Raw genomic sequence first — 100,961 nt, forward strand, 5'->3', positions numbered from 1 at the left:
GAACAGAAACCATCTTTATCCACAAAGCCGGTTCTGACGATGACAGAAACACTTTCTGCTACAGCTGCTCCGTTAATCCAAATGTATTGTAAATCACAACATGGCCGAGTGTAATATCTAAATCACAGAAGCTGCAATTTTTTGTTGTGTTATAACGAGGTTCTGTAGAGCTGCAGGGTCCTGGACTACGAAACTTGTTTTCCAGATGGAAGAAAACCTGTTTGTTTGGTTCAGACTCTGAACAAGTGTCACCTTGATTTTAGTCGCTTTTTCAGTGAAAATGAAAATTGTGATGCAAAAATGATCATTGGTACTACTCTAACCCCCCAGTCACACCTTTACATCTGCTTATCGAGTGTGTTGTTGAAAGAATGATCTGAACTCGTCCTCCGTGCTGTCCAGGCTGTCTCCAGCTGCTTACTACGCCCAGAGGATGATCCAGTATCTGTCGAGGCGGGACAGCATTCGTCAGCGTTCGCTTCGCTACCAGCAGAACCGCCTCCGGGCCATGTCATCTTCGTCCGACAGCCCTGCCAGCAACCCGTCCAACTCCATGGACAACAGCGATGTGGACTTTGAGGAGCTGGAGTAAGTTCCATGTTGTATCCCGTTAAGCTTGTGAAAACAGATTCAGACGGCTGAGTGTGGACGTTGTCTGAGGAAGAAGGACAAAGAGAAACTCTCCTGTCAGAAGGAGCTGTAGGGAGGTAAAGCATTGTGGCACGCAGGTGGTTGATTGGTGCCCAGACGGCTCCAAACTGAGGACAGACTGTCCTGTTGTCTCTTTTCTTGGAGTTAATCCTGTTGTAATATTTCATTCATCTGCAGGCTGAGATAACAAAACACTGAAGAGTTCAGCAAAGAAAAAAATCTGATCTGATCGTCTTTATGTCTGTGACCTTTTTCACTCGGGCAGCCAGAAAATGTCTTAACTCACCATTTCTGTCTCCACTACTCACATAATAAATATAATAATAATAAAGTTTATCAGTAAAGCACTTTTGAAAACATGGCTACAAAGTGCTTTAAAGGGGTGAAAAATAAAAAAGACACAACAAATATGAAAACAAGAAAACGTGAAATGGTACAACCAAGGTTAAATAAAAGTAAAGATAAAGACGAGTGTGTTGCTGCCTCTCAGGGTGAAGACTGAAGCGTTCCTATAAACAAGTCATCAGACAGCTGGTTCAAACTAACGTCCAGCTTCTGACGGCCAGATAACTGATCATAGTTCAGCCATCGTGTGGAGGCACCAGGACGTCTGTATCGGCCCGGATATCAATCTGATGAATCATCTTAACACACATCAAGTTATTAGTTCTTACTTTGTATGAATTACCCGAAGGATGTCATCAGTTGATGATTTGTCTGACTGCTGAAGCTTCGTCCAGCGACCTGCAGCTCTTTCAGCAGAACTATTATTGGAGGCGAACAGCATCACTCTTAAGATTTTCTGAGAAATGAAATTTTTTTTCCTGGTTTTCTCACATTTTCAGCACCACCAGGAGGAGATTGTGACCCGGCTCGTAGTTTTGTTCTCCTGTGTAACCGTCCCATTTTCTTCCTTGCAGTGATAATGGAGACAGAGCGAGGCACAGGACGCCACGTAACGCCAGGATGTCTGCACCCTCGCTCGGTCGCTTCGTCCCACGGTGAGTCAGCTCTTGAAATCTTTCCTGCTTTGTGTACGCAGAACAGGAACACTATCAGTAATGATTCATGGAGCTCAGAAGGTGAAGAAATGCCTGAACCTGTACTCCAGCGCCCTGGATGAGCTTTATATTCTGCACAACTAACAACAGAAACTGAAACCACAGAAAACTAGGAACCAGAATCTTTCATGTTTTCAGTCCAGGTTTGGTTTGATGTCTTCTCTCTTGGTGTTCTCCTGCAGGCGTTTCCTCCTCCCTGAGTACCTGCCCTATGCTGGGATCTTCCATGAACGTGGGCAGCCCGGCCTGGCCACACACTCCTCTGTCAACCGAGTACTCGCTGGTAAACACACACACACACTTTGCACCGCTACCAAAAATACCGGTCAGGTTTGAAAATCACCAAAAGCTACAAGCCAGACGCTGATAAGGTTTGCTGCCTGTTGTTGAGCTTCACCACTTCAGCAGGAGGTATTCAGCTGTGAAGTGAAGCGGACTCATAGGACAGTACAGTGTGTCACATCACTTCTGTGATGATTATTGACCGTGTTGATCTTCTCAGGTGCATCGATCGGGGACGGTCAGTCTGCAGTCGCCAGCAACATCGCTAACACCACCTACCGACTGCAGTGGTGGGATTTCACCAAATTTGACCTGCCTGAGATCAGCAACGGTACGACAACTCAACATCGCTTCCACTTGGTCCTGTCGTCAGGAGGTCTCTTACATCTGACTGTTAACGATGCGGCTCTACAGGCATTTGGTTAAAACTGGCTGTTAGCCTGTGACTGAACTGAGGGCCGCTGACGGTGGAAGGTTTTCTTTGCACATTTTCTAAATGCAGTTTTTTTCTTAATTGAGAGTAACTGAGTTCACTTTAGTTTAACTAACATTCCATATGCTCAGTGGGTCTCCCAACCTCAGCTGCTAATCCTTTAAACAGAGGGGCCATTGGTTTTTGTGTTTTTGAGGTTTTTATCTCATTCTGTAGCGTTCCTCATGTATTCACGTCTCAAAATACTCATTTTGGTCAAAGTCGGCATGTTTTAGAGTTAAAATAATATTTTTCCGAGACCTCAGAAGCTTTTCCCCATGTGATGTTGACGTTACTACAAATACACCCCCAACCACCTTACAACGCTCCTGTCCTCTGTGACTGAGCTGCAGGTCTCTTTATATCATCAGGAGGAGACGATGACTGAGCCTGACTTTATATCACCAGGAGATGATGACTGAGCCTGACTTTATATCACCAGGAGATGATGACTGAGCCTGACTTTATATCACCAGGAGGTGATGACTGAGCCTGACTTTATATCACCAGGAGACGATGACTGAGCCTGACTTTATATCACCAGGAGATGATGACTGAGCCTGACTATATCATCAGGAGGAGATGATGTCTGGGTTTTCAGTTTGGGGTGACCCTTTTATGGCCCTGGCCTTGAATTGCATCACCCCAGTCCGTTTCTAGCAGAGAAAATCTGTAAGGCATATTTGTATAGCACAATTCAGACACAGGGCAAATCAGAGTGCTCTTACATAAAATAAGAGCATAAAATTACATTAGAATACATTAAAAACAAGTAGGAAGACATCTAAAGTTAAATATGACATGTTCCTCATCTCTCCGTCCCCTGGTCTTCTGTAATATCTCTGTCCGTCTGTCTCCTGTCCAGCTTCAGTCAACGTTCTGGTGCCAAACTGTAAGATCTACAACGACGCGAGTTGCGACATCTCTGCAGACGGTCAGCTGCTGGCGGTCTTCATTCCCAGCAGCCAGCGGGGTTTTCCAGACGAGGGCATCCTGGCGATCTACTCTCTAGCTCCCCACAACCTGGGAGAGATGCTCTACACCAAGAGATTCGGTACAGTGTCCCTCTAACGTTCAACCTGTAAATGTGATATATGTTTGACAGGCAACTGCAGTGATTCAATAGTTATTATTCTTCCATTAAGTTGAGTTAATAAGTTATTTTTCCTTCAACAGGTCCGAATGCCATCTCTGTCAGCTTGTCTCCGATGGGCTGCTACGTGATGGTCGGCCTGGCCTCTCGCAGGATCCTGCTGCATCCCACCACAGACCACATGGTGGCGCAAGTCTTCCGTCTGCAGCAGCCTCACGGAGGGGAGACGTCCATCAGGGTGAGAGAGAACAACCAGCACTGCTACAGTCACTGACACAGCGTCACATACAGCCGACAGTAACACCACATCTACTGACAACACCTACAGAAGAGATTCTGACAGTGAGACTAATGAAACTGTAACGATACTGTAAAACTGTTTCTTCTTAAGTCTGTATTATATTATTTTCAATGAACCATTAACCATAAATTATACTGTATTATCAATCACTCACTTTATTAAAGCCTAGAGTTGATATACAAACACATGAACACATCCTATGAATACACAAACACTGAACAGTAATCTGTAATAAAGTTAAACCGGCACAGACCGAGAAATCAAACATCGGGTTTTATCTGGAGGAGACAGAAATCTGCATGGAGAGAAGCCACAACGTCAAACCTGAGGGTTAATTTATACAAAACAACAAGTTCATGAATTGATCAGTTAAATGACTGATTTGTATCCATGAATCATTTTCCATCCATCACGTTCCAGCCTCTAAAATGTGAGGATTCACTGGTTTTCTTGTTTGATTGTTAAGTGAACAGTCGACTTCTGGAGTTGGATTTTTCACTGTTTCCTGACATTTTTAAAGCCGAAGCACTTAAAGTGATAGTTGGAGTCTTTTGATGTCCAGTCGTCTGGGTACGTAGGTCTAGTCGGTGTGTTACCTGCAGTAGATGACCGTCGGCTCTCCCTGTGTGGACGAGCAGCTGGCAGCACCAGCAGGCAGCAGCTTTGTGCTGCTGAACTGCTAAACAGCAGCGACAGCGAGACGTGTTTGAGACACCTAAAAGCAGGAACACCTAAATATGTGTTTCAGCGTACGCTATAATTTGAACATTTTTGGCGCTTCACATTGACGTCAGACAGCCGTTTCCTTTGGCACTACATTCTGTCAACCGTACAACCTCTGTATTCCTACGCCAAGCAGAGCTGTGCCTCAGGACACACACAGGTTTGTGCAGCTATCCTTGTTAGGACTTTACATCGACTTCCATTCATTGTGGACAGCCTCACTCGGACCCTGACTCACCTCAACACAACCTCAACACGACCTCAACACGACCTCAACACAACCTACACAACCTACACACGACCTCAACACAACCAACACAACCTACACAACCTACACACAACCTCAACACAACCTCAACACAACCAACACAACCTACACAACCTACACACAACCTCAACACAACCTCAACACGACCTACACAACCTACACACAACCTCAACACAACCTACACACAACCTACACACAACCTACACACAACCTCAACACAACCTACACAACCTACACACAACCTACACACGACCTCAACACGACCTCAACACGACCTCAACACGACCTCAACACGACCTCAACACAACCTACACAACCTACACACAACCTCAACACAACCTCAACACGACCTCAACACAACCTACACAACCCACACACACACACACACACACACACACACACACACACACACACACACACACACACTCAGTGATCCACTCATTAATCGATTGTGGCTCTGAATGTGTTTTATGATGTAAACATGATAATCTGTGCTGATTTCAGACGTTGTGTTTGAAATGAATAAACTACGTCTGCCTGATGAAAGTTCATTGATATTTTTTAAAATCACAGTATTTCTTCTCCTGTTTAGAAAAATCCAAACAGAACCGAACTGTTTGGTTCTGCAGCAGTCAGTGACAGTGAGTCTGTGAGTGTGTGAACACAGCTGCGGTGTGTGTCGGTGTGTGTGTTTACTCTGCCGTTGTGTTTCAGATGGTGTTCAACGTGGTTTACCCGATGGCTCCAGACCAGAGGCGCCACGTCAGCATCAACTCTGCTCGCTGGCTGCCGGATCCGGGGATGGGTCTGGCTTATGGAACCAACAAGGGAGACCTGGTCATCTGCCGGCCTGTGTGAGTCTCTAACTTCATTCATCGGTGATATTGTACATTATGGTGTCATTGTTATTTGCAGACGCAGACTTGTTGGAGCTGTTAGCTGTCACTCTGATGGTCGAGGTCTGTGACTGTAACCGCACAGCACGACTATCCCGGCCAGAATCATTTACATTCATGATATTATTCTGATCATCATCAAAATACTCTCAAAACTATTAAAATACTGGAATCACTTTACCTTAAACGTTTTACTGCATCACAGAAATACAAACCATCTTAAACGAGGTTATTATGAATCATAAAGTCCTCTTTAATAAAGGATAATTAAATGGATTCCACACATTCGATTTTAACTTATTCTGTGGGGATACAAGCTGAGCCTTCAGCCACCATGACAGGATTTTGGGATGAAAGTAAAGATGCTGGCTCCTCTCCTCCTCTGGCAATTAAATATAAATCAGGAAATCGATATAGAACTTTACTTTTTTTATGAAGCTGAAGCTAAAAAGGTTAGCATGCACGAGCATGTTGACAGTGTAAATCTGGTCTCCTCAGATCAGGTTAGGGTTACGACGAGCTGCATGGAGACATCTTATGTTTAAATCATCTCCAGCTGCTTCAGTTGTTCAGCAGAACGCTGCAACTCTGTTTTACCGTGAAGCTCCAGAAATGTTCTGTGGACTACGAGACTTCACCTGACTTTATATCATCAGGAGGAGACGATGGCTGAGCCTGACTTTATATCATCAGGAGGAGACGATGACTGAGCCTGACTTTATATCATCAGGAGGAGACGATGACTGAGCCTGACTTTATATCATCAGGAGGAGAAGATGGCTGAGCCTGACTTTATATCATCAGGAGGAGACGATGGCTGAGCCTGACTTTATATCATCAGGAGGAGACGATGACTGAGCCTGACTTTATATCATCAGGAGGAGACGATGACTGAGCCTGACTTTATATCATCAGGAGGAGACGATGACTGAGCCTGACTTTATATCATCAGGAGGAGACGATGGCTGAGCCTGACTTTATATCATCAGGAGGAGACGATGGCTGAGCCTGACTTTATATCATCAGGAGGAGACGATGGCTGAGCCTGACTTTATATCATCAGGAGGAGATGATGGCTGAGCCTGACTATATCATCAGGAGGAGACGATGACTGAGCCTGACTTTATATCATCAGGAGGAGATGACTGAGCCTGACTTTATATCATCAGGAGGAGATGATGGCTGAGCCTGACTTTATATCATCAGGAGGAGATGATGGCTGAGCCTGACTTTATATCATCAGGAGGAGACGATGACTGAGCCTGACTTTATATCATCAGGAGGAGACGATGGCTGAGCCTGACTTTATATCATCAGGAGGAGACGATGGCTGAGCCTGACTTTATATCATCAGGAGGAGACGATGACTGAGCCTGACTTTATATCATCAGGAGGAGAAGATGGCTGAGCCTGACTTTATATCATCAGGAGGAGACGATGGCTGAGCCTGACTTTATATCATCAGGAGGAGACGATGACTGAGCCTGACTTTATATCATCAGGAGGAGACGATGACTGAGCCTGACTTTATATCATCAGGAGGAGACGATGACTGAGCCTGACTTTATATCATCAGGAGGAGACGATGGCTGAGCCTGACTTTATATCATCAGGAGGAGACGATGGCTGAGCCTGACTTTATATCATCAGGAGGAGACGATGGCTGAGCCTGACTTTATATCATCAGGAGGAGACGATGGCTGAGCCTGACTATATCATCAGGAGGAGACGATGACTGAGCCTGACTTTATATCATCAGGAGGAGATGACTGAGCCTGAACTGTTCCTTCAAGCTAATATTGGCAGGCCACTTAGTAGCCTGAGAAATGATGATCCAGTGATGTTGTTTTAAATACCTGAGCTGCATCTCGCATGTATTTTGTGGATGATACTGATTCATAAAAATAACTCGTCACAACATGATTTAATGAGCTCGGTGTGTTCAGCCTCTGCAGCTCCTCACAGGTGTAAAACTCACCTGCAGATCTTTGTCAGCCTTCATGATTAACAGGCTTTTATTCTGCATCTGAAGTCTAAAAAAAAGTGCAACACTGAGGATTTTTGTCCAGTTTGGAGTGATTCACTTCCTTCGACACCAACTCAAAGAAAAAGTGCTGCACTTGAACTAGACTGAATACAGATGTTGGTCCTGGTGGTTTGTTGGGTTTTCCTCTGAGCTGCAGGGAGCTTCCCTCCCACCTTCTCCACAACGACAAGTGATCTGATGTGATTATCCTAATGGTCGGGCTGAACAGGAAGACCATTAATTGGAGAAGGTCAATTATAGCTTTAATGAGGTCGTGGTCTGTGTGATTCCACGAAGGAAGCCCTCCTCTGCTTTAAGACTTCCTGAATGGAAGTGAATTAATGTGTGTGTGTGTTTGTGTGCACATCTGTGCGTGCATGCGCGTGTGTGTGTAGGTTCTACCGAAGTGACGGTGAGAGCCCTGCAGAGTCGAGCAGCGAACCTTTATTCTCCGTCAACAACAGTGGAACCAGCCGGACCCGAGGCTCTGACAGACCGGGGTGAGAAGCTGTCCTGATGTCACAAAATTCAAAATCAGCTTTTTTTGTCCCCCAGTTTTGTTTTATTGACGGCATGGACTCCACAAGTTATTGTGAAACCTGCTATGATTTACGATGAGAACCTGCAGGTTATTGAGAAACTCTGACGACTTAAATATTGATTTAAAGTATGATAGAATAAACTGGATCATCTGATCACAACATGTGAGCCTGGATTAACTGATCCACATCTGAAGGTGTAAACTTTCTAAATCTGATCTTCCTTTTGTTGTTGTTGTTGTTTTAGGCCAAACCGCTCTGGCTGGAGACTGGACAGAGACATGGGTTTGATGAACGCCATTGGTCTTCAGCCCCGACATCCCGCGCCTTCAGTGACATCACAAGGAACCCAGACACCAATCATCCAGCTGCAGAACGCCGAGACGCAGACAGAGCGGGACCTATCAGAGCCCAGCGTCTCCCAGCCAGCACCCAGTACTGAAACTCTAGTCTAATAGTCCTCTAGTCTTCACTACTGAGTCTAACAAGTCGACAACATGAACTCACTAAATGTGAAGACAGAAATACTTTGACTCATATTTCCATTATAACAGAAAATAAACCGTCTGAACTCAAGTTTCTCTCTGACTGAACTCAGACGAGCTTCATCTCCTCGTTAACTCATCGTCAAACACACTTCATTCAGACTGGACACAAACAGAACCACAGTCACCAGAACAGTGGTGGTTTGTCTCCACAGTCACCTCTGGTTCGGTCCAAATCAATCCTCAGTCCACAGTAACGTGAAAATATTCTGTCTCCTCTCTGTCTCCTCTCTGTCCTCTCTCTGTCTCTCTCTCTCTCTGTCTCTCTCTCTCTCTGTCCTCTCTCTATCTCTCTGTCCTCTCTCTGTCTCTCTCTGTCCTCTCTGTCCTCTCTCTGTCTCTCTCTGTCCTCTCTCTGTCTCTCTCTGTCCTCTCTCTGTCTCTCTCTCTCTCTGTCCTCTCTCTATCTCTCTGTCCTCTCTCTGTCTCCTCTCTGTCCTCTCCTGTCTCCTCTCTGTCTCCTCTCTGTCTCTCTCTGTCTCCTCTCTGTCTCCTCTCTGTCCTCTCTCTGTCTCTCTCTGTCTCTCTCTGTCCTCTCTCTGTCCTCTCTCTCTCTCTCTGTCTCTCTCTCTCTCTGTCCTCTCTCTATCTCTCTGTCCTCTCTATCTCTCTGTCCTCTCTCTGTCTCCTCTCTGTCCTCTCCTGTCTCCTCTCTGTCTCCTCTCTGTCCTCTCTCTGTCTCTCTCTGTCTCTCTCTGTCTCCTCTCTCTGTCTCCTCTCTGTCTCTCTCTGTCTCCTCTCTGTCTCCTCTCTGTCCTCTCTCTGTCTCTCTCTGTCCTCTCTCTGTCCTCTCTCTGTCCTCTCCTGCCGTGTCTTCTCGTCCCCGGAGTCATAGTCCTGGTCAGAGCTGCTGTAAATCACCTCTGTACTGTGTCCTCTGTCTTCACACTGCCTCTGTCTCTCTCAGAGGCCGAGTTCAGTCCCAGTCTGCAGGCAGCTAACAGGACCACTTAGCTCCACGGCTAACTGAGCTACTTCCTAACAGCAGCTAGTAGCCACAGTAAAGAGTGCAGTGAGCAGCAGTTAGTGGTTATGCTGCCCCCTGTAGTTCTGGAGCCTCTGAATTCTTTGCATTTTGTACAAATTGCACCTTTTTTGTCGTCACATTATATATAAGATGGATTTTTATGATATTTTGTGTTCGAGCTTTGTTGATGAAAAGATTTGCAGCTTGTCATTGTTCTCTATGATGGTTGAATATTTTTGAGTTTGGACAAAACAAAAACTATTTGACTTGTTCTGGATAGAATGAAACGCTCTTCAGGACTTGAGTTTGTTTGAAAGGGTCGTTGCAGTTTTGTTCAGTGTGATCTTCACGTCTCTCCTCAGATGTCCCTCCTGAGACTCCGTCCACAAGTGGAGCAGCTGCGGGGCAGCCGGAGGCGTCTCAGACCAGCAGAGCTCAGGACGGCAGCCAGGGTGAAGCTTCAGCAGAGGTCAACACATCCACAGCCAGCGCTGGTACTGCTCCACCTTTCTTAAGTCTATTTGTTCTGGTGGAGGTTCACGTGTGTCAAGTTTATTTTTCTGTTAAGCTGCAACTGATTGAGTCACTGATGGGCCCGTAGACCAGGACCAGATTATAGTTATTTACTTTGTGTTGATTCAGTATTTAATTCATTTGTTTGTAAATAGATGTATTGAAATGCAAAGGCTGAATAAACCAGCTGTTCTCAGAGGAAAATAAGGTCCCAGAACGCTGTTTGAAGCTAGAAAGGTGGCAGGGTCCGCCACATATAAACAAAGTAAAACAGTTTAAATTGTGTTGTTCTTTAGGGTCAGTTTGTTTATTAGGTCATGAAAACAAAGAGCGTTTGATTATTTAAAATCAGCCGTTGAAGATCTTTCTTCTAAACTACAGACTGCTCCTTTAACTAATATGACATTAACGGAGCGCTCTGTAGTTTCATTTATTCAGCCATTTATTTCTTCATGTGTTTCTGTCTCTTTCACTCCTCCAGACTCTTGAGTCCAGAGACACACTGAAGGTTAAAATGTGCTCAGTGAGTTGTGAGTAACTGTGAGATCTTGATGTGGCGTCTCGTTGCTCTCGTTGGTGCAGGTGAGTCTCCAGAGTTCGGCTCAGGTGAAGACGCTCTGGCACGAATCCGCCGGCTGATTGCTGAAGGCGGTATGACGGCGGTGGTGCAGCGGGAGCAGAGTACCACCATGGCCTCCATGGGCGGATTTGGAAACAACATCATCGTCAGTCATCGCATCCACCGCGGCTCCCAGACGGGCGCCGGGGCCTCCAGGCCTGCGGCTGACCCCGCCGCGACGGCCCCCTCCACCTCAGGTCCGCTCCTCATCACCCAGCCCCAACCCTACGGCCCCCCCCAGGCTTCGTCCGAACAGCTGGCTCCCATGTGGGGCCCCCAGGTGCTGTCGGGCCCCCAGCCCCCCGGTCTGTCTCTGGCTGTGGACATGGACGATGTGTTTGACGGGGGCCGAACAGACGACGACTCCCTGCCGGGTCCCTCCTCTTCCTCCCTGCTCTTGTCTTCCCCCTCTTCCTCCTCGTCCTCCTCAACCTCCCACAGCCCCCTCCCCGGCGGTGGTGGCGGAGGGGTCGGCCCCCCCAACGGTTACCCCGGCGACCCGTACAGCAGGTAGTCCTCCCATTGGCCGAGAGAAGCAGAGCGTTGGCCGATGGGTCCAGCGGAGGCGCTCCTCAAAGCCTTATCTCACAAAGAATTGGGTGCTGCTTTGACTCTGCACAGGATCTCCCGCCTGGACAAGAAGGGACACAAGAAGCCCACCTCACCCCTCCTCACCCGTGAACGGCGTGCACTTCCTCCGCACTTACACAAACTGGACTGAAGCTGAACCGCGATCATTCCTCGCCAGAAAGGGCTTCTACTTGAACGGAGTCAGTTGGCGCTGCGCTCCTCTCCACCCGTCTCTCTTTCAGTGTCCGCCTAATGGAAGACAAGGTTCCTGTTTATCAAAGTGCCATGTCTGAGGGGGGGAGGTTTCACTGTCGCACACACACATTTGCTCCAACGTGCTGCATTCGGTGCCATGTGATGTTGAAACTTGATGTGGAATCGTGTGTGATTGAAGTGTTTAAAAAGTGAATTCAGCACTACTTTATTTTGAAGCCTGTTTTTGTACCGCGTGTAATTATGATGTTTGAAAAGGAGACGTGGAGTCAGAAGCTGGACTCCTGCAGGTGATGGAGGATGTTACTGCACCCACCCCACCTCCACCCCCACCCCCACCAGGAGAATCAATCATGACTGAACGGACTCTGAGACTGAACTGAATCGACTGCACGTCTGTCAGTAATGCTGCAGTTCATCAAACAAACATGATTCTTTTATTTTTAAAGGCTGCAGAAGAGAGGAACAACTTCCTGTTTGTTTTTTTTATGGGGGGGGGGGTTCATCAAGCCCTCCTCCAAACCCCCCCACCCCTCTAAAAACCCACCTGACCCGGTTGCACTATTGTGTGTTTGGTGCTAAGAGGTGTGTGTGTTCATGTGTGGGTGTTTGTGTGAGTGTGTGTGAGTGTGTGTGAGTGTGTGTGTGTGAATGTATGTATGTGTGTGTGGCTCTTTTCCACTGCAGGACCTGACACCTGACCCAGAGGGTCTGGGTTCTTCTGGGGCTTTACATGTTCTGGCTCAGCTCGACTCGGTATGACTCGTGACATCAGCCCAGGGATTTGAGTTTCCATGACAACAGAGCTACCTGCCTGAAGGTGTGTCTTTACCTGATGACGCGCTGGTGTTGAGCGGCTATAAACACTCCTCCTCCTGCTGTGTTACTGAAGAATCGCCGCTAACAAAGCGCCGTTGTGACAAACACGTTTCATTTCCTGCATGTTCTTCACAATAAAAGTCTCCTTTATTTAGTTATTTAAAAGCTTTTATTATGAAGCAGCAAAATCAGGAAATGTTGGGTTTTCGGTGACTGAACATCTGAAACAGTAAAACAGAGCAGATGTCTGAGAGAACGAACTGAAGAGATTCAGACTGACAGCTGAACACAGAGACCTTTTCCTGCACAGACGTTAACTGACCCCAGCGAGAGGTCACCTGAGTGGAGCAAAAAGAGACGTGAAGCCGACTCCAGAACAGCTCCGCCCGAGTCCTTCAGGACGGTGACTCCTGGTCCTGACTCTCTAACGTAGCCGTGATCAGTGTTACGTATATTGACTCGGTTTCCATTTCAGCACTACTGAATCACAGCTCACAGCTCATGTTTGTTTGACTCTGACGGAGCCGATGAATAGAAACAGCTCTGCTGCTGCTGTGTGTCGGTGTAACACCTCGTTATGTCTTTATCTTTATTATTACACTAACAGTAGAAAGAGTCACTAATGACACTCAGACAGAGTCCTGTTAGGCAGGAGGACGGAAACTGACCAAATAAATTTATCAATTATTAAGTTATATGCTACTAAATGCAGCAAAAACTTTACTAAAAATTAATGTGGGCATGAAAATATTTAAGAAATGTGACATAAATTGATTTCTTTGTTATAATTTGCTTCTGTATTCATGACTCTATTTATTTGGATTTGTTTTACCATTTTATTTTCTGCATTTATTTATGTATTTATGTGCAAAATGCAAAGGGAAAAGATACAGAGATAAATACAGATGTGAAATATGATAAATTAATAAATAAAATGGGAAATTAAATGATTATTACAAAGATAAATATATACAAAGGTAAAACATATTGAAGTTTTGTCACATTTTTAAAAAAAAAATTAACATTTTCTTTTAATATTTTTGATGCATTTAATAGCATATCATTTATTTATTCAACCATGGATTTATTTTTGCGTTTGGCAGTTTCCGTCCTCCATATTAAAGGATAACGACCGTTTTTTACAACCTGGACCTTATTTCTATCAAAAATATATGGTCATGTACTCACCCAGATAACTTTGGTGTCATTTGAAGTCGTTCGGACGAAATTAGATCCAGTGTAGCGCCGATATATCCATATAATGCGAGTGACGGGGCAGCGACACACAGCCTCTATGAGCATTATCTGCCACGAAACTAGTTCATTTCACCAATATTTTGTTATGAAATGCTAGCGCTATTAGCCTCTGAGTCCGGGCTCGTCTGTTGTCAACATCCGGGGTCTGTAGGCTGATCTACTACCTCTGACCTGGAAGATGTCGTCTCTGAGCTGCGCGCGCACCCGCGACAGCCGGCTTGTTTACCTGTAGCTGCTGCTGCTAGTTTGACCCCGGATGTTGACAACAGACGAGCCCGGACTCAGAGGGGAATAGCACGAGCGTATCATGACAAAATATTGGTGAAATGAACTAGTTTCGTGGCAGATAATGTGTTATATAGAGGCTGTGTGTCGCTGCCCCGTCACTCGCATTATATGGATATATCGGCGCTACGCTGGATCTAATTTCGTCCGAACGACTTCAAATGACACCAAAGTTATCTGGGTGAGTACATGATCATATATTTTGCTAGAAATAAGGTCCAGGTTGTAAAAACGGTAGTTATCCTTTAATCCTGTGTGTTAGCGTGATCCCCTCTTCAGGATTATCAGAAGTCCGTCTGCAGCCGCTCCAGATGTTTCCCGGTTCGGCTGTGATAAAACACCGGACCGGCTCTGTGAGGGACGAGATGTGACTGTGCGTTCGTCTCCTCTGAGTCTCATCGTTCATTATTCGGAGAGATTCTGTTGAGCAGCTTCAAAGTGAGCAAACTGCAGAAGTGACGAGGAGAGGAAATACTGTACTGGAGGGGGTCGCCTGGACGTCACTGGGAAACGGCTTCAACACAGCAGCTGAAATCACCTGAACTCGGATGTTTTATCACCGTCTGATCAGAACTTTATCGCTCCTGAACAAAAGCAGCACCGGAGACGACACTTGAAGTTACGGCTCGTTAAGTTCCTGCAGTGGAAACAGTCTGATTGGTGTGTGCAGACTGAACCCCACCCCTCCTCACCCCATCTCACCCTCCTCATCCCTCCTCACTCCTCCTCACCCTCCTCACCCCTCCTCACCCCTCCTCGCTCCTCCTCACCCCTCCTCACTCCTCCTCACCCTCCTCACCCCTCTTCACCCCTCCTCACTCCTCCTCACTCCTCCTCACCCTCCTCACCCCTCCTCACCCTCCTCACCCCTCCTCGCTCCTCCTCACCCCTCCTCACCCTCCTCACTCCTCCTCACTCCTCCTCACCCCTCTTCACCCTCCTCCCCCTCCTCATCCCTCCTCACCCTCCTCATCCCTCCTCACCCCTCTTCACTCCTCCTCACCCTCCTCACTCCTCCTCACCCCTCTTCACCCTCCTCCCCCTCCTCACTCCTCCTCACTTCAACCTCCTGCAGAAGAAAACTTGAATTTTTTTGATCAAGTGCTACTTTTCCTTTCCAGCCTGTGTGAGACTGTACAGCCGCCAACGCTCTGCTGCTTCTACTTTGTTTTTTTATTGTTATTCCACATGTGCTTCGACACACACACACACACACACACACACACACACACACACACACAGAGAGAGAGAGCTGTGTAAAGGTTAATGTACTGATAATGTTTAAGTTGTGTACAGTGGTGGGGGTGGGTGGGGTGGAAACGGACCTATGAAGATGGAGGCTGGTGATGGAGCTGTGCAGAGACACTGTGTGACTGGAGCTGTTTACTTTGTATTTTGTACTGAACCTTTATTGTGTGCAGGTTGGTCCAGGTGAGATCAGGGATCTCGTTTCCAGTGGCTGCATGTAAGAGAGAGAACACAGCAGGTGACAAACTGATCTGAATGCTCCTCCTGGCTTTACTTGATCAATGAACATTTTAAACAACTGGTTTGGGTGACGTCGTGTCTGTTCTGTGTGTGTGTTTGTTGGGGGGATTTCTGCCCCTCCTCTCCTGTGAATGATGAACTGAGCACCGTATTCAACAATGCAACTGGTCAATAACAAAGGTACAAGTGTCACCTGATCCCTCTGCTACATCCGACTGTGGAGTTTGTACAGCTCGAATCTTTGCTTTGACTTTTAGACGTGATGTAATTAAAGAGCTTTGAGAGTTTTTCTGTGATCGGATGAAGTTGTTGAAGATTCTTCAGTGAAGCTGATCAGTTGTTTCTGTTTGGATGATGATGATGATGGTGATGTGTTCGAAATGAAAGTGGAAAAGTTTCTGACCGTTTTACTTTGAAGCTGGTAAAATATTCAGATGTGTTGAGCTCCAGATCTTCACCAGATCTTTAATCTCCTGTTTATCGGAGCTTCTCTTAGCTGACAGTGATGTACAAACACACTCAGGTAGACGTTTAGATCGATAGCTAATAAATAATTTATCAGGCAAAACTGAGTTTTAGTTCTTTGGCTGTTCAGTCTTTGAGTTCAAACTCTGATTAAAACATATATTTAATAAGAAATGAAAGGATTCAGGTACGACTGGAATGGCACTCAGTAGAGCGCATACCTCCGCCAAGCTTGACAAATTGTTGTCACTCTCATGGTGCGTTCAGGTCTGTCGGCCAGACGACAAGCAGACTACTTTTAAAATGCTTGTTCTCGATCAGAGCTGTGCTGAGACATATTTCCATGACTTACCAGGTAGTCCGACTTCCTCGCTCACTTTCCTCCATGGCAGCTCTTATTTGTCCCGTCTCGGTGGAGTAGACGTGTGATCCTACAGCTCTGGTGTCTGCAAACGGCCATGATTGGTGGTTATTATCTCCTCCATTGTGACATCAGCAACGTTAACATCATGATGTCAACACTGATGAGCTTCAGATACAGCATCACGCCGAGTCCTCGCTTGAGTTAAATATTTTCAACTTGCGCGACGTGCAAACACCGTCCCCTGCAAACGTGCACATTTACGCCTACTCGCATCTTTTCATTAACCTTGTGTGTCATCTAGAAGCGCTAAGATTCACCTCCCGTCCGCTCTGAACGTCCCAATAGACGCCAGCCGCCTGAAAACGCCGGATTCTTCCGTCATTATTTCCAAAATGTTGAAAATCGTCCTGTCACAAAATGTTAAAGTGAGAAAAAATTCCTGGATATTCCTGGATGATCTTATAGAACATGATGATGATCTTAGAACATGATGATGATCTTATAGAACATGATGATGATCTTATAGAACACGATGATCTTATAGAACATGATGATGATCTTATAGAACATGATGATGATCTTATAGAACACGGTGATCTTATAGAACACGATGATGATCTTATAGAACATGATGATCTTAAAGAACATGATGATGATCTTATAGAACATGATGATCTTATAGAACATGATGATGATCTTATAGAACATGATGATCTTATAGAACATGATGATGATCTTATAGAACATGATGATCTTATAGAACATGATGATGATCTTATAGAACATGATGATGATCTTAAAGAACATGATGATCTTATAGAACATGATGATGATCTTATAGAACATGATGATCTTAAAGAACATGATGATGATCTTATAGAACATGATGCTGATCTTATAGAACACGATGATCTTATAGAACACGATGATGATCTTATAGAACACGATGATGATCTTATAGAACATGATGATGATCTTATAGAACATGATGATCTTATAGAACATGATGATCTTATAGAACATGATGATGATCTTATAGAACACGATGATCTTATAGAACATGATGATGATCTTATAGAACACGATGATCTTATAGAACACGATGATGATCTTATAGAACACGATGATGATCTTATAGAACATGATGATGATCTTATAGAACATGATGATCTTATAGAACATGATGATGATCTTATAGAACATGATGATGATCTTATAGAACATGATGATCTTAAAGAACATGATGATGATCTTAAAGAACATGATGATGATCTTATAGAACATGATGATCTTATAGAACATGATGATCTTAAAGAACATGATGATGATCTTAAAGAACATGATGATGATCTTATAGAACATGATGATGATCTTATAGAACATGATGATCATATAGAACATGATGATGATCTTACAGAACATGATCTTATAGAACATGATGATGATCTTATAGAACGTGATGATCATATAGAACATGATGATCATATAGAACATGATGCTCTTATAGAACATGATGATCTTATAGAACATGATGGTCTTATAGAACATGATGTTGATCTTATAGAACATGATGATGATCTTATAGAACATGATGATCTTATAGAACATGATGATCTTATAGAACATGATGATCATATAGAACATGATGATGATCATATAGAACGTGATGTTGATCTTATAGAACATGATGATGATCTTATAGAACATGATGTTGATCTTATAGAACATGATGATGATCTTATAGAACAAGATGATCTTATAGAACATGATGATCTTATAGAACATGATGATCATATAGAACATGATGATGATCATATAGAACGTGATCTTACAGAACATGATGATGATCTTATAGAACGTGATGATCATATAGAACATGATGATCATATAGAACATGATGCTCTTATAGAACATGATGATCTTATAGAACATGATGGTCTTATAGAACATGATGATGATCTTATAGAACATGATCTTTTAGAACATGATCTTACAGAACATGATGATGATCTCATAGAACGTGATGATCATATAGAACATGATGCTCTTATAGAACATGATGATCTTATAGAACATGATGGTCTTTTAGAACATGATGATGATCTTATAGAACATGATCTTTTAGAACATGATCTTACAGAACATGATGATGATCTTATAGAACATGATGATGATCTTAAAGAACATGATGATGATCTTATAGAACATGATGATGATCTTATAGAACATGATCTTTTAGAACATGATCTTACAGAACATGATGATGATCTTATAGAACATGATGATGATCTTAAAGAACATGATGATGATCTTATAGAACATGATGTTGATCTTATAGAACATGATCTTATAGAACATGATGATCATATAGAACATGATGATGATCTTACAGAACATGATCTTATAGAACATGATGATGATCTTACAGAACATGATCTTATAGAACATGATGATCTTATAGAACATGAGGATGATCTTATAGAACATGATGATCTTATAGAACACGATGATCTTATAGAACATGATGATCTTATAGAACATGATCTTATAGAACATGATCTTATAGAACACGATGATCTTATAGAACATGATGATGATCTTATAGAACATGATGATGATCTTATAGAACATGATCTTATAGAACACGATGATCTTATAGAACATGATGATGATCTTATAGAACATGAGGATGATCTTATAGAACAAGATGATGATCTTATAGAACAAGATGATGATCTTATAGAACATGATGATGATCTTAAAGAACATGATGATCTTATAGAACATGATGATGATCTCATAGAACACGATGATGATCTTATAGAACATGAGGATGATCTTATAGAACATGATGATCTTATAGAACATGATGATCTTATAGAACACGATCTTATAGAACATGATGATGATCTTATAGAACATGAGGATGATCTTATAGAACACGATGATGATCTTATAGAACATGATGATGATCTCATAGATAGATCTATAGATCTTTTACTGAAGTATCCTGATACTTCTTCTCCCTCCACGGTTCTGTTGGTTCCGTCTGTTTACACTCTGGATGTTTCTGTGATGTCTGCTGAATGTTGCGTTTATGGTCTATTTAAAACAGTCGGAGACGAGACGTCCAAACACTTCAGTCGTTTGTAGTCACTGTGTTCTGAACACGTTCAGTTCAGACTGAAGCTGTAACTCTTCAGTTACTGCGTTTACTCGCCTTCACAACACTCAGGAACAGGTTCTGAAAACGATCCAGAACTCTTCAACTTCTTCTCCCTCAGGAAAGGTCACTTCAGGCGGAGAGTGATGTCAGACTTCAGTGGTGGAATGTAACCAAGTACATTTACTCAATTACTGTACTTCAGTATATTTTGAGGTACTTGTCTTTTCCTGCTAATTACACTTCTACTCCACTACAGAGCTTTAGTTACAAGTTACTTTACACACGCGACATTAAAAGTTTACAAATTATGTTTTGTTATAAATTAAACGACAGTTTATAAAAGAACAGCTGAAATGATGAGTCGATTAACTAATAATTAAATGCACCAAAACAATATAAAAAATAAATGTAGGCATTAATTAATGTAATTGATATAAATTGACATTTCTGTTTTAGTTTGCTTCTGTATTTATTATTTTATTCATTTTTTATTAATTAATTTGCATATGTATTAGTGAAAAGAACTAACAAAAATCAATACAGAAACAAATATGTAAATAAATCAACTTAAAAATGTATAAATTATTGAATAAACGAACATTTTCATTGGAATGTACATAAATATTAAAATATTAATGTACCAATCTTTAGGTTAATTTTATTTCTGTAGTTTTCCTTTTGCATTTTGATAGAATATACATAAATACTACAATGTAAAAATATATATTTTTTGTATTTTCTAAATTAATTCATGATCACATTTATTTGCAGTATTAATATAGTATAAGCCCCCTGAGGCAATGTGATGTGATTTGGGCTTTATAAAGAAACTGATTTGATCATTTTCGGTGCATTTAATGTCACGTTTGCATTAATGAGACATTTCTTTCTTACTTAAAGCATTTTTAATGTTGGCAGCTCAGTCCTCCATAGAATATTTCAACGTGAGCTCCACCTCAACAACTCCAACAGTAAAATGCTGCTTTCTATCAATGACTGAGTCACAACCATCTGACAGACACACAGGACATTTTACTGTGTTGACAAGTTTTCCTGATTTATACGACAAACAAGCAGCTTAAACAGAGTACTTTTACACTGTGGTACTAGAACTTTAACTGAAGTACATGAAACAGTAAAAGCTTCAGACGGAGTTCAGACTCTTATTGGCGTCAGTGTAAATGAAGCAGCACTCAGTCGTTACGTCCCACATGAAGCAGTCTGATCTGATGTGAGGAGGTTCGAGCAGCAGGTGACGTCTGATGGGGAGACGCAGGCGGAGCCTCCAGCCTGCTAATGAGAACCAATGAGGGACCTCCGCCGCATATAAACTGCTGCTGCTGCCGCCTGACGGAGGAGACGCTGCCGAGGAGGTGATGTGAGCACAGACTGCAGCTCCACCACCAACTGGTCCACATCAACTGGTCCACATCAACTGGTCCACCACCAACTGGTCCACATCAACTGGTCCACCACCAACTGGTCCACATCAACTGATCCACATCAACTGGTCCACCACCAACTGGTCCACATCAACTGATCCACATCAACTGATCCACATCAACTGGTCCACCACCAACTGGTCCACATCAACTGGTCCACATCAACTGATCCACATCAACTGATCCACATCAACTGGTCCACATTAACTGGTCCACCACCAGCAGGTAAGTTGGGCTGAACTCTGTTCAGAACCTTCTTCATATCTCTCTTTCACCTCGGTCTCTTCACTCAGGATCTAGTCTGTTCAGCTGATCATCAGATTTATGACTGGGTTAAAAAAACAGAATTTTCAATTATTTCCTTTTTGTTGTTAACTTGAATGATCCAAACGACGCCTTTTTCCAGTTCATGTAAATACATTTGGACTGTGATCACTTGTGAGCTGAAACTTCAGTCAGGTAAACGGTTCATGGATCAACAGAAAAGTATAGAAATATTCTGGACTGTATATATAAATATACACTATCCCTTAAGTACAGTTCTGATACCGACACAGTTCTGATACCGACACAGTTCTGATACCGACACTTCAGTAGTTGCACTTTTCCTCTCGATCAGTGCTGCGTAGGGAAGAAAAGCAGTTTATATCTGACTTTGAAAATGAATCGCCAGTTTTCTTTTTATACCACTTGCCTTCAGGGCTTCCATACGATTTTTCATCTTCACACAATAAGAGTTTTGCTTTTGGCCTGTGGTCCATCATTAAGTCACAGTTTGGTCCTCCAAGGGAAAAAGGAAGCCAGTTAATTGAGGGAGCTTGTGATTCTATGGAAGCTCAGAGAGACGAGTGAAAAATAATTTTACTGAAAGATTATCACGCCAAAACACTTTGAGCATCTGAAGTCACATACAGAAAGCAGTTTATATCTGACTCTTGTTTTTCCTCTCACTAGCCTCTCTTCATCTTCACAGATAAGAGCTTCCTTGTGGTCATCATTTACAATGTTTTGCGTCCCTGCTGTTATATTACCGTTTGTTTTACAGTGCAGGAAATTAATGTGTGTGTGTGTGTGTGTGTGTGTGTGTGTGTGTGTGTGTGTGTGTGTGTGTGTGTGTGTGTGTGTGTGTGTGTGTGTGTTTTCAGGCAACATGAGACCAGCACCTGAGCCTGACCTCAACGCCTCCTGTCAGCCCGCGGTCGGGGCAGAATGTCCCTACAGCCCTGCTCAGCTGATCCTCATCGTCATGGTAACCACCTCCCTCAGCCTCGTCACTGTGCTCGGCAACACGCTGGTGATCCTGTCCATCAAGGTGAACCGTCACCTGCGAACCGTCAACAACTACTTCCTGCTGAGCCTGGCGGTGGCTGACCTGATTGTCGGCCTGCTCTCCATGAACCTGTACACGCTCTACCTGCTGTGGGGCCGCTGGCCCCTGGGGGCCGCGGTCTGTGACATGTGGCTCGTCGTGGACCACGTGGTGAGCAACGCCTCCGTCATGAACCTGCTGATCATCAGTCTGGATCGTTACCTCTGCATGACGTGGCCGCTCAGCTATCCGGCGCGGCGAACGGGCAGGATGGCCGGGCTGATGATTGGAGCCGCCTGGCTGCTGTCCTTTGTCCTCTGGGCCCCCGCCATCCTCTGCTGGCAGACGCTCGGCGGCAGACGTGTCGTTCCCGACGGGAAGTGTTACACCCAGCTCCTCGCCAGCCCCGCCGTCACTCTGGGAACAACACTTCCTTCTTTCTACCTGCCGGCCTTCGTAATGATCGGCCTGTACAGCAGCCTGTCCGCCGCCAGCCGCAGCCGCATGAGCGCGCTCAGGTCGGAGCGAGGCACACTCAGGACGTCCAGTCCGTCCATCAAACACTTCCTCCTGAAACGACGGAGCTGGGTGACCAGTGACCCGGGCTCAGACGTGTCCCTGAACCAATCAGATTCCAGCACTCCGAAGACCAGAAGGAACCAGAAAGCTTCCAGAAGTCCTGTCGACACGTCGGAGCCGACAGACGTCTGTCCTGCCCCCCAGCTGTGTCACCCGCGGGCCGCTGCACGCCACCCCAGGAACCCAGACTACAACAAGATCGAAAATGACTCCTCGTCCAACACCGACCTCCACAGGACGGCCTCGGCAGCTTTCTCCGCCTGTCCCGGCTTCAAGTCTCAGGAGAGACGGAGGCGGCGGGTGCTGGCGAGGGAGAGGAGGGTCACCAAGACCATCCTGGCCATCCTCCTGGCCTTCATCCTCACCTGGACGCCGTACAACATCCTAGCCGTCATCGCTGCCTTCTGTCACGTCTGCATCCCCAGCGTCCTGTGGACCACAGGGTACTGGCTCTGCTACATCAACAGCGCCATCAACCCCGGCTGCTACGCTCTGTGTAACGTCACCTTCAGAAAGACCTTCTGCAGCCTCCTGCGCTGCAGCAGGAAGCCGCGATGACACGAGGCTGAGCTGACGTCAAATCAATGTGGACCAAAACATCACACCGCAGCTGCCGAACTGATCCAAGACTGACCCAGAACCCAAAAATAAAATGAGGATCAACTTTTCTCAACATGGTTCTCTTCAGTTCACCACACAGCTCTCACAAGGGTTTAAAGCTCTGAATGGACATTTGAAAAAAAAAACACCTCTGCAGTCACAGAGCCTGAGCACACCTGCTGTTACAATCCGTCCTGAGTGATCGATCAGTGTTCAGCTCTCAGTCCGTCAGTTCACAGCTACATTAACCTGCGTCTGAGATGTTTTTCACTCAAAGACAGAAAGAAGTTCATGCAGAGCATTTGCTGAATTCACAAGAAGGAACAAATCAGTCAGAGACAGAGTTTCACACAGTTTATAAAGTGTCTCCAACTCAATAACTCACTAAACTGACACATTTGTTAAGGGAGTCTGGGGACAAAGAAGTCGCCTATACTGGTTACTGGTTAGTGTGTTTGTAAAATGTGCCATGTTTAGATCAATAAAATGTTTCTTTTTTCATAAATTGAGTGTAAATGGTGAAATCAGTGTAAACAGTGTGTTCAAACAGCTGCTAAATGTTGGCAGGTAAGACTTTAGCACTTTAGACACAGAAGCAGACAGGCTGGTACAGCCATGCTGCCACAAACTGACACTTTGTACAAGGAAACAAACAACTGACTGTTTTCATTTAATGCTGAAGTTACAAGGAGACAATGATTCAGGATCTGTCAGAGACAGAGTTTCACAAACTTTGTTAAGTTTCTCCTCACGAATCAACTCTTAAAATCACTACATTTGTTAAGGGAGTCTGGTGAACGTGAGACGAGTGTCACAGATTCTCTGTGCAGGATGAACAGCAGTGTGACCAGAGGGGGAGCTGCCATCAGCCTTCAGCCCGAAGCACCAAGAGCCAGATACAACTCCTCACACACTTCTGCTTAATAAAGTTCAATTCTACTTTTCGCTCTTTGTTTTATGTTTTAACAAAAAATCCATTCACTAAAACATCGTCACAAAGCTTAATCCACCACGAGAGTCCCAGGACCCCCCTTCAGTCCCCTCCATTGGACTATTCCATCTTACTGCGCATGTGCAGAAATGATGAGGAAGTCAGTAGCTGAACAAAGTGGTTGGCGCGGTACAAACCGACATGAAGCCAAGTTTCCAGCGGGGCAGAAAAACGGAGGCAGCGGGAGGAAAACACACAGTTTGTGGCACAACTACCGAGCGGGACGAGCCTTTTCACGGCGGCCATTACTGATGACGACATCACTGAAGAGCAGTCACAAGCAGGCGCTCCTGGTGTTAGCACTAGCGGTGCTAACAGCTAACAGCTGCTGCAGTGCGAGCCCAGGTGGCGACGATGACGAAGAGCCGCGTTCACCCTCCATGATGAAGAGCAACCAGTGAGTATTACAACTGTCAGCGTGTAACTGTTGATTATTGATCAGTACTCACATCCGGTACTGCACTGAAGTACTGAAACCACACTGAGTACAAATACTCCATTACAAGCTGAAGCCCTGCATTCAAAAGCTTCCTGAAGTCAAAGTATGGAAGTATTATCAGTCAATTATACTTAAAGTACTCAAAGTACAAGTACTCATGTTGCAGTAATCTGTTCCTGTCAGAGTTTTTCTGTCTGATGTTTGTGGATTAATATTCCTGCTGCATTAATGTGTATGCGTCATTTCACTGCTTCTACTTCTGCTTGATGAAGTTTAATTACACTGAAATACTCATGCGAAGTACAAGTATGTCAAATGTGTACTGTAGTACAGTACTCGAGGAAATGTACTTAGTTACCTTACAGCCCTGGGTACCGGCCTGACAGTGTGTGTGTGTGTGTGTGTGTGCGCGTGTGTGTGTGTGTGACACTGTGTGTGTGTGTGTGTGTGTGTGTGTGTGAGACACTGTGTGTGTGTGTGCGTGTGCGTTCGTGTGTGTGCGTGTGTGTGTGTGTGACACTGTGTGCGTGTGTGTGTGTGTGTGTGTGTGTGACACTGTCCGTGTGTGTGTGTGACACTGTCTGTGTGTGTGTGTGTGTGTGTGTGTGTGTGTGTGACACTGTCCGTGTGTGTGTGTGACACTGTCTGTGTGTGTGTGTGTGTGTGTGTGTGTGTGTGTGTGTGTGTGTGTCACAGCTGATACAGGGACATGGGTTCTGTGCTGCAGCTCCTCTGTGTTCTATCAGAACCTGCAGGAACATTAAACAGTCTCATCACACAGACATCAGAAGATCTTTAAAATGAATGTGTGTTGTGTTTTCCAGAGCTGCAGGTCCAGATGTGTGGACGTGATCGCTGCGTGAAGACGGTGAAGAGAAGGTCCATCCTGAAGAGAAGACGTTACAGGTGGGTAGTTTGTTAGTTTATTTTTAGAGCACAGCACAATGAAAAATGTTTAAGTAACACGTTATTTGGTAAATGGTCTTTCCTGCCACGACACTATGATGATTACTGTATTTAACTACTTAAATCACAGGAGCATAAACTGACTTGTTGAACTCAGCCTGATGTAAACATTAATAAAACACAGGCAGCTCTATGTTTTCCCTGTGTGATGTTCAGGGACAGGTCAGGACAGTCTGAAGACAGAGAGCTCTGAGGTTGAAGTCTGCACCGTGAGACAGTGACAGGTCTGTAGGCTACCTACGTCCTGACCACATGTCAGCGGTTCAGCTGCAGCAGAGGAAACTCGCTGTTCTCAGCTCCACTGCGACGAGCGCTTTTTAAACAGTAGCGACCGGCTGAACTACGGGAGGATCCTGTAAACCGGCAGTGCCGAGGCACCGGGTCGGTTTGAGCTGCGTTCAGGCGACATTAAAACTTTATAGATCCATGTGATCAGTGTCGGCGGCTTTTTAGCTCGTTAAATAATTGTGCTCCAGTATAATCGGTACGCCTGAAACTCATCCAGTGAGAAACGTTCCGCGGTGCAAAAATAAGTGCGATTAAAATGCGTTAATTTTTTTAACGCGTTAATTTTTGTGTAATTAATTAATCTTAATTAACGCGTTAAAGTCCCGTCCCTAATATATATATATTTATATATGTGTGTGTGTGTGTGTGTATGTATATATATATACACACGTGTATATGTATATATATTTATATATGTGTGTATATATATTTATATATATGTGTGTGTGTGTGTGTGTGTGTGTGTGTGTGTGTGTGTGTGTGTGTGTGTGTGTATAAATGATCATCAGAATCATAAACAGAGAAAATAATTTAGACCAGATCAGAAAATGGATCACCAGGAAAAAAACCCAATCTTGTCCACTTGTCCCTCAGGGCTTCCGTAGTTAACTGAATGAAGGTCCTGTGTTTTTCTGTTCTCAGGTTTGTGTGTTTCTGACTCGCTGTAGTCTCGTTAACACTCGCTGAAACCAGAACTGCAGCTGTCGATATGATCACATGTGTTTTTCACGATGTAGTTCACTGAGCAGTATTTACAACAAACTGACTCTGTTGAGAAATTATTTTTTAAACTGACAATGCTGTCAACTACCGGACCTGTTTCTTCTGAGAAAAGGTCCCATGGGACTCTTCAGGCTAAAATGGCGGGCAGTTAAAACATTTTGAACATGTTGTGTCTGATGGAGGGATTTTGTAAATGGGCAACATCAGCAGACATGTGTTTGTGTTACTGTACACATCAATGAACAGACCAAACTCTTCACCAAAACAATGTACAGCATTTATTTTGTTCATTTATACAAGTCTCATCTTGCAACGTCAATAATCTATAGTTCAAAAATAGATTTCATAGAGGACTGCGCCTTCACAGATCCATCCAAGCCTTTCTAAATCTTTACAAATTTTAAAGGAGACTCTGAAACAGAACTCCGATGTCCCGGAGCATCGACAGGTTTTCAGAGCGGATCAGAATATTTCTTGGATGTTACTTGAACTTCAGCTACTTAAAAAGCTTTTAGGACTATTTGAAATTCACTGTTAATACAAACTATCATCTATGAGGACAGAATTATTCATTATTATCTAGTGGGAGGATTCTGGAAAAGCTTTCCACATACTTTAATCCAAATAAACACAAGAACTTCAAATCAGAATCAGTAAAACAAGAATAAAAGTCAAAAGGTGGTTGGTGTGTTTTGGAGGAGTCTCTCGGTTGTTTGAGTTTGATGAAGGAGGGAAGACGTTTGTTCAGCTGGAGAAAGAGAAACGAATCCTTCCGTCTTCTGCGTCACTTTTCATCTGTCAGTTTGACTTCTTGTCCCCTGGAGAAGGAAAGGGAAATATAAAGGGTTGATTAATGAATCTGAGTTGTCCCAGTGATCAGCTCAGGGGCGGCGGCGGCGCTCGGGGGCCGCGGCGGCGGCGCTCGGGGGCCGCGGGACGTGTTACCATTTTTAGGTGAAACATTCCAGAAGGCAACAATGTGTGAAATCCACGTCAGCTCGCTTGTTTCTGGTGTACGTTTCATTGTTTCTGTTATTTAGCGATAAAATGCTGTTATTGGTCACCGGTTAGTTTGCGCTTCCTTCAGGCCATGTAGCCGGTTGATTTAACGTATTTAGGTCAGAAATTCATTTTTGGTAACTTGGCCGAGTTTAGATTCAGTGAGGTTTTTAGATTTAGATTTTTCATTAATTAATTAATTTAATTAAGCAGTGAAATGCTGATTAAAACTTAGAAGTGATCTGTGAAAGATTAACCTGACGTGTCTGATTGTTTGTCACAGAAACATCTGGAGAGGCAGCGCTGCAGACGTCACAGTCCGTCGCTACGAAGAAGTGAGTGTGAACTTCATCGTTTAGTGTTTCAGATTGGGATTATTTTTATTGTTTGGAAAAATTGGCATCATCTCCAAACTTTCCGTTTTTCTTTCATTTGCTGATTGAATGTTTCAAAACTTTAAGTTGAAAAATAAAAAATCGAACATTACTTATTCCACTTTTGAAACTCAAAGTTACAGATTGAATCAGTCGGATACAGTTTGATACTCGTCTATTGGTCGTTTTGAGTTCCTCCTAAAAAAACACAAATAGTTTTAAACTTACTGGATCTGATTCTGTTGTTTCAGGCAGTGATGAAATAATTCAGTGTTACTCGCTTTCTTTCTATTATCACAGATTAAACTAGCAGCTGATTGTTGAGTCATAAAACCAGCTCCATCTGTGCTGCTACATTAAAGTGATGAACAGTGATTATTACAGTGACAAGTGTCGTTCCACGCAGACTCATCCACAATCCATAGATTTCATTTCATATCATAGATTTTCTAAAATAACATTCATGTTGAAACTTGTATTAAACTCATGGGACTTGAAAAACCTCTCAGCTGAGCTCCAAATGCTTTTTATGTTATGGATGTTTGAAGTTTGTATTATAAACCTCAGCAAAGTCCCATTTTTACTGGATTGAGTAGAAATTTGTCCTGAACTTCACAGAAACCTCAAAAACAATTTACAACTTTACAACTTCATTTGTTGCTGAATGTTTCCAGTCATCAGATTAATATCTAGTGTGTCGTTAATATCAGGAAGACATTTTATACCAGAACAAAGAGTCTTTTTCAAAAATGTGTATCTCCACTAGTTTATCTTCCTGCAACTGAATGTAGTTCTGCGTAGTATACATGTAGTATTACTGTAGCTCTGCGTAGTATACATGTAGTATTAATGTAGCTCTGCGTAGTATACATGTAGTATTACTGTAGCTCTGCGTAGTATACATGTAGTATTAATGTAGCTCTGCGTAGTATACATGTAGTATTAATGTAGCTCTGTGTAGTATACATGTAGTATTACTGTAGTTCTGTGTAGTATACATGTAGTATTACTGTAGCTCTGCGTAGTATACATGTAGTATTAATGTAGCTCTGCGTAGTATACATGTAGTATTACTGTAGCTCTGCGTAGTATACATGTAGTATTAATGTAGCTCTGCGTAGTATACATGTAGTATTAATGTAGCTCTGCGTAGTATACATGTAGTATTACTGTAGCTCTGTGTAGTATACATGTAGTATTACTGTAGCTCTGTGTAGTATACATGTAGTATTAATGTAGCTCTGCGTAGTATACATGTAGTATTAATGTAGCTCTGCGTAGTATACATGTAGTATTACTGTAGCTCTGCGTAGTATACATGTAGTATTACTGTAGCTCTGCGTAGTATACATGTAGTATTACTGTAGCTCTGTGTAGTATTCATGTAGTTCAGTAGTCTCACATCTTGTTACTTGTTGACTTTGGAGCTGAAACACACTAGCTCAGTATTAGTAGTATAGTATAGTATTACAGTAGTAGTTACAGTATTTGGAGTACAGCTGAAGGATTTTTCGAGGTTCCATGAATTTAATAAAAGTTTCAACATGAATTTCTTTAAGAAGATCCATGACATGAACCTGGAGGCCCTCGGTGAGTCATTAATATAATAAAATACAAATATTACAGTGAAATTATAAAACTGTACACAAACATTGTTAAACTGACTGGATCTGATTCTGATCAGAAGTAACTAAGTACTTCCAAACAAAAAGCTCGACCAGATTAAACTAGCAGATTATTGAGTCATTAAAGGATAACTACCGTTTTTACAACCTGGACCTTATTTCTAGCAAAATATACGATCATGTACTCACCCAGATAACTTTGGTGTCATTTGAAGTCGTTCGGACGAAATTAGATCCAGCGTAGCGCCGATATATCCATATAATGCGAGTGACGGGGCAGCGACACACAGCCTCTATATAACACATTATCTGCCACGAAACTAGTTCAATTCACCAATATTTTGTCATGATACGCTCGTGCTGTTCCCCTCTGAGTCCGGGCTCGTCTGTTATCAACATCCGGGGTCAAACTAGCAGCAGCAGCTACAGGTAAACAAGCCGGCTGTCGCGCAGCTCAGAGACGACATCTTCCAGGTCAGAGGTCGTAGGTCAACCTACAGACCCCGGATGTTGACAACAGACGAGCCCGGACTCAGAGGGGAACAGCACGAGCGTATCGTAACAAAATATTGGTGAAATGAACTAGTTTCGTGGCAGATAATGCTCATAGAGGCTGTGTGTCGCTGCCCCGTCACTCGCATTATATGGATATATCGGCGCTACACTGGATCTAATTTCGTCCGAACGACTCCAAATGACACCAAAGTTATCTGGGTGAGTACATGATCGTATATTTTGCTAGAAATAAGGTCCAGGTTGTAAAAAACGGTCGTTATCCTTTAAAACCAGATGAACAGTAATATGATATATATGATTCTGTTTAATGAGTACTTTTACTTTTTGAACTTGTAGTATTGATCTCTATACTTTGGTACTTTTACTGAAGTACAATTTAGAATGTTTCACTCGAGTATTTGTACACTATAGTGCTGGTACTTTTACTTGAGTAGTGCAGTCCTGCAGTCCGGTCTCACCTTTGGCTTTCTTGACTTTGGGGGAACAGGGTTTGGACACCTTGACGGTGGCTTGACAGTCTGCGTTGAACAGCGCCCTCTTCAGGGTTCCTGACCGGCTCTTGGTGTTGCTGGCGGCGTCACAGGATCCCCACGGCCCGAACTTATACTTGCAGTCACCTGAAGGAAACGCACAACTGGACGTGTTACTGAGGCTGACAATCATGATCCCGCTGAGACATTCTGCAGTGTCCGAAGGTAAAATCACACGATGCCAGTTACTTAATAAATTAATTAATTAAATGCATGAACACAAACCAGCAGCTTAAAAGTGACCGTGAAAACATCAAATGTCCAACAGACGCCTGAAGATGATCAATCCACTGTAGTGCTTTCACGTGCAGGTCCTGTGATGGCCACTAGAGGCTGCCTCTGCATAACCTCAAAGTGAGGAGGAAACCTCTGACCTCTGACCTCTGTGACTCCTTCACTTTTACACAATGTGGTCTGAACTTTAAAACCTTCCATAAAAACTACATTTGAATTTCAGAAGTCTCAGCTGTGAAACAGATTCATCAGAACTTCTCGTCTTGTTTTGGTTTTTAAACACGATGTTGTCTGATCTTTACAGGACAACTGACGAGACGCTGAGACATGTTGTCTTCATCAGACCTCAGCTGACCAGACACACCAAAGTCAGGCTCAGCCATCGTCTCCTCCTGATGATACAAAGTCAGGCTCAGCCATCGTCTCCTCCTGATGATATAAAGTCAGGCTCAGCCATCGTCTCCTCCTGATGATATAAAGTCAGGCTCAGTCATCGTCTCCTCCTGATGATATAAAGTCAGGCTCAGCCATCGTCTCCTCCTGATGATATAAAGTCAGGCTCAGCCATCGTCTCCTCCTGATGATATAAAGTCAGGCTCAGCCATCGTCTCCTCCTGATGATATAAAGTCAGGCTCAGCCATCGTCTCCTCCTGATGATATAAAGTCAGGCTCAGCCATCGTCTCCTCCTGATGATATAAAGTCAGGCTCAGCCATCGTCTCCTCCTGATGATATAAAGTCAGGTGAAGTCTCGTAGTCCACAGAACATTTCTGGAGCTTCACAGTAAAACAGAGTTGCAGCGTTCTGCTGAACACCTGAAGCAGCTGGAGATGATTTAAACATCAGATGTCTCCATGCAGCTCGTCTGCTGTGATCACAGAGATCACAACCTGATCTGAGACCAGATTTACTCCCTGACCATGGATCCAATGAGGTAAATCAGGAATCACTGTCCTGTTTGGAAATATCTGATGTTTCTGTTTTAAAACAAGTCTCCAGCTTCCTCAGTTGTTTAGGAGAATGCTGTTTTGCTGTGAAGATGATAACTGGATTTTCAGTTTTGTGTGAACTGTCCCTTTAAATCCTCTTGGCCTCTGTAGATTAACTGACTGAATTAAATGAGCTCCTGGTCCCAGTGTGTTCACATCTGGAGCCTGGTGTGTTCAGCATCATGTGAACATGTTTACACGACCACAGTGGTAGAGTAGTTCAGGTGTGTGTCTGGTGTGTGTCTGGTGTGTGTCTGGTGTGTGTCTGGTGTGTATCAGGTGTGTGTCTGGTGTTGTCGGCAGTGTTTGCTGGACTTACTGATGTCCTTCTTCCAGTTGCAGGGGATCTTGCAGTGGATCTTGTCGGTGCGGTCTTTGCAGGTGGCGTCTCTCAGGCCGTCTCCACAGTCTCCATGCTCTGGGACACACTTCCCGTACTGAGTGTCTGCGGCGGCGCAGTCTGAGGCCGGCCGGGATTTATCATGTTTACCACCTGCAGGACAGTCACAGCTCCTGTCAGCACGAGTCCACCTGCTCTGTCGCCTTTAACTGGAAACTATCTGAGTCTTTCCTCTCATCATTAAAATGAGTCTCTGAGATCTGAACAACAAGTTTAGTCTGACTTTGTTTTTCCACCTCAAACATTTTCAGAACTAACCAAAGTAAAAAATACATAAATGGTTCAACAAATTAATTATATGCTTTTAAATTCACCAGAAATATCAAAAGTAAATGTAGGCGTATAATAATCTATAAAATGTGACGCATGTTTTTCTGTTTTAATTTTCTTGTGTTCAATATCTTTTAAACTCACTTATTTACCTTCATGTTTGTGTTGTCTTGCAAAAGGAAACGAATACAGAAATAAATACTTTAAATTACCTTAGAAATGGATAAAGAATAAAGTAAATGTATAGAAATATACAGTCATGTCACATTTTTATAGATTAATTCATGCCTGCTTTGACTTTTACTATAATTTTTGTTGCATTTAATGGAATATAATCTTTTTATTGAACCTTTTATTTATTGCTGGTTTTAGTCCTAAGTTTCCAAATTTCTCAACAAGAAGTGTCAACAAACTACATTCACTGTTGGAAAGTAACTAAGTACATTTACTTAAAAACAGTACCTTAAAATTGTAATAGTACAGAACGTGAGTTTTCCATTAAATGCACTGGAAATAATTATACTGTGTCTTATAACATTAAATTATAAGACACCACATAAAAGCCGGGCTGAATAGAAAAGTTTGGTCGTCTTGTGTGTTTTTTTGTCCACCATCTGCTTCACAGCCTGGATCTGTTCACACGTGTCCCTTTGTTTTGCCTAAAACTGCGTCCTGTTCTGCTCGCAGACATTACAGTTTTATATTCTTACATTTATGTCCTAATACTATTTTTATTGTGAACCTGCACGTTTTTGAATAAATTATGTTTAAAACATGGTTGAGTGTTTGTTTGTAGGCCCACCGGCCGTGCAGTCGGCCTCCACCACGACTGTTTTCATTGGTCCAGCTGATTTAAGATGTTGTCCCCTGTGGTCTTGTCAGAAAACCTGATGAAAGTCTTTGTACTGAATCTTTGTTAATAAAATGAACTGTTGCGTGGCAGAGAGGCGAACAGTGTGCTGGAGTTTTTGTCCTGATGTATAAATGTAAAGAAATTGCATCATCTGTAATGAAGTCAACACTTAATTTCAGCAGACGAGTTATTCACATTACTCAACATGAGCGAAATACTTTGCATTGAATTAAATATTTTACATAAAACTTATGTCACTGAATTACATGGACGTTTTAAATGCAATTGAAAAACAACACATTTATATTATAACATTATAATTATGTTTATAATGCGTGGGCTTGATAGGTGTTGTCAGTCTATCAAATAATAAAATGCCTACAGGTAAGCTGGTAACTTCAGATTTTAAACTTCAGATCAAAGTAAAGAGTAAGCGATGCCTTCAGGAACTGCGGACATTTCAGTTGAATTCAGGATCTCACCTTTGTGATTTTTGGCTTTTCTGCTGGCCTCGGCGGGGAGCGTCAGGGCCAGGAGCAGCAGCAGCGTCACTGAGAACAAACTTCGCATCCTGCAGAGACGAAACATGGACGTTTGTGAAATACAGAAATAATGTGAAACGTCCAGTGACAGTTAAGAACTTCGCTCAGTTCATGTTGTGGATTTTCTCTTAAAAGACATTTTAAAAATCATGTACAATCCATCAAACTTTGTAAAATCCTACAGCTGAACTCCAAATACTTTTTTAACTTTGAATCTTTGAAGTTTGGCCCTCTGAGTGAAATGTAATCATTTCCTGAAGCCAATGAAACACACAGAGATAGAAAACAGTACTAATATCGACCTATGAAATAAAACCACTTAATGTGAAAAGTACAATAAATAATGTAACTAACATTTGAATCATGTCTGAGTATCAACACGTTCACAAAACAGTTATATAGAAATGAAAAACGTGTTTTGTGAGTATCTGCAGTTTGTCGTTTCCCTGGCGGTCATGTTTTCTCTCAGGAAGATATCTCAACTGTTTCCTTCAAGCTTTTCCATCTGACACCTGCTGAGCCTGTTTTTCATTGGCTGCAGGACATTTGGTTTGTTGCAGACCACACGTATATTTTCTCACAACTTCAAACTTTTCTGAAAACTATTCACATGAACACATGTTGCAAATGATCCCGAGACCAGGAAACCAGTGGAACATACACAAACTGTCAATCACTGACATGATTTCACACATCACATGCATGAACTGGACTTCAGGCTGAGCTGACCCGGATGTAAACACGCCCGGACGTCGCAGTGAAAGTAACGACTCAGACGGTTTTTAAGCTCTACGGTGATACAACATATGTATTTCAATATTTTGAAATCTCCTCTAAAGCTCTTCATAAAAGCTCGGACTGAGCTACAAGATCAAAAACCTCAATATCGATATTATTGATTATCGAGATTAATCAAGTTAAATAATAATCAGTGATGTGTCCGCTAAGATCAGAAAATGAGCCTTTAAAAGCAGGAAAAGACGCAACGATGTCCCGTCTCATGTCACGATACCGACACGTATCGTGTGTCAGTGCAGGAGGTCACGGCAGCTCCGGAGTCTGGTCCTCTGCCTTCAACACTTCGACCAAAAAGCTGTTTGGATCAGCAGAAACAGATTTTATGTTGTTCTAATCTGATCCGACACGATGTGGAACTGTAGCGTGATCTGGCCCGGCTTGGTTGGTTTGTGCCAGATGGTCCAAATTTAGTCCAGATCAAATCTGCTCTCTTTTCAGCTCTGAACCCCCAAATCTCAGAACGCTTAAGCCAAATAATCTGACCATTGTAGTGAGAGCAGCATCAGGATTATAAAAGTAGGCTAATGTATTCAGATACTGTTCCTGTTCTCAGCGCACTCAGTCGCTGTTTTCACATATTTTGCTTCATTTCTCCTTTTTCTCATCGTGATTAAAGCTTCAGTGTCCACAGCGCCCGTCAGCTCACAGGAGTGGTGAAGCGCGGGGCTCTTGGCTCAGCTTTGAGAAAAAAAAAAAAAAGAGAGTCAATTACCCATAAAGCTCCTCTCTCCCGCTCTGTTGTTATTGTGCTGAGAAATGACAGACTCCTCTTTCAGGCCTCCATTAAAGCAATGGTCCTCTTTCACATGTCAGCTGGCAGAGCAAATCCTGCTCTTCTCGCTCCTCCTGCGGCCTTTTATGAGGAAAGAACCGGCTCTCAGCAGGCCTCCAGTCTGTCCTCCATCAATGAGCAGGGGAGGAGGGGAGGAGGGGGAGCGCAGCGTCTGAAAGAGCTCTTTAGATTTCCCCTCAAAAGAATACTGATTCATTGGCCCGAAACAAAGCTCTTCTAGCCTGGTTTCATTTCTCTAAAGCCTAACACAGATTCCACGCCACGTCTTAGGAGCTGTGCCCCCCAGGCCTCCACCCCCCCCGCCCTGAATAGAAACTCATCTGCATAAGAAAACAATGAAATCTTAGCATGAAGAAAAGGAGTGGGATGCTCCCTTTGGTTCTCAACCAGGAACAACATTTAGTGGAACTTCCTCCTGAATCTCAGGGTTCACTCTCGCATCCGGAAACATGAGACAAAGTTTAAACATGTGAATCTCTCCGCTCCGTTTCAGAGCGTGATGTCGGCACGGTCACGGACAGAACAGACGCCTGAGGTGGGTCAAAGCTGCGGTCCGGCCGCCGCGAGGAGGAAACGGCGAGGAGACGTTCAACAAGTGAACGTCTCCTCGAGGGAAAGCAGACTGTGATTCGTGTTGTTGGCTGAAACTGAAGCTTCGCCACGACGACAATGTGAGTCAGAGGCCAAAACATCTGCACATTCAGGCAGCTGCCATGTTTCCTCTCTGCACCCTGGACTCCGTGAAACGCAGAATATTACAGACAAACTCCTTCGTCCTTCCTGCGCTCTCCTCTTTCTTTAAATTAAGAGACAAAACGCACAACAGAAGACAACAACAATCACAAAATGAACAAAAATACTTAAAATTGGACCGACGAAGCCAAACACGAGCACATGTTCACGTTCGTACGTACCACACTGACAAAACGTGTCATATCTCGTTCACGTTACATGTTTTTTAATTACTTTTTTGGCCTTTTCATGGTGGAGTGACAGGAAACAGGGTGAGAGAGACGGCTGACGTGGAGCAAAGGGCCACGGGTCGGAATCGAACCCCTGGCTTACAGACAACGAGCCTGCCGAGCCAGCGACCGCAGTCCAAGACGCCGATTCAACATTTGTAAGTGTGAAACCACCGAATATTTACGGAGAGGGATGACGGCGCTCCATCACCGCGCTGAGCGACGGGACAGTTCAGGACAGAACGTGACGTTTTTCTGACAATAACCAAGAAGTGTGTGTAACAAAGCACAAGCGCAGCGCTGTGACGAGCAACAGACTGAAAAATGTTTCCTTTTTTTTCATTTGTGAAACCAAGTGAAAAAAAATTCAGGAGATCTTCATGTGTAAAAATGAGCTTCTTCTCTTTCTGGAAATTGAGCAGGGAAACATTTTTTATTTTACAACCAAGCAAAAAATAATAAGAAAAATCAACGGGACCTGTGAAAAACGAAAAAATATATATAAATTAAAAATATGTAAATGTAAAAATTAGTGGAAAAAAAAGATCAAATTCATGGCAAATGAAAGATTTTTTTTTTTGCTTGTGAAAATCTGAAATCTTTTTATTTTTCATGGCTTCACATAAACTTTTTTAAAAAATCTGAAAAAACTGAACAGAACTGAACTGAACTGAACAGTTGGAGTCAGAAATGAGGAGTTTACAGACCAGTTCTCAAGTCGTCAACAGCAGAGGAAACACTTTGGATCAGACTTCAAGGATCACCAGAAAAATAAAGTCCTTACTTGTCCCCTCAGAGCTTCCGTACATCTCCAACAACATGTTCGCTGAACTCACAGATGATAAAATCAGCAGGTCGAACAACATGAAAACTTATTCAGGCTGAAAACAGATGTTTTAATCCTAAATCTTAGTCATGAAGTCATGAAAGTGTTACTGTAACTAAATGTGTTGGTGTTTACTCTTACTTTGCAATATCCTTTCAAAATAAAGTTAGAGAAACGTTATGAATTGATAGACAAGGAATCAAGCCCTTCAAAATAAACCTCTTCAATTTTCCTGTGTGCTTTCTTTCAGATTATATCAGATTATATTTATAGAGCCCAAACTCAGAGGGTTTACAGATCCCGTCTGTGCTCACAGCCTCGAGTCAGGGAGGAAACATGTAACGGAGAAAATGGAGGAAGAGTCACGGAGCAGCTCAACAGACCGACACAATCGCACCATCTACAGATTACAGCCACAACACTTCTGATACCTGCACATATGTATATATATATAAAGATATATACAAAATATAATCAGCTGCAGGTGTCGTCTGAGCCACAGGACCTCGTCTCCACCATGAAAACACAGACATGTAGATTCTCACTATTTAATTACCAACTAACCAACAGACAAGAATCCAAAGTTATTTAAAACACCGATCACGTTTCGTGGAAGCTGAAATCATTTTCAAGTAACTCGAATAACGAATCGATTATTTTATAACTTGCAGATGAACTCACTGTTGATGGACAATCATGATTAATCAGCCGATCCTTTCAGCTCTAATCTTTACTAACTCCATTCAAATGAAAATAAATAAACATTTTTGGTTTTAAATGTGTGAAAACATGAAAACTTACTTGCTGAGCTCAGAGGAGCAGCCGGTCGAGCTGTGGAGTCGTCGCCTTCTGTCGCTGCCTTCAGCTGCTGCTGCTCGACACCCCCTCACACACACACACACACACACACACACACACACACACACTCTGCATATGGACAATGCGCCTCATGGTGACATCACAAGCTTTAATCCATAGCCTGAGGAACAAAACAAGCTCAGCTCATTAGCATAAAGTGAAGTGTGTGTGTGTGTGTGTCATATAGAAGGAGTGTGTGCAATGCCAATGTGCAGGCTGGGTGTGTTTGAGCTAATATTGACTCAAACAGTGGCAGCTGTCGTTCAGCAGGTGTGCAGGTGTGCAGGTGTGCGATGGAGAACAGGTCAGAGTTCACTCAGACTCTCTGCTGACTGAAGGTAACTTAACATTCAGTAACACAGAATCAAAACTCCTCCTGAGAAACAGAAGGATTATCAGCAATGTAGAAGATAAGACGTACTCATTATGCAAAACAAGAGTAACATTTATCATATTTACATTGATTCATTTACATGTAAGCAACATTTAATGCTGTCAGTTATTTTAACAACTTCACACACTGTTACGTAGTTTACACTTTCATCAATCCGTCACATTCTTCGAGGATAGAAGATGTAGAAACTCTGCATGTACTCGTGTTCTGACATTGTGTTTCATTCGGTCGCCTGTCGCTTTAACTTCCAGGAGTCAGAACGAGACGAAACACAACGTGAAGAAAACTTAAAAACACAATGAATCCAGAACAAAGACATTTCTCTGTGATCTGACTCAATAAGTGGATCAGAAGACGCTGAAATAACATCATAATGTCTCTTTGTAAAAAGTCTGAACTCAGACGACAAGCAAACAGCTTTTAAAATGTTTGTTCCCTGAATGGAGTTCAGATCGATCAGAGCTGTGCTGAGACATATTTCCATGACTTACCAGGTAGTCCGACTTCCTCGCTCGCTTTCCTCCACGGCAGCTCTTTTTCGTCCCGTCTCGGTAGAGTAGACGTGTGATCGTACAGCTCTGGTGTCTGCAAACGGCCACGATTCTAGTTATTATCCTCTCCTCCATTGTTCAGGACTGTCTGGACATCAGCGACGTTAACATCGCTGATAGGCTTTCACGACACAGCCTCACGAGAAATCCTCGCTTGAGTTACATTTTTTCAACTTGTGCAAATTTCACTTGTTCGTGTCATTCACGCCCCCGACCGCAAATTAACATCTTCTCATTGACCTGGTATGTCATCTAGACGCAGGTGAATTGAGGTGAACCTCTGACTGAGTCAGCACTCAGCAGAGACTCTGGTTCTCGGTTTCTACGTTCATGAAGTAAAGTACATTTCCCCTTAACATCTTAAATACATGTAGTGGAGTAGAAGTATAAAGTAGCATTAAGCGGAGCTACTCAAATACAGTAGAAGTAGATCAAACTTGAGTTGAGTAACTGTGTTTAGTTACATTCACTGGCTGTTTCTCATTTTTATGTGGATCCACATATAATTGAACTCAACCATAGATACCAGCCAAGTAAAGATCTCTTCATGATTCCCTGAGAAATCTCACATTAAAGAAAGTGAGAAAAAATTCTTGGATCCGTGTCTTTATCTGGATCCACACCAAAAATAATGGGGTCTATTCTGGGCCGAGACACATCCTCCATCCGGTTTGGTAAAAGTCCATTCAATTTTGATGTAATCTTGCTGACCAACAAATCAACCAACAAACGCACTCAGTTAAAAACAGAACCAGAAGACATTCAGTCTCTGACTGATGATGATGGATTTATTTTACAGATCTATAAAAAGCTCAAGGCCGGATTAAGAAGGATACTGAGGGATACGATGTCGCCGGATCGCTCACTGGACCGACACAACGCTTCCGTGTCCACAGCATTGTGTCACTGTCACTGTCTATGCAAGGAGCTGTGCAATGCATTCTGGTAGTGTCGCCTTGTGTTTTGTCTGCTCCTCATCTGCATTAAGTTGAGGTCTACGCTTCTTTCAGGAGCCACTCTGATTCACAGCTGTCCATCGAAATGAAGACAGATTCAGCACGGCTCATTTCACAGTGTTTTCATGACATACGAGAACGTTTCCAAAAGAGCCGTCATGTTGAGATCTGGGAGCAGAGAGCCAGGTGGTGTTCGTCCAATCGGGTGTGACCAGAAAGTGTGTGGTCGGAGGAGGAAGTTTACTCTGTCGATGCTGGGAACCAGAACAACCTCCCACGTCCAGAAATGCTCCTGTGGACACGTATCACGAGTCTCTCGCAGGCGGCGAGATATGTAACGTCAGTCACGTTACGTCACATACAGTTAACGTCTACACGGTCCCGTCTGCCAGATGTTCCTCATTAATGCTTGGTGCTCGCTCCAAGCGTAAAGGTCGAGCACTGCCTCTGCTTATCTGTTGATTTATAGCCCGACTCTAGACTATATTTTATGTGTGGGCTGAACCGGGCCTGCTGCGTGTGTGCAGACATGTAGAAGGATGTCGCTCAGGATCCTTCAGCATTCTGTTCCTGTAAATATCCAAACTTTAGTTCATGAGGTTCTGCTGAGTTCTGCGTCAGAACCGAGGTCAGTGTTCTCGCTCTGTTCTCCTCTCGGAGGCAAACAAGCAGCAGAGTAAGAGCAAAGAAAAAAGTCTCCCAGCCATCAGTCTGTGATGGCTCAGTCATGCGTGGAGGCCATTGTTAAAGACTGCAGCTGGGAACAGAGGGGGGGGCAGGGAGGGAGGGAGCGAACCTTCACGACTCCTCCCTGCTGCCGCCGCCGCTGCCGCCGCCGCCGCTGCAATGCTCTGATGATCAACTCTCTCACTACATGCAGGTCAGACTTCAGGCTGTCAGACTGCCCAGAACACAGTGATCAGCCGCCGTGTAACAGCGAGATACAGGTAAACAAACGACACTCAGACCAGGTGTAAACCCACCTCAACGTCACCGGCTGGTTTGTGGAAAACTGTTTTAAATTATGAGGTAAAACTAGAGCAAAACAAATCCAATGAAAAACAGCAGGATGAGACTGATCAAACTAAAACAAACAGAAAGAAAAACAGATCTATTGAAAGGCTCGTCTGTAACGATGAAACAGTCCAAAGATTCAGCAATAAAAACCAGAAGCTGCAAACTTTCTCCGTGCATGTGAGCAGTTCTGATTGGACTGAACCAGAAGGCATCTTTGTGTTTGGTTGACTGACACATTATTAGCTGTCTCTCTTTGGATATATTTGTATTTCTATAGATGTTATAATGCTGCTGAACAGGAAGTTTTGTTGTGTTCTTTCAATACAATCACAATAAAGTGTCTTTTCTAAACTAGACCTTATAAATCTCCCATCCATCGATGTAAAAGTGAGAAATGTTACAGCAGCTGTCACACCACTACTCTGTCTGTAGGTCCTGCACTCACAGCACCTCTGCGATACCGAACGTTTAACTCACACACTCAGTTTGAACCGAAGGCTTTTTGTTTGTTGTTCGTGCGGCTGCTACAGCAGAGTTTAAACCAAGTTTAACCAAGTTACACAGACCTGAACCGGTTGAGACAAACTAACTAGATGGTGACAACGTGCAAATCCTATATTAAAATAATGAATCAATTATCAATGATTATTTTCTGATTGTTTCAGCTCCGAATCAAACTATAATTAATAATTTCATTGTCCTCACAGAAAGCTGGGACTGACATGCTTTATTGCAGGTCACTCAGAAATGATAAAACCAAACAGTTATTACTCCAATATCATACAGTATAATGTCATTCTGACAGTTATGCTATTATCATTAAAGGAACAGTTCACCCAGAAATGCAAACTCAGTCATCGTCTCCTCCTGATGATATAAAGTCAGGCTCAGTCATCGTCTCCTCCTGATGATATAAAGTCAGGTGAAGTCTCGTAGTCCACAGAACATTTCTGGAGCTTCACAGTAAAACAGAGTTGCAGCGTTCTGCTGAACACCTGAAGCAGCTGGAGATGATTCAAACATCAGATGTCTCCATGCAGCTCGTCTGCTGTGATCTCAGAGATCACAACCTGATCTGAGGAGACCAGATTTACTCCCTGGACGTGCGGTCGAGCTCGTGCTAACACTGTTAGCTTCACAGCTACAGTGAAGATTTCAGCTTAAAAGAAATGTGTGAATAATAATGTTGCAACTCAGTTTTACTGTGAAGCTCCAGAAATGTTTTGTGGACAATGAAACTCCAACTGACTTCCCGTCAGCATGGAGGTCGGAGATGATGACAACTTTTCTATTTCTGGGTGAACTGTTCCTTTAACACAGACTCGACTGCTTTGGCAGAATCTGGCTTCAGCTTCTGTTTCAGTTTCAAACTTCCAACACTGACGAGTCTACCGGGCGTCTCAGCTATGTACACAGTAGATACACATCACAATGAAAGCGTCCTGCTGGCAGCCATTTGCTTTACAGTTATGTAACAGACAAAAAAAACCTCATATGTTGACTGAATTATCTAAAACTGAAGCAGTCAGTAAACCACCTGCTTCCCTGTGTTTGATCACAAGCAAAATGTGTTTTATCTACAAATAAACCATAAATAGCTAAATTCTTCTGTGTCTAAGTTAAATATCCAAAGTCTGAACAAACACTTATTTCTGTTGAGTAAACAAATACATCCAAAACGTCACTATAAGCTTGAAAGAAGACACGTTTTGCAGCCGTTCTATCTGATATGGCGAAAGCATCTAGTAGTTCCATCATGTTCAGCTGCAGACGGATGAATACAGTCAGTGTTCGCTCAAAGCAGCTGTTGTTTCACTGCAACAGCACTTTCTGTACACACATTGTTGTCTTTTAACACGGAGGTCAGAGCGCTAACGTTTAGTCAATAAAAGCCTCATTGAAAACTCAGTTTGGAGGAGATCTGAAAGTCTTTGTGGTTTGAAGAGACGAGTTTGAATTCACTTCAGTGTCCAGTTTTCTGTTCTTTAGTTTGGACTCCAGCAGAGGACGGCGGCGTTTTCAGGCAACTACAGACCCGAATTAATCCAAAACAAAGCATCATGTCTGTCAGTTAAAGCAGGCTGGGGAAATTGGTAAAAATAATATGTATGTGTCTAACCGCCTGCTGCCCCCTTACAGCAGAGAACAAGCACTAGCTGATACGTTGCTGTCCACAGATCATATTTACACGGCGGCCATTTTCCTGACGTCACGCTCAGGGTGGGAAGCACAGATGTCTACAGCTCTGTTCCCGGTTAAAGTTGTGTAAACGTTGTTATCACCAACGCTTCCTGAATGATCAGCAACTGAAAAGACAACAGATGGTGATAATCTGACTCCGGGCCATAATATAGGCCGAACCACGTATTTGATTATCTTAGACAACAGCTAACGTTAGCATTCAACCGCTTCCCAGCCGACGTTACAGTTTGATAGTGTTACATGATACAAAAGGAAAGTCGGAAATTAACTCTAAAATATCAACACGCATCTTTGACACATTTATTTAAACCTGAAGTGAAACACACTGGATTGTAATCAAACGGTAATGTAAGCTAGGAAGTGGCGGAATGCTAACGCGAGCTAATGGGTTAGCAAATATGTAGTTTTACCCACAAATACGAGCCGCTCTTCACTGTAGTTTCAGTCGCTGGTCAGGGTGAGCTTTACGTCGCTGGAGGAAAACAGCCGCCATGTGAATTAGTTCTACATGTCCAGTCTTTTCTCATTGGACCCTGGCTACAGATGTGGGGGGAGAAAGGAGTAAAAAACTGAAGGACCTTAAGACAGACAGATGCTTTGGACAGACAGATGGCCTTCAGACCGCCGTCTCCTGGTCTTCTCTCTGGATCATCTGGTAATGTTGACGGTTCTCCAGATATTCAGCCAGTTCCTGGTCGTTGGCCTTCTCAGCGCGCTGTTTGGGAGTCTCACCCTGAAACGGAAACATGGAGTCTAACTCGGGTTTATGGGCCACAGTCTGAGCTGATCCGGTCTTTATTCACCTGAGTGACGATCACATTCACATAACACGGTCCAGAAGAAACCCTGACACATCTTAGTTTTCACGAGCTGCTTCATCCAAACCCTGAAGGTCCTGATCCAAAACTATTAATCGTTTTAACTTATTGATCTGTTATGAACGAAAATTTAAATGCAGAATGTGATGCAAGATCATCTACAGAGAAGAGGTCTCACTCTGTTGAACTATAGAAATACTGGCTGTACACATGTTACAGAGTGGAGCTTCTGCCCTCGTTGATGATCTTGGATCAGTTCAGATACAGAGACAGACGGACTGATCAGCAGATAGATCAATAGATGGATAGATACGGTGATAAATGAATAGGAGTGGAGCCTCTCAGCTCCTTGTAGCCCTGCAGAGACTCGGCTTCACACCAACACTTCACACACTAACTAACACATGAACTCTTTTCATTCGTTGGAGAGGAGAGGAGAAAAAAAACACTCAGATTATGGGCTGCTTCCTGTTACCACTGGCTTCACCATGGCAACGGTGAGCCACGGCCTTTGTGTGTGTCGGAGCGAGGCCGGGGATCCTGCGGCGCTTCGTTTCTCAATGACACACAACATTAATCACTTTATAGAAGTGGGTCAAATACTGCTGGAGATCCATTTAAAGTGCGGTGGGACAGCTCAGGCTGGTGGCCGTCACTGTGCCTGAGAACGACTCACCAAACGGCCTCGTACAGCAGGAAGTGTCAGTCAACAACGTGTTTCTCTGATAGAAAACATCGACTGAACTCATCACGTCTTCACGTCAGGATCAGAGAGTGAGGACGTCTCTGTTGTCAGAGTTCAGAAAAATATCCAGAAACTATCGAGAAACTTAAACGAGGTGAAGAGTTATCGTTCTGTTTAAAACTGAATGAGTCGGTGTGATTTTCACAACCAAAGACAATCAGTTCAGTCTCAGCTGCACTCTGTTTACTGACAATCAGCTAATGTTAGCATGCTAAAGTGCCAAAAATAAATAAATAAATAAATGATGTCATTAAATGCACTAAAAGTCATATTAAAAGTAAATGTGACATTTCTGTTTTAAATTCCTTCTGTAGTTATTTGCCTTTGACTTAACGTCCTTATTTATTTACTTTCCCATTTTATTTATTAATCTATCCATTTTATAAACAAAAATAAATACATCAATAAAAATCTAAATAAATCCATTAAAGATGCACTTTGTAGTTTTGGGGAAGAAATTTTAATCAGAATCAAACGGAATAATCAAACTCCCTTTGTTTTAATGACTGAATACACAAACTGACCTTAAAGGACAACACAATTTATACTGTTTTACTGTTTATATGTGGCGGACCCTGCCACCTTTCTAGCTTCAAACAGCGTTCTGTGACCGTAAAAAAACATGGTGTCTGTCTCAGTGGTGGACGGGTTTATTTGCATCTAGAGCAGGAAGTGACATCAGATCACAGGTGGTCACTCAGACACAGGTTACAGCAGCTGTGAACGGACGGACTGAGAGCTGAGCACTGATTGGAGGACTCAGGACGGAGGTGACAGCAGGTGTGAACAGCGTGTGCGTGTGTGTGTGTTACAGGTGAGTGTTGTTTACCTGCAGGTCAGTCTTCATGAGCGACGCCCCGGCCTCCACCAGGTAGTGACAGAAACTCCTCTGGCAGGAGGAGGCGGCTTTGTGGAGCGCCGTCTCTCCTCTGAAACGACAACATAAATGTGATGACACATCAAAACTGAAATGCAAGTGTGCAGTTTGATAAACTGGTTTTAAAGACATTAGAGGACAGAAACATGACTCACGTCTCTCTCTCTGTTATGTCCAGGTGAGGTGTGGGCACTGAACGTAACGAGACGGAAACAAAATGCTTTTAGAAACACGTTTCATAACAAACTGGAGAAAGTGACCTTCATCTTCAGACTACATCATGAACAAACTGGAGCTCATACCGTCTGTACCGTGCCTGTTAAATAACTTAGTCTGATTAAATTAACTTATATCTCAGCGTTAATTAAATTATCACATTAAGTTCAGAGGAACTTTTACATAAACATAATGTGTTTTTAATTGTTTAGTATTCGAGTATGAAACATAGAAGTCATGTGTTTCAAACTTATTCTGTCTCACACACACAAACACACATTTCCTCCACAGAGCAGAAACTAATCAATCACTCCCAAAGTGATTAATGGGACGTCAGCGCCGTGTTCACCTGCTGCTCCCAACTTCAACATGCTTCACACACGAGTGGACAGAGCTGCATTCACAGGCCGCTGTCAGAGGAAGCAACAACTTAACGACCACAAACATCTGAAGAATACACGCAGGGGACGAGGAAGAAGACCAACCACTCAAAACTACCATTTATACATCATTAATGCACAGGTGCATTGTGGGAAAGTCTTTCTGCAGGAGAGCCACACATGAACCAAACTCCATGGTGATTTTTGCTGTTTAGCTCTGATGACTGCTGTTAAAGCAACTGTTTCCCTCCAGACTTTAACTCTTATTTCACAAATCTAAACTTCAACAGCCACTTTAAATCTAGAATGAAGAAGAAAAACTCAGACGGGTCAAATCAAACATCACTTGTCTACATACATAAACACTAAAGATGACAGACGACTGAACGGAGCAGTGGAAACATCCAGTCACAACTCGTTCAGCCATCAGGCCTTCATGTATGCGTCTTACAGCCACTGTGTGTGCTGGCGCCCCCCAGTGGAACATGAAACACCAAAGAAGAAGAAGTTCAATGAGAGATTACAGACATGTTCTGTTTTCTTACAACAAACTTGATTAAACTCTTGAAACTAATTCATTTCTATTAAAACAGGTGAGATGATGTCACCACAATGGCCAAACATTTCACTTACAGGCTGTTTCTCAGTGTCACATCAGGTCCAGACTGAAGGTTTCTAAGGGGGCAGAAACACTTCACAGAAACTGGATCAGTTGTATCCAAAGTGATCCCACCATCAGAAGATCACCACATCAAGCTGAGTTTAGTGAGAGACAGAAAAGCAGCTTCATCACAGAGACAGAATTGACTAAATGAACAACAAGAGTCCGATCAGCAGTCGTCCTGTCAGAACGAGGCTGTCCTGTGGCGTCTCAGAGGACGAGCTGCAGTTTGTAACCCACTCCTCAGGAGGAGACGACAACAAACACTTGAGGTGGGTGAAGAAACACCAGAATCTCACAGTGGAAGATGAGAAAAGTCTATTTACTGGTGAATCACAGAGATAGATTAGTGTCAGTAACTGAAGGGTTTATGTAAGGAGACGACCAGGACAGAGAATGGTACCACAGTGTTTCAAAGCCACAGTGAAACATGAAGATGTTTTCAGACTCCACCCTGACTGAGGAGAAGCACCACTCCATCCTTCAGAGACATGCTCCACCCTCTGGTCTGATCTTTGTGGAGAAGGCTTCATCCTGCAGCAGGATAATGATCACCTCAAAGCTTTGACACAACTACTGAAGACCAAAGAAGACCAACGAGTCCTGAAAGTCCTGGACCGTCCTCCACAGCCGCCTGACCTCGACCACAGCCGCCTGACCTCGACCACAGCCGCCTGACCTCGACCACAGCCGCCTGACCTCGACCACAGCCGCCTGAACTCGACCACAGCCGCCTGACCTCGACCACAGCCGCCTGAACTCGACCACAGTTGAAGACTGAGAAAGCCAAACATCCTCTGTGACATGATGCCGCGGTAACATGAGTCTGCAGGTTTTACTCTAACTTGTAGCTCGAGTGCACGAAGGGGGACAAACCAAATACTGAGACATTCTCACATTTTTCACTCAAACTGTTAAACTGATGTCATTTGTAATGAAAAAGACGTACATCTTTCAAAACAAATGTAGAATAGAAGTATTTGGACTGGTGGTCTCAGACTTCTGGACCCTGCTGTATAAACTTCTCTCACCATTGTCGATGAGGTACTTGAGGATCTCTTTGCTGCCGACCTCCACAGCGTGATGCAGCAGCGTGCAGCCGGCGGCGTCCTGCAGCAGGATGTCCGCCGCCTGCTGGTGGAGCTCCATCAGCTGGACGACACAGAAAAACTGAGGTTTCACTTCAGTTTCATGGCATCAAATAAACGCAGATTTAGTTCTTAAAAACTTCAGTCCAGCAGCCGAAAACAAGCTGGATATCCAGTGAGGTACAAGGTACGGAAGCCCTGAGGGACAAGTGAGAGTTATTTTCCAAGTCTGATCTAAATGATTTTCTCTTCTGTGTTTGACTTGTGATCCAGTGGGAAAAATGTTTTGCCACAATCATCTTTATGACTTCCCTCATTTTTTTCCATGTGTGAAATCAAGTAAAACACTTTTCTTTTCCCCAATTAAAAAGTCCTGTGGGTGGATCTGGATGCTTTTTTACTCTTTTTAGTGCATGAACATTTTTTTCCTTTTGTTTTTCATGTGTGGAACTGAAAAACACTTTTTTCTCTACATGTGTTCACAGATGAAAGAAAATGAAGGAACTTATAAAGATTTTCCTGGCAACACCTATTTTTCCCACCAGATCATAAACACAGAAGAGAGAATAACTTGGATCAGACTTAGAAAATGGGTCACCGGATCACCTCAGTGTTTCCATAACAAGGTGACTCCACAGATCTTTAACAAATCAACTAATTAAGATTTTTCCAAAGATGTCTAAGTGAGACAGACTCACTCTGGTCAGGTCTTCAGTCCTGATGCAGTTGATCAACTCTGCATCTAAAAGACAGAAAATATAATTCAACCCTGTGTTGATCAGTTTAGAGGATGAACAGAAACGATTCACTCAACATGTGAATCGTTTTGTGGTCAGATCAACGCGTCTGTTCAAAGATTGATTTTCACTTTTCAGATTGTTTGATTTAAATAATTTAGGGACACGATGCCTGTAACGTTTTGAGATGGTTTCATGGGTGAAGTTAAAAACCCCTGTGAAGACTTTTAAGATTAAGATCGGCTTCATTTATCTCTCGCTGCAACAGTACAGGACAAAGAATCAGAAAAATATGAATAAAGTTAAACAGAAAATAAATAAAAAAACACAAGATATTTACAAAAACAAACAAGTGAGTGGAAAAGTGACTGATCAGGTAGTGCGCAAGTTAAAGAGAATATTATTTAAATATTATTCGAGCCCCGTCTTTACTTTCAGACGATCAACAGAAGAAACGTTTACCTTTTTCAGGGTCGTGTGAGGTAGCACTGGATGGACTGTCAGAGACAAGAGACAGAGAAACAAAAGCAGATGTTAGATATGAACATGAACCATTAAAACATAAACACACACACACACACACACACACACACACACACACACACACACACACACTGAATGGAGTCCTACCTAATGATGGGTCTGAAATCAGCGAGCGTTGTGTTTGAGCGATGGACATTGATGATCTTTGCCCCTCTCCTTCAGACAAGAGACAGCGAGGACAACATGGACAGGAGACAGGCTCACTAGCAGCACATGGTACCAGCAGCACTACAGAATAAGCTCCTGTGTCCACAAAGTGTTTTAGAGCATCTTTTATCAATTATTCCCAATGAGGAGCGAGCGTCTGCGGCAGCAGGCCACCGCCCAGAGAAAAGGCACAGCGGCCAGCATTGTGGCTCTTTTTCTGTCTCCTGGCCTCGGCGATAACATTCACTGTATTTTTGTCTCTTTTGGATGATGTCATCACCCACATCCTCCTCACTCTGATGTCCCGATGTCAAATAATACACAAACAGATAGCAAGCAAACCAAAAGGATCAGAGTCCATCATACACGACAGCTGTCAACATACTGTTGTCATAGAGACCAGACGCACATGCAGCGTTTTCCTCTCAGCGCTGCTGAACACAGCCGGCACGTCTCTGCCTGAAAAACACTGTGTGGACACAGAGCCTGAAGTACCATGTGTGAAGACTGATGTTTACATACGTGTGAATACACACAGCATACATGCAGAAGTACAGTTTATATGTACACGACTGCAGTGATGGCAAGACAAAGTTCATTTCATGGGATCAAATCATTTAAATGAAGTAACTTGTTTATTAAAGTGTTGATTATTCAAGTGTTCAACAGAAAAGTGACAGATCTCTCCTGTAACGAATCACATCAGGTTGTTTAGCTGAACATTGAGTCAACATGATGAATGTGACACTTGATGAATAGAATCAGATGGAAAATGAACATGTAATTAAAACAGTTAAAGTCAAAGTGTTTCAGGTGATTTCCATGATATTTGGTTACCAGCCCTGAAATGTCTCTTATAGATTAAGAAGCTCAGCAGCGTCACGTCATCGAGGGGATCACACACCAACATCAGCCACACATCTGATTTTATTCTGTTTTTATTGTTATGATGCAAAATAATGTCCTGTCTGTATGTGTGTGTGTGTCTACCTGCAGAGGGCAGTCTTGGAGGAGCTCTGAGACAAAGCATCAGCCACTGAACTGTCGCTGGAAATCCTCTTCCTCTGAAAGTCTCTCATCCTGAAACACACACACACACACACGCACACGCACACACACACACACACACACACACACACACACACACACACACACCATTGAGTGTGACTGTCACACAGGTTTCTGAAGAGCCAGAATGAAGCCCACAGTGGGCGGTACCAGTCATCGTCATCTTGGCAACACCCGACTCCACCTAACTCCCTGCCAATGTCAAAAATGGACAAAGAGGTGGAACGTGGGTGGAGCTGAAGCATCCTAGTTAGTTAAACAAGCCCACTTAGATGGAAGCTACCAAGCTAGCTAATGCTAACAAGTCATCCCTGTTCACACATAAGGAGAAGTTAATTTCACTTCACGTCGTTTGTGTGAGCTTGACATTGTTCTGTACATTAGCCGCAAGATAGCGAGCAACAACGACACAGGAGGAGTTTCAGTTCATCACTGTTGATTTCAGCTCCTGTGGCTCCTTCTGGCCGCGACAGTGAAGATAAATCCACTTTATAAACTTTAAAATCTGAATTGAATTAAAATCCTCCAAAAGGCTCCAACAGCACAAACATGATGAGCTGAAGATCAGTGATGAATTATCTGAGGTGAAGCAGCAGACAGCTCCCAGCTACCTGTCACTCAGAGGCCACGCCCCCTAATGATGCATCACTTTAAGCCTTAATATAATTTAAAGCAGTGAGTTATATAAAAGCTGTGATGAAGGGATCAGTTATCGACAGAAACCAGCTGTGAACATGTTGATTTCTGCTGGAAACACATTTTAACATGGACTCTTATGGGACTGACTCGCTGGTGGAGCCTCTGGTGGCCGTTAGAGGAACTGCAGGTTGGTGCTTCAGTGTCGGCTTCATTATTATTTAACACACATTTCTGATTTCTGACTCTGAACTCATAGTAAACCAGCAGTCGTCCTGTTAGCTGACCCCACAGAGGCGACGCACGTTCAGCTCTTCATTTCATTTCATGTCTGCCGGCTGCAGATGATGAAGACCAGCTGACACCTCGTCTCACAGCTGCTTCATTCACATTCATTCGTCCTCTGACTGGTCGCTCCACCAGCTGCTGCAGGACCTGCGTTACCCAGCAGGAGGCGCTCAGTGACCCACACTGTTTCCCAGCATAGATTGGTGACTGTGTTCACTGGAGAAGGTTTCAGGGGACTGATTGTGTCTTTTCTTTATATTGTTCCTGATTTATCTGAACAAACATTAATTATCAATAAAAATGCTGTAAATTTTTTAGAAAAATGTCTTTTGTTTGTTTTTTTCTTAGCAAACTTTGTAAGTGCTACACAAATAAAACATCAAACTAAAATAAAGGTCAATGTACTTCATACTACAATAAATAATAAAAGTGTTTCTGTTGATCAAAAGCCCAGATGGGACTGTCCGAGGTAAAGGAAGGCCCTGTCCTGAGTCTCACCTCGTTGAGGTTGAGGAGGTGGGGGAGGACGGAGAGCAGGGGAAGGCGAACTGTCTCTGCTGGTCCTGGTGCTCCTCAGAGTCCACCAGGTCGGGCATGCCGGGGGAGGTGCCCACCGTCTCCTTGACGACCAGCTCCGGGTCCAGGATGTAGAGCTCCTCCTGAGAGATCTCCGTCACGTAGTTCAGGTGCTCCTGGAAGAGGAGGACGTCAGGAGAAGCCTGTCATCTATCGATACACTGATAAGTTTATTGATCAACAGGAGAAAGGGGATTATGATTCTGAATCATAATAAAGAAGACGTTTGTTACAGTGTTTACAACTTATGACATTTTATAAAGGAAATGTTTTAATCATCAAAACTTTAAATATCACGAGTGATAAAAGTTTCGACCTGAAAGAAATTAGCAGCTATTTATTAACTACTTACTGGAAAATATTACTAAGTAATTTTCTTTTTCTTTGTTTAAAAAAAGACTAATTTAAACACACCCATGACTCTGAAGTCGAAGATCATTTTTCTGATTTTGTTATTATTGAATTTAGCTTTTGTTTATTAACAAGTAACAATATTTACATAAACATGCTTTTCAACTGTATGTGAGTGTCAGTGGAGGAACACCAGAACAACAAGAGTCCTGTCTGAGTGGCAGTTTACATTAATGTCTTTCTCCAGTTATGGATTAAACAAAAATCTACATTGCCAAATTAAAATCAGTGGTTACGTAAAAAAAAATCTGTAAAATCAGTTTAGGAAAATAAACATTGGGTTCTTGTTTGTGTCTTTTATGTGTTGATGTGGATGTTTTCTCTGATACGCTGTCACACCTGAGCCCGGTCGATCCTGTAGAAACGATCTGCAGTTGTACCTGAAAAACAGAAATGAGCTGTCAGACTCTGCATGTGACTCTGTGCTGAGAAGCTGAGCGTTGGTTTGGACTTACAGTCGAGGAAACACCACTTCATGGACAACTTCTGTGAGGACAGACACTCCCCCTTCATCTCGTCACAGTCCTGAAACAGCAGAGTGATCATCATACAAAATTTACTCTACTTGTATTTTTGACACTTAAGTATTAAAAATCATCAATACTTCAGTTTGTCAAGAAAGTCAGTGACATGAGCTCGTCACAGTTTTTCATCCAGTTCATGTTCTAGATGAAGTTAATTCAATATCTTTGGAGAATTACAGAAGCCTGAGATGCAAGTCGGCTAAAAAAGTTGATGCATTTTGTCCGTATATTTTGTCTCCTGTCACAGATGGATAAAACCTTTTTCAGGCACTTATAAATATTATTCACGTGTTCTTCAGTCATAAACACCGGAGAGAAAATGTAGATCTCACTTCTCTCACTAGTGCTTCTGTAGTTTACGTTGCTGTGGGTCAAACGAGAGGACTGAAAGGACTTGTGATGTCATCAACAGGTTAATGATGAATTGATTATTTAAAGATTAATAATAAAACAAAGAAGGACGTACAGCTGTGATGTGATTAGTCTTTTTAACTTTAAGCACCGCAGCTCCACTTTACTTTGTTTGACCTTACATCAACAGATTTGTGAATTATCACTAAATCACCCTGATGCATGTCTCTGCTGCGAGGTGGAAGTAACTGATGAGAAGTGTAACAGAGTACTTTTACTCTGCAGTGTTGTTACTTGTGTTGTACCTGATCCAGGTTGTCATGCAGGCGCTCAATGAGCAGGCGGCAGGTTTCCAGGTCGCTGTCTCCAGGGACGGTGATCACTCCCAACGGCATCGCTGCAGACATGGACGACACGTCGAGGTCAAATCACTGAAGCTTTAAAGTTCAAGTTTCCAAAGTTAAAAATCAAAGATTGAGGCCGAGTCCAGATGTAAACAGGTATTTTTTAGACAGGGTTTAAAAAAATAGCTCTGTCCAGACGAGTGTTTTCAGAAATTATTAAAACACATATCTCACAGAGATTCACGTACAGTGGGCATGTGCACACCAGTGTAAACAGGAAGCAGAGTGAAAATAAAAAATAAAATGAACGAGGCCGTGAAACTCTTCACAGAATCGTCTTAGAAAATTGGTTAGCAGCTGTTTTTCTGTGCTGTGAGCAAATTAATAATTAGATACGACTGTTTATGTCTTTAATTCACTACCAGAAAAGGAAAAGTTGACTGCACATGCTGAGACTGTTCTTCTCTGGTATTTGACGTATCACTGATGTAGACTTTATTGCCACCTACTGGCCCAACATGCGAGTTTCAGAAAGTGTACAGAGATATTTTGTGCGTAATGCACCTTTAATAGTCAACTTTACTCTGTAATTTCAAGGCGATTGGTTTACTTGATTTTTTTCAGTAAGATGATCTTGTCAGACTTTACAGTGTCCTGTGAACCAACAGCAACAGATTTTAAATCAAAAACAATCTCCTGAAGGAGACCCAAGCATCGACGTACGGAAGCCCTGAGGGGCCAGTGGGAAACAAGTTCTCCAAAATGTGTTTTCATGTGTCTAACAGAGTTTTTCTGTTATATATTATATAATAATATAATATAAATATATTTTTTAGGAGCAAAGAGTTTGCTTCTGTAGTACTCATTTTGACCACAAGAGGCTGAAGTGCACGACTACTCATGTCCTAGATAAGATGAAAGTGTCCATGATCCTCCAGGAGAGTTTTAATTTAAGAGCTGAGTGTGAAGAAGCTTCAGTTAACCCTTCGCTGACTCACAGGCCTCCTTCAGCTGGTCCTTGTCGTAGTGCAGAGCCTCGTACGCCGCCATGCTGATCCGGTTCACTCTGATCTGCAGTTTCTCAGGGACGGGCTGCTGACTGCACACGCACACAGACACACACAGACACACAGACAGACACACACAGACACACACAGACAGACACACACAGACACAGAGAGACAGAGACAGACACACACAGAGAAACATTATACTGTGAGCTGTGATGTAGGTGTATTTGTACTGTGATGTAGGTGTATTTGTACTGTGATGTAGGTGTATTTGAACTGTGATGTATGTGTATTTGTACTGTGATGTAGGTGTATTTGAACTGTGATGTAGGTGTATTCATACTCATTGAGATGGGGCATGGAGATCCTCCTCTTGGCCTTCTGCACCATGTTCGCCTGGTTCCTCAGGCTGATGTGGATGACGGACGGTGCCAGCTTGCAGGGCTCTCCGTCCACCTGCATGGGGATGGACTTGTAGGTGGTGAGAGTTACTTCTTTGCACTGATGGAGCCGCTCACCGTGACCACCCACCTGCAGCGTGGCCTGGACATAAACAACCACAGGTCAACGACAGAGCTGCTGCTGGTGTTTATACTAGGGGAGGACGATACCGCAAAATTTAATACAAGGACAATATCGCTATATATCAATATATGTTGATACCAATTAGGAGTCGACCGATGAAACTTTTTCAGGGCCGACACCAATTATTAGAAATCAAGGAGACTGAAAATATTAGATATTTGGGACTGATATTTATTTACAGAAAACTCAATAAAACATTTATTTGATAACTTTATTTAGTAGTTACTTTGCAGATTCAGATTATTTCATTGTTTATTGGCTATTAGCTGTGATGTGTTACCAATCAGATCGTGTTGTGGGCAGGACATCGTGTCAGAGGATGCTTCATCAGAGCCGAAGTAGCACATTTTCTAAATTAGTGTATTTTATCAGCCATCTGACAGAAAAATCACTGATACTGATAAACGGAAAAATGCTGAATATCGGGCCGATAATCTGTCGGGGCTGATCATCTGTGGGTGCAAGATAATCGTAGAAGAGAGACGTGTTGGAGTGTTGGTAGTATCTATGTTTTGGGATCCATCTACCCACCCCTAGTTTATACATCTGACCCCAAACGTTCAATAGACCGGGACAGTGAGCTAAATTAGCAGCTGTTGGCTCAAATGTCTTCTTCAGTTAAATAAGAACAAAACTGAAGTCATTGTTTCATTGGTCTGGTCTAGTACAGCTGAGAGCTCACCAGAGACGTCATGGTGAAGCCAATGACCTCGATGCAGCCGTCGTCATGTCGCTGAGGTTCAAAGTCCTGATGCTCACTGGGGTGACCCCACGGCATGGTGCCGGCACAGTACCTGCAGCAGACAGATGTTACTTTCACTTAAGTAAAGGAAGAGTCAGTCCAAAGAGTAAAATTCAGTCATTATCTCCTCCACCCCATGCTAATGGAGAGTTAGACTGCTGCAGACTTGGAATACAGCAGACGAGCTGTATGGAGACATTGGATGGTTTTTTTGGTTGTTTCTCCGTCTTAAGTCTCCAGCTACTTCAGTTGTTTAGCAGAATGCTGAAACGCTGTAACCCATCTTCACCCGGCTCTCCATTAGCATAGAGATGATGACTGAACTTTCAGTTTTGGGTGAACTGTTCCTTTAATAGACTTTAGCAAACTAAACATTCCCTCCTCCAACATTTTGCAAAGATAAAATCTGGATGTCAGAATGTGTTGTTCCCTCCTGGCTCAGCGTACCTGGGGATGTTGAGGAACAGCAGACACTGCAGCTTCATGTCCTGGACTTTGGCCGTCAGGTCTGTCCCGTCACACTGAGGACGGAGGAGACACAGACCGGCTCAGGAATTCATACATGAACACAGTAATCTGCTGGAGAGGCAGCATCAAGGCTGGTGAGCATTGATTTAAATTACATTTCAGAAAACAAATAATAGATGGTTGTAATTTTTCACCATCAATTTTAATTCATATTCCTTCTGTAAGGACGTAGGACTGTCCACAGACCAGGACGAGCCTCATAAAGCACTCTGTGTTTCTCTTCTGCTTCTTTTTCCATTTCAGGGATATAGGAGCTGATTTCCTCCAGACATGCAGTCAGTGTTGGAGCAGACTTTCTCAGCAGCCTGTTCATTCTGCCATTTACAGCATATGTGTCTGATGTATATTACTATAAGAGCAGTCCGGTCTCTAGGACATAATGTTCCACAGATACATCCAAGGTCAACATCTGTACCAAACGTGGGAAATCTCACTCACATTACAAGTTTATTACCCGACTTTCACATCAGGAGGTGGAGGGGGCGTTTCAGGCCACACACCAAAAAAGGTATGAACTATGATGTTTTCTAACCCTAACCAAGTGGTTTTTATACCTGAACCTAACCAGAGCACAAGCACAGCGTTGTGACCAGAGAAGTAGAAATAGAAAAATCAACCTAAAGAAACTTCAGCTTGAACTGAGCTGTGGTTTTGCAGAAACGTACCAGTGACTGGGCGTCACTTTGTATTGTAAAGCGGTGGGACATAAGATTGAACTGTTTTAATTCAGTCATCAACATCTGTGATGTAAGAACTGTGATATGGAAATATTAAGAGACTTGTATGGCGGGAAAAAAAAAGCATAATGGCGACATGCCCTCACTCCAGACTCAACTACAGCAGCACTGTCAGTGTCCTTAAGCTCCAATTTGTGATGCTCCACTTTCACATCTAGTGTCAGTCTTCAGCTCTGCCGACAACCCCTGGCTAGACTGTCAAAATAAAGCCTGCTGACAGATCACACAGTGACATATTTTGACTTTTGGACTGTTATTAACGTTGTCGGACGGTCACAGTTTGGTTAGGGTTAGGTAAAGATCAAACTTTGGGTTAGGGTTAGGGTTACATAGGTGACGTAGACACCCTGTCTCAGACTTTTCTTGCTCTTTTTACTGCTGACTAGAGGGCGCTTCATGACGTGACGCTAGAGGGGGAACTACAGCGTCAAATATAAGTGTAGCACTGCCGACCACACTACTGAGTTTAACGCGTTGGAAGAGAGAATGTGCTCTGGCACATCACAATTCATTTCTTCTCATTTGTTAGTCAAAACCACAGTTTTTTGTTTTTTTTAACAAATTACACTTAGGGACTGAATTGGCCTTTTCAGAAAGTGTTTACAGACTCTCCACCTCCCTAACTCACATTTTGAGGGTCAATTGTTTGCCTAAAAAAAGACACAAAACACAGAGTCAACTATGTTAAAGACTGATCTGATTGCTTGCAAAGTTCTACAGTTAATATGATAATATGGTTGTCATGAATTTGTTTGACTGTGATAATCATGCCGCTGATATCGTGACCGCTGTATTATGGATGCATGAACACACGGGTGGACGTGCATACGAGGTCGGCTCGTCGCAGCGACGTGACTTTGTTCTCGTCCGTCTCTACTCACCACCACTTTGATGTGCTTGGCGAGGTCTTTGGAGCTCCCGCTCAGGAAATCTGAGAAGGCTGTCTGAAACACACACACACACACACACACACACACCGACACACACAAATATATTACAAACACTTTAATGTGTGTAAGTTAACAGAACAGAGCAGTGAGGACTCACTTACCCCTGCATAGAACATCTTATTCCTGAAGCGGCTGTTAAACTTCTCTGGGTTCGCCTCTGAAAAGACAAACAGAAAAACACGGCTGCTTCAGGACAAACGTTTTACATTAAATCGGTTAGTGACCTGAATAAAAACCCATTTACTGCCAGGAGGAAGTGGACACGCTGTGGTTAGGGTAAATTTAGCTCGCTTACATTTCCATCCATCATCTGGTTTCTCAGGTTCATTATATGAGGCTTTAATTAGATTAGATTACATTTTTATTGATCCCTGTTGAGTAATCAGGTCACTGAGCAGCAGAGGAGAGGATGCAGATAAGAATAGAATAAATATGATCACTGAAGATAACTGGGTCGTCCCCTGCCAACTCACTTTTCCTCAGTTCATGTCACAGAAAAATGTTTTAATTTGAGGTCCAGATACTAAACTGGTACGACTTTTTGTGATGATAATGTCTCATCATCCTAAGTGAGAAGGGAAGATGTCCTCTGACAGAGCCAGAAGGACTGGATGGTGTCCAATATGTCCTGACTTCAAATTGTCTGATAATAATCTTGAGGTCTCATTTTTGCATTTCTTCATCATCGTTATTTGGGCCCGAGCACGAGGACCGATTGTATCTGCTCGGATTCTTTATTATTATTTTTTGTCCTTCCCCGAGATCGCACATTTGGCCTGAACATGCCCCACAACTCACCGAACTTGGAACATACGTCACATGTGGTGAAGAATTTGATACTCGTACTTTAACTAACTCATCCTACAGATTTAACGCCACAGACTTCACACTCATTATATCTCATCTTCAGAACTTGATGATGACACCTTGTGAAAAGCTTTCGCCTATGCTTTACCTGGTGGGCGTGGCAGTGTGTTCAACTTTGCAACACCCCTTATGGCTTTTCCCATTCTGTTTAACACCACAGACTTCACATTCACTCAGTAGCATCCTCAAACCTTCAACAGCCTGTGTGTCTGTCTGCATCAAATTGCTCACACATGTAGAGGAGCTCGCCCTGAATACGTCTCTGCATCAAAACTGCGTCATATCCATAGCGCCACCCACTGGACACAGGAAGTCACTGAAGATGTCACTGTTGTGTTTTGTGTGACACAAATCCCATTGAGGTAGGACATTTCCACAGGCAACGGGCGAGCACACATCTGTGCGCACAGGCCTCCGATGGCGCCACAGCCCGACGTACGTGGGGGGGCGAGGGCCCTTTCATCACTGCTAATTTTTATTAATTTTTATATGTAAATATTAGCATTTTAGCTCAATAGCTCCCAGGTCATGTGATCAAATGACTCAAAATCAGTGTGGGATCATGTAACTACACTGGCTGCATGAGATACGCCTCTTGTTTTTACATTTTACATCTTTTCATATTTTTTATTAATTTTTATATGTAAATATTAGCATTTTAGCTCAATAGCTTCCTGGTCATGTGACCAATTGACTCAAAATCAGTGTGGGATCATGTAACTACACTGGCTGCATGAGTCATGGGTCACCAGATTTGGCCCGTAGCTCGTTACACGAGTACGTTAATTCGATACTACAACTGCCCTCATGTGCAGCACGATAGCTCAGTAGCGCCCCCTAACGCCCCCTTAAAGCTTTTCCCATTAATTTTTTTTCATTTCTACGCCTCGTACTTTATTTCACTAGTCCTACAGATTTAACGCCACAGACTTCACACTCTCTAAATATCATCTTCAGACCTTGATGATGACACCTTGTCAAAAGCTTTTGCCTCCGATATACATATGTATCATGACCAGACGCACAAAATACCCCTCGGCACCGAAACCCTCCGTCCAACAGGAAGTCGGCCACTTTGGTTCACAGCGGCCATTTTGTCAAACTTGAAGCCCCGCCTCCTACATGCACATACACTAACGAATTTCGGCACGCATAAGTATCGTGACCAAATGCACAAAAAAGCCTCTTGGACCCACAACCTCAGTCCAACGGGAAGTTTGCCATTTTGGTTCAAAGTTGAGATGTTGCCGCCATTTCCACCCATTTCCACGGCTCGTACTTTAATTAACTTGCCCTACAGATTTAACGCCACAGACTTCACAGTCACTAAGACTCATCCTCATACCTTGATGATGAAGAGTTGTAAAAAGCTTTCGCCTACGTTATTCCTGGTGGGCATGACAGTCTGAACCTTCAATGCTTGGCCACTGTGAGAGCCATGTCAGTGTGTGGTGTGTGTTGGACACAAACTGTCCACTAGGTGGCTACGTTGTGTTGTGGGTCAGCCTGATATCAATCAATCAGACGTCATTTATATCGCACATTTAATACAAATACAATGTAGCACAAAGAGCTTCACACAATAAAAGCAAGCACAACAAAACAGAAGTGAAACCAAAAGACACACACACACACACACACGCACACACACACACACACTTTCTCTCACACAACACATACATGCATTTCTGACAGAAGCTCACTGAGGCGCTATCTTTCGCTCAGCTATGTGTTGTGACGACAAACATCATCCAGTTTACATGACATTCACAGGCTGTTTTCTCCAAATCATACATTACAACATGACATATAATTGATGGGTGAGCTCTCGGGCCACATAGTGGACAGACTCGCCCTCTGCGTCTGCCCTCCGACGGCGCCACGGCCCGACGTACGTGGGGGGCGAGGGCCCGTTCATCGCTGCTTGCAGCTTTAATTGTTCTTGTTCTTCTACTTATTATTATTATTATCATCATTATGATCATATCTTTAGTATTATCAATATTAATATTTCAATTATTACAGTTGTTATTATTGTTGTGGCTTCTCTACCCCTCCACTTAATGTGTCTGAAAATGAAATCATCTTGGTTTATCAAACTTAATGTTTAGCACCACATGCTACAGTCCCAGTCGTGAGACATTGGTACAGCCGTCTCTCTGGAAGACACTTATGTGCATTATTTTTAAACTACGATCTTTTATTGTGAGTTTGTATGTAATTTATTTTATGGAACGGCTCGTCTTTTATCTGGACTGTGAGTCTGCAATAAAGTTTTTATAAGTTTTTGTTATTGTTCTGTTGGATCAGAGATGCTGCTCTAACATCAGCTAATATGAACACCATGTCTGAATAATTAAGACAAATAAGGAGACAGATGAGTTTGAAAACTCACAGTACGATATCATCGCGATATAAAAAAAACTTGAACAATGTACTTTAATAATAAATGTGATGTGAACAGCATTTATTATTTGTATACAGTTGGTTTTTACTTTTAATTTGAGGTACTTCTACTTTCCTTCTTTATTAAAATAAAAGTAGCCCGCCAAAAAGTAGCCATTGGACTATTTACAATTACAAAACAACACCCTGTGGACAGCCGGCCTGCTTGCTCCACCTAAAGAGCCCAGAGTCACTCTTGCAGTGAAAAGCAGCCACAGAGGACGATTGAAGAGGTCGGAGTGTACTACAACTCAATCACCGCCGAAAACGGACAATAACGGAGCATCTGCGTGACAGTTCGAGTCAAGCATTGAGAACAAAAGCTCAGGTGGAATAGGTCTTATGGGAACGGGTCTGCCTTCTTGACAAGTATGACTGCACCCTCTGCTGTTCAAATAGAAAAATACATTCATACTGATTTCTCTGGTTAGATCCATGAACTCTAAGAGCATCATAATCACACGATAGGTTAAATATCGTCACAGTCCCACGACGGTATATTGTTACATCCCTAGTTTGACCATCAGCACAAAACACATGATCAAAGATAGAAAAATAAATCACAAAATCATTTCTTTTTAACATCTAAACTCTACGTTCAACAGTGTCGTGCTGATGAATCTGTTCTATAATCTGTCACATGGGACATCTGTTAGGGTGTGAGTGGACTCACCTCTGGATTCATGGAAGCCCAGTGTGACGTGAGCATCGAAGCCCAGACTGAAGTAGTTGTTGAAGACGTCAATGGGGAGCTGAAACAGCAGAAATCATCAGATGGTCAGAAACGCTTGAGGTTTAAAGAGCCCAGAGCATCAACTCTGAGTCAGTGATAAATGAGCGACCTTGTCCGTCTGATGTTCATCCCTGTCCTCCGGCCGGGCCTCTGGGTTCGCCTCCACGTTCAGGTTCCATCGGTCCAGCTGGACAATGTTTCCATCCTCGACATGTGAGAGGATCTTTGTTATGGGTTCATCAGTGTAACCCTGACAGGAGACAGGAGGATACATTGTTCATCTACTGACTGGAAACCTGCTTGACTTGGGATTAGGACTTGGGTCGGTACTCTGTGATGGGGGGAGCCAATCGCAGGAAAAATGTGAATTCTAAATAATGTCGCTTTAACGTTACAACAGTACAAGACATAAAGTTATGATGTTATCTTTGACTAAGTCTTCACGGCACAAACAAACATTATGTGACTGGGCGACTGTAAACAGCTCAAACCATCTGGACTTGGAGAGTTTGTGACGCTGCTTCCTTTGTATCACCATGAACCTCATGTATCACTACACAAATCACTTCCTGCCCTCCACCTGCAGTTTGTGCTGTAGCAGCAGACTGATGAGTAGAGCTCACCCCTCCCCAGTTCAGAGTCCTGGCCAGGTCGTTACCGGTCCCCAGAGGAAGGATGGCCACGGGGGGCTGAGGACGGAGCTTCAGCTGGTCCAACACTGACAAGATCCAGCCCACCTGAACACACACACATCATAAACATGCATTACTGTCATAGCCGAATACAGCATTACTATTTTTTATTAGTTCAGTGATTTTTAAAAAAGATTGAAACATTTTGTCTGCTTGTTGCTTTAATGGGAAGTTGCTGTAACACAAACTAACAAAACTGAGTATTGAAGGAGGAGACGAAGAAACAACAGTCAGAAAGGATTACACACCGTCTGATCTCCAGCTGCTTCCCTGTGATGTAAATCACATGTTGGTGCTCTCTTAACCTGCCGATGTCAGCAGCAGATGTCTGAGAACACACTGTCTGTTTCAACTGATCCAACCATTGAACCAGTAACCACAACATCACCAGACTCCCTTAACAAATGTGTCAGTTTAGTGAGTTGTTGAGTTGGAGACACTTTATAAACTTTGTGAAACTCTGTCTCTGACTAATGCAGCAAATGTTCTACATGAACTTCTTTCTTTGTGTAAAAACATGGAGTCTGTTTGTCTGTGATGGACGTGTTAATTTGCATACAGCGCAGCTGTGAACTGATGGACTGAGAGCTGAACACTGATCGATCACTCAGGACGGGTGGTGATATCAGGTGTGAACAGGGACCTAGCTGACTGCTGAGTTTCATTCCAGGTTGTCAAGGGTAAACCAATATCAGTCTTTTGAATTGCATTAAACAGTGTTTGGCATTATTTAAGGCTGTGTGTGCTGTATATAAGGCCCTCCCTCTCATATGTGGTGAATAATAATGGACTCACTGTCCCGTCTCCCCCACAGGCCAGGATCCTCAGGTTGGGCACTTTGGCATATAGCTCCAACCTGCAGGAAACACAAAGCAAAGCATGTCCAGATTCAAACTGAGACAGAAATCCTCCTCCAGACCTGCAGAGCTGAGAGACTCTGGACAGAACTGGATGGAGGAGGACTGGAGAGGTCTATGGCTTCAGCTTGATTTATGCTTCTGCGTTGAATCGATGCTGTACACTGCCTAGCATGACGTGCACATCCCCAGAAATTTAACTGTGTGTTATGTCAGGAATGTTTTTTTATTTGAAGAAATTATTTATCAGTCCATATCATTTAAAGAAAGTGGAAGTTATGGATGTATCAAACTTTAAACTTAAGTTTTCAACACAGGGATTTCCGGCCTTAAACGTTCGGCGACCACAAGGAAATTAAAAACTGAAATGCGTTTATTGCTGAAAACAACAGGCTCCCTTCCTCTCACTGACTGTGATAAGATTCATGGTAGATTAAAAAAAGAAAGATTATTCAAATGACTGGACAAAGTTGTTCATGGTGGATCTACTAACTCTTTTGTTTCTGTTGTCTGTTTGTCTACTTGAGTAAAAACTGCGGTGATGTTGTGATGATTTCAGCTACTGTGTCAAATCTCTGACAGATTTATAATGAAGAGGTCGTGTCAGACTTCAGTGAAGGTCGGTCCCATGTCTCCTCGGTGATCCCTCCTCGCTCCCCCAAACACAAATAAAAACAAAAACACCTGCGTCAGTGTGATTGACCTTACCCCTCTCTGGGTCCTCCCTTAGTCAGGTCAAACACCTGTCGAGGGTTCAGGTACCACATGAAAGACTGGATGATCTTGGCTCCCTGAAGGTAAAACAAAAATAACAAAAAACAGTACAAACTGATTGAGCAATACAACAAAGACGAAGTGTGGTGTCGACACCTCGTTGGACATTATCCATTACATATTTTATTGGTGGTCGACCCGAACATCTTTATCCTGCAAGAATATGCAATCCAAAAGTAATAATGAGAGGCGGCAGTCCAAAAGTGTGCAAAGCATTCACTGCTGCTTGTAAAGGTTAATGCTTTAGTGCACAGCAATGATTTATTGGGTTAAAGAGGACACCGTAAATATTACAACCCGAGGACATGAACCTGACACTGCCGGGACCAACCTCCCTTATTGGGACCAGTTATGCCCCCAACAAGTAGGAACATTGAACTACCTGGTTTCCTCCACTCTTTGGGTTCACAAACACCAGCAGAGGCTTCATGAGCTGAGAGGGAAGAGGCTTCACCAGGAAGGGCTTCCAGCGGCCATCTTGGAGCTGAAAGACAAAGCAGAGTAGAAACTTTCAGGAGAAGACAGATTTACAAGTGTGTTGTGATGCTATCTGCCTCATGACCTTACAATACAAAGAAGACAAGAGTACAAACATCTTCAGTGCAAATATAAACACATATATATTGAAAAGATTATAAATATGGTGCAAACCAGTCGTACACAAAGCCACGAATGTTAACAGGTTAACACTATCCCAAAAAATGCACACAGGTTTTGTCCAAGATATTACATCAAGTGGGAAGTATTGTTAAGTATAACATTAATTATGACCAGTGTTTGGTAGCATTACTATTGAAAGTAACTTGTGACAAGTAATGAGATTACTTGTTTGTAAACACAACAAAATAACTTATTACTTGAATTGCAAAACTAACGTGTGATGTTTCTCGTTACAACAAAAAAGTAATGCGAGTACTTCAGCACTGATATTGACCCTTGTTTTCAGTAAGCCAGAGTTCATTATTGTTTTCTGTGGCGAGACAGTAATCCAGAGAGAGGACGACTGAATGAACAAAGCAGAACAGAACTGAGACTCTCAGCACCGCTCGTCTCTGATCGGACTGTCACTTCCTCACCTCTGCTCCCTTTTTGCTTGACTTGTTGCATTTCAGCGACGTCCTTTTCTTCTTTTTACTGGACTTTAAAGATGTCTGCAGACAGGAAGACAAACACATCAGCATCAGGTGCTGTATGAGTGACTGAGTGTGTGAGTGTGTGAGTGAGTGTGAGTGTGTGTGTGTGTGTGTGTGTGTGTGTGTGTGAGTGTGTGTGTGTGTGTGAGTGAGTGAGTGAGTGAGTGTGTGTACCTGTGTTCTGCGGACCCTGATGATCCAGGTAGGAGGGATGATGACGGCAGCATGAGCTCCCAGTGAGCAGCACTCCTCTATCTGCTGCAGCATGAAGCACGTCACCTTGTTGTGATACTGAAACACAAACAGGAAGTGACCTCATATTGAAAGACTCAGCTGGTGATTACTTCCTGTTTGCATTTTGATGCCTTGAGAAAAGAGTACGAGTGTTGGTTTGATATGACTTGTCTCTGTTGTGCAACTTAGGGACTGAAAAATAAACAAGGACATCAGATTAAAAACATTAAACCAAAAATTGTTGAGAAATGAGGCCAAAGAAGCGCAGGAGCACATTCTTACTTATTCAAATTATAATATTTGCTTATTGATCCCTCGAGAAAACAGATCATGTTACAGAGAATAGAAATCTAAACGTATCAAGAAATTAAAAGAAAAATATGAATACAGAATCATGACAAAGGAAATGTAAATAAAAATAGAATTTAAAGAATCAACAAGAAAAGAAATTCACATGCTTTATAATATTTAACGATACATATAGAAAATAAGAAATATGTTAAAAAAAAAAAAAAAAAGCATCATACTACACTATATAACTTGGCATAAATTACATTAAATAACATTTGAAATAAACAATAATTGAAATGCACAGTTTGAATGCCAGAGTATGAGCTGAACTCTTGAGTGTTTCAGCTGCTGTCAGCAGCAGTGACCTCATGTAAACTGAAACACTACACAAGCACACAGTGATTCACAATGTATCTGATATTTCATGCAGATTCGCCTACTGTGAGCTTTAAATACGCAACTTTCTGATGTCTCTGAAAATGCAGGTTTCTATTTTGGACCTAACAGCTGTGTGACTCACCGCCTGTTTGCACCACGAGCAGCTGATGGCAACAATCTCTTTGCTGTGAAATGAAAACTTCTGTTGAAATCCCTGTTGGTGATAAGAGACTCCATTAGCTCCGAGGCTCTGATCCTTTAATTAAAAAAGCTATGAGTGGCTGATGGAGGCTCACCTTCCCACACTGTCGACACTTCCCTGTCTGACGTCTCCTGTGGACCCAGTGGTGTCGCACAACGTTGGACTGAAAGACAACAATGCGTTCACAATGTGACATTTGAAAGCAGTTTTTTATTTTCTGATAGCTGTGAACCTTTCACACTGAATATGCCCAAATAAAAATAATGACAATGATTATCCAAAATAAAACCACAAATTAAATGAGACTGACCTCTCGCACAACTCGAGATCCTGGTTCCCTAAACGACGGTTTGCACCTGAAATTAATCTGAACACAGAAAAGAGAAGGTGAGGAGAGAAAAACAAAAAAGTGGCAGAGTGAAGCTGTCGATCCAGAGACGATCCAGGGTTCACCTTCTCCAGCTGCTCCATGCACATGGTGTGGACCGAGATCTTACATCCGGCACATTTCTTCCTTGCCACTGACTTTTGCTGCAGATAACAACAACAGAATCACTGGCTTAGTTTCAGAGTGAAAGAGAGGCTTACTTTAATAACACTCTCCTCCACAGTGTTACTGACCATAGGGGGCGCTGTGACTCACCAGTGATTTAGCAATGCAGTACTGCTCTCCAACGTAACAGAAATCTCCAGAGCCGCTGGTCTCAAACCAGATGTGGTCGCCGAACAGGGCGTTGTCCTGTGACAGATAACAGTCATGCATCAAAACACTGCTACAGCAACAATCCTGAGTCTAATATTAAAATATAACATGAACAAAATACAAACCTAAATATAAAGATACAAATATCAATTTAATAAATAATCTTAAATATTTGCTTTCAAAAGAAAACAAAGTATGAAAAGAAAAAACGTATGCTTGAGTTAACTTTGCTCGTAGTGCAACAAGAGTAACAAGACAACATGAAGCCTGCAGCTCCTCCTCCTGGATGAGAGCTGAAACGTCTTCAACAAACTGAAACACGTCCAGTTGACTACGATACAGCACTTAGAAATACCCTGAGCTGGATGACTGACAGCCTTCATCAACAAGACAACATACAACAACACATGCCAGGAATTAAACCATTATATTAAAAATATCACAAAAATAAAATATCACAAATACTGTAAATATAGAGATTACCAATCAAGAGTCAAAAAGCATCTGAGAGTATATTAAAAATAAAGTCTGAATGTCGTCACACAGGGCGTTTCTTCAACGAGACAATAATCACAGCTGTTTGGTGAGCCTGAACTTTATTAATAGTCGGAGGTGGGAATGAAGTACAACTACTTAGTCACTGTACTTCAGTACTTTTTTGAGTTTGTTTACAAATGATGAAAAGTGACTCACAGTCCAGTCGACGCTGCTGTTGGGCTCCTGCAGCTGCTCCGTCGGTCCTGAAGCCGACACGTTGGGCTGAGCCGCCGCGTGCTGCAGCCCTGACTTCGCAATGGCTTTCCTGAAAGAACAAGACAGAAGACCTTTAAAGAAAACAGACGGGCATCTTTCTCTTCTTTCTTATCCGGTGTAAACCTCACCTGCAAAAAATGTATGTAGAACTGAAACTACCAAAATCAAATCAAACCAAAAAGGTGAATAAATACAAATTAAAAACAGAAATATGAATTTATGTTACATTTTAAAAATTAGTTCCTGCCTATATTTACTTGTATTATTATTTTTGGTGCATTTAATAACAAATCAGTTATTATTGGGCCATTTATTTATTAATTTTTGATTTTGGCAGTTTCAGTCCTCCATACTTATCTGTTATAATGTTTTAATATAATGTATGAGCTCCCTCTTTGTCTCTCCTTAACTGAATTGTTAAGAAGTTGATCAGAATATTTCAGGAGACGCAGACGGACTCACTGTGCCGTACACTTTGTTGTGAAATCAGGAAGCCAAAAGCTAAAACACACACACACACGCATCTGATGAGTAACCATAGCAACACTCAGTGAGTCATGTCATCATTAGCACAAGCTCCTAATGAGCTTCATCTCCATGGAGGACGTTTGCGTCTGCAGCAGAATCTCAGACATGTTTAAACGTATTCATATTTATGTCGAGTGCCTCGAGCTTCCTACGCGCTGCAGGATGTGTCGTCTGTCTCTGAAGTTGTTCAACTGTCTATCCGTCATCTCTGGGCTAAATCCCTGCACTCACTGTGGATAAGCCCCACGTCACAGGATTGTCTCAAACTAGATATTTTAGGGAGATATAAGATGTTTCCCACAGTCACTGGAGGACTGGCCTATGACAATAATGATTGGACGACTAATTATTCACAGGACCCGGACGTGCGCCTCCTTTTCAAGATATGGTGACAGGATGTTGCTGCATATGAAGATGTCATATGGGTTGTGTAACGAGACAGGAAAATATGACCTTATGAGGGGCATGAATATAAAGAAGAGGTGGACATTGATTTCCATGTGAGTGTTAATGTGAGTGTTTTGTTGAGAATAACAGCAGCTACCAGTTACTCAGCACACAAATAAGACTTAAAAAGACTTGGAAAAAAATGCAAATTTATCCTTTAAAAGACTCTTTAGTGAAATTAACCTACAGTCACACCAGCCACCACTAACATTCAGACAAACTCTTGTAACTTGAGCCGTCATGGAGGTCAGGGACTACATACAGCAAGAAGCCACTCCAGCTCTCCACGTTGGAGTTGTAGCCGTGGGCCCCCAGCGGGCTGAGGGCTCCGGGGCCCCTGTAGAAGGCCGGGTGGTTGAGGTAGTAGACTGAGTTCTTGCGGCTGGGCAGTGGTGGGCCTCTTCCTGGCCAGGGGCTCCCGGCCTTGGAGATGGTAGAGATCCTCCTCCTTTTTCTCTGGCTGGAGGCACGATAGTGGCTGTAGGGAGCAAAGTCTCCCACGTAAACCTGAGAGGAGTTCCTGCGGAGGCAGCGAGGGGCCCTGATGAGGGGCCGTGACGTTGGCTGGGGAGTTTTTCTCATCACCTCCAGGGCGGTGGAGGTGGAGGGGGCGCAGACACTCTGATCAGGAGACCAGGAGGTGTCCTCCTCCTCCTCCTCCTCCTCCTCCTCAGCCAGCTGCTCTGCCTCAGACAGCTCACCGTCCTCTGATTGGCTGTCGTTGGCAGTGGAGTAATCGCTACCGTCATCGTCTCCATCTGAGTGGAGGCTGCTGGAACGTGAAAACATTCTCCTGTTGTTGGCCCCGCCCCTCATCTCCACCTGCTGTTCTCCAGCCAGTAGCTCCAACCCCACACCGTCGTCCTCGTCCTCCTCTGCCATCTGGATTAGACTGGCCAGCAGCATGGACGGCCCCAGCAGGTGGGTGTCGATGGTGCGCAGCTTCCCAACCTTCTTCCTGCGAACGGCGAACCTCGGGTTCAGGTTGGGGGTGGTGGTGCTGGAACGCCTGCGAGTGTGTCCCGCCCACCTGTTGCATCTGGGTTTCTTAGCCAAACGCCCCCCTCCTGCACAGGGCAACGCCCCCGGCAGCTGCACACTGGAGCGTCGCCGCTGGGTCAGGGTGGAGGAAGGCAGCCCGACACTGGACCTGCGACGGGCCTTGCTGGTTGGGACAGCCACGCTTGGCCTCCGCTGGCGGCAGGATGCGACCTCGACATCAGCCTGCAGAGCAGCTTCCTTCCTCTTAAAGTGACGGCGGAAAAAGGTGTCCATGTTGGACGGAGAGAGGAGGTCGACTTCTCAAATACTCCTCCTCTCTGCTGTTGGGCGTAAAAAGTTGTTAGAGAGCAGACAGATCCAACCAGAAGCTGATGCTGAGAGGAAGCACTGACAACCAGGAACATGAACTATATCCTCATCTATCTACGCTACAGTTTTATTCAACCAAAACTAAAACTAGTTTTACTTAAAAACAAAAAGGAAATTGACTTCCTATAAAATATGAAGTTAATTGAGTGAGTAAATGAAATAAGTGAAATTTAAAATGCAAAAGCTTTGAGCAAAACTCAAACTGAGAGCAAATGTAAGAGAGGGTGAGGGTCTGCAGCTGCACTTTGAGGAATAAGAAACTGCACCGGACTTCTCATCAGCAGGAGGGTGAGTCCATGATGACTGAATTTCATTCTAGAGTGAACTATTCCTTTAACAAACATGATTACCCATCAGCCACAGACCTCGGCAAGTTAAACTTCACCAGTTGAAGCCGAGTGTCTGCGGTTAGTTTACATAAGTTAACAGCAGCGACGGAGAGGACCACGCTTTTAGACAGCAGAGAATAAAACTTAGGAGCGCGTCGGTGAGTTTTATGGACGCGAATGAACCCAAGTTGTAATGATGTTTTGTATATTCTCACAGGAGCTGTAGATTTTAAGTCCGTTAAAATCATAAAGATCTGAATTTCTGTGTGTGTTGAAAGAGCTGATGTGTCTCAGAATACAGAAACTCAACTCCAGAAACACAGTTTAAAGAAAAAACAATGAAAGAAATACTGAGTGATAATTTGCAATGAGTTACAGAAGCCAGTGGAACGGATGCTAGACAGGAAGTGATGTCATGACTTCAGCTCTCTATAAAACTACTGGACCACCTCACTTTAATGTCACACAGACCAAAAACACAAGCGGAAAATTCAAACACAAACAGGAGATGAAGTCAATTTCTGAAAGCTTCGATTCTCACTGTGACAACAGGGTTTAAAGTTTCCTTCACTGCAGGTCAGAGTTCATAAACTCCAACATTAACACTAATAACATTTATTTATCAATTAAATCATCTATTTACATATTTGTATACGTGTTTATGTATGAATTATCTGGAAAAAATACAGAAAAATAAATACGGAAATAAAGAAACTTAAAAATGGATGAATGAATAAAAAATGGGAAATTAATAGGGCTGTCAAGTGATTCAAAAAAATGTAATCTAATTAATTACAAGCTTTGTGATTAATTAATCGCATGTGCCAATATTTGCCGCAAGCATTTGAAAATATTTGAATGTATTTTGGTAGATGAGTGAATCAATGAATTAATGGACAATCTAAACTTTGAAAGGAGGTGATATTAAATCAGAATCAGAAATACTTTATTATATTTAATTTGAGGGTAAAGAAATAGAAGAATTAATACAAAGGTAAATAAATACAGAAGCATATAAAAACAGAAATATGAAATGATGTCACATTTATTTTTAATATGCTTTTAATAGCATATGATTTATTTTTTCATTTATTAAGTGAGCCATTAATTAATTAATCCTCCATACTTGTGTGGTAGAAATCTGATATGGTGACAGCTTCAACATCACCAGTGCAGCCGCGGTGCTCCTTGTTGTAAAGACAAACAGGGCTTTGTGTTAAGTTGTGTCTTTGTTAAATATTATTGCTGTTCACTGGTGTTAGTGAAGTATCAGATCACTGCCTGACAGCCACACAAACATGAATTATAAAACAGTCAGAGGATGAGGGGGGTCCTCTGCACAGGGGGAGCAGCACGACGACAGGAAGGAACAATAATTAAAGCAACAGCGACCTGCTGCCTGCTCGCCGCCTCAACAAAAACATTACACCAGTAATTAGCCTGTGACGAGCAGAAACAGCACAAACAAGATCATTTCTTTCACCTACAGCTGCAAGCCAGTTAATATCCAGTGGATCTAGTTTTTAAATGTGTCGGTTTATATTATACGAGAAGGAAATCCTCGTGTTTGAGAGAAAAAGAACGTCCTCAGACTGTTTAGTGGGTTTGGGTTGGTCCAGCAGATGAAAAACAGCCTCTTGGCCAACTTGTTAACAGCGAAGTTCATTAACGTGAGCATTGTCCCTGTTGAAAAACTCATGAATAAAACCAAACTTTCCCTGCAGCACACTGTGGTTAGCCTGAACCCTGCTGTATTTTAGATCGCTGGGTCAAATGACAACAGCTTAGCTGCAGGATGTGACGTGGGCAGCACTCCAACACCAGATCAGTGACACACACTGCAGGGGAACCTCTGTTTGTAGGACTTCCTCCTCACTTTCACTGTGCAGCCTCACCTGTTACCTGTCTGAGCAGCAGCCACTCAGTTATCAGGTTACCGCCTGATCAGAGGCCGGCTGACGTCCAACAGCTTACCGTAACATTCATCAGCAGGTAACCTGCCGCTTAGCAACAAGTCCTCCAATACTTCACTCTGGTACAGCAGCAGCTCTAAATACACCACACTTCTCTTGTAATCTGTTCCGGAGGTTCAATCTACAACCAGTCACTTTCATTATCAATGAATCTGCAGATTATTTGATGCTCCAATAGAAGAGTTTTAAATAGTAGAAATCGAACTTAAGGCATGGAAATGTAGCTTTTGGTGTTAAAATAGTTCAGGTTTGGTCATTCAATTTTCTTTTTTAGAAATAGGTATAAACTAGAAGTAGAGTGCATACCTCCGGCAAGGCCCAACAGTCTCCTTTGATTCAACCAACCTAATCTACTGTCAAATACATCATTAAATCTGCTAGACCCAGGTTTTTATTTGGATCCGCATCAATTTGTACTCACTCATAGATACCAGTCACTGAAATAAACCTGACTTTTTTCATCAAGATCCATGCATTATTCCCTAGGAAATTAATGAAGATGTTGCAATGTTAAAGAAAGTGAGAAACTGTCTCTTCATCTGCTCTGCACTATAAAGTCAATGTGTCAATTCTCGTGACGAGCGGTGTCACAATCTCCAAATCCACAAGTTGACTTAGGTTTGAATTTAAACATTTTTCATGGGCTTTGCTGTTTTTAGATGTTAACTTTTATGCCCTGACAGCTGTCATTTACATTTTTTATGTAGTGCACTCGAACGCACCATTATGTCCCTATGGAGAGCCAAACCATAGAGAGAGGAGGGGCGGGGCCAGGAGGGGCGGGGCGGGGCCAGGAGAGGAGGGGCGGGGCCTAGTGAACCTGAGTGAGTGACAGGTGGAGGAGCTGCGTAAGGACTAGCTGCTGCTCACACAAACTCTGAAGAAATACAGTGATTTGCTGAACTTATAGAAGAGAAACTACGACAAAAACATCGATCTCACCACGCTAGTATCGATCCGATACCAATACTCACCTTGGTATCGATACTATCGATATTTGGATCGATCCGCCCCCCCCCCCCTCTCACGAGATTTACGCGCCAAACGGAAATGATGCCCACACTCGGCTTGGTGACGTGTTTCTGTCTCAGACACTGTGAACGTCACATTTCCAGCAGCAGAACAAAGTGTTACCGACACAAACTGTACCTGTGATTCAGGCGACAGAAACTCACACACATCACCCGGTTCAGTGTCAACGACAGGGAAATAAACCGCAGTAACACACTAATCTGTGGACAGAGTGGCTGTAGATGATCTCGAGCTTCACTCTGTAGCCTATTTAACGTCACTGACAGTTTATTGATTAATAGAAATCACCTGCAGGTCGGTCCGGAAGCTGAAGTAAGTCCGGACTTTGATAAGCCCTGCAACTAACATCTCTGAAGCAACTCCGACGCTGTCGGTATTAATTACTTTCGTAACCGTCGCTTGTTTGTCTTCTCGCACACTTGATAAGTGTCTTGAAGTGTAGCTGCAGGTTACCTGTGAGTTAGCTGTAAGTTACCTGTGAGCTAGCTGTAAGTTAGCTGTGAGCTAGCTGTAAGCTAGCTGTGTCCTCTGAGCGTTCATTTCTTTTCCTTCGGACGCGCGCCGGCGAGAGCAGAAGCCCCGCCCCTTCCGGTTTGCGCCCTGATACCATGGTGCGTTCAGGACGTCGTGGTAAATCCCCCTTTGCCTCCGACACGAAGAAGTTTAACGTTACGAGTCGAGAAGAAGAAGTCAGAAACTCGGACAGATCCTCTAGCTCAAGTTCACCGACACACACACAGATGACGTCACAGCAGTATGGCGGCGCACATAGTGAACAATTACTTTTTAACTCTTCAATATTTTACTTCATATAATGTACATATACTTCATATATTTAATACAATATCATTTGCTTGTGAAACGTGCAGTAATACAATCTGTAGTTGTCATTTTAACTTTCATGCTCAATAGAAGTCTTTGACAGTTTGTGTCAGTAGCCGACTCCTCCTGTCTTCATTTAAGTGCCCTCCAGTGTTGAATACATTAAATCAGCTGCTCTAGTTGAAATACCAACTTGGAAATTCCGACTTGTAATGAAACGCACCATTGTTTGATCAAAGCTTTGTCTGGTAGTGAAAGAGACAAATAATGTGTCATGACCCAGTTTAAGATACATCTTCATCTTGAGAAAGTCTCCGTTTGTCATCAAACTGATGAAATATAAGACTGAAAATACAGAATTATAGAGACACAGCCAACTCTGAAGCCTAATTTATAATACTGTTTTTTTTTTTTTCATTTTATAGCTTGTGATCATGTTTTCTTCGTATCTTCATTGTATTTCTTCTTTTTAAAATACAGTTAATGAAAGTACAGGTGAGTTCTGCCTCCTCCTGACAGTAAAAACAGGCTGAATCTTTACGTCAGTGTAGAAACTTCAGCCACAGCGGCCTCATCTGTCCCTGTGGTCCTCTAACAACACTATCAGACAGCAAACACAAGCTGAGGCTCACCTATAATGATGCTATTGTTAGTTTGGCAAACAGCAGCAGACTGATGAACAGCAGGCGATAAACTGCTGCAACATGTGGACAAACAGAGATAACTAATGAGCAGCAGCGGCAGTGTTGGTGCGCTTCACCTGTCACAGTTCAGACCGTTGAGGGGAAATGTTACTGAAGCTGCTCGACACTAATCTGTAGAAGTAAAACTGGAGACGGAGATGCAAGAAAACTGTAGTAGATATGATATATATTAGTAATAAATATATGTGATTCCATGATAAACTGTCCTGGTGTCTAAATTAATCAACACATCAGCAGTGACCTCAGTGGACACTGATTCACTTGCAGCCTTTAATGCTGCAAAGAAAACCAGCCATCACATTAGCTGAAGCTCAAAGTGAACAGGAACATAGTGAGTTTCCTGACATGTAAGACGAGGGAACATTATCATCATTATCATTAGATCTTTACAGTTTGTTTGGAAAATTATTTAAACAATTCATCAATTGTCAAAAATATTTTTCTTAGGACTCTAACAAAGATGTGTTTCTTGGTCAACTGAGGATGTGCTTCAGTGAAATGATTTACGACAGAGGGTGTGTTCACCTACTGACGTACTAATCATAGTCTGACGTCAAGTTGAGCATGTAGTGTGTGTTTACTCCACAGTATGCAGATTATATGTACACGAGAAATTACCGGCTGTCTTCTACACTGGCAAGAATCTGCTCACAGCCACACGGCCTGCTGTCACCAGAACAATCAAGCCTCCTTTGAGTGAAAACAATCTATTGTTGCATCATTTCAAATCATATGTTTTTAATGATATATGTTATTGAGGGGGACAAATCTCTGTCTTTCACCACTTTGTGGCAAGACGTGTTTTTGAGCCGCAGGGGATTTTTGTCTAGTTTTTTTGCTGCTGCTGCAATACCACAAGAGGCCACCAGGCAAAATTAGAGGCAAAGCCATAGATTTATATAATAACTAGATACCAGATAAAAAGATGGCGTCCAGTCAAACCAATGAGAATTGCTTGCTTAGTGCATAAGTCAAAAAAGTTTTCTGGCTTCCGTGTTTACTTCCTGGTTACGCAGCTCATTGAATATGCACATTAGAGTTCCCCCCTCTGGCCCCGCCCACAGGTTCCCGCTCCGCCCACAGACTTTACATTGTGATGACGTCAAAGATTTTTGAATTGCTTTTCTCAGCTTATTGGAAATATAACAAATATAAAACCTGCATTGATCAAAATGTGTAATAGAACAAGTCATAATCGACCTTGTTTGCATTTCTTGGTGTCCTGTCAGCAGTTTTTTGTGTCCTGTCGCTGCACTGAAGCGATCGGCCACCGGCCAGTCGGATGCAAGGCTGAGCGGCGCCCTCCGCACAACACTGCTGTACCTTACACGACCTAGCATGCTAACAGTAGCTACTTCTCATGTCATGTTCCCCTTTTTATTTACTTTTCCATTATATTTATTAATTTCCTGATTTTTAAAATGTATCTACAAATGTATTTCTGTATTATTTTTTTGTTGTATTTTCCTGCTATTTATTTCCACACTCATTGCTGAATTATGCATTCTGCTTCATTATGCAATCATTTGCATAATGACTACCACAGAACATAATACAGAGTGTGATATACATGAACATGACACAGAACATAAACATGAAAGGAGGTTTCTGATTCTAAGTTAGATTTTGCTGATTTATTAGTATTTCATTAAAGCAAAGTTCATTACACTGTGGAGGACTGAAACTGCCAAATTCATAATAAATGACTCAGTTAATAAGTAAATATTCCATTAAATGCACCAAAATCCTATCTTTTTTATTTATTTAACTTTTATTCATGTATTTGTTCAAGTGTTATCTTGCAAAAAGCAAAGGAAGAGAATACAGAAATAGATATATAAATAAATAAATCTAGAGAGGGATAAATGAATAAATCAAATAGGAAATTAAATGTATGTCTACATTTACTTGTAATATAATTTTTGGTGCATTTAATAGCTTCTTTTTTTAATCGAGCAATTATTTATTTCAGTAGTGGCAGCTTCTGTCCTCCTTACTAAAAGTTTGACTGTTTTTTAATGAAAAAGGATTTTGCACAGTTGAAAAGCATGTCGTTAAAGAAGTATTATTATTAAAAATCAGGTATTATATCGGCACAAGTATTGACAATATTCAAAAGATACCAGCCAGAGTTAACATCAACACCTTTAAAATCATAACTCAAACACCGACATGTGGGTGTTTGAATAACCTGAGCAGTGTAATCTGTTACTCAGTGACTTAACGAGGTCATCACAGGACACACACACACACACACACACACACACACACACACACACACACACACACACACACTCTATTACTGTAAGATGGTCCAGTAGATAAAAACCCTTCACAACAACTTAAACATGAACAAAGTAATAAATCAGAGGACTGTAGTCACAGACACCGAGCAGAGAGAAAGAGGAGACTCAGGAGATCAGTGTAGTTTTATACAACCTGAGAGGAAGCGTCAGTCAGTCAGTCAGTCCTGGAGGGACGAAGAGGAAAAACACACTGAGAGAGGACGGGCGAGCAAGAGAGGTAGGAACAGAGGGAGGGGGGGAGAGAGAGAGAGAGAGAGAGAGAGAGAGACACTAAGCTGCTGTTTTAAAATAACTGTCAGGAGCTTCACTCACAGCAGCTCAGTGTCTCTCAGCTTCATCTCAGTGTCTCTCAGCTTCATCTCAGTGTCTCTCAGCTTCATCTCAGTGTCTCTCAGCTTCATCCCAGTGTCTCTCAGTTTCATCTCAGTGTCTCTCAGTCAGTACAGTTTCATCTCAGTGTCTCTCAGTTTCATCTCAGTGTCTCTCAGCTTCATCTCAGTGTCTCTCAGCTTCATCTCAGTGTCTCTCAGTTTCATCTCAGTGTCTCTCAGCTTCATCTCAGTGTCTCTCAGCTTCATCTCAGTGTCTCTCAGTTTCATCTCAGTGTCTCTCAGTCAGTACAGTTTCATCTCAGTGTCTCTCAGTTTCATCTCAGTGTCTCTCAGCTTCAGCTCAGTGTCTCTCAGTTTCATCTCAGTGTCTCTCAGTTTCATCTCAGTGTCTCTCAGTCAGTACAGTTTCATCTCAGTGTCTCTCAGTTTCATCTCAGTGTCTCTCAGGTCAGTTTCATCTCAGTGTCTCTCAGTTTCATCTCAGTGTCTCTCAGGTCAGTTTCATCTCAGTTTCATCTCAGTGTCTCCCAGTAGTTTCATCTCAGTGTCTCTCAGGTCAGTTTCATCTCAGTGTCTCCCAGTAGTTTCATCTCAGTGTCTCTCAGGTCAGCTTCATCTCAGTGTCTCTCAGGTCAGTTTCATCTCAGTGTCTCTCAGGTCAGTTTCATCTCAGTGTCTCTCAGTTTCATCTCAGTGTCTCAGGTCAGTTTCATCTCAGTGTCTCTCAGATCAGCTTCATCTCAGTGTCTCTCAGTTTCATCTCAGTGTCTCTCAGTTTCATCTCAGTGTCTCTCAGGTCAGCTTCATCTCAGTGTCTCTCAGTTTCATCTCAGTGTCTCTCAGTTTCATCTCAGTGTCTCTCAGGTCAGCTTCATCTCAGTGTCTCTCAGTTTCATCTCAGTGTCTCTCGGTTTCATCTCAGTGTCTCTCAGGTCAGTTTCAGCTCAGTGTCTCTCAGTTTCATCTCAGTGTCTCTCAGGTCAGTTTCATCTCAGTGTCTCTCAGGTCAGCTTCATCTCAGTGTCTCTCAGTTTCAGCTCAGTGTCTCTCAGGTCAGTTTCAGCTCAGTGTCTCTCTGCTTCAGGCCGGACCGAGCGGCTGACCTGGGACCAGTCCATCAACAGGCCTGATTCAAGAGCAGCTCGTCCTTTTGTAATCGCTCACTTCAATGCAGCCTGTCTGGAGATGAATGGAGCCGCCAGCCCACTCCAACATCCCAGAATACTCTTCATTAACACTTCAAGGCTGTGGCGCTGCTGCATTATGGATCCGATTAAAAAGAAATAAAATAACAGGAAGGGAGGCTGCATGTTAATATATCTCATACATCCTGTGTGCTGAAGCTGTGCCGTGACTTCAGATTTACAGATTTAAACTTGTGTTGATAACGAGGCTAATTATCGAGGAATCAGATTCTGTTGGCTGCTTTTGTCGTTACTATGGAGTGAGCGGCACGGCAACCAGGCGGACGTTTCCCTCAGAGTCACAGATTATCCTGTTTTGTTCTTTTGATAAGGATGAAAAAAGATCTTTGTGACACAAACTTCTAAACTTCTTCCTGACGGAGCCCTCTGTAGTTTTGAAGAAGAAATTCAAAGTCAGAATTTTAATATTTACAATATTAATGAGGTAATAATACAAACGTTTTCCATCAGTGAATAAACCAGCTGTTCTCAGAGGAAAATAAGGTCCCAGAACACTGTTAGAAGCTAGAAAGGTGGCAGGGTCCGCCATGTACAAACAGAGTAAAACAGTATAAAGTGTGTTGTCCTTTGAGGTCAGTTTGTTTGTTCGGTTTATTCAGAGTTTGATTATTTAGTTTGTTAGGCAGAAAAAAAAATATCAGCCAATGACAATCTTTCTCTGCTCATTAACATTTCAGCAGAACTACAGACTGCTCCTTTAACATCTACACTAGCAGGATTAAAAATGCCACAGATCAGAACTGTAAATCATGAAATAGGATCTACTAAAAAATATTCTAACAGCAGCTTCAAACAGCCACTAAAATACAGTACGTCAACACAAGTGAATGTGATTAGTCTCGATGAGCTCACTCATAAAATACATTAAAGGAGTGTGAACAGATAAGATCAAATCACATGAATAGAATAAATACATGAATACAATGAAACTGTGTGGAGAGGAACTACAGTAGCACCCATTGTGGGGACTAGCCGCCCTGAGAGAGGGGTGGGACGAGTCCTTTCTAACCTCGAGGCCCTTATTGTAATCTAGCATTGTAGATTTCTGGTGGAGGTGGAAGATCACACCGGGTGATTTGTGATGCAGTGTGCACCACCATGTTCAGCCGTCTCTGATCCTCTGCTGACGGACAGTTTTTCTAAAGGTAAGGATGCTCTCTGCTGCTGCTGCTGCTCGATAAAACGACACCAAACCATGGCCTGGAAACACCACATCTGTTCATCTGTTCATCTGTCTTAAAAAGAAAATTCTCTGATGAGCTTTCTTCAAAATAATAATGGTGTATCCCCCGTCACTCCCAGAAATGTGTTTACTGTGTTCGTAGAAGGTTGCAGGCAGGAGGAGCACAGAAAGCTCTTTATGTTTAGCTTTATGACTTTAAAACTTTAAAACTGAATATCTGTGACAAAACAAGACATCTGGAGACGTCAGAGTTTTTATGGGCCAAAAAATATTGGACAGATTAATCACTAATGAGAATAATTATTTCTTGCAGCCCTTGAAGCTACAAACATAATTAATGTTGTGTTCACAAACTGTAACCTGCTCATTCTGCCTGCATCAGCGTAAAAGCTGTCAGGATTTTATTAACTCTTCAGATGTTTTGTGTGTAAAATTATTAATTTCACAAAGTAACAACGCTGTCAGGTAAATGTCGTGGAGCAGAAAAGTACAATGTTTCCCTCTGCAATGTGGTGCAGTTGAAGCAGAAATACTCAAAGTACAAGTTCCTCAAAATTGTACTCAATTACATTCATTTCCCACAATGCACAGTGTCTTCCATTAGTGTCCCAGCCCAGACTGAGATGACCCTCATGAGTTCACCATGACATCAAACTATTCTCACTCATCACGTTACAGTGTAGTCAGACAGCCTGCGGTGGCTCCTCAACGCTCATCTGTGATCATTAACTCACTGAACTCAACGTGTAAGTATCATAAACTTGTGTTTGACACAGATTATTTTCTGCCATAATCCAAAATCCAATTAAAAAACCCCTCAGAGGGAAGCAGGGCGATAATAACTCCAGGGTCAGACTACAGAAACACGTCACCCTGCAGCTCTGTGACCTGTGTGACGTGAGCAGATCTCGTGTGGACGGTGCGACTTCCTGGTTGGTGCCTTTAAACGAGGAGACAAATCACCTGGAAGAGGCTTAAAAGATCAGCAGCTCCTGACCCACCGAGGAGCTGCTCAGTCTATATAAAACCAGCCTCACCTCTCAACTCTGAACTACACGCTGCCATTTACTCAGCTGCAGTGCTGCCACAATGTAATGGATTACATATTACCGTTTTGATTTGGAAGCAATACATTACTTAACAATAATACCGTCTGTGAAGAGTAACATGTTACTGATTACTCTTGTGTTACCGTCACCAGACAGCAGCAGTGGGACCGGCCGTCATGAACCAGGAGAGGGAGACATTGTTCCACCATTGTTTACTGCAGTTCATCACACATCCAGTGGGGGGAGCCCACTGAAGGCTCTGCTCCATTCATGCAGTCACATCCAGCGGTCGCCACAAATTAATTCAGAAAATGTGACATAAATTGATATTTCAGTTTTTATTTGCTTCTGTATTTAACTCCTGTGTTCAACCTGCTCTTTATTTCATTTGTTTGACATTTTTACTTTCTCATTTTATTCATTCATGTATTCATTTTTAAGTTTATTTTTTACACATTTATTTCTGTTTTCTTTCCCCGTTGCATTTTGCAAGATAATGTGTAAATGAATACGTAAATAAATTGATTACTTAAAAAAATAATACATTTATCAATAAAACAAATGAGATAATTAGGGAAATTAATACAAAGGTATATAAAAACAGAAATGCCAATTTATGTCACATGGATGCCTAAATTGCACATTTACTTATTTACTGAGTTATATTTATCAATTTTGGCAGTTTCAGTCCTCCATACAAATATACGGAGAGCTTATAAAATAAAACCTGTAGCTAAAGAATGAACCAGTGTTTTCAACATTTTGGGATTGTGACAAAATAAAAACTAAAACCAGCTGAAACGTTGACGTGTGTCATGTCAGAAACAAAAAGTAAACAAGAACAATAAAGTAAGAAAAGCTCTGGGATGTCGTGGAGCGGAAGAAACTGCAAATACTCAAGTAAATCCAAAAGTACTCGAGTACATCCTGACTTCAGTTCTACCTCTGATCTTCTCACTGATTGGCTGTGGTGGTGCTTGCATCATTAATGACGGACGACATGTTGCACTTTGTTCTGTTGTCGCTGAAATTAGAGCTCCGTGACAGATGAAGGGATGAAGGACAAACTGGATTATTGATGAGGTTTATTTTCATGCATGGCTTAATAAAGAGTCGCATCATGTTGGAATTATAACCAACGTGTACAAATAAACAGGTGAGAGGATGATGAGAGGATGAATGAGGATGGATGAGAGGATGGAGACAAAATGAACCAGTGAAACCTGCCGGCTCGGCTCAGTTAACAGATCAGACTCCTGCCTGATCTGTTAAATACTTAATTCCTGCAGATCAGATTCCCCTTAAATACAGAGTCCAGCTGCATCTCCCCCTGATGATATAAAGTCAGGCTCAGTCATCATCTCCTCCTGATGATATAAAGTCAGGCTCAGCCATCGTCTCCTCCTGATGATATAAAGTCAGGCTCAGCCATCGTCTCCTGATGATATAAAGTCAGGCTCAGTCATCATCTCCTCCTGATGATATAAAGTCAGGCTCAGTCATCGTCTCCTCCTGATGATATAAAGTCAGGCTCAGCCATCGTCTCCTCCTGATGATATAAAGTCAGGCTCAGTCATCATCTCCTGATGATATAAAGTCAGGCTCAGTCATCATCTCCTGATGATATAAAGTCAGGCTCAGTCATCATCTCCTCCTGATGATATAAAGTCAGGCTCAGCCATCGTCTCCTCCTGATGATATAAAGTCAGGCTCAGTCATCATCTCCTCCTGATGATATAAAGTCAGGCTCAGTCATCGTCTCCCCCTGATGATATAAAGTCAGGCTCAGCCATCGTCTCCTCCTGATGATATAAAGTCAGGCTCAGTCATCATCTCCTCCTGATGATATAAAGTCAGGCTCAGTCATCATCTCCTCCTGATGATATAAAGTCAGGCTCAGTCATCATCTCCTCCTGATGATATAAAGTCAGGCTCAGTCATCGTCTCCTCCTGATGATATAAAGTCAGGCTCAGTCATCATCTCCTCCTGATGATATAAAGTCAGGCTCAGTCATCGTCTCCTCCCGATGATATAAAGTCAGGCTCAGCCATCGTCTCCTCCCGATGATATAAAGTCAGGCTCAGCCATCGTCTCCTCCCGATGATATAAAGTCAGGCTCAGTCATCGTCTCCTCCCGATGATATAAAGTCAGGCTCAGTCATCTCCTCCTGATGATATAAAGTCAGGCTCAGTCATCATCTCCTCCTGATGATATAAAGTCAGGCTCAGTCATCATCTCCTCCTGATGATATAAAGTCAGGCTCAGCCATCGTCTCCTGATGATATAAAGTCAGGCTCAGTCATCATCTCCTCCTGATGACATAAAGTCAGGCTCAGCCATCGTCTCCTCCTGATGATATAAAGTCAGGCTCAGTCATCTCCTCCTGATGATATAAACTCAGGTGAAGTCCACAGAACATTTCTGGAGCTTCACAGTAAAACAGAGTTGCAGCGTTCTGCTGAACACCTGAAGCAGCTGGAGATGATTTAAAACAGACAGCTCACAGCTACCTGTCTCTGAAAGAGGCCACGCCCCCTAATGATGCATAACATTAGCCTTAATATAATTTAAAGCAGTGAGTTGTATAAAAGTTGTGATGAAGGGATCAGTTATCGACAGAAACCAGCTGTGAACATGTTGATTTCTGCTGGAAACACATTTTAACATGGACTCTTATGGGACTGACTCGCTGGTGGAGCCTCTGGTGGCCGTTAGAGGAGCTGCAGGTTTTGAGACTTGGGCCTGAACTCAAAGAGCCGCAGGTTGAGACTCGTCAGAACCAGCTGATGTAGGTCAGATAACTGCAGAGATCCTGAGCTCTGATGCTGCTCTGCTTCCACTGGAGAAAACTGACTCTGGACCAGGCGAGAGTGAGAGATCAGCTTTCTGAGAGAGGGAGAGGATGAATACAGTAATGTATCAGTCAGCCAGTCAGCCAGCCAGTCAGTCAGCCAGTCAGCCAGCCAGTCAGAGGAGACAAAGCTGGTTAATAAGTGTGATCAGGACGACCTCCCTGCTGTTAGTCAGCTCATTATGACACTGACATCACTGATACAGGACTTCTTCTGTCCCTTTGGTGTCACTCTGCTGCCCTCTGGTGGTCACATCAGTTCACATCACAGACTCAGAGCAGATGTTGGGATTCACCCCCTTACGATCATCTTCTTCTTCTTCTTCCCATCCTACCACCTTACTCCTTCTGCTCCTCCTCTTTTCCTTCTCTTCCTCTTCTCTTATTCTTCCTCGCTGTGGTCTCACTCCTCTATCTGGTCCTACTCCTCCTGTTTCTTCCTTTACGATGGCTCTGATCTTCCTCCTCCTTATGACCCATCTACTCCTTCTGCTCCTCTTCTTTCTCCTCTTCTAGCTCCTCCTCCTCTGCCTCTTCCTTCTGCTTCAGGCCCTCTTCTTCTTTGTCCAGTCCTCCTCCTCCTCCTCCTCCTCCTCCTCCTCTCACTCTTCTAGGTCCTCTTTGTAGTCTCACTCCTCTCTGGCCCTCCTGCTCCTCGTCTTCCTTCTTCTTCTCTCAGTTCTCCTCTTCCTCAAGGTGCTCCTCTTCTTCCTCCTCCTCCTCCTCCTCCTCCTCCTCCTCCTTCTGGCCCTCTTGTTTTTCCTCCTCCTCTCCTTCTTTTCCTACCTCCTTCTCCTCTGGCTCTCCTTATCAGCCTCTTATTCTTCCTCCTCTTCCTCCTCCTTGACCCATCAACTCCTTCTGCACCTCTTCTAGCTGCTCCTCCTCCTCCTCCTCCACCTCCTCCTGCTCCTCCTCCTCCTCGAGAGTCCCTCCTGGACCAGACTATTTATAGAAACAGGGCAAGCGAGTGACAAAGATAGCCCAGGAAATGGGTCTGTGTAATCCCTGGGTGCCGACACACACACACACACACACACACACACACACACACACACACACACACACACACACACACACACACACACACACACACACACACACACACACACACACACACACACACACACACACACACACACACACACACACACACTCTCTCTCAGGTTTCACCTCATCAACATGTCTGCTCAGCGGTCCACCTGGTCCAGGTTGTAATCGACCTGCTCTGACTTCATCTGAACGACACACTGAGACGTTTCTGTCTCCTCAAAGACCGGCTCATGCACTAACCCAGATCCTTATATAGCTGTGACACACACACACACACACACACACACACACACACACACACACACACACACACACACACACACACACACACACACACACACACACACACACACACACACACACACACACACACACACACACACCAAAAATTAGTCAGTTGATGGTGCAAGATGACAAGTGGGTGAACACGAACATGAACGTCTGAACCACATTTATCACATGAACCACAGAGCGGTGCTGACATGTTGCAGCCTGAACAACGTGGATGTCAGACGGACAGACAGACAGACAGACAGACGGACAGAAGGACAGACAGACGGACAGACAGACGTTGCATCAGTGGAGATGGACCATTTCTGTTTGTTTCTGTTGATTTGTTAAAACGTGTTGTAATGATTCACTGCTGCGTTCTGTTCATCAGATAATCTCCACAGATGAACGTAAATTAAATGTGTAGCAGTAAAAAGCTAATGCTAGGCTACAAACAGACGACATCACGGTCCCATGACTCAAACGTCTCCACCACTGAGCGTCTTACTGCACAATTACTATCCAGGTTTTCTATAAACTGATCAATGTACGAGTTGTAAAGTCAGAGTGAGAACAGTGTGTAACTAAAGTGGGCCTGTAAAGACGGACTAGTGAGGAGACGAGTCTCCGTGTTCGCTGTGAGGACGTTGAATGATGCATGTAGATATCTCCCGCCTGTGGTAACCACACACCTTATTTCACATTTAACTGAAAACACATTCAACAGACTCACTGACTTTGAGACGAGGGAACAGGAAGTGCTAACATGCTAACATGCTAACTGACTTCTGGTTTGAGGACTACAGACTCCAGCTCTGTATGCAGCTCCGGGTCAGAGGCCTACACTTCTAACTTTGACGCTGTAGTTCCTTCAGTCATTTAAAGAGCGAGATAAGTCCGGGGTCGGTTCTGTGGATCATCCGGTGGACTCACCCTCCAGAGACCGTTTACGTCCCATTAGTGAACAAAAGTCAAGAGTGTTTAGTTTTTAAGTCATGTAAGTTAAAGGTCTTCATTGTCAGACCTACCGTCCGTCAGTATTTGATAAGTTAGGAACGAGACTCCAAAATCAACTTTTCTTACAAAGAGGCCCTTTAACACATAAACAGTGTCGGGGAGTTGAACTACATAGTTTAACTACAATTTGCTGTAACTTGCTGGTAGTTAAACTACTTTTTGGGTCATTTTTTGTAGTTTAACTACTCAATTTACAAACTACAATTTTGGCCAATAACATGAAATATTTCTTTTTATAAAAAAAGACCTATATAATATAAATTTTATTTTTCTTTGTAAAAGGGCATGAGACACGTCATGACATGCTAAGCCAGCGCTGCCTCTGATTGGCTCGCCCTGGCAGCAGAGTGGGCGGGTCTTTGTGCCGAGGAAGGCAGTGCTCATACGGCACCAGCACGTCACGGACCCTCCCACTACCCGGCCCAGCCATGGTCATATGTGAGCATGTACATGTTGGATAGATGCTTCTCAGTGTTGGTGAAGATGTTTTAGAGCCAAACGGAGCCGGCTGTCTGATAAAAACTTTGAGAGACGGCTCATGTGTCGGGTCAACAAGCGATTCTGCCCTGGCATCTGGTTCTGGTGCCGAAGTGTCAGCGCCTCTGAAGCTCCTGTGATGTTCACCAACATGTCAGCTTTTGTTCTTTAAAAAGTAAAACTTGAGTTGAGAGGCATATTTCTGCTGGCATGTGAAGTTTCTGTAGGCTATTATATTTGTTTCATATTCACCATATGTTGATTGATTTAACGCTGAGTTAAATGAGTGTAATGAGTATAAGTAGTTGCTAAAGCTACTTTTTTTAGCAGTAGTTTGTTCAAACTGCTGCCAGGCTGAACTACATGTAGTTTTATAAGCTAGTAGCTTCCCCAACACTGCACATAAATGATCTTTTCCTAACCAAGTAGTTTTGTTACCTAAACCTGACCAAACAACTGTTTATTAGCTTTAGACACTTTATTTTGAAAGTCCAACCAGATGTTGCATATTTATTGCTGCTATCCTGACCGCAGAGCCATTCACGACCAAGACTGACACTACAGCGGTGGAGCTGGGGATTACAAAACCAAAACTGTCAAACCACTAGATCAGGGCCAGCCCAGTCACATTTCTACAAACCACACATACATTCATGTTTGTACGTGTCACACAAACCACACCGCAAACAGTTCTGTTATTGCCCAGATGTTAAATCTTAGATTTGAACATATGAGATTAATTGTCTTGTTTTAAAGTGATTTACTAACCCAGGGACACGGGAGCTCAGTCACAGCTGGAGGTGCTGAGGGGTCGTCTATATAATGACGTCAGTGTTAATGTTGCTTTACGTTCCTTCTCTTTGTATTAATTTGAGAGGCCAGGATAACTTACATCTGATAGCTAGTGACAACTATTTACAACAACCTGAAAACATTGTGCATTACAGCAGACGGCAAACCTGAACACCAACATACTAAAGGTCAAAGCAGCCACATCAGCTACAGTCAACAACAGCAAGGAGGTGAAGAGGGAGACAGTCACCAGACTCCCTTAACAAATCTGCTCATTTTAAGAGTTGTTTCATGAGGAGAAACTAAACAAACTGTGTTAAACGGCTACAACAGACTCTGAATCATTGTCTCCTTGTAACTTCAGCATTAAATGAAAACAGTCAGTTGTTTGTTTCCTTGTAAAAAGTGTCAGTTTGTGGCAGCATGGCTGTACCAGCCTGTCTGCTTCTGTGTCTAAAGTGCTAAAGTCTTACCTGCCAACATTTAGCAGCTGTTTGAACACACTGTTTACACTGATTTCACCATTTACACTCAATTTATGAAAGAAGAAACATGTTATTGATCTAAACATGTCACATTTTACAAACACACTAACCAGTAACCAGTATAGGCGACTTCTTTGTCCCCAGACTCCCTTAACAAATGTGTCAGTTTAGTGAGTTGTTGAGTTGGAGACACTTTATAAACTGTGTGAAACTCTGTCTCTGACTGATTCTGACTGATTTGTTCCTTCTGGTTAATTCAGCAAATGTTCTACATGAACTTCTTTCTGTCTTTGAGTAGAAACATGGAGTCTGTTTGTCCCAGTGATGGACGGGTTTGTTTCACACAGAGCAGGAAGTGACATCAGACCACACATCACTCGAGATGCATCTCAAGACGCTGTAGTGCCAGGTGTGAACCGAGCTACTTTCAAGGTCTTTGTTAGTTTCTATTTCATGGAAAGCTCTTAAATCGATCATGAATCTGTCTTTTATGCCTCAGTTAGTCAGAAATCTGAGCAGTTTACTGGTAAAACAAGCTTCATGATAAAGTGAAGCCACAGAACATTTTTTCCACTAAAATTGGTGATTAGGTTTTTTGCCTCTTCTTTGGAAACAAAAACTAAGAATGTGATGAAAAAGATGGATTGAGAATCTGTTGCTTGTATTCAGTGTTTTTTCCACTTATTACTGCTCTGGTAAGTCTGGACTCAAGAAATTTGATCTTTAAAGTACAAAGTACAATCTTCTTGCTGCATGGACTGATAACTTCATACTTAATACTTCACGAGTATGAAGTCATTTCCAGCTGTGCAGCAACAAAACCAGATATGTTTGATGCAGTAAACCGAGCGGAGCCGCACATTCAGGTGATCATTGTCTGCTAGCACCGTCGCTGCCAGAGGGAGGAGGAGCCTCAGAGACCGAACTCTGGGCCGAAAACATCCAGTGATGTCATTGATCATCTGTCAAAGGTGCACGACCTGCTGTGACATCACTGACAGGGGCGTGGTCTGTCAGACTGGAGGAGCCTCAATGAAACTGAATGAGAGCCGGAGTCCATTTCACACAACACCATTCGATCCTGACAGTGTGTGTGTGTGTGTGTGTGTGTGTGTGTGTGTGTGTGTGTGTGTGTGTGTGTGTGTGTGTGTGTAGAGAGATCAGAATGAGAAGGACTGAGAAACATGTAAATAAGTGCGAGCTGCAGCTTCTTCAGGCCGGAGGAAGAGCTCTCGTCTCTCACTTAAAGGAACAGTACAACAGTTCACCCAGCGTTGCAGCTCTCTGCTAAACAGCTGAAGCAGCTGGAGACTGTCAAATGTCTCCAAACAGCTCGTCTGCTGTAGTCACAGTCTGCAGAAGCCTGGAGATCACAGACCGACCTGAGGAGCTGATCTTCACACCCTTTATAAGCTGAAATCTTCACGTAGCTGCTGAGATAAAAAGTGTCAGCGTGCACCCCGTCTGAAGTGGGTGCACGAGCTCGACCGCACGTCGAGGGTGTAAATAACGTCTTTTTAAATCAGTTCGGGATCTCTGGAGACTTGGATTACACCGGACGAGCTGCATGGAGTCATTTGATGTCTGTATGTTTTGGAGTTTAAAAACTAAAACTGAATTCTTGTTTTTAGGTGAACTGTGTCTTTAAAAGCAAGTCGGTCTTGACACTTGGTCACACGTGGGACTCCAACCTCAGTCTCCTGAGGGGAAGTCTGTATGAACCATCCGTTCTTCTTTCTGCACTCGAGCGTGAACACAGAGTCAAACTAACGCGTGGGGCCGCTGACCAGGCTGCTGCGTTCTTTACGTGTTAATGTGTGTGAAATGCATAAATGATTATCATCTATCTGTGGAAGATAAAGTAAAATCGTATCTTCTGTTATTTAAGACAGACGTCATTTAAACTTCTTCTGTGACTCATCCAAAGCACCAACGTCAGACACACTGAAGCAAATCAAGACGAACAGATAAATCTCACAGGAACGTTCTTCAGTTTTTGTTTGTTTGGACCTTTCTGATGTGTATTTATGACAATTTAGTTGTTAGGTTTTTTTAGTTAAAGTTATTATTTTCTATGATCTTTTTCATATTTCAGATTTCACTTACTTCTCATATTTGGCTTGTTAAAGGTCCACTTCGTAATAAAGTTGATCTTGCATCTTGAAAGTTGCATCTGACGAGCCGGGAATGAGACTCAAAAATCAACTTTCTTACAAAGTGGACCTTTAAGACATCTTGTTTTAATCCTACTGGATTTTTAATAGTTGCTTGTTCTTAAAGTTACTGTTGTGAGGAGAACAAGAGTAGAAACTAAGATGAGAAGAAAAGGAAGAAAAGCAAGCGCCTGAGATTTGTTGACTCAAACCTACAGAAATATAAAAATGTACTTTTTCTGAATGAGGTTTTGTTCATCAGATCCAGCTGGAAGTTGCATCAGAGGAGAGAAAGCTGAGTGAGATCATCAGTCTGTAGATGTCGCAGTGCAACGCCGGCTGCTCTGCCTGTATGTGGATAATCTACACAGCGTAACAGAGACATGACTGAGCATGTACGACACCAGACTGGTCCTCTGAAGCAGAGCCGACTTTGACATGTTTGGTCTCAAACAGTGAGGCTGAAGGAGCGTCACAGACAGAGAGAAGAGTTTAGACCAAACTCAGTTTGTTCACTTCCTGTTTGATTCTGCAGCCATGCTAGCAAACATCTGAAACCTCCTGACACCTCCCATTCTGAAACTAGCTACAGGCTCCAACTGTTTGTCAGCAAGCTTTATTTTGAAAGTCTTACCGGACGTTGCATATAAAATGTTATTGCCACTTTGACCGTGCAAACTGACTACAGGTGCAGGCAGAGCGTCATGGCTTGAAGGCCACTGCCCGGCTGCTGTGTTTGACGTGTTGGGAGTGAAACGTGTTGCTTGAAGCAGCTGCTGCAGCTGTTAGCTTCACCCTGTCATACAGACACCAGCGTGCTGCATCCACCAGGCCGGAGGCCTGAACACACTCAGACATCGACCTCTGCCTGCAGTGGACGGCAGCTTTGGTTCTGCAGGTACTGAATTGTCATCAGGCTGCATCAGGTGATTTTTAAATGTTAAAGTCACAACAGCAGCATCACTGCAGAGACGTGACGACGGGTGGATCCTCAGAGCAGCAGTGACTGACAGACTGCAGATCTGAGGACTGACTCACAAACAGCCGGCCTGCCTGTCAGCGCTAATCAGGTTAGAGAGGGAAGCATCGGGCAGCACGTCCACTCATCATCCTGATTGTGACTCTGACAGACCGATAATTAGTAATCTGTCCAATCAATCGTATCATCTTACAACAGAGGCCGCGTCACTGCAGGAGCACACGCTCGCGCTGTGTTTAAAGACTGGTCTCAGGTCAGTTCCCAGGGAGCCGGACGCTGCTGTTTGCTGCCCTTCAACAGGTGGTTTGATACTTTTATTCGGCTGCATGACAAAATAATGTGCAGATTGTAATGTCCCCCAGATGAAGCGTTTGGCCCCAAAGCACAAATTTAAAGTAATGGAAAGTTACACAAGCTACAGGAACTGATTTATTGACCGCGGACTGTTTATTAAAACTCATGTGTTGCATCACAATCCTCTTAAATTCTTTCTGATCATTTCTACCAAGAAATGGCATCAACAAATTCAGAAAATGTGACAGAAATCTATATTTCTGCTTTAATTTGCATCTGTATTGATTTCCCATTTCATTTATTCATTTAAAGTTTCTTTATTTCCGTATCTGTATTCTTTTCCTGTTGCATTTTGTAAGATAATTCATAAATACATATGGAAATGTGTTAATTAAAATAATTAATTAAATAATTAACTAAGAAAATTTAATGAAATGATTAAAAAGGGATTTAATACAAAGATAAAATAAATTATGTGACATTTTAGTTATTTAATGCCCACGTTTATTTTTATCTTTAATGTTTTTATTGAATTAACACAAAACAGAATAAAAATTAATAAAGAAAAAGTAATAAAGTAAATAAATGAAGCTGATAATATTTGTGTACTTAAACTACTGACACAAAGCTGAGAATACTTCATACATGAAGCTGTACTGCAGTACTTTTACTACACGAAGCTGACTGTACTGCAGTACTTTTACTACACGAAGCTGACTGTACTGCAGTACTTTTACTACACGGAGCTGAGGATACTTCAGAGTACACAGCAGCTTCTCCTTTAAAGCCCTTGACTGTCTGCAGAGGAGGAAGAGGAGCTGAGTCTTCGGAGATGTGCAGATTGAATCTTCTCCTCTGGAGTGAAATATTCCCATCAGGCTCTAAAAATGACCGCTTTTAATTAATTGCTCTGCCAATCCATTAATAGCAGCTATAATTAGAGGACCATGGGAGATCACTGGGAGATTAAACTAACCACCTGACTGAACCTGAACCTGCACTTGTTACCTTTTTATTCACAGCGGAGCATATTTAGGATGTGACACACCAGCCCAGTCACAGCCGTTCATACTGTGGGTCCACGAGAGGATCTAAGTACTGAATACTGAAGTAAAAGTACTAATACAGCAATGTAGAAATACTCCATTAAAAGGAAAGGTCCTGCATTTTCCATCTTATTAAGGTAAAAATACAGAAATATTACAACCAACATTGACAGAATACATCACAGCCAAGCCACCTGAATGAAGCGTTCACATCTGTACATGTTAACGTGCCACACGCACATCGCCACACGTCTCATATCATGTCACGCTACATGTGACTGCGCTGACTCCTGCGTCAGGAGCTGGAGGGATGGTGACGGACAGCTGCCCAGCCAGAGACCACTGTTCAAGACGACGTTTCAACATTTGTGCGGATGACATTTGACATTTTCCAGCCGCGTCTGTGGCGACAGAGGCAGCACGATGTTTTTCTAACCCTGACCAACTGGTTTTTGAACCTAAACCTGACCTGAGCACAAACACAGTGATGAAGATAAAATCTGAAATTCAACGTAAAGAAACATCTGCCTGGTCTGCAGACACGGACACTGCCAACATTTATTCTGCCGATTGATTCAAAGTGAAGAAACACGACAGAACGTCCCCGTCACTGTTATTACACTGTGTGATATGATATTATACTATAAAACAACATATCATATCATACTATCTTATGATACAATGTAGTATAATATAATATATCATATAATATTGTATTATATTACCAGAATATAATGTTTTGTTTGTAACGTTCAGTCTGTAAATGATGATCTTGGTATAAACACAGTGCGTCTGCTGCGTGGACGCGTCTCTGTGCTGCAGCATCAACCAGACGATGACGGCAAATCAATGAATAAACCGAAGTAAAGTACAGTTCTTGTAATGTAGCGGAGTAAAAGTATGAAGTAGCATGAAATGGATAGACTCAAAGTACAAGTAACTTAAAGTGTACTTAAGTAAAGCACTGGGGTAAATGTACTCGGTTACTTTCCATCAGAGTGTGAAGCTCATTAACAGACAGTGAGCAGCACTGACTCACACACACTGTGATGTTACTCAGACATCAAACAGGAAGTGAGTGTGCAGCTCAGTTTGACCTCCTGCTGGAAACATGAGCTCACTGATGCTCTGTAAACTGTGTACAGTGTGAGTGCAGATGGGAAGTGTCCAGGAATAAACCACCATTACACATGTTCAGATCAAACGAGCAGGTCGGGAAACATAAAAATACTCTGACTTGTTTCCATGTTTTTAAAGGGCCAGTTCACGTCTGTTTGTCCCTGTTCCTAACATTCAGATGTTCTCAAGGTGCATCTGAAGGTAATATGAAGCTGCAACAGTCAAATAAAGTCAGTGCAGGAGGCCATGGTTGTTATGGTAACAGCACGCCACCTGACATCCTCTGTGGTGGAGGAAGAAGAAGAAGAAGAAGAAGAAGAAGAAGACACTGTCTGATCTCCAGGTGCTTCACTGAGATGTAAATGACATGTCTGGTCTCTGTTAACCTGCCAGTGTCAGCAGCAGATGTTTCAACTGATCCAACCACTGAACCAGTCACCACAACATCACCAGACTCCCTTTACAAATGTAGTGATTTTAAGAGTTGTTTCATGGAGAAACTGAACAAACTTTGTGAAACTCTGTCTCTGACAGATTCTGAATCATTGTCTCCTTCTTGTAAATTCAGCTTTAAATGAAAACAGTTAGTTGTTTGTTTCCTTGTAAAACGTGTCAGTTTGTACCAGCCTAAGTGCTAAAGTCTCACCTTCACAAACCAATAAAACATCTCATCCTCCAGCAGCCACATACACCTCTCATTTGGATGAACAATAGAAAAGTGTATTTAAATTTGAATTATAGTGACATTGGTGGCACTAATCATCCTCCATATAACATAACACTGCAACACATCAAGTCCCCTCATTCACATATTCAGGATATATTTAAAGTACACAACAGAAACTCTGCATCAAAATGTGATATCAGCTGTTCTGCTGTTATCTTCATCTGCTGTTGGATGAATTATTATCTGACTGAATCAGCAGCCGAGCTTTGAATCAGATCAGTGACATGTCGTGTTGCAGCAGGAAGCCGATGGCCGGTAATAAAAACAGATGTGGCAGGAGTGACTCTACACAACAAACCCGCACGGCTTCATGTTCGAGCAGCTGGATGTCGTGACAAACATATTACAGATTTTCCATCAGTCTACCAAACGATGCAACGACTAATTGTTCTTTCTGTCATTTTCTTCAAGCGAAATTTGTCATTTCTGGATTCTTAAATCTGCTCACTGAGCAAAAACTTCTCAAAAAGCTTCTCAGCGTCGTCAAAGACGCTGAGAAGACGTCCAGTGGACGGCCGGCATGTTTTTGTGACATCCAACGTTCAAAATTAAAGTTTTTACAGTCTAATTTTAAACATCTTTTTAACTTCAGTTACAGACGTCTGAAGTTTTTATGACGGCCACATTTTACACCACGCAGCAACTAAACTCTCAGAACTAAACTGAATCTCTTTCGGTTCAACAAAACACCTTCAAAAGGTCCAAAACAGCCTTGCAGACATCACGTTTCCGAACATCAGTCTACATCAAGTCTTCTTCAGTTTTTGCTGATTCTGATCTCACAGTTTATATTTGGTTCAGTGTGGCGGTCCAGCTGTGTGTTTCAGGGTCAGAGTCCTGCTGACAGCTTCTGTACAGGCTCCACCGCTTTAAACCACAGAGACGGCCACAACATGAAGGGCCTCAAGTAATTAACTACCAACCAACTAATTATGTTTTTGTCATCAGTTTCTGGATGGAGGCTTCAGTCTGTGAAACATTAGAAACGATGAAAACTGCCCATCACAGCCTGCTTAAACCGGACTTCATCAAATGTCTGACGAACACTGAAAAACTGCAAAGTCTCAAGATTCAATTCAGTGAATCAAAGACAGAGAAACACTGGAGCACCTGGAACAATCACTACACCTGGAGCTGTGTGGAGGTGACCACAGCTGCTTCAGAGGGCTACGCCACAAAAAGAGCAGGAATATGGAGGGAGTTTGGTAGAAGAGCTGCAACTGCAGGTTTTTTTACACATCGACGCCTTCAGATGTGGTTCTGTCTGAGCATTTTTGGGTTCTGGACCGTTTGTCGGTTTACAATCGTTTCAGCTCAAATTTGATTCTTCTCTTGGCTCCGATGAGCCTCTCCCTGCAGCTGGAGGCACAAAAATGATCTCAATTCAAATGCATATAAAACACAACGTCATCAAAACGTCCAACCAACAGTCAACATCACAAAGATTCAAGATTGTGTCAGTGAAACAGAGACGTCTGTCCCACATGGGACACCGCGACACAATCGTTTCTGAACACAGGAAACTGTGTGCAGCTCCTGCATCCACAAGGAAAACTGATCTCACAGAGAAACAACATGAAGGCGTGAAAACATTTTCTCTGAATGGCCAGGCATCGCCCGTGTTTCATAACATCACCTTCTTCAGGAAGAAAGTCAGTGAATGACCTCTTTCTCAAGTTATGATTCAAAAAAACTAAATGGATTTTATTTTCTACTTGACTTGATCCACACCGACAGAGCTGATCCTGCTCTTCAGTGACTTCACGTCCTGTTTCCAAGCGTAAAGTTAACAGACCACATCTCACAGATCTTTCAGTTAAAAATGTGCCGCCTCACGCATCACTTCCTGTGCAACAACCTGTGAAGTGCTGCTTTAAAGCTGTTAGAGAGTTAAAAACACATCCTGTGTATGTGACAACGTGCTGAGCTCGCACTGTGAGGAGGAGGAGGTGTGGAGATGAGCTGCAGCGTGCTGAGGACACTCACCTCCTGCAGAAGATCCTCAGGCCGGTGAAGGTCCTGCTGGCGTGGGGGCAGCGGGGGGCCGGGGCCACGGAGGGCAGCTCGGTGTTGGAGGCTGAGGAGGTGGAGGTGGAGGTGGAGGAGGAGGAGGAGGCTGCAGAGGTGGAGGTGAAGGGCCCCTCTCCTCCATCCTGCAGCTGAGCAGGCTGCTCCTCCTCAGGCTGCTGATCCATGGCTCTGCCTCTCTGCTGCTGCTCTCACAAACGCAGCTGGTCTGAGGTCAGCGCGGAGCTCACACGGGCTGAGCGGCAGTCTGCCATTCTGACAGCAGACACAGGAAGTGCAGCTTCAGGTCTTCCGTGTGTCTCTGCTCAGCTTCAGTTCACACCAGGAAGCACTCAAAACAAAGTCAAGTCACAGCCCAGGGTAGGAAGGAGAAGCAGGGTGGAGGTGGAGGTGGAGGTGGTGGTGGGGAGGAGGGGGTTTCTTTCTCTAAACTGACTTCCTTCCTTCCTTCCTTCCTTCCTTCTCCTAACACTCCCAGCCTGAGGAAGCCTCACTCCTCCTCATGCTGTCTGAACACAGCTCCTCTGTCTCCCCTCAGCACACGCTCACCAGCAAATCCAGGAAGTTTGACCCTCTGACAGAAAACACAAAGAGAAGTGAGCAGAAGGAGCTGCACTCCTCCTCCTCTTCCTCCTCCTCCTCTTCCTCCTCCTCTCTGTCGACCTGTTGCTTCTTGTTGTTGGTCTTTCTCTGCGGGAGTCGTGAGTCTCTGCTGCTCTCTTCACTCTGTCCTCTTTACTTTTATCTCAGCTCTGTGGCTCTCCCTCTCTTTTTCCTATGTCCCGCCCACTCCCAGCTCTCCCTGCTCTGATTGGCCGAGGGGGCGAGGTGAGTGTTTTGCCACCTGCTGGAGCTTCTGAGTCTGTGCAGCTGCAAAGAAAAAAGGGAGGAAATGAACTAATTTTCTCCTCTCTGGAGCTGTGGGACAGTTCAGAGGAGCAAGAAGCCAACAAGGCGTCAGTCTTCTCGTCCTCAGCTGCCAGAAGACGAATGTGTCGAGCTTTGTGACGCTGAAAAGAACAAACTGAACATTTTGTGAACATGACAGCGTTTCTCGCTGTGGGAACTGCAGCCTGCCTCTCACTTGGATCACATTCCTGAAGCACTACTCTGCAATGTGCTCGGTGCTCCCCTCCCACATAGGTTTTACATAAAGATGGTGAACCAGCCCACACCGAGAGAGAGAGAGAGAGTTTGTACTGCAGTAAAGCAGAGGTCGCACGGCCGCATCGAGGCCCACGCAGGGCCCTTCACCACGTGCACGTGGCGGCTTCATCCCCTGGGTTCCCGCTCTGAGGTGGAACTGAAGGATGAGCCCGGGTTATTTTTGACAGCCAATTAAAACGGAGGTGCAGCGGCCAAGAGGACGGAGCTCAGATTGAGTCCTTTCTCTAAAAACGACCCACACGGACGCGTTTTAAGACAAAAAATAACCTGCTTTAAATAATCGTTTGTTTCTGCGACGCTTTACGCAAAAAACTTTCAGTTTGCCTTTAAAAAAAATGTAAATGTCGATGAAACGGCAGAAAAATTTAAAAGAATCTCTGAATCTGATAATATCGTTTCATTTACTAGGACGAGTCCAACGAGTGAACAGACAGAAGATGTTGTCCACACACACACACACACACACACACACACACGCACACACACACACACAGAAATACACTGTTTACAAATCAATAAAAAGACATCAGTTTGATGATGAGGCACAAAAACAATGTGGTGAGTTCTGGGTAAAATAACAGTGTTGTTGAGGTTAAGATGAGCTTTGTTATAACGATAATTATTATTATTTTGACATTTAATTTTTTCTTTTCGATGGTTTGTTATCACGGCTCCAGCACACCACACACACCGATGTGTGAGAAAAGAAACGTCGTGGTCAGATTCAGTTTCGGGTTTGAATCCTGAGGTGTTGCTTCCGTACGGTGCTCAGGTCGCTCAGGCTTCGGTACCGACATGACGATACTTCACATCGTCAGAGAGATAACATGACTCCCCTTTGACCTCTGATGTCACACTGGACACCAACAATGATGATGATGCTGATAATGTTGCTAATGTTAACATGCTAACATGCTACACTTCTACACATTGGCACGTTTGCGTTTTCATTCTGAGCGAATTAGCATGCTGATGTTAGCATTTAGCTCAACGCCTCACAGAGCTGCTAACATGACTGTGGACTCCTGTTTGAATTCATCATGACATTGTGTTCACTGTGTTTGGGCCGGGGCAGGAATCACATTTGAACAAGATGAAAAATGTAAAGTCCGTATCTCCACCTTCAGACGACCACGGTTCTGTTTCAGTGGACCTGAGCTGCTCTGCTCCTGCAGCTCACCTGCAGCCGGACTACAGTACTTGTGATATCAGAGCTGGTGTTATCTAACACTGCGGAGGCCAAACTCTCAGCTCGGGCCTGAAGTGATGTTACTGATGCGTCGGCTCAGCCTGAAATGCTTTTAACCTTTACTTCTCCGACTGGGTTCCTCTCCAGCTCCACATCTTACACATCAGTTCAACACCGCACGCAAACACACAAAGGCTCCGGAGATCTTTTGCTTTCTAACTTTTATCATTATTTTTAGGAAAGAAACTATTACTGCGATGAAAAATATCAGTTATGAGAAAGTATTAATATGTTTAAAGCCAGATTTAACAATACTCACACTATATACGATTGTTTAGTGGCTTGGAGATTTAAATCAACACTTAGTTCACAACCTTTTTGTGAAGCAGCACGTGACCCGTCACCACAGGAGTGACCTTCACCTCCTGTTTCATCAGTTTCAGCTGTTTTAGACATCATATATATGTTATGATATTTAAATTGTGAAGATAATGTGGTTTAATTTGAACCAGAAGCTTTTCTTTTGTTATATATTCATACCTGCAGAGTAAAGGCTCGTCAGAAACACCAGCACTTATATCAGCTGTGCTGTGAGGAAACGTCTTTTGTTTTTTGTGCTCAGAATCTGAGATAAATAATTATTTTGGTGGCATAAAAAGTTTTAAATCTTTCAACAATAACAACAGAAGTTGTTGCCTTTATATTCGTGTTGAGTGCTGTGTGATTCATCTTCTTCTACTTTCTGGGTCAGTGTTGTTGCTTGACAGTTTACATTTTTTTCATGTATTTGCATTCTCATGATATCAAGTCAAGTTTACAAAATATACACGTGAACTTAACAGTCATTTTTACAGCAGATCCAGATCCAGATCCAGGACCAGGGCCAGGACCAGGACCAGGACCAGGGCCAGGACCAGGACCAAGGCCAGGACCAGGACCAGGACCAGCGCTCTCATCAGACCACAATGAAAGAGGGAAGGAACTTTTACATTCTCTTCATTTAAAAGAAATAAAATAAAAACTCCTCTTGCTTCACTATCGGTGTTCATCCAGAGACCAACACATTCACACATCTTCTCTGAAAGCTGCTGAACAGCATGCTGGGTAATGTAGGCTAATCGTTAACTGGAGCAGAAATAGTTTAAAGCAGGTTAATGAAAGGTGAGCACACGAAAACAACAAACCAGCCTCGTATCACAAAACAACTCATCCCACAGCAGCAGAGGGCTGAGCTCAGACTGACACTGCCGAGTGTTTGAGCTCCATCTAGTGAAGACTCGGGAGGAAGAGGAGCGACACGTCTGGATGACAAAGTACATATCACCATCTGAAACTGTAATTTAATTTAATTTCCTGAGTTTCTTTCTCTGTTGTCATTTATTTTCAGTTATCTCAAA

General features: G+C 43.0%; 4 protein-coding genes and 2 long non-coding RNA genes across 9 annotated transcripts in view; 4 read left to right on the forward strand and 2 right to left on the reverse strand.

Moving 5' to 3' along the window:
* ambra1b (autophagy/beclin-1 regulator 1b) overlaps positions 1-13,234 on the forward strand; it is a 26,026-nt gene extending 12,792 nt beyond the window's left edge. The window contains exons 9-19 of one of the 2 annotated variants that reach the window (XM_084363854.1): positions 403-588; positions 1,572-1,652; positions 1,895-1,995; positions 2,215-2,325; positions 3,332-3,520; positions 3,643-3,797; positions 5,566-5,705; positions 8,169-8,273; positions 8,560-8,747; positions 10,187-10,318; positions 10,920-13,234. In XM_084363854.1, the coding sequence (XP_084219980.1) occupies positions 403-588; positions 1,572-1,652; positions 1,895-1,995; positions 2,215-2,325; positions 3,332-3,520; positions 3,643-3,797; positions 5,566-5,705; positions 8,169-8,273; positions 8,560-8,747; positions 10,187-10,318; positions 10,920-11,470 (1,939 nt within the window). In that variant the 3' untranslated portion in view covers positions 11,471-13,234. The remainder of the gene's footprint in view (positions 1-402; positions 589-1,571; positions 1,653-1,894; positions 1,996-2,214; positions 2,326-3,331; positions 3,521-3,642; positions 3,798-5,565; positions 5,706-8,168; positions 8,274-8,559; positions 8,748-10,186; positions 10,319-10,919) is intronic. The other variant, XM_084363855.1, reaches the window with a different exon arrangement.
* A 7,071-nt stretch (positions 13,235-20,305) lies between these two features.
* Positions 20,306-23,937, forward strand: chrm4b (cholinergic receptor, muscarinic 4b). Its single transcript, XM_084363856.1, has 2 exons — positions 20,306-21,250; positions 22,171-23,937. Exon 2 carries the CDS (start codon positions 22,176-22,178, stop codon positions 23,469-23,471), a length of 1,296 nt encoding a protein of 431 aa, XP_084219982.1. The 5' UTR covers positions 20,306-21,250; positions 22,171-22,175; the 3' UTR covers positions 23,472-23,937.
* Positions 23,938-24,479: 542 nt separating this feature from the next.
* Positions 24,480-29,169, forward strand: LOC311263513. The gene is made up of 3 exons (XR_014623359.1): positions 24,480-24,901; positions 25,768-25,849; positions 28,203-29,169. It is a non-coding gene; the product is annotated as an uncharacterized lncRNA (long non-coding RNA).
* mdkb (midkine b) lies at positions 27,176-38,542 on the reverse strand. Its single transcript, XM_084363616.1, has 5 exons — positions 38,434-38,542; positions 34,194-34,282; positions 32,508-32,681; positions 30,893-31,051; positions 27,176-27,738 (listed from the first exon to the last, which is right to left on the reverse strand). Exons 2-5 carry the CDS (start codon positions 34,279-34,281, stop codon positions 27,719-27,721), a joined length of 441 nt encoding a protein of 146 aa, XP_084219742.1. The 5' UTR covers position 34,282; positions 38,434-38,542; the 3' UTR covers positions 27,176-27,718.
* On the forward strand, positions 30,993-32,554 carry LOC311263514. 2 transcript variants are annotated; one of them, XR_014623360.1, is made up of 3 exons: positions 30,993-31,129; positions 31,503-32,423; positions 32,468-32,554. It is a non-coding gene; the product is annotated as an uncharacterized lncRNA (long non-coding RNA). The 2 variants fall into 2 exon arrangements; XR_014623361.1 differs by having other exon boundaries at positions 31,503-32,434; positions 32,468-32,543.
* Positions 38,543-42,120: 3,578 nt separating the features above from the next.
* dgkzb (diacylglycerol kinase, zeta b) lies at positions 42,121-98,053 on the reverse strand. Of its 2 annotated transcripts, XM_084363566.1 has the most exons (34): positions 74,790-74,837; positions 69,872-70,931; positions 68,575-68,683; positions 67,822-67,917; positions 67,632-67,709; positions 67,489-67,545; positions 67,273-67,341; positions 67,119-67,190; positions 66,248-66,364; positions 66,017-66,091; positions 65,323-65,424; positions 64,875-64,957; positions 64,105-64,165; positions 63,241-63,354; positions 62,727-62,867; positions 62,558-62,636; positions 58,674-58,729; positions 58,504-58,566; positions 56,805-56,878; positions 56,298-56,409; positions 55,374-55,573; positions 55,019-55,119; positions 53,982-54,073; positions 53,257-53,326; positions 53,141-53,181; positions 52,313-52,506; positions 50,813-50,902; positions 49,763-49,831; positions 49,595-49,629; positions 49,094-49,137; positions 48,339-48,459; positions 46,206-46,242; positions 46,003-46,102; positions 42,121-44,343 (listed from the first exon to the last, which is right to left on the reverse strand). In XM_084363566.1, exons 2-34 carry the CDS (start codon positions 70,882-70,884, stop codon positions 44,227-44,229), a joined length of 3,882 nt encoding a protein of 1,293 aa, XP_084219692.1. In that variant the 5' UTR covers positions 70,885-70,931; positions 74,790-74,837; the 3' UTR covers positions 42,121-44,226. The 2 variants fall into 2 exon arrangements, with proteins under 2 accessions (XP_084219692.1, XP_084219693.1); XM_084363567.1 differs by lacking the exons at positions 69,872-70,931; positions 74,790-74,837 and adding an exon at positions 97,167-98,053.
* Between the last annotated feature and the right edge of the window lie 2,908 nt (positions 98,054-100,961).

The sequence above is a fragment of the Pagrus pagrus genome (assembly GCF_965226575.1).
Source record: "Pagrus pagrus genome assembly, chromosome: 10".
Classification (NCBI taxonomy): Eukaryota; Metazoa; Chordata; class Actinopteri; order Spariformes; family Sparidae; genus Pagrus; species Pagrus pagrus.

What these genes read in the sequence shown, in the direction of transcription:
- chrm4b (XM_084363856.1), top strand. Translation starts at nt 22,176, where the DNA reads ATGAGACCAGCACCTGAGCCTGACCTCAACGCCTCCTGTCAGCCCGCG.
- mdkb (XM_084363616.1), bottom strand. Translation starts at nt 34,281, where the DNA reads ATGCGAAGTTTGTTCTCAGTGACGCTGCTGCTGCTCCTGGCCCTGACG. An exon ending in AAAAGCCAAAAATCACAAAG is followed by an intron (nt 32,682 to 34,193) that starts GTGAGATCCTGA and finishes ACTGTCCTGCAG; the next exon opens with GTGGTAAACATGATAAATCC. An exon ending in CAAAGTCAAGAAAGCCAAAG is followed by an intron (nt 27,739 to 30,892) that starts GTGAGACCGGAC and finishes TTCCTTCTCCAG; the next exon opens with GGGACAAGAAGTCAAACTGA.
- dgkzb (XM_084363566.1), bottom strand. Translation starts at nt 70,884, where the DNA reads ATGGACACCTTTTTCCGCCGTCACTTTAAGAGGAAGGAAGCTGCTCTG. An exon ending in ACAGGATCGACCGGGCTCAG is followed by an intron (nt 52,507 to 53,140) that starts GTGTGACAGCGT and finishes CTCCTCTTCCAG; the next exon opens with GAGCACCTGAACTACGTGAC. An exon ending in TCCAAGACTGCCCTCTGCAG is followed by an intron (nt 49,832 to 50,812) that starts GTAGACACACAC and finishes TCTTGTCTGAAG; the next exon opens with GAGAGGGGCAAAGATCATCA.